The sequence below is a fragment of the Pseudonaja textilis genome, chromosome 12, assembly GCF_049901715.1.
Source record: "Pseudonaja textilis isolate UNSWEBS1 chromosome 12, rPseTex1.2, whole genome shotgun sequence".
In the NCBI taxonomy this organism is placed as follows: domain Eukaryota; kingdom Metazoa; phylum Chordata; class Lepidosauria; order Squamata; family Elapidae; genus Pseudonaja; species Pseudonaja textilis.
Window position 1 is genome coordinate 11,760,087 of NC_142001.1, and position 142,378 is coordinate 11,902,464.

At 45.1% G+C, this 142,378-nt stretch overlaps 4 protein-coding genes and 1 long non-coding RNA gene across 7 annotated transcripts in view; 4 read left to right on the forward strand and 1 right to left on the reverse strand.

Annotated features, from left to right (window-relative positions):
- The first annotated feature begins 15,170 nt into the window (after positions 1 to 15,170).
- On the forward strand, positions 15,171 to 50,762 carry XPNPEP2 (X-prolyl aminopeptidase 2). The gene is made up of 21 exons (XM_087941029.1): positions 15,171 to 15,527; positions 18,682 to 18,755; positions 20,294 to 20,404; positions 22,259 to 22,322; positions 25,081 to 25,185; positions 27,245 to 27,331; positions 27,558 to 27,704; positions 28,280 to 28,381; positions 29,461 to 29,542; positions 32,998 to 33,196; positions 36,136 to 36,225; positions 37,148 to 37,257; positions 38,131 to 38,208; positions 38,930 to 39,001; positions 40,369 to 40,429; positions 42,040 to 42,109; positions 43,311 to 43,415; positions 45,561 to 45,620; positions 46,767 to 46,843; positions 48,418 to 48,516; positions 49,199 to 50,762. Exons 1-21 carry the CDS (start codon positions 15,476 to 15,478, stop codon positions 49,391 to 49,393), a joined length of 2,040 nt encoding a protein of 679 aa, XP_087797155.1. The 5' UTR covers positions 15,171 to 15,475; the 3' UTR covers positions 49,394 to 50,762.
- A 3,948-nt stretch (positions 50,763 to 54,710) lies between these two features.
- Positions 54,711 to 74,907, forward strand: SASH3 (SAM and SH3 domain containing 3). The gene is made up of 8 exons (XM_087941030.1): positions 54,711 to 54,942; positions 61,568 to 61,666; positions 62,876 to 63,019; positions 65,405 to 65,516; positions 67,234 to 67,382; positions 68,373 to 68,579; positions 72,450 to 72,600; positions 74,033 to 74,907. The coding sequence occupies exons 1-8, from the start codon at positions 54,886 to 54,888 to the stop codon at positions 74,215 to 74,217; spliced, it is 1,104 nt and encodes a 367-aa protein (XP_087797156.1). The 5' UTR covers positions 54,711 to 54,885; the 3' UTR covers positions 74,218 to 74,907.
- A 3,061-nt stretch (positions 74,908 to 77,968) lies between these two features.
- ZDHHC9 (zDHHC palmitoyltransferase 9) lies at positions 77,969 to 93,535 on the reverse strand. Of its 2 annotated transcripts, none has more exons than XM_026702976.2 (10): positions 93,069 to 93,535; positions 90,235 to 90,500; positions 83,984 to 84,144; positions 83,692 to 83,850; positions 82,243 to 82,380; positions 82,035 to 82,083; positions 81,776 to 81,878; positions 80,886 to 80,989; positions 80,197 to 80,359; positions 77,969 to 79,051 (listed from the first exon to the last, which is right to left on the reverse strand). In XM_026702976.2, the coding sequence occupies exons 2-10, from the start codon at positions 90,399 to 90,401 to the stop codon at positions 78,929 to 78,931; spliced, it is 1,167 nt and encodes a 388-aa protein (XP_026558761.1). In that variant the 5' UTR covers positions 90,402 to 90,500; positions 93,069 to 93,535; the 3' UTR covers positions 77,969 to 78,928. The 2 variants fall into 2 exon arrangements, with proteins under 2 accessions (XP_026558761.1, XP_087797162.1); XM_087941036.1 differs by having other exon boundaries at positions 82,243 to 82,350; positions 93,069 to 93,516.
- On the forward strand, positions 93,332 to 112,661 carry UTP14A (UTP14A small subunit processome component). Its single transcript, XM_026702975.2, has 14 exons — positions 93,332 to 94,235; positions 96,077 to 96,150; positions 96,664 to 96,728; positions 97,625 to 97,767; positions 99,117 to 99,272; positions 99,525 to 99,644; positions 99,762 to 99,856; positions 100,979 to 101,102; positions 101,232 to 101,309; positions 102,459 to 102,810; positions 104,106 to 104,437; positions 108,722 to 108,912; positions 110,063 to 110,162; positions 111,661 to 112,661. The coding sequence occupies exons 1-14, from the start codon at positions 94,164 to 94,166 to the stop codon at positions 111,946 to 111,948; spliced, it is 2,190 nt and encodes a 729-aa protein (XP_026558760.1). The 5' UTR covers positions 93,332 to 94,163; the 3' UTR covers positions 111,949 to 112,661.
- A 12,422-nt stretch (positions 112,662 to 125,083) lies between these two features.
- Positions 125,084 to 142,378, forward strand: part of LOC148124784 (uncharacterized) — an 18,793-nt gene continuing 1,498 nt past the window's right edge. The window contains exons 1-3 of one of the 2 annotated variants that reach the window (XR_015745064.1): positions 125,084 to 125,224; positions 127,439 to 127,600; positions 141,024 to 141,114. This is a non-coding gene — a long non-coding RNA (uncharacterized LOC148124784). Of the gene's footprint in view, positions 125,225 to 127,438; positions 127,601 to 141,023; positions 141,115 to 142,378 lie in introns of those variants that run through there. The other variant, XR_015745065.1, reaches the window with a different exon arrangement.

Below are 142,378 nucleotides of genomic sequence, written 5' to 3' on the forward strand. Positions count from 1 at the left end.
GAGGAGGAGGAGGAAGAAGAAGAAGAAGAAGAAGAAGAAGAAGAAGAAGAAGAAGAAGAAGAAGAAGAAGAAGAAGAAGAAGAAGAAGAAGAAGACTTCTTGTTCTATTTATATAAGCTTTTGCTAAATCAAAAACATATCCAAAATTGATGCATAACAGTCAAAGGGGTTAGCTGCTGAAGAGGAGGAGGAGGAGGAGGAGGAGAAGGAGGAGGGGGGGTGTGCCTGTCCATCTTCATGCTTCTGGTTGCACTGAATTATACGTTTGAGTTTTCAGAATTATAGTATGATTTAAGGAGACATGCACCCTATTATGGAAGTTGTGAAGAAAGTCCTTGTAGATCTAACCTAACCTGTTAGGTAGATATTGACCAATGGGCTTCCTCAAGTCTCTTTCTCCTTCCTTCATTTTTTTTTCAAGTTCTTCATGGAAAAAGTATCCAGATAGTTTTTTCTTTCCATTTTCATTCATTTTGATAGAAGCTATTTTTGAAATGCCATTCCAAGAAGAATAGAACCATGGACCTGTTTTTGCCAGATGAGGGGACGTCCTTGTACTAAACTAATGGCCAAGGGTAGATGGGTGGGGACCTTTCTTTCATTGTATAATTTCCCCCCTAATAAGCTGCTTCTCCTGGCTTTTCCTGGTTCCATACAATTTCGATGAGTGGGATTTCCCCCAGGGAGGGTTTTTTTTAGACTGGGAAGTGTGGGTCGTCAAGGAGCCTGCAAAGGGAAGAAAAGAGGTGAAAGAGGAAGCAACCCAATAGAACTCCATCTACCACCAAAGACTGCTGAAGATCCCCATTGGAAGAAGCACCAAAAATATTAGTATAGAGTAGAATAACAGAGTTGGAAGGGACCTTAGAAGTCTTCTAGTCCAACCCTCTGCTTAGTCAAGAAACCCTATATATTTTCAGACAAATGGTTATCCAACATCTTTTTAAAAGACTTCCAGCGTTGGAGCATTCGCAACTTCTAGAGGCAAGTTGTTCCACTGATTAATTGTTCTCATTTTCAGGAAATTTATCCTTAATTCTAGCTTAATTATCTCCATGATGAGTTTCCACCCATTGCTTTTTGTCCTGCCTTCAGGCGCTTTGGAGAATAGTTTGACTCCCTGTTCTTTGTGGCAGCCCCTGAGATGTTGGAATGCTGCTATCGTGTCTTCTTCTAGTCTTCTTTTCATTAAACTAGACATACCCAGTTCCTGCAACTGTTCTTCATATGTTTTAGCCTCCAATTCCCCTAATCACCTTTATTACTCTTCTCTGCATTCTTCCTAGAGTCTCAACATCTTTTTTACATCGTGGCGACCAAAACTGAATGCAGTATCTCAAGTGTGGCCTTACCCAGGCCTTATAAAGTGGTACTAACACTTCACGTGATCTCGATTCTATCCCTCTGTTTATGCAGCCTAGGATGGTGTTGGCTTTTTTGGCAGCTGCTGCACATGGCTGGCTCATATTTAAATTACTCTCAACCCCCCCTGAGAATAAGACAGCAAAAGAGAAACTTTTTGCCTGAGACTGCAAGGCAGATTTTGCATGATATTTCTTCATTTTCTTTCAACTCTACTTGGTCTGAACAGCTCTTTAGAGGTGTGGGTCAGGAGTTTCCTTTGGCCAGGAGTGAGGAACTGTATATAAAAATTTAGACTGCAGTAAATAAATTAACTTGACTTGTCTGGGTCAACTAAAATGTTACCGAAGGATGATGGTGAGTGGAAATATTTTTAAGGAGCTGAGATGTGAAGTAAAATGTGGAACTGGTAAATTCCTTACTGAAGTGTTGGTGATGATGACCAACATTATCATCATTGAAAGGAATTAATCTATATCATCACTGAAAAGAATTAATCTATGAATAAAGAGCTACGGTAAAGGGTAACTACTGTAGAAAAGATCCCACATCAAACAAGAAATTGCAACTGGCAGAAAATAGCAAAAGAGTCTAGCAAGTTATGGGATGGAATAAAAGTTCCTTAAATGGATAATAAAGTTTAAAGCAACTTGGGGTCAAACCTATAAGAGAAAAATAGAAGTCACCTTGTACCCAAAGTCATTTCGGCTAACCTTGAAAAGTGGAGCACGGACACAAAACACAATCTGGCAATTGGTGTTTGGCACTACAAAAATGTTATACCACCAGTAATTCCTGACCTTGAATTACTGCAGATCCAAAAAGGGGAAAATAACTTATTAGCATCTGACCACCATACATTTGTGTCCCATTATTTAGCGGCTTATTCAACAAATTCTGAACTGTTCCTCCAAGAGGAGGCTTCCTGTATGCAAATCCACCCTACATTTAGTAGCTCTTTGATAGCTGTGACGCTAAAATGATATCACACGAAGCTTTTTGCAACCCGGAGCTTTTCTCAATAATTCTAACTCTGTTTGCATCATGATTACAGTACACAGGAGTGGAGGAAGAAGAAGAAGAAAAATACAATCAAAGCAACATCTCCAGACATTAAGAACCGGGTGCTAAAGCTTGACTTTGAGTCAAGGCTACCAGAGATCGGAATTCCTACTAGTGGGAAAACAGACCACTTAAAAACTCCGCAGGGTTTTTGCAAAGCAGAGGCTGAAAATCAGCTTTGTTGTACAATGATTTCAATTTAATCAGTGCCAAGGCAGAGATCGATTAAGCCAGCTCTTTAAGCAACTCACTTCATGAGATAGGATAGGACCAGAGCCGAAACATTTTATTTAATCAAGGAAACCAAACACCCGCGGCCTGTTTTTATATTTAGACCACCAGGCTGAAAGGGACCTTGGAGGTCATCTAGTCCAACCACTGCCCAAGGCAGGATTCCTTATACCATCCAAACAATGGCTGTCCAATCTTTTCTTGAATACCTCCAGTAATGGAGCACCCACAACTTCTGGAGATAAGTTGTTCCACTAATTCATTGCTCTCCCTGTCAGGAAATTCCTCCTTCATTCTAGAATGGATCTCTCTTTGATACTATTTCACCCTTTATTTTTTGTCTTAGGTGCTTTGGAGATATACAAAACCTTTGCCAGACCAATTCTTGAATGCAGCTCGTCCGCCTGGAACCCGCACTGGATATCGGACATTAACACAATTGAGCGAGTTCAGAGGTATTTCTCGAGAAAAGTTCTCCACTCCTCCACTCACAATAGAATTCCCTATGCCTCCAGCCTCGAAATTTTGGGCCTGGACAATCTGGAACTGCGCCGCCTGTGGTCCGATCTAAGCATAGTTCACCAACTTGTCTGCTACAACGTCTTACCTGTTAATGACTTCTTCAGCTTCAACCACCAGATGGGCAAACAACTGATGCAAGCTCAAGGTAAACAGCTCTAATCTCGATTGCAGAAAATACGACTTTGGCAACAGAGTGGTCAACGCCTAGAATGCCCTACCCGACTCCATGGTTACAGCCACAACCCCTCACAGCTTCAAGCTCAAACGGTCTACCGTGGACCTCACCCCATTCCTAAGAGGTCCTTAAAGGGGGCGCGTATAAGCACACCAGCGTGTCTACCGTCCATTTATCTGTATTTACTTCCTTTGTTCTTTTTTATGTTCATACCTATATTTGTTATCTTGTACATGTTTGGCCAACAAATAAATAAATAGGTCAATTATTTCTCTTTGTGACAGTCCCTCAAGTAGAAAACTGCTATCGTATCTCCCCTAATCCTTCTCTTCATTAGACTAGACCAGGGGTCCCCAAACTTGGCAACTTTAAGACTTGTGGACTTCAATTTCAGCTATGCTGGCTGGAGAATTCTGGGAGTTAAAATCCACAAGTCTTAAAGCTGCCAAGATTAGATATCCCTAGTACACACAAATTCTATGTCTTTGTGTACATTTTAATTATTATGATCTTGGTCATAAAAGTGACCTTATTCTTCAAAAACCTTATCCAAGCGCATGAACACCTTATCTATAAATCAACATGTCTTGGGTGAAAGCGATAGTGGGTATCATAGCTCCCTCTGGTGCCTGGCGCCCTGCGGATTCTGAGAAAAAATATAATGACACATGAACAATTAGAGAGAGAGAGAGAGACAAAGACACAGAGAGAGACAGAGAGAGACAGAGACAGAGAGAGAGAGAGAGAGACAGACAGACAGACAGACCGACAGACAGAAACAAACAGACAGACAGAAAGACAGGGACAGGGACACAGAGAGACAAAGAGAGAGAGTGGGACAGAGACAGAGAGAGAGAGACAGACAGACAGACAGACAGGGACAGGGAAACAGAGAGAGGGATAGAGAGAGACAGAGACACAGGGGAGGGGGACCGGGAGAGACGGAGAGGGAGAGAGACGGGGGTGGGGGAGAGAGAGAGAGATTGTAAGGAAAAACCCTGAAACAACCTTCTTAAAGTTGCCGGCAGTTCTTATCTCAGGATAACAGGAAGGTCTGAGCAAGGAAACATATTTGGCAAGCATCCCTGCACAGCTTCTAGCCGCTCAGGGCAAAAACCACACCAAGCGAAGCTCTCTCTGGCCACAAATGTGTTGCTAACGGCAGGATGTGGTTGTTAGAAACTGCTCTGCGGGGTCCGTGCATTCCTGCACGTTAGCAAAGTCATGACAGCTTCCCTCAAGGGGAGGGAGGGAAAGACGGGGGAGATAGAGTATCCCAGGCAGAACCTCTGAGTAAGGCTTGCCATGCCTGGAAGGGTGGCGGGGGGAAGCGCACCAGCTGTCTGCCTGAGTGCCAGGGCCTTGGCACGGCCTGTGGAAAGGCGGGGGGGCGGGGGGAGGAGGAAGCCGCTGACTTTGCTGGATTTCAAGAGGGAGAGGTTGACGGCTCGGACCTGCAGGGCAAGATAGCTCGGTTCTCCTTTGATGAGCGTTTGGAGGCGCTTACATAATCAAGGCGGCATCTGCCTCCCGACTTCCTTCTCAAAACTTGGAAGAAGGCCATGGAAAAGCCAGAAGAGACCAGGAGCAGAGCGGGTCCTTCTCTTCTCTTTCGCTCTCTCTCTCTCTCTGGCTGTTCTACAAGCAGATCCAGAGCTTGGAAGGAGTATGCCAAGCCCGGGAGCCAATAGGGAGCTGCGTGTGCTGTTCTCATGGTTACCGCATCCCTGAAGGCACCAGAAGTGAGGCTGTTCCCAGAGGTGGGCCGCACACGTAACGATGCTTCCCTGACACAGGACTGCGGGTTGAGCAAGTGAAATGGTTGCTACCTTGGATTAGGGGGTTGCCTCGAAGATCCTCCGGTCTCACAAACTTGGGGTGGACTTCTTCCTCATCATTCTCTTTTAATGACCCCATAATCCCTTGCGGGATGGAGTCTAGGCAACTGAATGGAGCTAGCAAAGTGTTTACTGGCCAGATGCCCTTCCTGTTGCCAATGTGGAGGGTTGTTTTTGTTTTTTTTTAGTAGATATATTCTCAGTGTGGCCAGAGAGAGAAATATCTGCCTCTACCTAGGATCAAACTCACAGCCTCCTGATTGTGAGGCGAGAGATCCATCTCTAGGCCATTGCATCACTCTGGTGGGCTTCTTCCACATCTCCGCGCTGTCAGGACTCCAACAAATCCACCCCCATTCAAATCATAAGTCTCTAGCCGCATCTCTCAGAGAAAATAAAATTGTTTTATGAGAAGTGGCCATGTTGGCGTTAGCTGGGTGCAGCCAACCCTAAAACACATCATTCATTTCTCCCTTGACCCTGGTCTTCCCCCTACTCCCCGGATGTATATTCTCCAATGGGACAAATCCATAGCCAAGAGTCATCCATCATGCTCTCCAGTAATATTCTTGCGTGCTGACAATTTTGTACTGATTATCTAGGCACTTAAGGAATGTACTGTTTTCCCGCACTCCCTTTTTTGGAAGCTAAAAAGACCAAAGGAGTAGCTTTTTAGTTGACAGGCAGGCTGTTGCGTTAGATCCAAGCCTATAATGAGGGGTCCTTGATGCTCCCAGAGCTTGGGTGTTTACTTGCAGGGATTTCATTCCCCAGACTAGGTAACATCATCGGTGCTAGCAGGAATGAAATGTCTGCAAGAAAACAACCAAGCTCAGGGGAAGCACCAAGGACCCCACCGTTCAGTTCTGAGCTACAAATTGTTGTGGTTAGCCGGCAGCAGGTGTGGACGGCTGAGGAGAGCGAGGACTCAGATGAGGGGCCAGGACCATTAGGGAGTGGACAGCTGCCTTCAGAGATTGTGGGAGCTGACAGCAGCGATGAGGAGGTTCCCGAGGAGCCTGTGCCAAGTGCACATGCGCACAGGATTACTCGCAGGAAAGAGCAGCTGCAACAGCATGGGCGATTCAGGAGTAAGGCTGCAAGGTAATGGCCCCTCCTTCAAGAAGATAAAAGCCAGCTGTGAAGCGAACGTTCTTTGCAGGAAGCAAAGACGTTTTGAAACTCCAACCTCGTGGACGTTGCAGTGTCTTAAGTTGGTATTTGAAGACTCTTTGTGTTGTGAAATATTTCTTATCTGTTATTCTTGGCAGTCTCGCACCATTTTGGCAAGGCTTGTGCATATCAAAGTTAATTAGTTTGCAGCAGCCTTTTAACCGGGGATTCCTAAGAATCATTAAAAGGTTTCTGTTCCCTTTGGTTCGTGTTTGTTTTATTGGAAAAGGGTTTAGGTCAGAACACAAATATTCTCCTCTACGGGTAGTCCTCAACTTACAACAGTTCATTTAGTGACCATTCAAAGTTACAACGGCTCTGAAAAAAGCAACTCAGGAATGTTTTTCACAGTTACGACCTTTGCAGCATCCCTACAATCACGTGATCAAAATTCAGATGCTTGGTAGCTGCTTCATATTTATGACCGTTGCAGTGTCCTGGGGTCATGCGATCCGCTTTTGCGACCTTCTGATGAGCAAAGCCAATGAGGAAGCCATATTCACTTAACAACTGGGTGACAAATTTATCAACCCTGTTATTAAGCGATCCACTTAATAACTGGGGCAGGAAATGACACAAAATGGGAGTTAACAAATGGCTCACTTAACAACAGAAATATTGGGCTCAATTGTGATCATAAGTTGAGGATTATCTGTATTGATACCAAGTCTACAAGTCACTTGAGTCCCAACTTACCAGGGTAATTCTGAGCCAACTACTCTCACCCAGAATAATCACCTTCCTGGAACATAAAAGGAGGGAAATAACCTTCGTGTGAGCTGACTCAGGCTTTCTAAGAACACAGATACCGATAAGGGAATTAATATGACTCTTCCACATTTTTATCTTCCTAGCCTGCAGTTACAGCTGACAACATCTGGATTCTTCCAGGGGTTGGCTTCAAAAGTTTTAGCAGCATTGCTGGGTGGGCGTGGCCATGGTGGGCGTGGCCTAGTCGGCCTCCTGCACCATGGCAGGGGGGATTGTTTTTGTCCTCCCCGGATTCCGGAGGCATGCCTTGGTTGTCTGGAGAAAGCAACCACGTAAATTGTCGCCGACGGCTTCTTTTCTCCAGGGAGGTGGAGAAATCAAGACCGTGAATGATCTCTTTGGAATCCAAGAGGTTCAACCAAATTAGCAAGCAGGCCTCGGTCGGGACGGCAGTTGCCGCTTGCAAATGACTTCAAGGGGTCTTACAAAGGGAGCCCCCCAAACAGGGGTGGGCTTCAAAAATTGTAGCAAAGGGTTCTCCGCCCAGGGGCTGAGTGGGTGTGGCCTAGTCAGCCTCCTGCACCACAGCGGTGTATGTGTGTGTGTTTTTGCCTTCCCCGGGCTCCCGAGGCTTCCCTCAACCCTCCGGGAGGGTGAAAATGGCCTCCCTTGGCTCCGGAGGCTCTCTGGAAGCTGAATACGGGCCCATTTCTGGCCTTTTGAACTTCTGGGAGGCCCATTTTTTGCCTTCCTTGAGCCTCCACACACACCCTGCACTTACCTGCATCCAAAACAGGTCACATGGGGACTCCTGGGAGGGGAGGGGCAGGGTGGGCAGGGCCACCCAGGAGTGGGATTTTGGGGGTTCTCCAAACTGCATAGAATCTTAGCTAGGGGCTCCCCCGGACTCCTGCAAACCCCTAGCATGCCCACCCCTGGATTCTTCCATGTAAGGATTTGATTTGGACCAATAACCTTTTAGCTTAGGCATTGATTTGTTATGAATGTTTTTATTTTTAAAAAAACATTTTAAAATGCCTTTTCCAGGGGTGGGATTCTACCAGTTCACACCTATTCGCGAGAACCGGTTGTTAGCAGAAATTACTGGCCTAATCCTGTAAAGAAGGCAGGAAGGAAACATTCTGGTGTTGCTTACAGAAACGGCCTCTCCGTTAACCCTTATTCCATTCTTGGCAGGACTAGACTTCCTGTCTCCAAATTCTCTGGAGTTTTTTTCCCCTTCTTTGCTGGTACTTTGCTTGTGCAGAGGGACCATTCAAAGTTGCAATGGCACTGAAAAAAGTGACTTATGACCATTTTTCAAACTTACAACTGTTGCATGCTGCATAGCTCACAGTCGTGAGAGGCCAGGCGAGGAGATACGTGCCTCGATGTGAGGGATATTGAGTTGGCCACACCCAGCCAATTACATGACCACCAGCCACGCCCACAAATTTTATTACAAAATTTGAATCCCACCCCTGGCCTTTCCCCACTTTTAAAAGAAGTTTTTCTTTTTAAATAGACCAAAAAGGGGCAGCATTTGGTGTAGTGTAGAATAATTGGTTCCCCTGTAATATTGTCGCTTCCAATATTAAATGTTTTTTTAGAAAATCTTATAACCACGTATAAAATATGAAGAATAATCTTTGCTGACTCCAATTTCAAATCTTTGCCCTTTGAGAGGACTCTGCTCTTAATTTTCTTCACTCCCTGAAATTGCTGATATAGATATATATATTTTGAGAAAAAGAGATAAGAAGAGCAATCAGCACACCCATAAAGTGTTATCCAACTATCATTCCCTGCAGCTTAAGCTGGTCATTGACATACAGCTCAGTCCTTGACTTATGACCACAATTGAGTCTAAAATTTCTCTGGCTAAACGAGACATTCATTAAAGTAAATTTTGCCCCAGCTAGTAACACGGTTCAGTTAGTAACACGGTTGTTAAGTAAAGCAGGCGTCCTCGTTGACTTTGATGGTCAGAAAAAGGGGAGCAAAGGGGTATCATGTGACCTCGTTATAAATGTGAGGCAGTTAAATTTTGATCATGTGACCATGGGGATGCTTCAAAGGTCATAAGTGTGGAAAATGGTCCTGTCGCTTTTTTTTAGCGCCATTGTAACTTTGAACGGTCGCTAAATGAATTTTTGTCAGTCAAGGATTTCCTGTACCAGCAAATTCACTCTGTCTTTATGGGTGAATAAAATTGATTGCCAGATGCTTCCTTTGAACCCAGCAGCTTTATTTTATTTTTCTCAGCAGCTCTTTTTTTTACATTTTTAAAAACGTTCTTTTGATTTTTCTTATGATTTTTGCACTGAAATATTGTGACTAAAAGGCTTCCGTCAGAAAGGCCTTTTGTGCAGACTTGAAAATGGATTCAAAAGGAAAACAGGCTGCACTGTAAATAGAAAGAAATGGGCCACCCACTATCCTGCAAATATATATATATATATATATATATATATATATATATATATATATGAATATGATTAAATAGAACCATCACAACATAATTAAAATACACAAATAAATCAACATCTACCCCTAGACAGAACTGAAAAACTGTAATCCATCTTAAATTACAAAATTGAGGGAGTGTGGGACAGTGGTGGGTTTCAAAAATTTGTACTAACTGGTTCTGTGAGTGTGGCTTGGTGGGTGTGGCTTGGTGGGCGTGGCAGGGGAAGGATACTGCAAAATCCCCATTCCCTCCCCACCCCACTAACCTGCTTTCCAGCTCCATTCTCTTGTGCAGGGCAACCAAAGAAGACCCAGCCGATCATCTGGGATTCAGGAGGCAGAGAAGAGATGGGGTTGGTGGGGCCAGTCAGAGGTGGTATTTGCCAGTTCTCCAAATGACTCAAAATTTCTGCTACCGGTTCTCCAGAACTGGTCAGAACCTGCTGAAGACCACCTCTGGTGTGGGCCATCGAGGTGGTGTTTATTCTTATTTATTCTTAGCAAACACATAGATGGATGGTGGTATTCTACCGGTTTGGCCAAGCCGGTAGCGGTAGTGAGCAGCGGAGACCATACCAGTTTTCTCCGATGTTCTGCTGTTGGGCCCACCCGCCTGCCTGGCCTCCCATACTAACCTTTATGTCCTGCTTTTGAAGCGCAGCTGCTGAAGCGACAGGGAGAGTGAAGGATTGCAGGAGATGAGTCAAAATGCCTCTGAGCCTGCACAAAGTGCTTGCACCAAGCCACGCTCACCGAACCGGTGATAACCATTTTTGAAATGCACCACTAACCCAGGATTGCTTCCAGGGGTGGGATGAAAACTTTTTTACTACCGGTTCTGTGGGCGCACACATGCACAGCATTCTAAAACGGGCAATTTTAAGCTTGAAAACTTACCTTACCATCAGCGCTGGTGAAGAAAACAGCTGAGCTGTGCAAATCAGCTGAGGTAAAAAAACAGGGAAATATAGGAAAGGGCAGGACCAGGTGGGTGGGGCCAACTGCTCACTGGTGCTACCGGATCGCTAAAACCGGTGCGAATCGGCAGCATACCACCGACGATGACGGGCCCCAAAACTGGCCCTTCAGATCTTCCAACATTGCAACCAATCACCATGTAATCTTCGACTCACAAAACTGCATTTAAGGAACTGTTCAAAGTTATAACGGCACTGAAAAAAAGGGTGTCCATTTTTCCACACTTGCTTACAAGCATCCCTGTGGTCGCGTGATTGAAATTCAGCCGCTTGGCCGCTGACTCGTATTTATGACAGTTGCAGTGTAAAAACAAAATGGAAAAAAAGGGGAAATTTTCTAGTGGCTCTCTCCTCTTTTTCTCTTAGCTGCCCAGAATTTTTATGTGGAGTCCAAGGGCCTCTAATTTGTATAAATAAATACATTGTTTAATCTTGTTTCTTTTACATATGGTTTTCATTAACCTCCCTTTTTATCATACAGTGGGCGGTAAGCCTGTCTTTCTATTTCTCCTAATCAGTAAAAGAATCATTTGTTTTGCATATTGGGAAAGGCTATTGAAGTGCTATTCTCCTAATGGAGAAAGGAGGGGGAAATATATGAAGTAATAAAGAAAAGAAATTAGTATATATGCTTAGACTTGCTGGGGATTGACAGGTAGCACATATACAGGTAATCCTTGACTTCCAACAGTTCATTTAGTGACCAATCCACCCATTTACATCACTCAAAAAGGCGACTTATGACCATTCTTCACTGTTATGACCATTGCAAGCTTCCCCATGGTCACATGATCAAAATTCAAGCAGTTGGAAACTGACTTGTATTTATGATGGTTTTGCCATGTCCTGAGGTCAGGTTTTTGTGATGTTCTGGCCAGCAAAGTCAGATTCACTTAACAACTACGACGATTCACTTAATGGCAGCAGCAGGAAAGATAGGAAAAATGGGGAGGCAAGACTCGCTTAAGAAGTGTTTCACTTAGCAACAGAAATGTTGGGCTCAGTTGTGGCCCAAAATCAAGGACTAGCTGTAATCTACCATATTGGGATGTAGGATGCTTGGCTTCTCTGGAGAAGATCCCTATCTGCATCTTTTGTTCTGACCAAGGCTTCCTGAAACCATATTTAAAACACTTAGTCAAAATAAATCTTGCTTTATTTTAATGCTGGGAATTATGTTCATTCCCAGCCAGTAATGAGTCCCAAACAGTCCCTCGGGATAAGCACCCACCTTTCTCTCCTTTGAATTGCTGCCAAGAACTAGTGCGAAGCCAAACAAAGTACAAAGTCCACACAGAGCTTCAAGGTTTGACGTTGCTTCCTGCAAAGGTTTCTCTGCCTTTGCACTTCCTTTATACCTTAGGGCAGGGGCAATCACCTCCCAGTCTTACTCTCGAGTCTCCCCTTTTGTCTTAGCAGCTCTTGCCTTCTAGCAGTTCTGCACACACACACACACTGGGAACAGGCTCCCCTTGTTCTTTGGCCTCGCTGCTGCCAGACTCCTGTGGCTCCAGAGTCAGCACCCCACTCCCAGATGGTCCTGGCCCCATCTCTGCATCGGACGCAGGACCCTCATCTGAGTCCACTCCAGACTCCTAGATTGGTCCCCGTTCTTCCCCACTGTCCGATTCCACTGTCATCTGCACTGGCTGCCAGCGAACTACAACATCTTCTATGAAGAGATCCATATGTCTCTCCCTGCATTATGTTCAGAAATTTGCTAAAATTCTGCCTTCACCTCTGAGATTTTGGTTAGGATGGGTGTCGAGCCCCGCGTAGAATTTATTTTTTACTCTCTGAGGTCTCTGTTTTCTTCCAACATTTATATGATCTGTGTTCTTAATCACTGCTGCTTCTTTAAAGTTGCAAGCTGGCCCCAGTCTTTTACCCCCTCCCTGATTTTATTGTTTTAATTAAGTAAAACAAGAACAAACAAAGCAAAACAACAAAAAGGGAAAGGAATACATTACTGTAAACGAAATACAACTAAGGCCAGAGTAAAGGTGGAAGGAAAAATATGAGGACTATTAAAAACAAATTTAAAAGGAAAAACAAGCCTCCCCTCTCAAAAAAAAGCCGCCCAGAATTTTTATGTGGAGTCCGAGGACCTCTAATTTGTATAAATGAATACATTGTTTAGTCTTGTTTCTTTTGCATGTGATTTTAATTAACTGCATTTTTTATCTTACAGCAGGCGGTAAGTCTGTCTTTCTATTTCTCCTAATATGATCAGTAAAAGAATCCTTTGTTTTGCACATTGGGATGTGCTATTCCCTTAATGGGGAGGGAAGGAGGGAATATTGCAATAGCACTTAGACTTATATACTGCTTTTATAGCCCTGTCTAAGGCTCATCATCAGAGGTGGCATTCAGCAGGTTCTGACCAGTTCTGGAGAACCAGTAGTGGAAATTTGGAATAGTTTGGAAAACTAGCCAATACCGTCTCTTATTTAGTCTAAAACTTGCTGGGAAATATTTTAGGATTCTATAACTATATAACTATAACTATAACTAACTATAACTATAACCATAACATATAACACACACACACACACATATATATATAATATGAATTATGCTATTATAAACTCTTTTTTTGGAGGATTAAAAACAGGAATGGAAATGAATTAAAATATATAGATAAACTTTGGCAAAGTGGAAAGGAAGAAAAAATATGATTATTAATGATTATAACTAAAGTGAAGATAAAATGAGACATATTAAGAAGTTATTTTAGTGATTTACTGGGGGGGGATACTTTAAAATATGTACATTTTAAAATATACAGTTGATTATTTAATGGATATTAGAAGTGTACAATGAGAGTATTTTATTATGATTAAAGTAGGGGGATGAAAAATACCATGTGGATCCTAAATACATTGACTTTATTTTACTTTTACTCTTTTTAGATTGTTTATTATATATTGGCTTCGAGAAAATTAAGGATAATAATCATGTGTAATATAAAATAAAATAGGTGGTAAGCTGAAAATGGAAATAATTAGGGGATAAAGAATTTAAAACCTATGTGTGGATGAAATGATATTGATATTGAATTAATGAATTGAAATATGAAATGCAAATTTATTTAAAGATGAGTGAAATGGATAATGATATGAGATGATATTGTATAAGATTAATGGAAATGAAAGTATGACTATGTACAAGTGTTATAATCCGTAATCATGTTGTTCACCTGAAGAGATGTGTAAAAATTTTTAAAAACTTTTATTAAAAAAAAAAAGAACTGGTAGCACTGAAGAGGTTACCTAGTTTGGTCATGAAACGCCTGCGAGAAAACATCCAGGCTCAGAAAGCACCAAGGAACCCTTCCTTTCAACCCTGAGCTACAAAAATTCTCCTTCACTTGAGAAAACGTTATCTCCACCATGGAAGAGCCCTCCAAAGCATTTATAAGTTCACAACTCCTTGAGAACATTCACACAGATTTGCCAAACATGAATTGTAGGCTAATTTTGTGCACTGGCCTTTAACTTTTCCCATCATCTACAACTAGTTTTTCCTTTGAGCAGAACAGAGACCAAAGCTAGCAGCCTGACACATATCAGATGTTTCCTTTTTACTAACACAGTTTGTATCTTGATGCAATTCGATCATCTCTCTCTCTCTCTCTCTCTCTCTCTCTCTCTCTCTCTCTCTCACACACACACACACACACACACACACACACACATCTAAAAACACTGAATCCAGAGGCTGTGAACTCGCCATTGGGTTTCCTTTTCAAATTGAACTATTATTTACATTTCAATGTTTTTTTTTTAAATCATCGATCGTTTCCTTTATTTTTAGTGGTGGTGTTGTTTTAACCCTTCCCTTTTTTGGCCTGACTGTTTTTATGAGGTGTGCCATGTTGCTGACTGCCATAAACTTCCTTTTTGTAACCTTCAGTTGCATAGGAGGTGAAGTTTCCTTGTTTACGCTTTGTCCCTTTGAGCTTAGCACCTCCCAGTGAAAACTTTGAAGTTTTTCAACCCAATTCTTTTTTTTAAAGGGGGGAGGGTTTCAATTGGAGTATATTACTCAAAGCAAGACCTCACTCCCGGGACTGTTGCCCAGCCTAAAACAAACAACTTCTTCCAACTTGATTCTTGCTTCTTGTCATTGCATTTTCTACTCCAACGGCCACATTTAGAGACTGTTGAAGTTCCTCCACCCACTTCAGATTCCAAAGACAAGACTTATCTGGTATAAACACCCTGGGCCAAGGAAAAGCTGGATCATCTCTAAGTCCCTCCTAGGGACCACCCAGAACTGATCTGCAACATTCTGAATGACGCCTAGATATTTGCTCTTTCCTTGCTACACTTTCATAGACTTCATGGGTTTCCTACCCCGGGTTGGCAAGCCTGGGCTCGAACCCAGAGACAACTGAAGTGTAAACAACAGAACTGGCTTCTCCTGTTTTGTTTTGAAAAAGCAGCATAAAAACACCAGTGTTCCGGAGGAAGAGGGAGAGGGAGAGGGAGAGGGAGAGAGAGAGAGAGAGAGAGAGAGAGAGAGAGAGAGAGAGAAGGAAGGAAGGAAGGAAGGAAGGAAGGAAGGAAGGAAGGAAGGAAGAAAGAAAGAAAGAAAGAAAGAAAGAAAGAAAGAAAGAAAGAAAGAAAGAAAGAAAGAAAGAAAGAAAGAAAGAAAGAAAGAAGGAAGGAAGGAAGGAAGAGAGGAAGGAAGGAAGGAAGGAGAGAAAGAAAAAAAGAAAGAAAAGAAATTGCTTTCCGACACTGAAATTTGGACTTTGCCTTTCTCTCTCTATCACATGCTGCAATTTGCTTTACTGGAGAAAACAGAAAAAGAGGCTGATAATCTGGAAGATTGTTTGGACTGTCCTGGACTGCACTTCCACCTTTGGAAGGTTGGACTCTCACCTGGCTGATGAATTAACCTGTCCCTGAGATTGTTCTCTTGGAGACATCACCAGTCTGAGGAAGGACATGGCCTCCATTTCTTACATCCTACGAGCCTGGATTTTGCTCTTCCTTCATGGTATGTATGGGGTTTGAGACCAGGACACTCTTTCCTGAAACTGAGAAACCAGGAGAAAGGATGTTTTACTTTGTGTTACTCTCCAGATTAGTTCTCGTGACTTCAATGGTATGGTGAGTACAGCAAAACTGAGAGGACTTCTCTGGGTGGATTTGACTCACCATGTAGCAACGAACAGTGACATTTCTTTCCTGGTCACCAGCTGCACATAGCATGGGATGCTTTTTCGTTGCTTTCATTTCCTTTTCTTAGTTCTGCAGGACCTCCTGATCTAGGGACCATGGGAAAAGTCTTGTTTAGATACACGCCAAAGCAAGGGTCTCCAACCTTGGCAGCTTTAAGACTTGTGGACTTCAACTCCCAGGAAGTTGAAGTCCACAAGTCTTAAAGTTGCTAAGGTTGGAGACCCCTGCTCCAAAGGACAAAGCAGAAAGGCATGGAAAAGTAGAATGATAACAAGTTGGAAGGGACCTTGGAGGTCATCTAGGCCAACCCCCCGCTCGAGCAGGAGAGTCTATTCCAAATATTAGCCTCTAACCAGGATCGAACTCACAGCCCTCTGATTGTGAGTTAGGAACTCCACCTTTAGTTCCCTTTTCTGTAATATTAATGTCATGTATTGAGTCTAATCACAGCCATTCAGAACTCTCTGGCCCATGAGATTGTCAGGACTAATTGATCCTATTTTGAAGTGAAGGGATGCAAATTATCTCTTGTTTTAAGTTTTATTTCAGTTTTCCACATTTTAAGAACATCTTTTTTTAGCGAACAGAATGATTCCAGGTTTTCACATTTCCATACAAACATGACTTTGATTACATACTCATCTTTTACATTTAGTTTCATATTAGTTTACATATTTTCTATTATTTTAGGGACGCAGATGATCTCTTAATGATATTAAATCCAGAGTCCAAACTAATTAGAGCTGGCAGGGATCCAACATTTGCTATTTTTTTGCATATAGTTCTAGCCGGGGCCAGTCCCTATCATTAGGTGAGATCTAATGGGTAATTACAGTACTGATACAATACCGTATCAGCAGACTGCGGACTCTTTGATGCATTAATATGGTATTTGCTACGGCCAAGAAACGAAACTGGAGAGAAACACTCATGAAATGTTTTGCCTTGACCGCTATAATAAGGTGACCAGCCTTGACTGCTGAATATCTTGAGCATGGAGCAGCACACCCCTTCACAGTTTGTTTTGAAAACTTTTCTCATTTATTATTACGCTAAAAATTTTCCCCGTGTTAAGATGGGTTTGTCTCCAGATTGCAGTTGACCCAATATCCTGCTGAGCAGAAAGGATGTTCCAATGTTGTGGTCACAAGCAAGGTCAAATCAAAAGAGAGTGACATAGATTCGAACACACCAAAGTATTAAATGTGCAAAATGTACATTTAGTGTGACTTTTTTTTTTTTTTACTCAAATGGATGTTTGTAGCCCTTTTCTTGCGGCGGTTCTTGCAGTCGGAATCAAAGTTGGGTTCGGATCAGAACTCCAGTTTCTAAAAGGGCATCAGGAAAATTAGGATCCTATTAGATTTGGAGGTGAAAATATCATCAGTAAGAATGACACCCAGGTCTTAAGTCCTTTCCACATTGCCAAGAGAAAGGACCTTGCTGTCATCACTTGTAGTGAGGGTTGAAAATTGTATTTTTTGCTGTCTTCACTGCTAACTCCTTTCTGAACCTATCTTGGGCTCAGCAATGAGTGGTGATGCCCTGGTTTCAGATCTACAAGAAATATTAAGCAAAATGCTGGCTGGGGAATTCTGAGAATTGAAGTCCGTATCTCTTATAAGATGCTGAGTTTTAGAAACCGTGCTAGAGTCAAGGGTGGGATTCAACCGGTTTGAACCAGTTCTATACAACTGGTTGTTATGATTCTGTGCTTTTCTGAGAACTGGCAAATCATGCCCCTGGCTGAGCCTGCCCCTCTCCGCCTGCCCCTCCCTGACCAGTCAGTTCTTATTGCACGTGCCTGACATCATGTCATGGCCGACATCACTGACTGCATTCTCCCTCCTCAGTAACTCCTTAAAGTGTTTCTTTTTTTTCCCCCTCCCGACGATCAGCTGTTCTGACGATCAGCTGTGCCAGGATCCCCCTCGCTGTCTTTCTGCTTCACCCGGAGGCTTCCCTGAGGCCCAGGAGGCCAAGAAAACGGGGGAAGGGAGGCTGCAAAAGAAGAAGAAACCACGCCCACCCAGTCACATGGCCATGCCCACCTAGCCATGCCCAGAGAACCAGTTGTTAAAAAATTTGAGTCCCACCCCTGGCTAGACTAGAGTGCCTTCATTACAAACATCTTCCCCTACATTGACCAGAGGCTTTGAACAATACTGGGTAGGTAGATTCAAGCACCCTACTGATTTCCCACAATGCCTTGATGATGCTTCATCCCAGGGCATCTAAATTAAAATGGTGCTAGATTCAGTCATCTTATCTTGAGGATGCACCTTCTCAAACTTCATTGATGACATTAAGGTGGCTCAGAATGTGAGTGTCTCTTATGGTGCCCAGCAAAACCTGAAAGTTGTGTCCTTAAAGGTAAAGGTTCCCCTGGCACCTACATGCTAGTCGTTTCTGGCTCTAGGGGGCGGTGCTCATCTCCGTTACAAAGCCGAAGAGCCAGCGCTGTCCGAAGATGTCTCTGTGGTCATGTGGCCGGCATGACAAACGCCAAAGGCGCACGGAACGCTGTTCCCTTCCCACCAAAGGGGCTCCTCTTTTTCTACTTGCATTTTTTACATGCTTTCAAACTGCTAGGTTGGCAGAAGCCGGGACAAGTAACGGGAGCTCATTCTGTTACGCGGTGCTAGGGATTCGAACTGCCGAACTGCCGACCTTTCTGATTGACAAGCTCAACATCTTAGCCGCTGAGCCACCACGTCCCCATTGGGTCCTTAGAGGAGACAATTTGCTGGAGGACACTTGTCTTTTCCAGCCTTCCAAGTGATTCCAGTCCTTTCATTTTACAGGGTTGCAGGAGGAAGTGGATGTGTGGTTTCCCCAGCCAACGTTTTGACAAAGGGAAAACAATGAAAAAGAGATAGTTGCAAATTACTTGGGTGGATGGCTGTTTGACTTCCCAGACCATTTAAAGAAGGTTTGCTTGAATGAGAGTTTTGTTCCTTTCACCCTAGGCTGCGTCACAGGTTATCCTAAGCAAACACGCTCCGTGTCAGCAGACACAAGAAACTGTATGGTTAACCCACCGGTGAGTTCCTGAATTTTGCCCCAAATGTGTGTTCTTCTAATATGTTAGAACAGTTTCTCTCCACCACCACCCTCCCAAAAAATGTTCTTGTCAACTTCTGATGCCCGAGCAAAGCCCCGTCCTTCCTGGTCAGGAGAGTCAATCCAGTTCCACTGTTGCAGCTCCTAAGTCCTTCAGGATCACGCCAATATGAAATTTGGGAGCCAAATCCCCGTTTTCAGTCATGTCTCTCCGTTTTTTCCTCTTCGCGGTTTGTGTCATAAAAAGTTGTACTGAACCAGTAAAAGAAAGTTTATATGCCTGTTTTCTATAAATTACCCCAAGCCAGAAATGTCCACAGGCAGATGGTCAGAAAAGTGGAGATGACAGCCAAAAACATCCAACTGAAGCCTTGTGTGGCTGCCTAGCAAGGAAGGAGGGAAGAAGGGAGGAAGAAGGGGGAGGAAAAGGAGGAAGGGAGGAACAAAGGAGGGAGGGACGGAGGAAGAAGGGAGGGAAGGGAGGGAGGGAAGGAGGGAGGGAAATGGGAAGAAGGAGGGGGGAAGGAGGGAGGAAGGAAGGAAGGAAGGGAGGGAGGGAGGGAGGAGCCCTGCACTTTTGAAAGGGCGGGGCTTTGATCACAATTGGGTCCCCCATTTTCCTTTCTTTGACCCCACCCACCTGCCCTGCGGACACCCCGCCCCAACCTCTAATGAAAAAAAAAAAACTCAGTAAAAATTATGATTATTCTGCTGAACTCCCTACTTCATTATCACATCCTGGGCTATATCATCCTGGAAATTGTGAATTCTTTTCACAAAAAGCCAGGTGCCGTTTCTTCTCGACTCCTAACTCAGCTGCTAAACTTGAGGGCTGCCCTGTGTTTGCACTTATTTATTGACCGTCATTTGTAGACGGCCTGCCTGCCCAACGGACTTGACAGGTCTTGAGGTTCTTAAGCCAGGTTATTTATTTTTTTTCTGGCAACGAAACAGAACTTGATGGTTCATCCTTTTTCTAACTTCTCAATCTCACCCTGGGGACTTTCTACAGATCTGTCACCCTCAAGCCCTAAATAACTCTGATCCCGTTGAGCTTTTCAAAATCATCTGGGTGCTGGTTATATACACAGCGATAACTGTGCCGTGGTGGGATTCAAACTTTTTGACTAATGTTTATGTGGGTTTGGCTTGGTGGGCGTGGATTGGTGGGTGTGGCTTGGAGGGTGTGGCAGGGGAAGGAGACTGCAAAATCCCCATTCCTGTCTCCACCCCACTAACCTGCTTTCCAGCTCCGTTCTCCTGTGCAGGGCAACCAAAGAAGACCCAGCCGATCAGCTGGGACTCAATGGGAGGCGGAGAATAGATGGGGTTGGCGGGGCCAGTCAGAGGCGGTATTGGCCGGTTCTCCGAACTACTCAAAATGTCAGCTACCAGTTCTCCAGAACTGGTCAGAACCTGCTGAATTCCACCTCTGGTACAGACGGTGACCTCTCTTATCCTTCTGTCCCTCTCTTCCCTCTCCTAACTCTCTGCTGCCATGTTTCACTCTGTTGTAAGTACTTGCCACCTACGGCGATTGTGACTAGCGAGCGGCTGAAGGCCCTGCGTGAGCGCATGAGAACGCACAATCTGACAGCCTATATTGTGCCTAACACTGATGCACACCTGGTAAGTCAAAGACGACAGGAACGGATACACCGGGTCTCCAGGGATGGAGCAGTGAGGCAGGGAGATGGAAATTCTAACCCTGGTTGAATTTCCACCACCGGATGAACAATAGCACTTAGACTTATACACCGCTTCACAGGGCTTAACAGCCCCCTTCAAGCGGTTTACAGAGTCAGCCTCTCGCCCCCAACAACCCGGGTCCTCATCTTACTGACCTCGGAAGGATGGGAGGCTGAGTCAACCTCGAGCCAGTCAAGATCAAACGGCTGGCAATAAGGCAGAATTAGCCTGCAACCACTGGGAAGGGAGGGAGGGAGGGAGGGAAGAAGAAAGGAAGAAGGGAGAAAGGGAAGGAGGGAGGGGGAGGGAAGGAAGAAAGAAAGAAGGCAGGAAGGCAGGAAGGCAGGAGGAAGGCAGGCAGGAGGGAGGGGGAGGGAGGGAAGGAAGGAAGGAAGGAAGGCAGGAGGAAGGCAGGCAGGAGGGAGGGGGAGGGAAGGAAGGAAGGAAGGAAGGAAGGAAGGAAGGAAGGAAGGAAGGAAGGAAGGAAGGAAGGAAGGAAGGGCAATAACAATTAGATGCTGCTTCCTAATGCTTTCCAGCCCTCTCTAAGCAGTTTACAGAGTCAGCCTCTTGCCCCCCAACAATCTGGGTCCTCATTTTACCCACCTCGAAAGGATGGAAAGCTGAGTCAGCAACTTGTAAGCCCAGGGTTCTCTTTCTGCAGCCTTCAGACATGATCTTCCTTAGAGGACCCAGCTTCTCACCATTCTCAAGTGGTAAATATGCAGGTAGAGTCGAGGAAGCCCTGACAGAAGCTCGAATTTCAAACTCCTACCATAATTCAGTTCCACCTGTCCGGGGAGTCCATGTAGATTCCCAGTCTTAAGGGTCTATGACAATTCACTGCGGCTAACTCGTCACAGCCAACTTGCCATAGAACAAGTTTCTGTGGCCAACTCACTGCAGGACAAAGAATTACACTGATATCAGAGAAATGGTGGAATAGAATCATTAAAGAAAGGTCTAGAGAAACTCTTAGTCATCCAGGTCATGGTTGTCCCAAAAGTGCTTTTTTTTTTCAAGAGGCAACTGGACTTTCTGGGGTTTTTTTGAAGACATTTTGCTTTTCACCCAAGAAGCTTCTTCAGCTTCTTTCATAAACTTCTTCTGCTCTCAGAGCTGAAGAAGCTTCTCGGATGAGAAGCGAAATGACTTCAAAGAAAAACCAGAAAGTCCAGTTGCCTCTTGAAAAAAAAAAAAAGCACTTTTGGGACACTAAAGAAAGGATGCAAAAGGAGGGATGAAATGAAATCTGAATAACAAAAAAGAAAATATTTTAAATCTATTTTACATAAATTGAATTGATAAATTATCCTGTGCCGAATTGTCCTACAGCGAGTTGGCTGTGGTGAGTTGTTCCTGGAGAGTTGGCCATGGTGAGGTAGCCACAGTGAGTTGTCCATGGAGAGGTGGCCATGGACAGTTGGCCATGGAGAATTGGTCATGGAGAATTGGTCATGGAGAGGTGGCTATGGTGAGATAGCCACAATGAGTTGCTCATGGAAAGTTGGCCTTGGAGAGTTGGCCATGGTGAGGTGGCCATGGAGAGTTGCCCATGATGAGGTGGTCACAGTGAATTGGCCATGGGGAGTTGGCCATGGTGTGGTAGCCACAGTGAGTTGGCTCTGAGAAGTTGCCCCACTCCAAGTCTTAGCTACAAAAGATTACTTAGGGGATCTACTAAACGAGTATCGAGTTTTCTGAAAAGCGAAGAGGCTAGATAGGCCTGGGATCCTGTTCGCATGAGGCAGCCAGGAGACGTCTCTTGTTTCTGAAAACCTTCCCATCTTCCAGAGTGAATACATTGCAGAACGGGACAAGCGACTCACTTGGATGTCGGGTTTTTCAGGATCGTCTGGTGAGTCCTCTTCCAGATCTCCAGAAACCCTCAACCCCCTACATTTCTTAGTTGAACCTCAGGTCGTCAGGCATCAAATTAGCAGCTGTTCTGAATGCCCATCGGCGATCAAGTCCTTGACTTACAACAGTTCATGTAGAGACGGTTCCAAGTTGCCACGGCACTGAAAAATAAGCGACTTATGGCCATTTTTCACACTTACAACCATTGCAGCATCCCCACGATCACGTGAATCAAAATTCAGGCACCTGGCAATGGACTCCTATTTATGATGGTCGCAACGTCCCAGGTTCACATGATCATCTTTTGCGACCTTCTGATAAAGCCAAGACAATGGGGAAGCCAGATTCACTTAACAATGGGGTTACTAGCTTCAAAACTGCAGTGATTCACTTAACAACTGTGGCAAGACAGATTGTAAAATGAAGCAAAATTCACTTAAGTTTCACTTAGAACCAAAATTTTGGGCTCAGTTGTGGTCGTAATTTGAGGACTACCTGTAGGAACTATGAACTAGGCAAAAAATAATGAAGTATAATCCATACATCCCACCCTAAACATCTTTCCCATTGTAACTTCCTTGAAAATAGTACAGTGGCACCTCAGGGCAAGGCTGAGTAACCTGGATCAGGCGTCACCAACCTTTTGGACCTCAGAGACCACCAAATTCATAATTTTAAATCCCGCCGACCAGAAACCCTGGGAAAATCCCCCCAAAAAAAGTCTGCAGGAAAATTCCCCACCCCATTTTCCTACCGATCGATCATTCTTTATTTGGGATCACAGGATACCGTCTCCAGCTCTGTTCTCAGGGCGGCGGTGGGCGGGGGGAGAGACTTTTGGCTTCATGCAAGGAAAGCAGCAGAAGCAGCAGAAGTCTTTCCTTCTCTCCCCCCAAATCCGCCAGAAATGAGTCTTTGTGAGGCTTGTTGCAGCCTCTTGGAGCAGGAGGCCTTGCAGGGTCCCAAGGACTCATTTCTGGTGGAGTTTGGGGGAGAGAAAGAAAGACTGTTGCTGCTTTCCTTGCATGCAGCCAAAAGCAGAAGAAGAAAGAAGCGGAAAGAATCAGCCTGGTGGCCAGGCCAGGCACATGGGGTGAGTGGGGCAAGTTCCCCCCCTCCACCCTTTCCCCCCTCCCCTCACTATCTTGTGGTGCTCGCAATGCAAGCGACACAAGCCTTGTGTTCCCGCGGGCCATGTGGGCGGCGCAGCCTTGTGTTCCCACGCAGTACCGATTAACTGCTTTGAGGGTGACATTTCTCTGCAGACCACCAAAATTTTCTTTTGGACCACCAGTGGTCCCCAGCCCACTGGTTGGCAACCACAGACCTAGATCATATTTTTTTCTGTGTGGAATACACAAAAGCCACTTTTGCTGGGCTTACAATGGCTCATCTCCAGTCCCGGGATAAATGCAACGTCAGATCACTCCACCCCGTGGGTGAATTATGACTATGGTTAAGAAAGAAAAAACAAAAAAGAACAAATGTCTGTATGCAAAATAATAAAAATGAAAGGCATTTTTTTTCTTACTGAATCTTGCCTCAGCAGAACTGCAGGGCTACGGCTCTATTTAATGGCTTCAAGATGCTTAAATGTGTTAGATGCACTCCCATTTTGAGCACTCTCTAAAAAGCAAACAAAAAGGGAGATAAACCTCCCACGTGTAATTTCCCACATCTGTCGCCCAATCGCTGAACCTAGAAATGTATGTAAACTAAAAATGTCTCCACAGCTTTCTCTAGTCATCTGACCTTAGCAGATTTCAGAAAAGGCACACTTGAGATTTTAAAAAAACCTCATGCGTCGCATTAATTGGCAAAATATTTTCACCTTGCTTGGAAGATGGATTTCAGAGAGACTAATACTTACTCTCAGTTTAAACCTAAACATCTTAATCAGTGGTGGAATTCAAAAAAATTTATGACTGGTTCTGTAGGCATGGCTTGGTGGGCGTCCCCACCCCACTAACCTGCTTTCCAGCTCTGTTCTCCTGTGCAGGGCAACCAAAGAAGACCCAGCCGATCACCTGGGACTCAATGGGAGTCAGAGAATAGATGGGGGCAGGGTCAGTCCGAGGTGGGATTTGCCGGTTCTCTGAACTGCTCAAAATTTCCACTACCGGCCCAAAATTGGAAGAGTGGTAAAAATACCGATAGAGGGAAAAATAATTGAAAAAATATTTGAATGTGGAGAAATGAATAGATTGACGCTAGAAATTAAAGAAAAAGAAGAAACTGGATATTACAGGGTATGGAATATGTTTTATCAATGGATAGAGAATAGAACAACCTAAATAAGATTTGATGTATTTATAGAGCAATTAGAGAAATTTAAGCAAAGTTATAACATGTGATATTATTATGTATATGGGAATATATATGGGAACATTGATGTATTGTTAGATTTGATCAGAAGAATATCATTTATAATGTTTAAATAATTGAAATATGTAGCCAAGTCGACGCACGATTGAAATGGAATGATTGTTTTCTATGAAAACAATTAAAACGTTATTTTTTAAAAAAACTCCGCTACCAGTTCTCCAGAACTGGTCTGAACCGGCTGAATATCACCTCTGATCTTAACTTATAATAAAGATTCACATGCTATGAAGCCCATGCAGTGTGTCCCTTCATCACCAAGCAGAAAATGACATCCTGGGAAAACAGCAGTGAAAACTAAACTTAAGAAGAAGTTGTTTTCCAAATAGATTTTGTCTTCTCAGCCCCTCTGATTTTTAGCATTTCATCCTTAGGGACTGGCGTGATCACCCTGCAGAAAGCTGTTCTCTTCACGGACAGCCGGTACTGGATCCAGGCGGAGCGTCAGATGGACTGCAATTGGGAGCTGCAGAAATCAGGTATGTCCTTGTCTTAATTTTATCTTAGAGCTCCACGTTCTCTTTTCAGCTCCAGTGCTGCCAAACTATCTTTTAGCCAGGTAAGCAATGTCCTAAAGTAATGTTCCTCAGCTGGGCAACTTTAAAATGAATTGAACAGAATAACAGAGTTGGAAGGGACCTTGGAGGTCTTCTAGTCCAACCCCATGCTTAGGCAGGAAACCCTATACTACTTCAGACAAATGGTTATCCAATCTCTTCTTTAAAAACTTCCAGTGTTGGAGCATTTACAACTTTTGGAGGCAAGTTGTTCCACTGGTTAATTATTCTCACTATCAGGAAAACTCTCCTTAGTTCTAGGTTGCTTCTCTCCTTGATTAGTTTCCACCCATTGCTTCCTGTCCTGCCCTCAGGTGCTTTGGAGAATAGCTTGACTCCCTCTTCTTTGGGGCAGCCCCTGAGAGATTGGAAGACTGCTATCATGTCTGCCCTAGTCTTTCTTTTAATTAAACCAGACATACCCAGTTCCTGCAAATCTTCTTCATATGTTTTAGCCTCCAGTCCCCTAATCATCTTTGTTGCTCTTCTCCGCACTCTTTCTAGAGTCTCGACATCTTTTTTACATCATGGTGACCAAAACTGGATGCAGTATTCCAGGGGTGGCCTTACCAAGGCATTATAATGTATTGATTTCACCTCCCAGAATTCCCTAGCCAGCTAGAGAATTCTGGGAGTTGAAATCCACACACGTTAAAGATGCCAATCCCACCATCCTAAAGCAATCTTCTCCAAACTTCCTTGCTCCAAATGTGTTGGGACCACAACTCTCAGAATCTCCCAGCCAGAAGAGCATGTGAACTGGGTACCATTTGAGTTGCTGAGCTTGAGTTGCTGTGGGGTAGGGCAAGAAAGAGAATCCTAAGATGCTTTATTATAACCTAGGACTAGCTGGTTGGTTCCAATACAAAATGTGTCTCTGAAGGCATGAAGAACCAGGAACTATTGCAGAAGCTGCCGGACAACAATCCCCATGTCTTCTTACCGTCCCTTCTTACTAGGGGATTCTGAGAGTTGTGATCACAACACATCTGGGAAAAGGTAGCTTGGAGAAGAAGTTGAGCTGCTTCACAGTGGGTTGGTTACAGTGAGTTCCCCGAAGCGAGTTGGCCATGGTGAGGTGGCCACAGCGAGTTGGCTGTGGCAAGTTATCCCATTCCAATTTTCCAATCCTTCCCTGAAAGTCCTAGAAATCAATCTTGGGTCTTCTGCTTACTCAGAAAGTGCTCAGCCACTGTTCCATGGTCCTTCCTACAATTGATTCACAGGCTTGCTCTTATGACCCCTGAAATGGCACTCAGCTCCTGCCATGTTGGTCCTGTTGTGGCCCCCCCGGCGGCTGGCAGAGCTGGCAGAAGAGTTGGACAGTGAGGAGGTTGGGGAGGAACCTGGGCCAGTCCTAGAGGCTGAAGAAGACTTGTACGAGGGCTCTGTGTCAGAGGCAGAGATGGGGCCAGGACAGTCCGGCAGTTGTCAGTTGCCTTCGGATCAGACAGCAGTGAGGCGGCGGAGTAGCTGGAGCTGGTTCCCAGCTTGCGGATGCACAGAGCTGCCAAAAGGAAAGAACAATTACAAACTCAGGGTCAAAGTGGGAGTAAGCAGGTCCACAGGTGAACAATGAATGGCCCCTCCCATAAGGATTAAAAGAGGAGCAAAAGGGGAGAGGGCTTTTGCAGGAACCAATTCATTGTTCATTCCATCAATGTGAAGAGATTCAGCTCCTAGAGACTCTGTGCTAAGCCCTTCCTTGTCAACACTGCATTTGGAAATATTTACCAGGCAACTTTCCAAGATAGAAAAGGTTTGAGCTCCTAATTATACCCTTGAAAGAAGGCTAGGCCGTTGGCTGAATATAAATGCAAGAAATTCACATTTGTTTAATAAAAGTATTCGGTGGGGACCAAGAGTCTGCTTAGTGCTTTTTGGGGAAGCCCAGGGCAGAACAGGTCCATGCCTGCACAACCTAGTCCTGCTTCTAATTCAGAGAAAGAGGCATGGGTGCCTGATGTCTTCTCTTTTGCAGTGTGGGTCACCGCTATTGGACAATGGCTACTCAATGAAGTTCCTGCTGGGGAAACCGTTGGATTGGACCCCTTCCTCTTTTCTGTCGGTATGGAGCATCTTTGGAGTTTCTCGGGCACATCAGGACAGGCTCAAGAAGGAGGTGGTTGGTTCCCCCAAGGAAGACGAGGCTACCTCACTGCCCTGAATTAGCCCTGAAATGCTGAAATGCCAGCTGTTGTGATGTCCCGCATCTCCCATTACAGTCTCCTAGCTGACAACAGCCGTTCTGCTGTGATGTTTCAAGATCTCTCCTTCCCATTGTCTTTCCCTAGACACTTGGGACAGCTATCACCAGATCCTGGAAGATGCCAATAGGATCTTGAAAATGCCTGAAGTGAACCTGGTGGACCTCGTGTGGGGCAGCGAGCGGCTTCCTCCGCCTACCAACACAATCTATCGCCTTACAGATGACTTCATTGGTATGTTTGGGGTCCAAGGTGCCAAGTGGAGATTGGTGGGAAGGTTGGGCCACTTTGTCTGGAGACAAAGGATGTTTGTAGTTCAATATTTGTCTGGCACGAAGGATCCGGAACATTCGTTAAGTTGTGGCACAGAAGATTTATTCAAGTCTATGCACAAGAGTCTAGTCAATTAAAATTCAGTAATAAATTGGCGGCAGATAAGGGTCAACAAAATTCAAAAGAAGTTGGATTTGGAGTTGGACTTGGATCGTTTATGGCAACGTAAGGAATCTAAGCTGATGACATATTTAACTCCTCCAACACCAACACCACCCCAGCTCTGTCTGCTCTTCTGCAATATTTCTGGAAGGAACTCAGTTTGAGAAAGGTAGTCTTACGGCAATCCTCCTCACCTTAAATTGGCTACCTAGCAGTTCTGCTGTTTAATAGAAGCAGCACTTCAGGCCATAAGACAAAGGTATTGTTTTTCTTGCTCTCTTGGGCCAGACTAGTTGCTCTTTTATTGTGAAGGCCAGGAGATTGGCATTTTCATCAGTCAGACCTCCCACTCCTATGACCTTTCCTTCCTTTAGGAAGTACCTGGCAAGAGAAGGTTGCCCACGCTCGGTCGCAGATGGAGCAACACAGCAAGGAGCCCACAGCAATTTTGCTCTCTGGTCTTGAGGAGACGGCATGTAAGATGGCTAATATTTAACAGGCATCTTTTTATACCTTTCTCTCCTAGATCCCTCCTTCTCTCTCCCTCCCTCTCTCCCTCCCTCTCTCCTCCCTCTCCCTCTCATTCTATCTATCATCTATCTAGATATGTATCTGTCTATCGTAGATATCTATCTAGATATGTATCTGTCTATCTGTCTATCTAGATATGTATGTCTATCTGTCTATCTAGATATGTATCTATCTAGACATGCATTTATCTATTTAGACATCTGTCTGTCTGTCTATATCTATCATCTATAGATATGTATCTGTCTATCTAGATATGTATCTGTCTGTCTATTTATCTATTTAGATATCTAGATATGTATGTATGCCTATCTAGACATGTATCTATCTAGATATGTATGTATGTATGCCTATCTAGATATGCATCTATCTAGATATCTGTCGATCTGCATCTACCTATCTATCTATCATCTATCTAGATCATCTATCTCTATTTCTATCTCTATATCCATCAACTAGCTAGTTAGCTACTGTATCTCCAACCTTAATTTTATAAATATCTCAAGGCGTTGAACACCTACCTAATACTCCTCCCTCCTCCTTTGTTCTTCCCAATAACAACCGAAGTTGAGCCCAAAGTCACAAGATACTTTCATGTCTAAGTTTGTACTAGAATTCATAGTGTCCTGGTTTCTAGCCTGTAAACACTAAGCAGTTTACAGAGTCAGCTTATTGCCCCCAACAATGTGAGCCCCTACTTGACCAACCTTGGAAGGACTGAAGGCTGAGTCAACCTAGTCAGTCAGAATCGAACTGCCAATCTGCAATACTGCGTTCCAACCACTGGGTGACCACATCTCTGCCCCGCATAGGAAAGATTCGGTCGTGTGTCTTGTTTCCTCATTACCCAAAAGCTCTAGTTATCTCTTCTTCCTGTCTTTGTCTCGATTTTTTCTTCCTGGCTCCCTGCGGTGGCCTTGGCTGCTTCCCTGTCCTTCTTCTGCTCTCCTCTCTTCCTTTAATGGCTTAACGGCTATCCTGGTTTAATGAGGGAGACATTACAGACTGTTTTTTTGTTCCCCCGTAGGGCTCTTCAATCTTCGAGGAGATGACATTCCTTACACCCCCGTCTTCTACGCTTACACTCTTCTCACCAAGACAGATATCAGGTACTTGATCTCCCTGCAACAATTCAGACAACAGTCTGGTTCCCATCGTAAGTGGGAGCTTCCGCAAATCGTGGCCAGAGTCCAACTGAGTGGTCAGCCACCCCCTTTCCATTTCTTTCCTTTCCCTTCCCATTCTGTTTTTCTTTTGGCTTTCCATCTCTACCCCCACCGATGCTCAGACATCTTTGGTCTGTCTTTAGGAGAGAGAATCGCCTTCTTTATCTTCCCATGGTTTTGCAAAGACTTTTTTGCTCCCATGGGTTCTCTTAAGATCCCTTTTCTGGGCAGAGTCATTTGGGTGGCATACGCTGGAGTTGCTGAGGTCCTGGTAATCATCTCTGCAGTTCTTGAGGAAAATAGAGGAACTAAGGAAGCCCTTGGTACACATCTCCTGCATCCAGGAGATGCGGGAGAATCCAGCTATCATCCAGTTTTAGGGCTTAGAGCAAGGATGTCCAACCTCATCAACTTTAAGACTTGTGGACCTCAACTCCCAGAATTGTCCATGCTGGCTGGAGAATCCTGGGAGTTGAAGTCCACAGGTCTTTGTTGTGACCAAGGCTTCTGAGACCATCATTATGCACAAGCTTATTTTAAAAACAAGTCTTGTTTTATTGCAGTACTGGGAATTATTTTTATTCCCAGCCAGTAATTAATATCAAACAGTCCCTCAAGATAAGCACCCACTTTGCTTTCCTGTGAAATGCTGCCAATAGCAGAAGTGTCAAATAAACTAGAACAAAAACCAACCGAAGTACAAAGAGCTTCAAGAATGAGTCTGAACCGAACGAACGACTTTGCTTCCTGCAAAGATTTCATCATCTTTGCATTTCCTTTATCCCTTATGGGAGGGGCAATCACCTCCAAGCCTTACTCCCAAGTCACCCCTTTTGCCTCAGCTGCTCTCACCTTCTAGCAGTTCTGCGCACTGGGAACAGGCTTCCCTGGTTCCTCTGCCTCGCTCCTGCCAGGCTCTGGAGGTTCCGGAGTCAGCACACAACTCCCAGATGGCCCTGGCCCCATCTCTGCATCAAACACAGGACCCTCGTCCAAGTCCTCTCCAGATTTCCAGATTGGTCCCTGTACTTCCCCACTGTCCGATTCTGCTGCCAGCTACACCAGCTGCCAGTAAACCACAACAGGAAGGCCTTGCTACACATTTGAAAGCCTTGTAAGATCTAGGAGAACATCATGAGGCTGTCCAGTTTTAGGACTTAGAGCAGGGATGTCCAACCTTGTCAACTTTAAGACTTGTGGACCTCGAGACAAACAAAAAAACCAATAAAAATTATTTTTAAAAAGTCTTGTGGACCTCAACTCCCAGAATTGCCCACGCTGGCTGGAGAATACTGGGAGTTGAAGTCCACAGGTCTTAAAGTTGACAAGGTTGGACACCAGCGGTTTGGACCCCCAAGTTAAATGTTGCATCCCTCTGTTAAAACAACTTAGGATTGCATTAGCTTTTTTGGCTGCTGCTGCACATGGCTGACTCATATTTAGCTGGTTGTCCACTAGGACTCCAAGATCCCTCTCACAGTTCCTGCTATTGAGCCTGGTTTCACCCCAGTCTGTATGTGTCCTTTGGGTTTTTCTTGCCTAAATGTAGGGCTTTATTTTTCTCTACACTGAATTTCATTTTGTTAGATAGGGCCCAGTGTTGTAGTCTGTCAAGATCCAGCTGGATCTTGAGCCTATCTTCTTGGGTATTAGCTATTCCTGCCAGTGTAGTATCATCTGCAAATTTGGTAAGTTCCCCTTCTATTCTCTCATTGCAAATGGAATATAAGGACGTCAGGGCAAAGAGACTTTTGACCATTGGCAGCAACGTGGCATGTCCACATTTAGAGACAGCAAAAGGGTTGGTCTGTGTGCTTCCAAAGCCTCTTGGCTGGATTCCACAAAGGAATCCAAGTGCTAGCTGGATCTTTGAAACCAGCTGGTACTTTGAACCAGACTAGAACTCTGAACTGATGTGGCAAGATGAGGCTTATGTTCTTGAGGAAGAAATGGCTTACAGGGCTTGTAAAATAAAATTTAAAAAATCATGGCGAGAATGGGAAAAGAGCCATGTTTATATGGAGCGAACTTTGTGTGGTTGAAAGCAAGCATACATCTTGCATTTGAATTCACAGGCACACAAAGGCAGAGGGAAGACTTCGGGTTGTGAAAAGCCTGCAGTGGGTCTGCCTCACAGCTCTTTGTGGTCAAATAACTTCACTGTTTAGGATGGCGCAGATGGGGAGGTTTTAAAATAAATGAATGGTTCCACCGTCGTTCGTGTTATATTTGTATATATTTTCGGCAATCAGCAAAACAAATGCGAGGGAAGAGGTCAACCTGATGTCCTCCAGATGTCTTGCACTAAAGTTCCAAGAGCCTTTGAACATATGGGAATTGTAGTTCAGCGTATCTGGAACAGAGCGAGTTGAAGAAAGCTGACTTAAGCCTTTTTCGTCGTTGCTTGGAGAATAGTTGTGGAAATGCCTTTGAACCCCAGGAGAAGCCCATTCTTAGTCGTTGGTCAGTGGGTTGAAAGCTGCAAGAAGTGGGCTGAAATCTTGGCAGGGCCAAAATTCAGTGGGTTGACGTTATGTCAGTCACCAGCTCTTAACCGTGCCTGATTGGCAAAGAGGCTACGGGGCTAAAAGAAGGAAGCATGGCCAGGACATGCGACTCTCCAACCCCATGGGACAAGAGTGGGGTGAACAGGGATACTTCTAGTGGGATCGGAGCTGTCCTACGAACGCTGAACCACAACTCCCAGCAGCCTAGCCAGCATGGCCAATGGGAAGGATGCCGGGAGATGTAGCTGCCCAACATTTGGAAAGAATAGAATAGAATAGAATAGAATAGAATAGAATAGAATAGAATAGAATAGAATAGAATGGAATGGAATGGAATGGAATGGAATGGAATGGAATGGAATGGAACAGAATAGAATGCTGGAATGAAGAATAGAATAGAAGAATAGAATAGAATAGAATAGAATAGAATAGAATAGAATAGAATAGAATAGAATAGAATAGAATAGAATAGGGAATAGAATAGAATAGAATAGAACAGAACAAAACAGAATAGGGAATAGAATAGAACAGAACAGAACAGAACAGAATAGAATAAGGAACAGAACAGAACAGAACAGAACAGAACAGAATAGAATAGAATAGAATAGAATAGAATAGAATAGAATAGAATAGAATAGAATAGAATAGAATTCTTTTATTGGCCAAGTGTGATTGAACACACAAGAAATTTGTCTTGGTGCAAATGCTCTCAGTATACATAAAAGAAAAGATACATTCATCAAGAGTCAAGAATCATAAGGTGCAACAATAATAGTCATAGGGTCTAATAAACAATCAAATCATACTAGGAAACAGCAAATATAGGCTACATTTTCCCCATTAAACTCATTTCCAATGGGACCTCTCAAGTTTCCTTTGATTTGTCCCCAGTCTGTTTGTGAACCGCAGTCGGCTGAGCCCCGAAGCCCTCCAGATGTTGACCGCAGGATGTCCGGGATCTCTGTGTGTGAAGGTGGAAGACTACGGCCGGATAGGTGACAGCGTGAGAAAATATGCCCACCAAGATGGCGTGATGATCTGGATCGGAACAGAATACACAACTCTGGGGCTTTACAAGGAGATCCCTCAAGTAAGAGAAGAGAGATAAAGAAAGATAAGCTAATTCTTCTTCTTCCCCCAACTATCCTAATCTCTTATTTCTCCCACTATTATAAGGAGAATAGTATCTCCTAACCTCTCCCCACCGATGAGCTATCTCTTCTAACACCTGCAGTTAAGGAGAAACTTCCTAGCAGTGTGGGAAATGAACCAGTGGCTTGTCTTCAGAAATGGTGGGCGCTCCATCGCCGGAGACTTTTAAGAAGAGACTTGACAGTCACTTGTCTGAGAGGGTATAGGTTCTCCTGCTTGAGCAGGAGGCTGGACTAGAAGACCTCCAAGGTCCCTTCCAGCTCTATTCTATTCTATTCTATTCTATTCTATTCTATTCTATTCTATTCTATTCTGTTCTGTTCTGTTCTACTCTATTCTATATTCTAGTCTACTCTATATTCTATTCTATTCTATTGTACTCTATTCTATTGTACTCTATTCTATTCTATTCTATTCTATTCTACTCTACTCTACTCTACTCTATTCTATATTCTATTCTATTCTATTCTATTCTATTCTACTCTACTCTACTCTACTCTACTCTATTCTATATTCTATATTCTATTCTACTCTACTCTACTCTACTCTATATTCTATTCTATTCTATTCTATTCTATTCTATTCTATTCTACTCTACTCTACTCTACTCTACTCTACTCTACTCTACTCTTTTCTGTATTCTGTATTCTGTATTCTGTATTCTATTCTATTCTAATCTATTCTACTCTTATATTCTACTCTACTGTATTCTATTCTATATTCTATTCTATTCTACTTTATTCTACTCTATTGTATTCTACTCTATACCTGTTGAATCCAACAACTTAAAACCATTTTTAAAAGATCGGGATTTAAGCAGAAGCACATCATCATCTTAGAAGTTGTAAAACAAGGACAAAACAAATTTAGCAAGTAGAAGAGGATAACTATCAAATTCATGTCCATTATTACATCAGGCTATCAGCAATTTTAAAATAAATAAATAAAGAACTGGACCTGTGCTAACATTTGTACCAAGCTCCTAAGCGCAAAGCAAGGCCAATGTAATTCTTAATTTCTAGAAAAGCGGGGGGAATAAATGCTTGATTTCCAAGTGAGGAGGGCTTTATTCCACTTCCTTTTTCCTCACTCTGATCCCTTACACCTTGAATCCTCCAGAATCATGACAAGGAAAGATATCTGTGCTGCTGTTCACTGAAAAAACTTTTAAAGATGAACTGCGAAGAAACAGAGGGCAGATTAATGTAACTGATCAATGGAATTTGCTGTCATGAGTGATACAGTTGGTTAATATTTCACCTCTGAATGAGCCTCCTGTAGTTCTGCTAAACTTTTCCCCAGTTTTTCTGACTTGAGTTTCTGGGGCAAACTCAGGCTCTGGGGACAAGCTAGTACTTTTTTCTCCTCTCTATCCCACATGAAGTTCTGATAGAGAGGAACATTGCAGATCTTCTGAGATTCGTGCAGCAGCAAAAAAAACTCTTGCAGGAAGTGTCCCATCCCAGAATAAACCTGACCTGAAATGAAATACTCCAACAGCAATAGCACTCAGACTTATATACCGCTTCATAGTGCTTTACAGCCCTCTCTAAGCAGTTTATAGAGTCAGCATATTGCCCCCAACAATCTGGGTCCTCATTTTACTGACCTTGGAAGGATGAAAGGCTGAGTCAACTTTGAGCCAGTCAGGATCGAACTACTGGCAGTGGGCAGAATTAACTATAGCAATAGCACTTAGACTTATATACTGCTTCACAGTGCTTTACAACCATCTCTAAAGAGTTTACAAAGTCAGCATATTCTTCCCAACAATCTGGCTCCTCATTTTACTTTACCCATCTTGGAAGGATGGAAGGCTGAGCCAACCTTTACCCTGGTCAGGATCGAACTGCTGGCAGTGGGAAGAGTCAGCCTGCAATACTGCATTTATGCTGTGATCACAGGAAAGGCTTGTTGCCAGTTGTGCATTTATAGGTGCATCGCTCAAGAAACTGCTATAATTCCCAAAGCGCTGTCTTAGGCCTATGAAATTTACCCTTGTAGTAGGCTGTATTGCTATTATCATCTTCTCTTTTCTCATCTTCTCATCTTTCCTACTATCTTCTCCTATTGGTATGAATTATGACTTGTTGGTTGTATCTTATGATTAATGATTGCTAACTATGAATTATGATCTATGACCTATTACTTGGTTGTTGAATATGTGTACATTGAGAGCTTGTGAACTGGATAGAAATTTCTTGTGTGTCCAATCACACTTGGCCAATAAAGATATTCTATTCTATTCTATTCTATTCTATTCTATTCTATTCTATTCTATTCTAGTCTAGTCTAGTCTAGTCTAGTCTAGTTTAGTCTAGTCTAGTCTAGTCTAGTCTATATTTTCTATTGTATTCTTATTCCTATTCCTATTTCTATTCTACTCTATTTATTATTTTATTCCATTCTGTTATATTCTACTCTATGCTACTCTATTCTATTTATTATTCTATTCTATTCCTATTCTATTCCTATTCTACTCTATTTAGGAATAGAGTAAAGTATAGAGTAGAGTATTCTACTCTATACTCTACTCTTATTCCTAAATTTATTCCTAATTTTGTTCTGTTCTATTCTATTATTATATTTTCTATTCTATTCTATTCCTATTCCTATTCCTATTCCTATTCTATTCTATTCTATTCTATTCTATTTATTATTCTATTCTATTCTGTTCTGTTCTATTCTACTTTATGCTACTCTATTCTATTCTACTCTATTCTATTTATTAGGGTTAGGGTTCTATTCTATTCCTATTCTATTCCTATTCTATTCTGTACTCTACTCTACTCCTGAATTTATTCCTAATTCTGTTCTGTTCTATTCCATTCCACTCCACTCCATTCCATGCTAAATTCCCACTTTCCTTTTTCGCAGGAAAACCTCTTAGAGGACGATTATTCTCCTGTCATGCTCTCCAAGGCTGTCAAAAACTCCAAGGAGCAGAAGATGATGGAAGCTGCTCATGTATGTAATCCACAGCAGGGACACTCATCCCCTGTGATGCAATGACCTTGAGAGTCAAGGTCCAAAAGGACCTTGGGGAATCATCTCCCACAGCTGGAAAGATTTTGAGTGTTGCATAATTGTGAAGCTCTGTGAAGCAAAGGGGCCTAAAAGCTGAAGGACAGAGAGGCAGGGAGGCGGACGTTAGAATAACGCAGTGTGAACTCATAAGGTCTCAGGGGATTTTCTGTTTTTTTTAGTTCCTTTTAAATGGGTGGCCTTAATTGCAGATATTTTGGATAGATGTGTTGCCAATTCTTTTCTCTGCAAGCTGGTTTTTCGCCATGTGCAAACAAATATATGCAGAGACCTCTTCTTCCCCATTCTGCTTTTATAAATCTCACTGAGAAGGAGAGTCAAAATGTGTGAGAGGCTTTTTTTGGTTAATGTTCTAGTTTCCACCGAACATAAAAATAGGCTTGGGAAGGCCGGGAGGCTGGAAATTGGTCCTGGAACCACACTTTAGTAGCTGTGTACACACAGAGTGTTTAACTTGGTTTTTAAATTAACCTATTTTGAAGAGGTGGGATTCTCCCAATGGACTGGATCGCACTAACCCCAAAAGCCAGATTTGCACATCAGGATAAACCATTAAAAAACCTGCAAACATTATTTCAAACTAACCGAAGCAGACTGTTGTGTAAATATAGCTCCAGGGGTTTTACTAACCCAGGGAAAGTGCTGAGAGAGCAGAACTAAAAAAATTCCCTGTTTAAATCTTATTCAGATTCCAGCAAAAATAAAAATAAAAACAAGGCACGTGTGTTTTCCTATCCAATCCTGATACTGCAACTTCTCCCCTCCTTGCTTGTTCTCCTGCTCCGGTGCAGGGTGAGTGACGTTGGCCCTTATCTGGGTTTCTCTTTGCTTTGCGTTGGCTCAGATACGCGATGCTGTGGCGCTGATCCAGTATTTGGTTTGGTTGGAAAAGAACGTGCCCAAGAACTCTGTGGATGAGGTGTCTGGAGCACATTACCTGGACACGCTACGAAGGTCAGTTTGAATGGGGTGATTTTAAGTGCTGCTAATAAGCAGAGGGGAAATAGTACAACTAGAGGATCAGCTAAAACATTAGCTGAATGAATGCACCCATTCCCCAAAATGAATGAATGAATGAATGAATGAATCTATCTATCTATCCTATCATTTATCCATCCATCCATCCATTTATCTTACCTTCTATCCATCCATCCATCCATCCATCCATCCATCCATCTATCCTACCATATATCTATCTATCTATCTATCTATCATCTTTTCTATCTATCCAACCTACCATCTATCCATCTGTCCATTCATCCATCCATCTATCTATCCTATCATCTATCTATTCTATCATCCATCCATCCATCCATCCATCCATCCATCCATCCATCCATCTATTCTATCATATCTCTTTCTCTCTCCCCCCTCTCTCTCTCATCTATCTATCTATCTATCTATCTATCTATCTATCTATCTATCTATCTATCTATCTATCATCTATCATCTATCATCATCTATCATCTCTTAGAGGCTGCTATGCAAAATTTTGTAGGTTTGTCCAAAATTGATTCCACAAATTGGTTGGCACCTTGATGCTTTGAATGGTCAACCAGAGATCTGATATTTCAAACTAGAGAACTCTCTTGAACTCATCGGATATTAAATTAATGATGCAAATCAACTAGAATATATCACATAATCCTAGTAAGAAATTGAGCTCAATTGATTCATTACCCTAAAGGATAACATGAATTATTCAAGTTTTAGCTTAGCGCGCTATGCGAACCCAGCGACTGAGAGCTAATTCAAGAAACTCTGATTGTTTTAACACAAGGTGAGGATCCAGTCACAGGATACCAGATGTTCTTTCTTTTTCCACAGGGAAGAGCTCTACTGCCAGGGGCCGAGCTTTCAGACCATCTCAGCTAGTGGCTTGAATGCGGCCTTGGCTCATTACAGGTACTGGGAGGAAGGGGCGGGGGGGGGGGAAGTGGGAAGGTTTTAATGGAGGGTGTAGAACAGGCAAGTGTTTTGTATAGAAGCTCTTCCTTATTGAGCATATTAAACATTGGAAGAGTTCAGATTCTCAGAGGCTACTCATCTTCATGTGGTTTATATCTCAACTCTGGGAGGAAACGGAATCAGGTGGCTCTGGAACACCAGATCCCAGAGAGAAAATCCTTACCCTCCTATCCTGCTTGTAGGCTTCTGAGCAGAACCTAATAAGCTACTGGGAAAAACAGGATGTTTCCTCGAATCCCTCCAGATGCTGCTGGAGAGCAATTCCCATCTTTTCATAATTCCCCTGGTGGCTGGGACTGATGGGAGTTAGAGTTCAACAATATTTGGAGGACTATAAATTGCCCGTCCCTGCTGGATTCGTGGGATTTGTTTTGAACCGTTGGCCAGTTCAAGTCCTCTTAAGGAGCCATCAGGAAAACTATGTACTAGGATCAGTGACAATCTAGTCAGGTAGACATTCCACTCAACCAGTTTTAATCAGATGCGATGTCGATGTGTTGTAGGTATTTTGAAATCCCTTTGATACGAATTCATATTAATATATGATAGCCAAGTTTATCGTTGCTATCAGATGACATGCGTGAATCGGATGATCTTTGATCCTCTTTAGCCATGGGTCTCTTTGAAAGCAACGTAACGTTCCTTGTTTTTCTTTCAGCCCATCCAATTTTACCGCTCAAAAGCTGTCTCCCAATGAAATATACTTATTGGATTCTGGGGGCCAATATTTGTGAGTATGGCCATCAAGAGCCACCTTCTGGATCAGGGTCAGATGCCAACATTTGTTGAAAACATTTCAAAGGATCTTCCTGGCTAAGGGTTGAAATTGGGGTATACTCTGAGAACAGCTGTTTAATTATAATTTATTATGCCTCATTGAATTGATGTTGAGTCTTGGCAACCAGATAGATAAGAGTCTTCTCCAGTAGGATCTTGTCTTTTAGGTCTTCCAACCATACTCCCATACAATTGAATCCATTCACCTTGTGCTGCTTGGCATCTTCCCTTTCCTTCCTCAGCTCTTTAGCACAAAGTTGATTTTCTTTGACCAACCATCCACTTCCTCCTTGGCTGAAATTTTGAGATTGAGGGGCAGCAGAGCAGATCTATCAGAAGAACATTGTCAAAAATAAATAGTGATATTTGATCTTAACAGAGAGGAGTAAAACATAAATACACACACAAGTCATTCCTTGGAGGAACAGCAGAATACAGTTGTTAAAAATGTGTTTCAAAGGGTTCTTTTTCAGGATAGAAACAGGCAGGTATTACAAATCTACCTTTGAAAAGAAACTAGAAGCCTTCTGTTGTTAAAACCCACCCCTCTCCTAGGAAAATGAAATATTTTAGGATATACTAAAAAGGCAGAATATTTCCCCCTAAAAAGAGTAGAAACTCAGAAGCAGAAACTCACCTCAGAAGCAGAAACGCACCCCCCCACACCTTTGCTAATGGGCCATTACTCTGGCCTAGGCCGGTCTATTTTACATAACAAAGATCTACTCCAGATAGAGCTATAATAGGAATTGCCCAAAGCCCTTTCATTACATCATCATCCAGCAAGGTTCAACCAATCCTGGGACTCAGGACAGCCCACAGAGTTGCCCCTGCATGGCCCCACTGGAGCCTGACAACCAATCAGAATACAAGCTCAAATTCAAATCCCAACAGAGGGTATAAAACAATTGCACTCCCGGCATATCAGCCCTTCTTTCTTCACCCAAGGTAAAAGTTATTCCTTCAGAATCAAAGGATTTAGTTTTGAATTGCAGTATTGAAAGGACCCTGGTTAGGTACGATTTACTGTGCAACATTGGGACAATTGGTGACCATTCTTATAAAATAACCCAGCATCAGGAAAAGAAAAAAAAAACTATTTCGGATCTGCTGTAAATAATCCAGGGACCAGATACCAGACCTGGCTTTACTCAGCTCCCATCCTTTAGAAGTGCTAAAACAAAGATTTTGCTCTGGAAAGCAGTCACGGTGGCCACAGTCTCAGGATTCTCCTGGGAAAGTCTGAAGATCGGTGGCTTGCTAGCTCAGTGGAGGAAGTTCGGGCTTGAAGTACCTTCTTCCTTGTTTCTCCTTTTGTAGTGACGGAACCACAGACATCACTCGGACCATCCACTGGGGGGAGCCCACAGCTTTTCAGAAGGTAAGGCTGATTCCCAAAGACACCTGAAGTGGTACGCCTACAGTAGTATCCACTGCGGCTTTCCTCCCCCCGAAAAAATCTCCAGAAGATGCCTCACTTTTTACTTCCTCGCTGGAAGGATGTTGTTGGCTTGGAAGGTGGTTTTTTTTAAACACACTGCTATGAGCTTACTCTGGGACTAAGCTTTCAGCTGGCTTTCTCCAGGAAATGCCCTGCCCTACTCCGTGGTTACAGCCTCAACCCCTCTCAGCTTCGACCTCAAACTGTCTACCGTGGACCTCACCCTATTCCTAAGAGGTCCTTAAAGGGGGCAATGCATAAGCGTACCTTTGTGCCTACCATCCCTGGCTTACTGTCCCCATTTATCTGTATTTATTTCCTTTGTTTATGTTTATGTTCATACTTATTCTTGTTGTCTTGTACATGTTTCACAAAGAAAGAAAGAAAGAAAGAAAGAAAGAAAGAAAGAAAGAAAGAAAGAAAGAAAGAAAGAAAGAAAGAAAGAAAGAAAGAAAGGAGGGAGGGAGGGAGGGAGGGAGGGAGGGAGGGAGGGAGGGAGGGAGGAAGGAAGGAAGGAAGGAAGGAAGGAAGGAAGGAAGGAAGGAAGGAAGGAAGGAAGGAAAGAAAGAAAGAAAGAAAGAAAGAAAGAAAGAAAGAAAGAAAGAAAGAAAGATCTAACCTTCCCAAGGGAAGCAGAAGCAGTGAGGTTCCCACCACAGCATCCAATTCAGGGTCCCTGGTGAAACTAAAGGTGTCCCAGAAATCCATAATTGGCACCATGTGGGAAAAGGTACAAGCACCCACCATAAAAACAATCAAGTTTCTAGTATTTTGTCCAGCAAGGTATAGAGTAGAATATTCATGAACATGTACTGTGGTGTTTTCCAACAGCTATAGGAGAAATGCTTTTTATAAAGAGAAGAAAGGATACATTACTGATATTACCTTCAATAATGAATAATTAGAGAGATGGAGTATGGAGGTCTTGTGTGAGAGAAGTGCTACTCCAGCACAGAGATATTTATTCTGTTTAAACATATTTTAATCTGTAGCAATTGGGCTATTGTTCTGTATGTCCTTCATACAAGCCCTGCACACCAGAACAACTAGACACAAGGACAGTTTTTTCCTGAACGCCATCACTCTGCTAAACAAATAATTCCTTCAACACTGTCCAACTATTTACTAAGTATGCTCTACTATTACTATTAATCTTCTCATCACTCCTTATCACCCATCCCCTCCCACTTGTGATGTATGACCGTAACTTTGTCGCTTGTATCCTTATGATTTTTACTGACTGTTTCCTAGTATGACTGGATTGCTTATTGTACCCTAGGACTATCGTTAAGTGTTGTACCTTATGATTCTTGATGAATGTATCTTTTATGTATACTGAGAGCATTTGCACCAAGACAAATTCCTTGTGTGTCCAATCACACTTGGCCAATAAAGAATTCTATGCTATTCTAAGATTCTGTTCTATTTGCTGGAAACTGTAGTTATGTATATTCTGGGTTCATACTAAGCCAAATTCTAGGGTTACTATACATTCCACTCACCCTTTTCCTTCCAAATATGATTTCAGAACATCTTCTTTTCTTCTCTAGGAAGCCTACACAAGAGTGCTGATGGGAAATATTGACTTGAGCAGGCTAGTCTTTCCACCCAGAACGTCAGGTGAGAATTTGGGAGAGAGAGGGAAAAGAAAGCAAGGAAAACTGACATCCTTACTGGTGATTTCCCAGGTTTTCCTCTCTGGTTGTGAAGAAATCCAATAACGCTCACATTTTGGGCTTAAATATAAACCTGGATTTCCTCAAGGGGACAGAATTTGAGAGGTAATATGTAATCCACTCAAACTGATGCCAGCCTGATGGGATGCAGATGTATTCTTGAAATCCTTGGCCAGAAGGAACTGCAGCTATTTGAAGCATCTGGAAAACAGTATGTTGAAAGAAGCGGAGCTAGAATAATTATCGATGAATTTTCCCTTTTACCACACGTGTTTTGGACTGTCTTCTCTGCCTCCTAAACGTCTTAGGCTTTAGAATACTTACATGCCTTGGTTTTACTGCAACAGTCTAGAACTGCATCTCCTCCAAATTTCTACTTGGCGTAGGACAACCAGAACAACTAGACACAAGGACAGTTTTTCCCCCCAAATACCATCACTTTACTAAACACATAATTCCCTCCACACTGTCCAACTATTTACAAAGTCTGTACTACTATTACTATTAATCTTCTCATCACTCCTTATCACCCATCCCCTCCCACTTGTGACCTTAGGACTGTAACTTTGTCACTTGTATCCTTACTTATTGACTGTTTCCTAGTATGATTTGATTGCTTATTGTACCCTATGACTGTCATTAAGTGTTGTGCCTGATGATTCTTGACTCTTGATGAATGTATCTTTTCTTTTATGTACACTGAGAGCATTTGCACCAAAGACAAATTCCTTGTGTGTCCAATCACACTTGGCCAATAAAAGAATTCTAATTCTAATATTAGGAAGCTAAATAAAACAATATAAATCGTAAGGGTACTAGCCACAAAGTCATAGTCATAAGTAGAAGGAGATAGGGACTAGGAAGGATGAGGAGAATAATAGTAATACAATCTTAGTAAATAGTTTGACTGCGTTGTGGGAATTAGTTCTTTAGCAGAGTGAGGACATGGGGGGAAATTATTGTGGTGTGCAGTGCCCTATAAGATTGTTTTGACGATAGAAGTTGAAACAATTTATGTCCAGGATGTGAGAGGTCTGTAGATATTTTCACAGCCTTCTTTTTTATTTTTATTTTTAAATTATAAAGCGATAAACCTAAATAGTTTCCCTGCAGAGACTAAGGAAGGTTTTATTTTTGCATTGCAGGAAGAATGGTGGAAGCATTTGCCCGCCGGCCCTTGTGGGAAGCTGGACTGAACTATGGCCATGGCACCGGTCATGGCATCGGCAACTTCTTGTCTGTTCATGAGTGTAAGTGGCATGAAGGCCAGGTCAGACCACATACATGTCTTTGGCCGTTTGGTGACAGCAGATCTGGTGGGGAAACCACCACTGGTCAGCGTCAGCCAGGAATGGAGAAGCTGTGGCTTTCCAGGTGTTGCTACAACTGCTTTACAAGCTAGTGGGTCAGCTGAGAGTTGTACTTCTGCAGCATCTGAAGGGCTTGTTTGGTCATTTAATTATTCAATTCAATTCTAATTGGCTCAAGGGTTTCTCCAGTCCTAGAGCAACACAGTATGATTTCATGGAGAAAAGTTTGGGGCTTTTTTTATACATATGTTTACTGATAAAAGGGAATATCTGTAGCTCAGGGTTGAACTGTGTGGTCCTTTGTGTACTCTGAACTTCATCGTTTTCTTGCAGATGTTTCATTGCCTAACTAAGTAACCTCATCAGTACTAGAAGGGAGAGTGGTTTGCTGTCTGTTAGTATACAAGTGGTTTGCCCTGTCAATTAGCAACCCCATCTTCAGATAACAGATAATCAGAGTTGGAAGGGACCTTGTAGGTCATCTAGTCCTACGCCCTGCCCAAGCAGGACATCCTGCACCATTTCTGACAAATGGCAATCCAATCTCTTCTTGAAAGTCTCAACAGATGAAGCTCCCACAACTTCTAAAGACAACTTCTGTTGATTGCTCTCACTGTCACAAAATGTCTCCTTGTTTCCAGGTTGAATCTTTCCTTGGTTCAGTTTCCATCTATTCTTCCTTGTCTGGCCTTCAGGTGCCTTGGAAAGTAGCTTGATCCCCCCCTCTCTATGGCAGCCCCTCAAATATTAGAAGACTGCTATCCTGTCTCCCCTGGTCCTTCTCTTCCCTAGACTAGCCCTGCCCAATTCCTGTAACCGTTCTTCATATGTTTTAGTCGCCAATCCTCTAATCATCTTGGTTGCTCTTCTCTAGAGTTTCAACATCTTTTTTATAGTGTGGTGACCAAAACTGGATGCAGGACTCTAGGTGTGGTCTTACTAAGGCTTTATAGAGTGGTATTAGTACCTCCCTTGATCTCAATTGTATCCCTCTGTTAATGCAGCTTAGGATTGCATTAGCTTTTTTGGCTGCTGCTGCACACTGCTGGCTCCTATTTAGCTGGTTGTCCACTAAGACTCCAAGATCCCTCTCACAGCACTGATGCTGTTACCCAGTTGGGTAATGAAACATCTGCAAGAAGATAACCAAGCTCAGAGAGCACCAAGGTTCCCATACTTGGGTTTTCCAGTTTCTCACTATTCATCTCTACTTTTTGTTAAGCACATTCCCCCAAATACTTTCCTGGATGAACCAATATTCTTGGGACAACTTTGGGCTATCTGTCCCTCGGGTTCTGAAGAGTCCTTCCTTAGTGGGCTTTGCAAAGAGGGAATACATCCTTATGATTTGAGATGATGGACTCACCTTTGCAAAAGAGCCTCGTGTGATAAGAGTTCTCACCTTGTACCCAGAAAATTCCAGTTTAGGCATTAACACCTTTAGATATACTTGGAAAGATTCATCTCTAAAACTCCAAAGAAGGGAGTGAAGACCATTCAAAACTAGGTCTAGGATTATCATTTATGGGCTGGAAAAAAAAAATAAATCCAACCAGTCATTAGAAATCAGTCAAGGTTTATTGCTTTGCTGGCATCTAGTGGTAATTTGGATTTTTGTAGTTTATTGGTCCTAATTTAAGGCAATTTCCTCATAAGCTGCGTGAATGAGGTCCAATCTCATTAACTGAAATGATTGGCTTGATTGAAAGATCCACATTAATTCACTTTGAATTGTCACTTTGATCATACTATCAGGATAATTTCATTTAAAAGACCGCCTCGATCTGGATGATTCTTCTGGGGTTGCAAAAAAAACCTTTGATCAATCGAACCAGCTTGCTTTATCCAAATTAGCAAATTGATTTGATCACCCAATTGCTGAAATAATTTGCAGAGCCACATTCCCTAATGTTTTGTGAATGTGCGTCAGGCATGGCTGTGAAACACACTGCACAATGCATGATGAGATACCTTGTAATTGTCATGGAAAGCCACAAGAAAAAAAGCAGCACATCTTACTGTATAATTGCTTGAGGTTGGCAGCTATTTTGATTTTCATAAATAACACTTTTCTTCCTCCGTCAGGGCCTGTGGGGTTCCAGTCCAACAATGTTCCTTTGGACAAGGGGATGTTCACTTCCATAGGTAACATCAACCTGGTTTTATTTATTTTATTCATTTATCAAATTTATTTGCCCCGCATCTGTGGTTCAAGGTAACTCTGAGTGTGTCAAGGCTCCGACAATACACACCCATTCCAAGCATAAGTCTCTAGCCGCATCTCTCAGAGTTTAAAAAAATGATTTATTAGGAGTGACCATGTCGGCGTTTCCTGGGTGCAGCCGACTCTAAGACACATCATTCATTTCACCCTTGACCTGGTCTTCCCACCACCCCCTGGGTGTATATTCTCCAATGGGACACATCCATAGCCAAGGGTCATCACTCATGCTCTCCAGTAATAATCTTGTGCGTCAACAGCTTCGGCTGCCTAGCAAGTATTTGAAGCATTTAAGGAATGCCCTACTTTCCCCACTCCCTTTCTGCTGGCAACTAAAAAGACCAAAGAAATATTTTTTAGTTGACAGAGTGACTTACAAGATAAAACCCACAAACTCCAAAAAAAAAAACCTCCAGAGACGTTCCTGAGACAGGAAGTCTAGTCCTGCCAAGAATGTAACAAGGGTTAACAGAGAGGCAGTTTCTGTAAGCAACACCAGAATGTTTCCTTCCTGCCTTCCTTACAGGATTAGTCCAGTAATTTCTTCTAACAACCGGTTCTCTGAACTGCTTAGAATGTTAAAAACCGGTTCTAGAGAATAGGTGCAAACTGGTAGAATCCCACTCCTGGGCTTGACTCTATGCCCTTTTGTTGGCAGAGTAATGTCTCTGCTTTTTAGTAGGCTGTCTAGATTTGCCATAGCTTTCCTCCCCAGGAGCCAGCATCTTTTAATTTCTTGGCTGCAGTCCCCTTCTGCAGTGATCTTGGAGCCCAGGAAGATAAAATATGTCACTACCTTAACTTTACTGTCATACAAATCCAGGTTTGGAATACGGATGTGTATCCATCGGAAGTGGATTGTGGATGAGCTAGTTATGGATGCCAGAGAAAAAATGTCTCCTTCCTGCCTTCCTTACAGGACTAGGCCAGTAATTTCTTCTAAGAACCGGTTCTCCGAACTGCTTAGAATGCTAATGTTCTAGCGAATAGGTGCAAACTGGTAGAATCCCACCCCTGGAAATATCTCAGATTTTGTTCCCTGCTTCTTTCCTTCCTTTCTTTGTCTCCAGAGCCTGGTTATTATCATGATGGGGAATTTGGAATCCGTATCGAAGATGTTGCATTTGTGGTACAAGCTCAGACCAAGGTGAGGTCCTTTTCCTTGCCTTTGATCAGCCCACTCACAACACACCATCCATCAAAGGATCGCCTCTGGGCAGGCGGTTGGTTATAGGAAAGGCAATCCTAGCAGGTAGATATGTTGCAATGCAGAGAATAAGACTTGGAGGATCACCTGCAGATTCTTCCATGGTATGTTGGAAGTCCCTGGGAAAGAGGAACCTGGGATAATCCCAACAATTATTATGTTGAAAGAAAGAGGGATTTTTATCAGCCTTCCTCAGCTTACTGATTTCCAGATAATCTTTGATTGAGAAAGTATAGAATGGACAGGCAGACCCTGGGGGTGGAGTCAAGCAAGTAATCAGCCTAGAATCATCCCATTCCCACAATCTAAGTTCAACCCTCTTGAATTCTACTGATTCTTATTTAGTGCCAACTTAATACTGGCTGTTCCTTGATGAGATTCTTGTGTATAGACGTGAGCAATAAATAACCTTAACTGGAATTTAAGGTGTGGTTCCAATTCTTCGCAGCCAACAAAAACAGGCCATGAGAACTGCAGCAGGTCAATCTACCTGGACCGCCTTACTTTTCTCCACATAGGTTTGACATTAATGGGGTTTGGGGGACTGACTCCCCAAGGGGAAAATAAAATGTGTCATGGCAGGTAATAAAGATCTTTGGTTACTGAGCCAATTAGAAGTCATATAATACATACTTGTAATAACAGATGTGTGCAGTGTCTAGAACTCTAGCTAGCAAACAAGCAGGGGATAATTCATCCCCATGCACAGAATTTAAATGGAAACACCTTTTTTATTATTTCTTGAAGAAGCAACACATACATTCTAATGATATGCACAGTCCCCTGCGTTGGCTGTTGTGGCAGCCAATGGCTAGCGGAACTGGCAGCAGAGTCGGACAGTGAGGAGTTTGGGGAGGAACCTGGGCCAGTCCTGGAGGCTGAGGAAGGCTCGGATGAGGGCTCTGCATCAGAGGCAGAGGTGGGGCCAGGACAGGTTGGCAGTCATCAGCTGCCTTTGGGCTCGGACAGCAGTGAGGCGGGGGAGTAGCTGGAGCCGGTTCCCAGCCTGTGCATGCACAGAGCTGCCAGAAGGAAAGAACAATTACGAACTAAGGGTCAACGTGGGAGTAAGGCCACAGGTGAAGGGTGAATGGCCCCTCCCATAGGGATTAAAAGAGGAGCAAAAGGGGACGGGGCTTTTGCAGGACAATACTTGGTTCATTCCATCATTGTGAAGATCTTCCTGTGCATCTCAGAGACTCTGTGCTGTGTCCTTCCTTGTCAGCACTGCGCTTGAAAACATTTACTTGGCAGCTCTCCAAGCTAGATAAGGTCTGTGCTCCGAATTACACCCTTGGCAGACTGTTTGCCAGGCCTTTGGCTGAAGATGAATGCAAGAAATTCACCTTCATTTAATAAAAGGGGTTTTGCCGGGACAAAGAGTCTGCTTAGGGCTTTTTGGGGACGCCTAGGTAGGCACACTCATTCCGAAATGCCAGTTGCCACCTGAAGTGGAAACCTGGCTCTTGCATGTCCTACAAGAACTGAGCCTCCCCTCTTTTTATCAATTGCAGTATCCAGTGCACGAAGAGCCCTACCTGACGTTCAAGGTGGTGTCCCTGGTGCCTTATGCGCGGAACCTCATTGACCAGAGTCTTCTCTCCCAGGATCAGGTAAAGGAGGCCTGAGAGGGCTAATGTTGTGGTCTGCCAGCAGCCAGCAGAGCTGGCAGCAAATTCGGACAGTGAGGGGGTTGGGGAGGAACATGGGCCAATCCTGGAGTCTGGGGAAGGCTCTGATGAGTGCTCTGCATCGGAGGCAGAGATGGGGCCAGGGCCGTCTGACAGTTATCAGCTGTATTCAGAGTTGGAGATCAGTGGGGCAGAAGAATAGCTGGAGCCTGTGCCCAGTGTGCGCATGCACAGAGCTTCCAGAAGAAGGGAACAGCTAAGGAACAAGGGTCGACTTGGGAGTAAAGCCACGGGTGGATGGTGAATGGCCCCTCTCATAGGGAATAAAAGAGGAGCAGAAGAGGTGTGGGGTTTTGCAGGAGACAGTTCATTTGGGTGAAGATCTGTTCCTTCATGCTTGCCTAGTACTGTCTGCTAGAGTGTGGCGTCTGAAAGATATTGGCCTGGCAACTCTCCAAGCCTGATAAAGGTCTGTAATTGGGAAATATCTTGAAATACTGTTTGGCCGAGACTTTGCTGGAGAGGAATTCACTATAAACTAAATCAAAGGGGGTTTATCGGGACTAGGAGTCGGTTTCGTGCTGTTGGGGAAGCCTAATTCAGAACAGGTAAGAGGACCAAGCCAAGAAACACCCCCTTGAAATTCAGTCCTGTCTGTCTGCAGATCCAGTACATCAACAAGTACTACGAGACCATCCGCCAGGTCATTGGGCCTGAGCTGCAGAGACGCCAGCTGGAAGAGGAATACCGATGGCTGGAGAAGAACACAGAGTCTTTGTCTCACGCCTCCTTGCTGGCAGCTTCTCTGGGCACTGTGGCAGTGACCGCACTGTCTTCTACCCTTCTTCCGGAAGTCTGATCCGGGAGCACCCCACAACATCCTTGCTCCCCTTCGTCCTGTCGTCCTACTCTCATTGCGTGGTCCACCTCAACGCGTATCTCACAGATCTCCATTTTAGGCCTAAACATCCTTCTTCCCATCTCCATTAGCAGAACCAGCGTCTCCTGCGTCTGATCCTATCCAGGAACTGTATAAATCCATTCTCTGTTTCTCTCCTGAACCGACCAACCCTTGGGACCCAAAGCGGAGCAGATGCTGAAAGAAAGAAGGGGAGATTATAATGTTAAGCTTCACGCTGTAATACAGGTAGTTCTTGACTTACAACCATTCATTTAGTGACCGTTCAAATTACAATGGCACAGAAAAAAAGTGACTTACAATCGTTTTTCACCCTTACGACCTTTGCAACATCCCCAGGATCAGGCGTTTTGCAACAGGTTCATATTTATGACTGTTACGGTGTCCTGGGGTCAGGTGGTCCTCTTTTGCGACCTTTTGTCCAACAACGTCCATGGGGAAGCCGGATTCACTTAACAACTGAGCTACTAACTTATTAAATGCAGTGATTCACTTAACCAAGGCGGCAAGTAAAACGAGGCAAAGCTCACTTAACAAATGTCCCAATGAACAACAGAAATGCTGGGCTCAGTTGTGGTTGTAAGTCGAGGGCTACCTGTGCACCTGGAGGGCTGTAAGGTTGGAGGAGGCTGACTCAGGTGATTAATCATGATTCAGTATGCATGGCTAAGATGATAGGAAGAGAGAATTGCACACCTGTGCCATTTCCCTCACAAGATGGGCTTCCTGCATTCACAAGCATCAGCACTGGTTCATCTAAGTCCAGAGGTGGGCTTCAAAAATTTTAGCAAAGGGTTCTTTGCCTGGTTTTTGGGTGGGCGTGGCCATGGTAGGCATAGCCTAGCCGGCCTCCTGCACCACAGCCGGGGGGGGGCGTTTTCGCCCTCCCCGGACTCCGGAGGCTTTCCTTGAGCTTCCAGGAGGGCAAAAATGGCTTTCCCGGACACCCGAGGCTCTCTGGAAGTCGGAAACAGGCCCATTTCTGGCCTTCTCGAACTTCCGGGAGGCCCATTTTTCACCATCCCCCAAGCTTCCACGAGCACCCTACACTTACCTGCATCCAAAACGGGCTGTATATGGACTCCGGGGAGGGGCGGGGAGGGGCGGGCCAGTTCTCCAAACCGCACAGAATCTTAGCTAGGGGCTCTCTCGAACCCCCTCCGAACCCCCGGCCACTGTCTCAGTCCTATTGACAGGAGGCCAGCTGTCCTTCAGGAGGTTCGTCCTTCCCACGGATCGACCGTCCTTTCGTGCAATTCTTGCAACACCAGCCAGATCGGGGGCTGCTAATAAAACGACATCTAAAGAATTTCATCGCGTGTTATCGTTTTATGACTTGAAGATTGAAATGGAGACCAAAAAAAGGGGGGGGCTTGCCGCACTCTGCGCACCATCTGTGCTCGGGTCCCTCCTCATCCCCTCATTAAAAACGTTGTATAACAAAAATTAGACTTGGGGAGGGAGGTGAGCGCAGAGGGGCCGCTGTTGACACGAAGAGCAGCTCACTGGTGGTGGCTGAATGGTTGATTCCATCTGCAGGCTGAAGATGAAGAAAAGTAGGAGCCCGAGATGGAAACCAATGGACAATTGCTTTAAGAGACTGACTACAATGAATGACCTACCTCCGTGACTCTTGGAGTCATTTCCAGTAGAAAGAAGGGTCCCACCGTTCGGAAATCTAAAACTTGCCACCCGCTGAGTTTGCAGCTCAAAGGGAAGCCCCTAGCAATTACCAGCTCAAAAGAGGACCTGCCCCCAATTTGTGGCTTAGTGGTGGGTAGCTTGGAGCTTAGCACGCAGAAAGTCTGCAGTTCTTCCACCTTTGCCACTTGCGTGGTCTTCCAGAGAGGAAGAGAACAGAAGTTGTCCTCTACCCAGAGAGATTAGAGAACAGGAGTGGGGCGGGGGAGAAGAGGAGGGGAAGAGGAAGGGGAGGAGGAGAGGAGGAAAGAGGAGGAGGAGGAGGAAAAGGGGAAGAGGAGAGGGAAGAAGAAGGGGTGGAGGAGGAGGAGAGGGGGAAGAGGAAGGGAGAGGAGGAGGGGAAGGGAGGAGAAGAGGAGGGGAAGAGGAAGGGGAGGAGGAGGAGGAAAGAGGAGAAGAAGAAGGGGCAGAGGAGGAGGAGAGGGGGAAGAGGAAAGGAGAGGAGGAGGAAGAAGGGAGGAGGAGAGGAGGAAAGAAGAGGAGGGGAAGAGGAGAGGGAAGAAGGGGCGGAGGAGGAGGAGAGAGGAGGAGGAGGAGGAGAGGGGTAAGAGGAAGGGAGAGGAGGAGGAAGAGGGGAGGAAAGAGGAGAAAGTGGGGAGGAAAGGGAGGAGGAGGAGAGGGAGGAAGAGGAGGAGGAGGGGGAAGAGGAGGGGGAAGAAGGGGGAGGAGGGGAGGGAGAAAGAGGAGAAAGGGAAGAGGAAAGGGAGGAGGAAGAGAGGGGGAAGAGGAGAAGGGGAAAGGGAAAGGGAAGGGGGAGAAAGAGAAGGAGAAGGAAAAGGAGAATTGTAAGGGGGGGAAATTCCCCCCTTAGAGCAGAAATCTCTAAAATTCAGGAAGGCTCCACGGGTTGTCACCCAGGCGCTGGTGAATCACCTCTAGTCACTGGCCTCTCGTTTGCCTTCAGACCCCAATTTATCAAAACGTTCTCCAGGGGAGGAAGATCCACAGATGGCCTGAAGCTCTTTCCCCTCACAGACCGAGTCTCCCTGCATTTTATTCATACCTAGACTTTTCCTCTGCTGTGCTTCCCACTCAGCAGTGTTTTTCTACCTGCTCTGACCCAGGTTTCGTTTTGATTCTTTCTCACTCGGGTGCTTCCGACCTCAAACATCATAGGAGCGACAGAAAGAAGACATCTTCAAAGTAGCTGAGACAAGGCAGAGCCTCCCCCCCCACAACCTAAATAATTGGTCCAAAAACTTGCTGCACGAAACCAAGGTGGTGCGAGTTGGTTACCCACCAAAGCCAGGGGACACAAACGCACACAGATTTCATCAGAGCAACCAGCCTCACACGCGGAGAATCGCTCACAAACTTACTGAAATCAGCTTCTACGTTCCGCCAGGAAACGACATGGTTTGTGACCTTTCTGCCCAAATTATTATTCTGCATAAAGAAAAGAAAAGGAAGAACCTCATTATAACTTCATTCATTATGGATGTTATTCCACTTTGATATTTAGGGTGGAAGGGATGGCCACAAACTGGGAATGTAATCCTGCCCTCATTATCTGGATCGAAAAGATTAAAGATGGTTTCCAATCAAGCTTGGCTCCTGGTGATTTTGGGGTTATCTCTGTGTAGCCGTCTGAACAGAAAGGAAGTTCTACGACGTTTGGGGTTTTTTTTAGACAGTTTGGGGTATGAAAAGATTAAAATCTGCGGAACTTTAAACAACAATAACACAATAAAATTCATTCTCTCTCTCCCTCTCTATCTCTATCTCTCTCCCTTCTTCCCCCTTTATCCCTTTCGCCCTCTATGTGTGTGTCTGTCTGTCTGTCTATACACAGCGTGTATGCAGGGGCGGGGGTGGGGATCTGACATATAACATACTGTAACTTCCTTGCATTCAAGTGGAACAAAACCTGATTTGTAACTTTTAAAATACTAGCAGGAAGATCTTAGTTCTTACCATTTTTAATTCAAATTCAAAATTTTGCTAGAGGTTATGACTGAAATAAATTCAGTCGACCCTTGGCTGATCCTTCCCTCCCCTGCCCCTTCCCCTCCACTCAGAACCAAAATAGATGCACTCCCTGGTCTCATTTGCAAAAAAAAATGTTGAAGAATCTTCAAAGCAACAAGCCCGTAGTTCTGTTGAGAGGTGGGCTGGGCTGGAGCACCTAGGGAGTATGTAGTATAAACATAAAGGTAAAAGTTAAGGGCAGAAGGGATCACTTCCCTGCACAGAACATGACAAGCTGATTAAAAACTAAGGAAATGTTTTTAGATGCCCCAATTTTCTGCTCTGACTGGTCTATCCATCACTATAAATCCCTGTCCTATTGTTTCTTTTTATTTTTCTTGTATGTATCCATTTCATGGATTCCTAGCTATGTTTATACTTATACCTGTTATCTTATAATCGCTTGACTAAATAAACAAACAAACAAACAAATAAAATCAGATCTGAGCTGCAAAGATCCAGATGCCCACAAGAGGGGGTGCAAAGGTTACGTGTTTCTGTCTCTCTGCTGCCCTCTGTTGGAAGTCCAGGCATTCGGATGGTTCTGCCAATCTCAGTAAAAGCAAAGCGCTCAGCCTTGTCCTACATCAGAGATGTCCAAACTTGATAGCTTTAAAGCCTGTAGTATGTAGAGATTCTCAGCCATTCAGGTCATAGATGTCCCAAAAGGTGCTTTTTCGGGAGGCAATTGGACGTTTTTTCTTTTCTTTTGAAGAAGTTTCGGTTCTCGTCCAAGAAGCTTCTTCAGCGCTGACAGAATGGTGGGGAATGGAAGGATTGATATTCCTTGCATTCCAGCGGGTGATTTGCATCCTTTTTAGAGGGTTGTTGAAGCACTTGGAGGTTTGTTTATCTGTGCCCTCAGCTGAGTGGTACTCCTGGTTCCTGTAAATCTGCCATTTTTTCCTCTGGAAATCCATTTCTACTCCCACACCATTCCAAGGATCTTCATCCCAAATTGTATAGCTAAAAGCCTTTTTTTTTTCTTTTGAAGATGTTTTGCCTTTCATCCAAGAAACTTCTTCAACTCTGACAGGATGGTGGGGAATGGGAGGGTGTGTATTCCTTGCAGACACCAGACTTTTAGCTATACAATTTGGGATGAACACCCTTGGAATGGTGTGAGAGTAGGAATGGATTTCAGGAGGGGAAAAAATTGCAGACTACAGGAACCATTTGCACTAACTCAGGTGACCCTGAGGACACAGATACATCTCCAAGTGGCCTCAACGACCCTCTAAAAAGGATGTAAATGACCAGCTGTCTGCAAGGAGTATAAATCCTTCCATTCTCCACTTATCCAGTCAGAGCTGAAGAAGCTTCTTGGATTGAAAGCCTGTGGTTTTGATTCCCAGAATTCCTCAGCCAGTCAGTGCTGGCTGAGGCATTCTGGGAGTTGAGATCCACAAGTCTTTAAAAGAAAAAGGTGTCCCAAAACACTTTTCCTTCCCTCCCTCCCTCCCAAAGTCATCTATCTTTATTTTTTATTTTTTGGGTAGCTTCAGGCGAGGCCGGTCCTCATGAACGTCAGGTTGCCACTTCCTTCCTGTTTCAAGTGTGCAAGCAAAGAGCTGGGTGTCGCTTTGGTCTCTTGCAGAGGCCCAGCTGCTGGGAAAAGAGGCACATGTGATGCACTGATTTCCTGCCCGTTTCCTGGCCTCTGGGCTCCTCGCCTTCCTCTGCTGTCTCTCGCTCTCTCGCTCTCTCCGGCGGTCCTCCTGCATTGCCCATCCATGCATTAAAGCCCTTTTGGAGGTGGCACCATGCTGCGTCGGAAGCCATCCAACGCCAGCGAGAAGGACCCGGTCCAAAAGAGGAAGGTGAGTGGGGGAAGGTGATCTACTTGAAGCCTTTGCAAAGGCAAACTGACTGGCGGATGCATGGAAGGGGGACTGCAAAGCAATGAAGAAGCCTACAAGGTTGCACGGATACCCTACCTTGGGTTGTGTGTAGACCCTCCAAACGTAGAGTTTGTAGGACTCTGGAGAGGAATGCTTTGTGTCAAGTTAGGAGATATGAAGGGATCAAGGAGCCCTGACCCCTTAGATAAGACATCCAAACCAGAGTCTACCTCTGTGTCTTGAATGCTGTCATCAACCCCTTGTGTCTCTTCTTGATCTACCCATGTGGAGCCGAGAGATCCACTCCATTGGGGACACCATCACAACCACTCAAAGCTTTTGCAGCAGGAGCAGCAAAGGTTGTGGGTCACACTAAAGAAGAGGAGCATTGCAAGGAAGGTAGATGCCTTCTGGAGAGGGAGAGGGAGCGGGTATTGTAACTGCCTGAAGATGTGGACCATTTTTGAACAGGAGTCTTTGGGTGTGGTTTGGCTGTGTTGCTTTCTGCTGCAGAAGAAGTTTTGTGATAGCAGTGGTACTTATATAAGTCCCTGGGTAGTAAGGTTGGGTTTAACATCAGAACTGTTCCGGTAATCCATCAGAATCTACTGCTAAAACACACAATGATCTGCCTCCAATCATAAGGATTCTTTGCCTGTGCTGTACTTTTCACAAGTTCTTTTTCTTTTCTTTTCTTTCTTTCATACTTTTCTTTCTTTTTCTTTCTATCTTCCTCCCTTCTTTCTTTCCTTCTTTCTTTCCTTCTTTCTTTCCTTCTTTCCACCTTGCCTTGCCTGTCCTCTCTTCTTCTTCTTCTTCTTCTTCTTCTTCTTCTTCTTCTTCTTCTTCTTCTTCTTCTTCTTCTTCTTCTTCTTCTTCTTCTTCTTCTTCTTCTTCCTCCTCCTCCTCCTCCTCCTCCTCCTCCTCCTCCTCCTCCTCCTTCTTCTTCTTTCCTTCCTTCCTTCCTCCCTTTCTTTTCCTATTTTTCTAGCTTATTCTTGGGGATTCAGATCCCCGCCCCAGATTTCTCTGGGTCATATTTTGTCACTGATTTTATCAGTTGTGTTGTTTCTGTAACACAATATTCCATCTCTCTATAATCTCCCTGGCTGCCCTCATTTTCCAGCTGGAAACTAACTCAGACAAGAAACCAAAACCCTGAGTACTATCACCATTCTACCTTTATTGAAAGGTTAGATTTATGGGCCAATGATGTACAGTAATACTTCGGTACTCATCCTTAATTGGTTCCGAGAAGTCCGATGAGTACCAAAAATGATGAGCACCAAACAGATTATTCCTATAAGGAGTAATGCCATGAGTCACAAGGCAGCCAGTGTTGATATGAACTTGCTTGTGCATTGAGTACCAAACACCCTAACGAGTACCAAGGAAAATTTTTCACGTCAAAATGCACTGAGTACCAAAATTTGATGAGTTCCAAAGCTGTTGAGTACCAAGGTACTATTGTATTTCCAGAAAACCTTTTGTTGATGCTGCTGTTTTAAGATGATGCACAAATATACTCCCTTGGAAGCAGCTTCCCACCGGAATGTGGGAAGTGTAGATTATCTTTAAGAAGAGATTGGGCAACCATTTGTCTGAAATGGTATAGGGTTTCCTGCTTGACCAGGGGGTTGGACTAGAAGACCTCCAAGGTCCAACTCTGTTATTCTGTTATACCAAGCCATGCAATGCCACCTCTTTGCTCATGGCTTAGCTGACTCTGTAAAGTCATCTATTGTTTGTAAACCCTGGTTTGGGTAGACCAGGGGTCTTCAAACTTGACAGCTTGAAGGCTTGTGGACTTCAACTCCCAGAATTCCTCCTCCAGTCATATTAGCTCAGGAATTCTGGGAGTTGAAGTCCACAAGTCTTAAACTTGCCAAGTTTGAAGATCCTTGAGGTAGACGGTTGTATGGACCCAGCCAGTTTTGCTTTAAGTAAGGTAAGCTTAAGAAAACAATGGTTTAGCATCTGTGAAGAGGGGTGGGGGAGACAAAAGCAACCAAGTCACAAAAACAGGTGAAGTCCCTTTAATTCCTTCAACTTGGCTTCAAGGCTCCAATTATCATTGAGTGGAGAGAAAAACAACTCCCCCACAAACAGTTGTGAAAAGGAAGAAATGCCGTTCAAACTCAAAATGCATTTAAATTATAAATAGAAAAAAAACAACACAAACCACACTGAAGCAATGAATGATAAGGGTTTGAAGACATCCACTGATATCGAGATACACACACTGGGAAGGATGCCAAAACTCAGATAAGAACTGTAAGACTAGAATTATTTTATGCCTTGCTTCCAGCACTGGGCCATGCGCAGTTTGTCCTTTTAAACAGTCCTTACAGCTGCAGCCCATGAAGGGGATCAGGGCCCTTTCCTCCCCCACAGACCATGCCATTCACATTTCTCCCTTATCCGCTCCTCCCTGCGTGCCCTAGGATGGAGAGGGGATGGGCCTGGGTCTTCCTCTGACTGCCCAGCCGGCGTGTGCCCTTTCCCAGTTTCCTCCACAAACTCCAAAGCCACACTTCCACTCCCTATCAGCTGTTCCTCCTCTCCCTCGGAGTCAGACTCCAACAGGGGCATGACAGCATCATGCACATGAGTTTAGCAAGCAACTATTAACCTTTATTTAAAAAACAAGGATGAAGGGCTGAAAGAAACCAGTTTCTCTGCTTATTGGGTCTTCCTTAATATCTCCCCTTTGTTTTAAATATCTCCCTTTTATCATCTCCCTTCATTTCCTCCCCTTCTTTCTAGGACCCCAATTCTACAATTTGAAGAGATGAATGTCAACACAAAATCAGCTTGGCAACAGGTTAATTTCAGGGGAAGGTGTCCATCTCAATCTACTTCACGCATATCGAGCCACAACTTGCAGTCAGGGAGTCTTGGAATAACTCCTGGATTTTTCAGAAAATAGCAGCTGCACACTTTGGGGGACAAAGTTTTGCAAACATCACAGGTTTTCCAAGTACAGGGTCCTTCCCTTGCAATGTAAGGGGCCTCCAGAACTGTGGTTGGGGCTGCCACAAAGGGTTAGCATTTATTTGGGTCAACGGTTTGTGGCTTCTGCTCTTCCAAAGAAGAAGACTGATTTCTCGCTTAGTTCTTGCTAACTAATATTTGCATGTACGTATCTGAATGTGGAACTAAAGTTGCAGCCCAGCATCCTGTAGTTGCCTCTCTCACCTCAGCATCCTGGACTCACCCTTATGCGCTGAGGCACGTATTCGGGTTTCTGGGCTTTGACTACATGTCTTTTCAGGAATACCCAAAAGTGGGCATGCGCCAGTTGACATGTGCATGTGTTTCTTCTTCTTCTTCTTCTTCTTCTTCTTCTTCTTCTTCTTCTTCTTCTTCTTCTTCTTCTTCTTCTTCTTCTTCTTCTCCTCCTCCTCCTCCTCCTCCTCCTCCTCCTCCTCTTCTCCTTCTTCTCCTTCTCCTTCTTCTTCTTCTCTCCTCCTCCTCCTCCTCCTCTTCTTCTTCTTCTTCTTCGTCTTCGTCTTCGTCTTCGTCTTCTTCTCCTTCTTCTTCTTCTTCTTCTTCTTCTTCTCTCCTCTTCCTCCTCCTCCTCCTCTTCTTCTTCTTCTTCTTCTTCTTCTTCTTCTTCTTCTTCTTCTTCTTCTTCTTCTTCTTCTTCTTCTTCTTCTTCTTCTTCTTCTTCTTCTTTTTTGGATAAGTTTTTGATTTAGCAAAAGCTTCTAAAAACAGAACAAGTACTTCTCTTCTTCCTCCTCCTCTTCTTTTTTCTCTCCTCTTTCTTCTTCTCCTTCTCCTTCTCCTTCATAATCTTCTACTTCTTCCATTTTGGATAAGTTGTTGATTTAGCAAAAGCTTCTCTAAACAGAACAAGTTCTTCTCCTCCTCCTCCTCCTCCTCCCCCTCCTCCCCTTCCTCCTCCCTGCCTGGATTAGTCCTCAGGTTTCTTGGCAGAAGTGGTTTGCTCTGGCTTTCTTCCTAAGGTTGAGGGAGAGAGACCGGCCTCAGGTCACTCCTCTTTGGCTTTGAACCCAAAGCAGGACTAGAACTCACCGTCTTCCAGTTGCTATCCTGGTGCCTGAACCACTACACCAAATTGGCTCTTGATACAAACTGTGTTTCTGCAGACCCTTGTTTATAAAAAAAAAAAAAAAAAGTAAAAAAAAAACCAGAAATCAACCCACCATCACCCCGTTGCTGCTTTGCTACTTTCCCAGGTGTTTTGATTCTGGAAACTGCCGTTGCCGGTCACCTGATGCTAACCCACTTCCTTTGCCTGGTATTGATCTACGTGTCGATTCTGAGCAACTCTGCAAAAAAAAGAGAGAGAAAGTAAAAGAGCTTTGGAAGAAGGGGGGAGGGGCAGTCGGTCAGAACATAGCTAGATCAACTTAGAAAAAGCCTCCAGACAACCCAGGATTCCGACGTGAGCAGTGCTGACAAGGCTGAAAATTGGTCCATCCTATACAGGTGTGTAGAGGTACCCCAAGAAAATTCTGCTCTTGGATGTCATTTGTTGAGGGAGATAGGAATACACAAGCATTAAAAAAAACAAACCAACCTTGTAATGAGATTGCCAAAAAAAAAAAAAAAAGTAGAAATGACTAGGCAGAGGCAAGATGCTATTTGAAACAGCATCAAAAGCTTTAACCTTCACGCATGTATGAGATTGGCTGCCCACCAGTTTTGGTCATCGCAACATAAAAGATGTTGAGACTCTAGAAAGAGTGCAGAGACGAGCAACAACGATGATCAGAGGACGAGAGGCTAAAACGTACCAAGAATGGTTGATGACATTGGGTATGTCTGGTTTAATGAAAAGAAGGACTAGGGGTGACAGGATAGAAGAGGGAGTCAAGCTATTCTCCAAAGCAACTTGAAGGCAGGACAAGAAGCAATGGGTGGAAACTAATCAAAGAGAGAAGCAACTTAGAACTAAGGAGCAATTTCCTGACAGTTAGAACAATTAACCAGTGGAACGGCTTGCCACCAGAAGTTACAAATGCTCCAAAACTGGAGGTTTTTAAGAAAACATTGGACCACCATTTGTCTGAAGTGGTGTAGGGTTTTCTGCCTAAGCAGGGGGTTGGACTAGAAGACCTCCGGGGTCCTTTCCAACCCTGTTGTTCAGCCTTTCATTCAGGAGCAAGGGAGTCCGCGTAGTGATCCCTCTTCCATGATGTTTTCTCCTTGGTCCCTTGCAAGAGTTTGAGCTGAAAGGGAGCAAATGGTCCAGGATCACCCGGTGAGTTTCTGTGGATGAGAGTGGACTTGACTCCTATCCCAGCACTTTAACCACCAGACCACATTGGCTTTTTAATTAACTATCTTCCAGAATTCACCCTTCCTAAGAAGTCTTCTTTCCTTGTCTGATTTGTTGTTGTTAGTTGCGAAGTCGTATTTGACCCATTGCAACCCCATGGACAATGTCCCTCCAAGCCTTCCTGTCCTCTACCATCTTCTGGAGTGCATTTGAGCTCACGCCAACTGCTTCAGTGACTCCATCCAGCCATCCTTCTCTGCCGTCCCCTTCTTCTTCTCTTGCTCTCAGTCGTTCCCAGCATTAGGCTCTTCTCCAGGGAGTCCTTCCTTCTCATGAAGTGGCCAAAGTATTTGAGTTTCATCTTCAGGATCTGGCCTTCTAAGGAGCAGTCAAGGTGGATCTCCTCTGGCACTGACCGGTTGGATGGCCTTGCAGTCCAAGGGACTCACAGGATCTTCTCCAGCACCAGAGTTCAAAGGCCTTCTCTGATACTGAGTCATAATTCCACCATGTCAAAATCCTCGTTCCGGGTTGGGTTTTAACCTGTTCTTCCTTAAAACATAACCCTCATTATTATCATCATCCCTCCATCGGCAGATAGGCAGGTACACCATAGAACAGGACCTGGTCCCAAGGACTTTCTAATCTGAAAAAGTGACCGGTTCCAAACACTTTAACCTTAGACTTTCTACTATTGGCCTCACCCCTTTCCTAAGAGGTCTGAAGGGGGCGTGCATAAGCGCACCAATCGTGCCTACCGTCCCTGTCCTATTGTTCCTTTTATTTTTATTTTTTAATTTTTCTTATATGCATCCGTGAATTCATAACTATGTTTTTACTTATACCTATTATCTTGTAAGCAATTGACAAAAATAAATAAAATAAAATAAAAATAGATAAATAAATAAACAATGGGGTGGGGAAGGCAGCAAAATGTGTGTATTTTCAGCTACAGGAACCGCTTTGGAGGAAACGGAGGTGGGGAAGTAGAACTTCATATTTTTTAACATAACCTTCTGCATCATCCAGATCACTGATTGACTGCCTCTTCTTCTGGGGAAAGGGGACACATCTTTGCACACACGTGTGCCTTCCCGTGTAAGAGGCAACGAGGGATGGAGGAGGCAAAAGAATAATGGTCTCCTGGCAACTCCAGCCACTTCTAGCTGCAGCTCCATCTGCTAATCCCTCTAACTGAGAGGACCGTGAGTCGCCCAGAGCCACAGACCTGAGCTGGGCAGCTCCATAAATGAAACGAAATAAATAATGGCGGAGAGAGCTCCAAGATTCCCGTTGGCTTTTTCTGCTCTGCAATCCATTCTATTCCTGACCGTCTCTGCCTTCTGCCCACAGCTGTCGCTACAGCGGTCCAGCAGTTTCAAGGATTTTGCCAAATCCAAACCCAGTTCCCCGCTGGCGGTCAACAAGGCATTCAGCCTCGAAGAGGAAGAGGTAACAAGCCAGGGGTGGGTGGGCTGCTGAGGGTTTCCAGGGGTTTGAGAGATCATCTAGCTAAGATTTTGCGCGGTTCAGAGAATCCCCAAATCCCAATCCTGGCTGGCCCCGCCCACCCCAACCCGTCCTTCCCAGGAGCCCCCATGCAGCCCGATTTGGACGCAGGTAAGTGCAGGACATACATGGAGGGTCGGCAGGGCAAAAAACAGGCCTCCGGGAAGTTTGGGAAGGCCGGAAATGGGCCCATTTGCAGTTTCCAGAGCCTCCAGAGCCCAAGGAGGCTGTTTTCACCCTCCTGGAGGCTCGAGGAAAGCCTCCGGAGCCCGGGGAGGGCAAACACACACACACACACACACACACACACACACACACACAGAGAGAGCCGTGGTGCAGGAGGCTGACTAGGCCACACCCACCATGGCCACGCCCACCCAGCAACCGGGCAGAGAACCTGTCGCTAAATTTTTTAAAGCCCACCCCTGGTAACACCCCATCCATCCCCCAAACCTTGGGCTCCTCTCTGCTGCCCTTTCAAGTGACGGCTTTGTGCGCTTCTCATCGTCACCAATGCTGGCCCATGTCCCTCTATGATCAGTAGTCAGTCCCTCCCGACCGTATCTTTACCTTCTCCATTGCTCTAACCTTACAGGTAGTTCTCCACTTTTACAACCAAGACTGGGAACTTCCATCCGTTGCTAAGCGATAACCGTGGCCAATTTGATGACTTTTTGGGCGGGGGCACCCCTCATTAATCAAATCACACCATTAATTATTAAATAAATCTGGTTTCTCCCGTTGGCTTTGCTTGTTGGAAGTCAACTGGAAAGATCACCAATGAGGATCCCGTGACCCCAGGATGCTTCCATCACGGTAAACACACGTTGCCAAGCATCCGATTTTTTTAAATCTGCACTATGACGGCACTGAGAAGGGCAAGACTGGTCGTAAGTCACTTTTTTCAACCTCATCTTAACTTCAAACGATCATTACACGAGTGGTAAATTCAGGGGTACTTTATAGTTGTAGTCCACCGGTTGGCCAAACTCTTTGCTTTCTGAAAGGCAGACTCAATTTGATATGGAGTCCAAAATTAGTGTCCCACGCTAAGAAGGGTCCATTTCTGAACTCAATTCATCCAATCCCAATCCCAATAAGGAGTCATCGTCTCCCTTCCTGGAAAGCCAAGGTCCTTGGTTCTTTCTGCAGGTTCTTAAAGACAACGAGTCCAACTCACCACCGAGCCCAGATGATGTGGGGCGCTCAAAGTTGGGCAAGAAATGGAGATCCGTCATTACCCGCACCATGAACCGGAAGACGGGCAAGGCAGTGGCTAAAGCATTGGCAGATCAGGTGAGAGGCAAAGCGGTGGACCAGTGGCGGGATTCAGTTATTTTTTTTACTACTGGTTCTATGGGCGTGGCTTGGTGGATGTGGCATGTCTTGGTGGGTGTGGCTTGGGGACGTGGCAAGGGAAGGATACTGCAAAATCCCCATTCCCTCCCCACCCCACTAACCTGCTTTCCAGCTCCGTTCTCCTGTGCAAGGCAACAAAAAAAGACCCATCCAATAAGCTGGGATTCAATGGGAGGCAGAGAATAGATGGGGGAGGAGCCAGCCAGAGGTGAGATTGGCCGGTTCTCCGAACGACTCAAAATTTCCGCTACCGGTTCTCCAGAACTGGTCAGAACTGGCTGAAGACCACCTCTGCCATGTCCACTCCATGCTGTGTCTTCATGTGTTTGAGCAAGAGAATTGTACAAGATGCCTCCTTCCAAAACGTCTCACTATCTCACCATTGCCCAGCATTTAACTTCTTCCTCTGAGCCTATTTGCATGCTCTCTCTCTTGCTCTCTCCCTCTCTCTCTCTCTCTCTCTCTCTCACACACACACACACACGCACTTCCTTTTCTGTGTGGTTTTGTGAAAGCAGAAAAAAAAAGAGCATGCAACAGTAAAGTCGTGCAGGTTCGGCTCGTGAGCACTTCAGCAGGTAACCAAACCCAGGACACGGGCTTCTATGACTACCTTATACTGAAGCCATTTGCACCCAACCGCAGCGCGAAGGTGCCTCTTTTCTTTAATAGTCTAAAATAGATTGAAGGGTGTTTACACGAAATGAAATCCGCTTTCTACCCCATGAAACAGTTCCTTTTGTTTTGTGTCATGGTTCTGTCTCATATCCCCAAATCTCACTGTTCCCCTCCCATGCCAAGCACAGCTGGGCAATGGTTTGGCCAGTCCGTAGAAGAGAGGATGAGACTCAAGTATCATGCTGCAAATGATTAACGAGGAGCTCCCAGGAAGGTGCCTGCAACAGTCACTCATGTCCAGGGGTGGGATTCTACCAGTTCGCACCTATTCACTAGAACCGGTTGTTAACATTCTAAGCAGTTTGGAGAATCAGTTGTTGGAAGAAATTACAGGGCTAATCCTGTAAGGAAGGCAGGAAGGAAACATTCTGGTGTTGCTTACAGAAACTGCCTCTCCGTTAACCCTTATTACATTCTTGGCAGGACTAGAGTTCCTGTTACAGGAACGTCTCTGGAGTATTTTTTTCCACTCCTTTGCTGGTACTTTGCTTGTGTGGAGTGACCATTCAAAGTTACAATGGCACTGAAAAAAGTGACTTATGACCATTTTTCACACTTACGACTGTTGCAGCATCCCCACAGTCATGAGAAGCCAAGCGAGGAGATGCATGCCTCGATGTGAGTGATATTGAGTTGGCCACGCCCAGCCAATAACATGACCACCAAGACACGCCCACCAACTAAGCTAAGCCCACAGAACCGGTTGTTAAAAATTTGAATCCCCATGGCATGGCATAGCATAGCATAGCATAGCATAGAATAGATAATGGAATGAAGAATGAATAGAATAGAATGGAATAGGAATAGAATAGAATTCTTGATTGGCCAAGTATGATTGGACACACAAAGAATTTGTCTTTGGTGCATATGCTCTCAGGGTACATAAAGAAAAAATAAAATACATTCCTCAAAAATCATAAGATACAACACTTAGTAATAGTCACAGGTTACTAATAAGCAATCAAATCATACTAGGAAAAAAATAAAACAATATAAATTGTAAAGATACAAACAACGCGGTTATAGTCATAAGTGGAAAGAGATAGGTAATAGAAAGGATGAAGAGGATAATAGTAATACAAGAATAATAGTAATTATTTAGAGCAACCTGTTGACCCATGGAGTATGAAATGTGTAGTTCCTTCTTTTTAAACACTGTTGTGTGTGCAACATGTTCTTCCTCTTCCTCCCAGAACATGCCTGGAGGTCGTGGAGGGTAGCCCTTCAAAGGAAGCAAGGGTCAAACATAGCAACCATGAAGTAGTGGGATTCAAAAATGTTTACTACCAGTTCTTTAGGCATGGCTTGGTGGCCATGGTGTGACTTGGTGGGCATGGCAGGGGAAGGATACTGCAAAATCCCCATTCCCTCCCCACCCCACTAACCTGCTTTCCAGCTCTGTTCTCCTGTGCAGGGCAACCAAAGAAGACCCAGCCAATCAGCTGGCACTTGGGAGGCGGAGGATAAATAGGGGCAGGGCCAGTCAGAGGTGGGATTGGCCGGTTCTCCAAACTACTCAAAATTTCCGCTACCGGTTCTCCAGAACTGGTCAGAACCTGCTGAATGCCACCTCTGCAACCATGGCCAACTGAGTTTCTATCTTGGGAAGAAAGAGTTCACCATGGTTTCATGTTCATCTTGCAGGGACACGATGAATCGGACACTCCTACGTCTCCAGCCAACAGTCTTGTTGAAGAAGACCTTCCCACCTTTCCGGTTACAAACCAGGAGACTAACAGCCCCAGTGCCTCCAACGGTAAAACGGCTCACTCACCTTCAGTGTAACCTTGATTTAAGGCCTACCGTGCGTGGAAGTGGTAAACCTTGGGATAGACTATACACCGGTGCAAATTGGGGTCTATTCTGAACAAGGCCTCGTTCCCATTTTTTACGTAAAGCAACTGAACATCACAGAGGAAGTCCTGTGCTTCTCTGGCACTTGAGCATTTTTACTTAGCAGAAGCAAATATTCCTTGAGTAAGAAGGGCCGGTAAGAGATTCCTAGGTGTTGACTTCAGCTCTTGAAGGCTCCTCAGCCTTGCTGGTGAGGTTCTTCTTGACCACAAAAGGGAAGTGGCTTCTGCCTCTGGCTTCTTTGGGGATGTTTTGCCATTTCTGAGTCTCCGCTGTAACTCAGGGAGTTTCTGGTGGTCTCCTGTCCAGTTCCTTAATTTGACCTGACCCCCCCTTTTTTTTTGGAAATGTCCAGCAAATGCATTCCCAACCAGGCAGACTCTCACCCAGGAGGAGATATGGCGCAGTTGCAACTGAATCCAATCAGCTGCCGTGTGCAGGAATCCAGATACAGATAATCAGAGTTGGAAGGGACCTTGTAGGTCATCTAGTCCAACCCCCACCCACCCAAGTGGGAGACCCTACACCATTTCTGACAGGTGGCAGTCCAATCTCTTCTTGAATCCAATTCGAAGCAGAAGATTGTCTGGTCTGTACGGTGAATATATTCCACAGAGAGGGGGCCCATCTGTGGTCTTGGGTAGTCCGCTACATGCTCACACAGATGCTCTTGTTCAGTAGGGATCTGCCTTCCTGTAACATCATCCCTTATTCTATATCCTGCAGTTGGGGGCCATGAGAGAAGTCTGGACAGTCTTCAAATATCTGAAAAGATCTATCTGCCCCTTCCTTCCTTCTCAAGACTAAGCCATCCCTGTTCTCTCCTTGTCTTCAGAAGATTCAGCTTCTGGCCTCTGATCATCCTTTCCTAAACCGGTTCTAGTTTACCGTGTCCAGAACCAGATATAATATCCCAGAGATTAGGTCCATCTAATATAGAATCATCTTCTTCTTTTAAGGATCCCATAATCCCATGCGGGCAACTGAATGGAGCTGGAGTGTTTACGGGCCGGGTGCCCTTCCTGTCACCAATGAGGAATTTTGTTCAGCCGATACATTCTCAATATAGAATGAAGCGCAAATGTTACTTAACAAAACCTAGAACTACACGTGCAGAGAAATGATTCTGATGGCTCGTAGGAGGGAGAAACTCGCCCTAAGCCAAACTCAGTACAGAGAGTCCTCCACTTATGACCACAATTGAGCCCCAAATTTATGTTGCTAAGCGAGACATGTGTTAAGGGAGTTTTGCTCCATTTTATGATCTTTCTTGCCACAATTGTTAAGTGAATCACTGCTGTTGTTAAGTTAGTAACACGGCTGTTATGTGAATTTGGTTTCCTCATTGACTTTGCTCATCTGACGGTCACAAAAAGGGATCACAGGAGCCTGGGACCTTGCAACCATCATTAATACGAGCCAGTTGCCAACTCTCTGGGTTGCCGTGGAGATTTCTGCAATGACACGCGAAAAATGGTGATAAAGTCACTTTTTTCAGTGATGCTGTTATCTTGGAACAGGACACTAAATGAACTGTTGTAAGTCCAGGACTAGCTGTATTAAACTGTTTCCATGCTTCTATTGAGTCAGCTAACATTTTTTTCTTGTTCCCCCTCCAGAAAGGGAATTGTTCAGTCCCATGTCATGCAGCCTCGGCAGCAAGGAAGAGGCCATCTCGACCCCATACAACGGGCCCTTCTGTGGAAAAGCCAAGGTTCACACAGATTTTATTCCCAGCCCCTATGATAAGGACTCTCTGAAACTTCAGGTGGGTGCTTTGCGTTTCTTTAGGCAGCTTTCCAAAAGTGTTCCTAATGACACAAGTGAAAAAAAAAAAACAAAACAGGGCAGGTACTCCTTCTCCCCAAATTTCTGGCCTCTGGTAGTTCTTTCCTCAACCCGTTCTGGTTTACCATGTCTAGAACCAGATATAATATTCCAGAGATAAGGTCCATCTCATATAGAACCATCTTCTTCTTTTAATAACCCCATAACCCCGTGCGGGGTGGAGTCTGGGCAACTGAGTGGAGTTGAGTGTTTACTGGCTGGGTGCCCTTCCCGTCACCAGTGAGGAGTTTTGTTCAGCAGCTCCATAAGTCAGAGGCAAGAAAAAGAACAAAAGCCGGAGGAGAAAAATCACAGGAAGATTATACGCAGGAAAGGAAGAGGGTCTTCCAGTCCAGAAACAGTGCTAGGCCACTTAGAATATTGGGCTTAATAAGAACTTTGCGGTGGTCATTGTTTGGGAGATTTAATTTCACTTCCTGGCTGGCTGGGAAATTCTGAGCCTTGAAGTCCGCAGGTCTTAAAATTGCCAAGGTTGGACCCCCATGCTGTAAGATATCGCGCTGATTTCATGAAGGAAATATGCGCAGGATCTATTATTACTCCGATGCATTGTAGAGAAATAGCTACGGGAAGAGTAGTTTAGTTCTCTTGAAGGTTCACACTGCTGTTCTCCAGCAGTCCACGTTGCAACACAGCATGCTTTTGGAAATGTGTGGCTTTCTCACCCCCCACCCCACTTCTTCTTAGGAATAAGCGTCATACGAACCCGTAGCATGTTTTGATTTGAGTTTCCTGTGCTGCATGAATCAAGCTTGTAAACCACAGCTTAGGGCCATAACACATTGTGCAAAGCTAGCCCATTGTGACATGCAGAATGAACCATGAGGGTGCTGAATTGTACAACCAGCCTAGGATCTGGTTGAAAGAAGGTTGTTGTTGTTTTTTTAACGAGGTGGCATTTTTGGCACAGAAAGGGGACATCATCCACATCATTTCAAAACCTCCCGTCGGCACCTGGACCGGCCTTCTGAACGAGAAAGTGGGCTCCTTCAAATTTATCTATGTCAGCATCATCCCTGAAGAGACCGTCTCGGTTGCAAAGACTTATTCGCGGCATAGGAGCAAAAGGCCGAAGCCCAAAAGCTTGCAAGAGCTACTGCAACGGATGAACCTTGAGGTAGGAACAGGAGTGGAGCTGCTGGGGGTCTGCAGAGGTTCAGGGGAGCCCCTAGCTAAGATTCTAGGCAGTTTGGAGAACCCCCAAATCCCACGCCTGGCCGGCCCCTCCCCTCCCAGGAGTCTCCACACGGGGCCATTTCGGATGCAGGTAAGTGCAGGATGAGTGCGGAGACTCAGGGAGGGCGAAAAACGGGCCTCTTGGAAGTTCAAGAAGGCCGGAAATGGGCCCGTTTCCAGCTTCCAGAGAGCCTCTGGAGCTCGGGGAGGCCATTTTTGCCCTCCCAGAGGCCCAAGGAAAGCCTCTGGAGTCCGGGGAGGGCAACCTCTCCCCCTTCCCGCCATGGTGCAGGAGGCTGACTAGGCCACACCCACCCAGCAGGGAACCCATTGCTTAAAAATTTTGAGGCCTACCCCTGGGTGGGAATGTTGCCCTGACAGTGAAGCACTAACAGGCAAAGTGGGGAAAGGACTCGGTAGGACATCTAGCCCCCCCACTTAGAAAAGAAAGCCAGGTGGTTGACTTTGGGCAAGTCTGTTTTTCAGCCCCAACCTTACTTCACAGGGTGGTTGTGGTGGGGAAAATGGAAGGTTGGAAGCACCAACAGAATAATTACACTTGGGAGGGACCTTGGAGGTCTTCTAGTCCAACCTCCTGCTCAAGCAGGAAACCCTATACCTTTTCAGACAAATGGTTGTCCAACCTCTTCTTGAAAACCTCCAATGTTGGAGCATTTGCAACTTCTGGAGGCAAGTTGTTCCACTGGTTAATTGTTCTCACTGTCAGGAAATTTCTCCTTAGTTCTAGGTTGCTTCTCTCCTTGATCAGTTTCCACCCATTGCTTCTTGTCCTGCCCTCAGGTGCTTTGGAGAAGAGCTTGACTCCCTCTTCTTTGGGGCAGCCCCTGAGATTTTGGAACACTGCTATCATGTCACCCCAGTCCTCCTTTTCATTAAACTAGACATACCCATAGAAGATAATCGTTCTAATTAGGTAGTAGTATATTACATGGTGGGACACAGTGGCTCAGTGGCTAAGATGCTGAGCTTGTCAATCGGAAAAGTCGGCAGTTTGGCGGTTTGAATCCCTAGTGCCGTGTAGTGGCGTGAGCTCCTGCTACTTGTCCCAGCTTTTGCTAACCTAGCAGTTCGAAGGCACGTAAAAAATGCAAGTAGAGAAATAGGAACCCCTTTGGTGGGAAGGTAATAGCGTTCTGTGCATCTTCGGCGTTTAAGTCATGACGGCCACATGACCACGGAGACGTCTTCGGACAGCGCTGGCACTCCGGCTTTGTAATGGAGATGAGCACCGCCCCCTAGAGCCAGAAACATCTAGCACATAGGTGCAAGGGGAACCTTTACCTTTACTTCATACTACATGGATTGCAGAGGTGGTTCTAATTCCTGACATCTCTCGGTGAAGCTATGGGAGATCTGGTTGAAAGATCATGGTGGGTAGTCATTCTCGATTAGCAAGTAGAGGTTGATGATGGCCATGCTCTTGGTAATTGCTGAGGACTAAGGTAACCAAGGCCAATACATGCATTCAGCAGAACTAAATGGGTTTGACCTGGGTTAGGAAGTTTCCAGCATTCTTCTGCCTCATATGCATCAGAGGAGTGTTACTCATCACCTTCAACGCCATGATAGCGTGCCTGGCCAGGACAATACTTTATCAACAGGAAATGGCATTGGTCCATTTGCTGAACATCTCTTGTAATATTAAAGGGGAACTGAAGGAATGGCTTGTGTGGGGCCAAGGTTTGGACCTCATCCATGTTTCAAGCTCTTCAAAGAGTAGGAGAATGGATGCCTGCCTAAGTTTCATCTAGAAACATGGCAAGAAAAATCACAGGAGAACGATATATTGATACCCATTTCTAGCTACTGCAATTAGCAGCAGGGTAAATATTTCATAAAAGAGAAAAACTATTTCTTTAGATATATCTACTCGCTAAATACAGGTGCTTGCCTTGTCTGTTTTTTGTTTTTTTTCAAATCCTCTGCCTGAAAATATTAGGCTTGGTATCTTAAAAGATAAATAAGGCCTAATCTGTTATCTGAGGTTGATTAAACCACAACTTATTTTTCTTAAAAAAACAGTCTTGGATCGTTAAAATCTATTTCTAATGGGGTAGCATTTAGCATTCAATTATACTTGTTTTGCTGCAGCCTCTCTGGATTTTTTTTTTTAAAGTATTTAAGAAGCAATTTTCTCCCACACCTTTTGTTTGATACAGAACTAGAAATGTAAAGTTCTAAATGCAACCTGAAAAACAGCCAATTCAAACATTTGGAAAACAGTTACCGGAATCCTTATACCCCTGGTTCTCTACAGGGTTGGCTAGCAAACAATCTACATAATCACATTAAATGTGATTTCTTCTCCCAAAAGCATGAAAACAGCTCCATCATGGCTGCGATGGAGACTGCTAATTCTCATATTCGGCGCAAAAATAACGCGATGCAGAGCGAATGGCTCCTCTGCGCTCATTTCACGAGACCACGCCTGGGCGGGCCCCTCTTCCCAAAAAGTTTGCTCAGGTCTCATCTATAGTAGAGGATGCACAATTCCCCTTATTGGGCTGATAGCTTGAGCTGTTGAATGCCTTCCTCAATCAAAATTGAATCTGATTTGCTCTTCTCTTCTCTACATACATCGTTCCAATATAGGACTTAATCCTTCGGCAGAGTCTTTCTCCTTGAGATGCTGTACAAAGGACCCAGGATCTTGGTAGACTAACTTTCCTTACCCCCCCCCACCCGCCCCTCCCACAGTGGTTCCAAATATTACATGGTGGCCAAATCCAGCCCCCTCCCCTCCCGATATGCCATGCCTCACAGCGGGATCCTATGTTTCATTGTATGAAACGAAAGCAGAACTCGGGCTCTTCTTGATGGTGTGAATTGGGATTGTAATACCCAAGTAATGAGTATTACATTTTGCAATCTCTGGAGGACCACGCCCAGTTCTAAATCCTCTACGTAGGACTTAAGTCACTCCTACGTTCACCAAGAGCCCTGGTGGCGTAGTGGTTAGAATGCAGCCTTGCAGGCTAGCTTGGCTCACATTGCCAGGAATCTGAGTCCTCCGATCCTGACTGGTTCAAGGTTGACTCAGCTTTCCGTTCTTCGGAGGTCGGTCAAATGGGGACCCCGGGGGACAACATGCTGATTGTGTAAACTGCTTAGTGAATGCGGCAAAGCACTGTGAAGCAGCGTGTAAGTCTAAGTGCCATGGCTTTTCCTCCCTCCCTCGCTCTTATTCCCTTTCTCATTCTCCTTCCTGGTGGTGCAGTGGTTAGGTTGCAGTATTGCAGGCTAACTTGTCACATTGCCAGGAGTTCAACCCTGACCGGCTCAAGGTTGACCCAGGCGCTCATCCTTCCCGAGGTCAGTCAAATGAAGACCCAGATTGTTGGGGGCAATAGGATGACTCTGTAAACTGTCTAGAGAGGGTTGTAAAGCACTGTGAAGTGGTATATAAATCTAAGTGCTATTGCTATTGACCTACCTACCTTCCTTCCTTCCTTCCTTCCTTCCTCCCTCCCTCCCTCCCTCCCTCCCTTCCTTCTCTCCCTGTGGTTAGAGTGCATTATTGCAGGATAATTCTGCCCAATGCCAGCAGTTCAACCCTGACCAGTTCAAGGTTGACTCAGCCTCCCATCCTTCCCGAGGTCGGTAAAATGAGGACTCAAGATTGTTGGGGGCAATGTGCTGAGGACTCTGTAAACCACTTAAGAGAGGTCTGCAAAGCACGGTGAAGTGATAAGTGTTATTGCTATTACAGGGACAGCAATAACAGCAAATCCTTCCTACCCAGGTAATCTATCCCAAGTATTACAATGGGACTGTGTCTCTTCCCCCTCAGGAGCACACCTCTACACTGTTACTAAATGGTTACCAGACCGTGGAGGACTTCAAGGAACTGCAAGAGAACCACCTGAATGAATTGAACATCACTGACCCACAGCATCGCACCAAGCTGCTTACAGCGGCCGATCTACTGCTGGATTATGACAGTAAGTGCCCTTTGCCCTCCAACAGGGTTTTCTTCCTTCATCACACTGTGACGTGAAACCAAATTGATAAATCAGACTAGACAATGATGGGGTGGACCAGGGATCCTGTTGTAGTTTGCCGGCAGCAGGTGTGGACGGCTGAGGTCTCGGAGAGCGAGGACTCAGATGAGGGGCCTGCGTGTGATGCAAGGATGGGGCCAGGACCATCAGGGAGTGGAGTGCTGCCTTTGGAGATGGTGGAAGCTGGCAGCAGTGATGAAGAGGTCCCCGAGGAGCCTGTGCCCAGTGCGCATACGCGCAGGACTGCTCGAAGGAAAGAGCAGCTGCAGCAGCACGGGCAACTCAAGAGTAAGGCCCTCCCTGAGAAGCCAGCTGAGAAACCGCAGTTCTTTGCAGAAGGCAAAGAAATTTGATACTTGAGCCTGGTGGATATTAGGAATATCTGAGTTGGTGTTTGGAGACTCTTTGATTTATTGTTTAGTAACTTTATCTGGTGTTCTTGGCAGAAGTTTTGGCAAGGCTCTTTCTTATTGGAGCTAATTAGTTGGAAGCTGGCTTTTATCTATGAAGAAACGGAATTCATAAATGAAACATTAAAAGGTTGTGCTATTACCTTTGTCTCGTGTTTGAACCAGGTTTGGGTCAGAACAGGTCCCTAAACTTGGCAACTTTAAGACTTGTGGACTACAACTCCCAGAATTCCTCAGCCAGCCTAGCTTTGAGGTCGACAAGTCTTCAAGTTGCCAAGTTTGGGGACCTCGGGGGTGAACCATTACAAACCTTGAAATAATAGCTTCCTATGGCACGTGAACATGGCTCCATAGAGAGAGGCCCCACCGTGGAATTGTTTGGTGGTCCCAGTGTTGACCATGAGCTCCTGCTCGTCCCAAGCCTGGTTACAGAAACTTCTGTTCCTCACCCAATGGATCAGAACCGAGCTGGAAGGGACCTTTTGGAGGACTTCTAGTCCAAAGGGCGGGACATGTAGCAATGGGTGGAAACTCATCAAGGAGAGAAGCAACTTAGAATGAAGGAGAAATTTCCTGACAGTCAGAACAATTAATCCGTGGAACAACTTGCAACCAGAAGTTGCGAATGCTCCAACACTGGAAGTTTTTAAGAAGAGATTGGACAACCGTTTGTCTGAGGTGGGGTAGGGTGTCCTGCCTGAGCAGAGGGTTGGACTAGAAGACCTCCAAGGTCTCCAACTCTTGTTATTCTATTCTAATCCTCTGCACAGGCAGGAGATGCTGTACTATATTTCAGACAAGCCGCAGTCCAGTCTCTTCTTAAAAGCCTCCAGTGACGAAGCACCCGGGGACAACTGAGGCCAAAGCATCCTTCTTCCCTCTCCACCCAGGGACACTATTGGCCTCGTCCAACTCTTCCCCCCCTTTTTTTTTAAAAACCGCTGGCTTCTCTCTTCTCACAGCCAGCAGCGAGGCCGAAGAGGAAGGAGGCACCTTGGAGGGCCAGTTATTTCCCGGAGAGCTCAAAGAAGACATTCCCCGCGATTCCGGCTGTTTTGAAGGGGCGGAGACCTCGGACAGCGGGAGGGAAGAAGACGGAAAGCTTGAGGAAGGGCTACCGTGCCATTCTCTGGCCACTTTGGGCTGAGGGGAAGGCTCCTCCTCCTCCGCTCTCTGCATCAGGAGGCCCGGTTGGCTGGCAAGCACAAGCCATTGTTCCAGGAACAAGCCTTGGTTCCTCCCTACCCCGAAAGACAACTGCTTCAGGCCCAAATGCTTCACAGCCGGCAAGTGCTGGCTGGTAAATTAAAGAGAAGCTTCGGATCCAGAATCCTCCCTGATCACTTGAACCAAAAGACTCCGCTGCCACACTCTTGCACGCCAGGGGCTCCTCTGCCAGAGTTCTGCCTGCGGCCAGCAGGCGCTACCTTGAGACTTCCTCAGAAGCCACCGGACTCGCCTCTGCCTCCGGGCGCCCCGGGCTTCTCTTGCAAAGGGTGCCTGCTTGCCCCCACCAGCTCTGCACGGTATCTAAACACCAGCACCGAGATGGAACCATGAACTTCTGAAGGCAACCTCTGGAGCGTCTGGCTTCTTCCATCCTCCCATCACAGAGAAGAGGGTCCCAAGTCTGTGGTTGAGAAAGGCACGTGGGGGGGGGGACGGGGACGACTCTGCTCTGTTTCTTTTCCAGCAGATCTGTTTTATTGTAAATAGCTAGGTTTCTTGCAGCTGAAGGACAGACAGGTGCAATTTCTAAACTGGCTTACTCTGAGAAATGGCAAGCACTCACTCCTAGTACCAATCTTTCCAATAAAGCACATTTATCTTCAGCGTATAGAGCCGACCCTGCATGTCTGTGTTGTTGTTTTTTTTAAAGAAAAACTAAAAGGTAAAATATTCCTCTGCTGCCAGAGGGAGGAAGGAAGGGAGGGAGGGAGGGAGGGAGAAAAGGAAAGAAAAAAGGGAGGGAAGGAAGGAAAGCAGGGAGAAAAGGAAAGAAAAAAGAAAAAGGGAGGAAAGGAAGGAAAGAAAGAGGAAGGAGGGAGAAAAGGAAAGAAAAAATAAAAGAAAAAAGGGAAGGGATGAAGGAAGGGAAAGAGAGAAAGAAAGAAAAAAGGAAGGAAGGAAAAGAAAAGAAAGAAAAAAGAAAGAAACACAATAGGCCCAGGCCTCTATTATGAAGTACAACTAGGTAGCGAATCCCCCTTAAGGCTTCATCCCCCAAAAAAGGGTCCAAGATTTCAAAAGACAGGTTTTGGAGAACAGTGAAGCAGGCCTGAACTTGAAAACTAGCAGCAAAAGAGAGGAGATTTTTTTCTGCTCTGCACCCAGGGCTGGTCTGCTTAAGAACAACTTTCTTGGTTATATCAAAAATGGGGCAATGTACAAAAAGGAGCAATTTCGGGGAATTCTGAATCTGGCACAGAAACAGGAGTGCCCAGGCCTAGCTGCAGAACGGAGGTGAGCAGCAGGGGCCACCTGAGGCCAGGTCACACGAACAAAACTCAGGACACAATTTTCAAAATGTTCATGGAAACCAGAGGTGGACATACTAAATAGTTAACATTAGCCCATTTATGGAATAACCTGCCACAGAACATGAAAAATGGTATCTTAAACAGGGAAAAGCACCAGCAGCGTTTTCTGCTCTTGACACAAGGATGGACAGACACACTGGAAAAACAGTTGTGTTGTCTTTCCACAACGGGGCGTAGAGAGAGGAGGAAGCCCAGTGGTGGGATTCAAAATTTTTTACTACTGGTTCTGTGGGTGTGGCAGGGGAAGGTTACTGCAAAATCCCCGTTCCCTCCCCACCCCACTAACCTGCTTTCCAGCTCCATTCTCCCGTGCAGGGCAACCAAAGGAGACCCAGCCGATCAGCTGGGAGGGGGAGAATAGACGGGGTTGGTGGGGCCAGTCAGAGGTGGGATTTGCTGGTTCTCCGAACGACTCAAACTTTCCACTACCCCTTCTCCAGAACTGGCCAGAACCTGCTGAAGACCACCTCTACGGAAGTCGTGCAGGCTACCATGCCACCTGGATGCAGTACACACACACACACACACACACACACACCGGTCAATCATAGCAGCCATTAGGAAGGAAACTGCGTTTATTACTGTGACGCATTGAACCAGGTGGGGAGGGCAGGTGGCATTATTCTAAAATATGGCAGGAGCGTTACTGATCTGCAATGCCAACAGCTCTGTGCCCAAGGCCAGCAGGACCGTGAGAGATTTAATCGCTGCCATTCTCTTCCCAAGCATTATTCGAGATGTGCGTTTTTCCTGGGATTCTCTCCAGATCCGAAGCAGGGAACCTTCCCTGGGAAGTATCCCAAAGGGGCTTTTCCAAAAGGCACCCAGACTTCCTTTGTTTTGACTTGAAGGCGTTTCGATTCTCATCCGAGAGGAAGAACCGAAGAAGCTTCTTGGACGAGAAGCCAAATGCCTTCAAAAGCAAAAAACGTCCAGTTGCCCTTTGAAAAAGCCCTTTTGGGGCAACCGTGACCCAGATGACAGAGACTCTCCACAGATGTTCCTGGGAAGTAGGTTCAGGCATTCTCTGTTTCCCGCTCTAGAGAGGAGGTTAACTACAGGTAGTCCTTGACTTACAACAGGTCACTTAGTGACCATTCAAAGTTGCAAGGTGAAAACCGCGGGAACATTCAGAGTCGGTTTAATGTCAGGGTTCCAAGTCACACACCCATAGCAAACGGAACTCCAAGGCAGGATGATTCCTCAAAAGAAGAGTTTTATTTGGTATGTCATATTGGCACAAGCTGGGGAAAATCAACTCTGAATGTTCCCGCAGTTTTCACCTAATTAGAAGTTTTTTCCCCCCCTTGCCCAGTCAGTCAGTCACATGGTCCAATCAAGGAACCGTTCAGTTGCCTGGTAACTTCACTCCTCCTCTCTCTGACCACCTGTGGGATCGTCCTTGGTTCCCAGGAGAAAGTATTTTGTTTTGGCTACAAAACCCCAGGTCTCTCTATCTCCCCCCAGCCCCCCGCCCCCCTGCAATTCCTCAGCTCTAAAGTGGCAATGCTGAAGCCAGCTTCAGGGTTGACCACGGCACTGAAAAAAAGGGACTTTGTGACCATTTTCCATACTTACGACCTTGGCAGCATCCCCATGGCCACGTGATCCAAATTCAGGTGCTTGGTTCATACTTATGACAGTGGCAGTGTCCCGGGTGTCATGTGATCAGCTTTTGCAAACCTCTGGCCAGAAAAGTCATTGGGGGAAGCCAGATTCGCTTAACAACCATATTATTATCTTAACAAATGCAATGATTCACTTAACAGCTGTGGGAAAGGACAGTCGTAAAATGGGGCAAACTCAATGTTTCACTTAGCAACATAAATTTTGGGCTCAATTGTGGTTTTAACTCGGGGGGCTACCTGTAAACTGTACTCAGAGAACAGGCATTCCTTTTTAAATTCACTCCCCCAAACATTCTTTTGCGGGGGAAAAAATAAACCCCAAGGGAAATGATTCTTAGCCAGCTTCCTCTCTCCACCAAACATTATTTTTCCATCACCTAGGAGATAAACATCCTTCAAAAACATATTCATCTCCCTTTTCCCCTCCGACTGGCACAATCACAGAAGCGTATAGGACAGTGTACCTTTGCAATATGGTTATGGGCAGAGACGATGCGTCCTGATTCCCCGTAACCCTAACCCAGGGGTGGGTCCCCAAACTTGGCAACTTTAAAACTGGTGGACTTCAATTCCCGGAATTCTCCAGCCAGCATAGTTTAAAGTCTTAACGTTGCCCAAGTTTGCAGACTCGCTGCCCACCCCACCCAAATTCAGAGCACACGGGGCTTCCCTGACATGTGGGTTCTCAATGCACATTCAGAGGGAGACGACTGAATAACACACAACGGTCTGGATTCGGTCATAATTTAGTCAGGTATTTCCCGAAGCAGCTTCCAGCACTGGATCAAAAGAGCTTAGAGCACAGACACATTATGGGCTGTAACAGAAGTCACAGACCGAAAGCCCAACTCGTCTTCTCTGTACAGCGATAAAAACTTTCTACCCATACAACACTGGCTCTTCTGCTTCCAGAGCATTAACGCTGCCTTTGGGACCCATTTTCCCAGCAGCCCCTTGGGCCCACGGCTCGTGAGAAGGAAGGTTCTACCCTTTTCCGGGACACGGAAGTCGAGCAGAACCCCTTCTAATCGAAAAGGGAGGCGGGAAAAGGGAGGGAGGAAAGGAAAGGTTGATACTGCACCACAGATTCCAATACCTGAACAGACGTTGGGGGTGGGACATGGGGAGGGGGGGGAGACAAAAGGACCCCGGGGGTCCCCTGGCAGGGTGTAATTTAAGGACTATTGGGGGGGGCTTCGAGCTGCCAATTGGCACTGTTTTGTCAGGAACACGGAAGGAAGGCTACGATTTCTGAACTTGGCGGGCGCTCCCTTCCATGGATCCAGCCCGACTCCATTGGCAAACGAGACCAGTCAAAACACACAATACTGCAGTCACAAGGAGAAAGATGGTGCAGATCACCGTCGCCAGTTCCATTCTTCTTCCCAGCAAATTCCACAGGCTCCAGGGCTGGGGGCCAGAGAGGCACGCGCCCTTCATTGGGGCTAGAGACGGCCGACGGATGAAGGGGGGGTCTGTCAAGCAGCAGCAGCAGCAAACGACTGCCCGGCCTCTGTGACAAAAAAGGGAGTGTTGGCAACTGTCAAGTTTGTAGATACTGTTCACAACCGCTGGCGAACAAACCGCCTGAGGAACAACGCGCCATGGAGCCAGCTGTTCCCCTCCTCGCTCGTGCTGCAGCTTCACAAGAGGCAGCCAAGTAAAAGCACCCTCGGGTCCATCTCAGAGGCTAAGGTGTCATCTGCGCAGGATCGAGTATCTGAGCAGAGGATTCTTCGTCTTCTTCTTCTGCAGCCTCGGCGACAGGTGGCTTCGTGGCTTCCAGGGGCACCTGGTCTGTTGGCCCAGGGAGCTGGGGAGGAAGAAAAGAAGGAAGGAGGACAATTTTAGATGTATAGATATGCCCAAGCTGTTGCAAGCGTAAAAAGGAAAAAAAGGTACATATTTTCATAGGTGGTGGACCTGCCCAGAGGTCAAGAAATATTGGAATATAATTAGATTGTGGCTAGAAGAAATAACAAAATAGAAAACTGAACCCAAACCAGAACTATTTCTATTAGCCATAATAACAGAAAAATATAATAAAAAAGATAAATAGATTATGCTACAAAGCTTAACAACTGCTAGGATTTCCTATGCGCAATTTTGGAAGCAGGAAAATGTACCATCAGAAGATGTTTTTAGAAAAAAAAAATTAGATTGTACAGAGATAGACAGACTAACAATGGAATTAAGAGACAAAGAAGAGTCGATATATTATGTCTGAGATGCCTGGTATGAATGGTTTAAGAATAAAAAGAAATCAAAATGTAAACTATAATATGTAAATACTTACATCTATATTCATATCTATCTATATATATTAAGCTGAAATTGAATAATGAAAGAAATGTGTATATAGAAAGATGATAAGGAAATGTAAAAAATGTCTTTAAATGTATTTAAAAAATTCTAAATTTATTTTAGTAGGTGCACTTCACTGGAAAAAAAAAAAGAATTCTTTATTGGCCAAGTGTGATTGGACACACAAGGAATTTGCCTTGGTGTAAATACTCTCAGTGTACATAAAATAAAAGATACGTTAGTTAAGAATCAAGAATCACAACGTACAACACTTAATGATAGTCAGAGGGTACAATCAGCAATCAAATCATACTAGGAAACAGTCCATATAAATATAAATCGTAAGGATACATGCAGTTACAGTCCTACAGCCACAAGTGGGAGGGAAGGGGTGATCAGGAGTGGTGAGAAAGATTATTTGTTTCGCAGAGATTCACAGCAGAGTCTCAACTGCTCCTTGAAAGCAAACCTGTCAATCTTATGGACCTTTGGACGCACGTTAGAGAGGCGGCTTAGTCTTTTGCCCGTTATACAAATCCTTCCTGGAAATCCACCCACCCAGCAACTTCCCTCTGGGCTAAGAAAACAGGGCTGGTGCCAAGCCTGGGAAGAGGCCATTTTCATCCTGAGTGCATCTGTGCTTTCCACACTTACCAGGCTTTGCTCTGGGAAGGCGCTGCCGCCCTCGGGGGCACCCCCGGCTTCCTGGGCACTGCGTTCCTCTGCGCTTCTCGCTCCTTGCGCTCTGGGCTCAGGCCCAGCTCCGCTCCCTGAGATAGCACTCTCTTGAACCAAGATGCCCCGTCTATCCAGCACGCTATAAAGGAGAAGCAGGAAATCAAGGGAATATACACTTTTGACAGAGAGGAGAACAGCTGAATTACCAATAAAGGAGAATATTTGTAGCTCGGGGGTTGAAAGGAAGGGTCCTTGGTGCTCTCCGAGCTTGGTGGTTTTCTTGCAGGTGTTTCCTTACCCAAACTAGGTAACATCATCAGTGTTAGTAAGGAGAGGAGGAAGAGGAGGAGGAGGGGGGGAGAGGAGGAGGAGGAGAAACTGTGGGGTCCTTGGTGCTCTCTGAGCTTGGTGGTTTTCTTGCAGATGTTTCACGATCCAAACTAGATAACATCACTGGTGCTAATCCACTGATTACTAAGATTGATGAATGCTACCTAGCTTGGGTAATGAAGCATCATGACTCAGAGAGCACCAAGGACCCCTCAGCAGCTAAATTCCATCTCAGATGTGCAGGAAGAGGCCCTTCCATCAAACCCCTCTCCACCACGAAGGCTGCACCGCTTCATACACAGGGAACAACATCAAGATACGGACTGAACCCTCACCTGGGAGGCAAAGGACCACACAGAACTTCGCAGCAATTCTTCACAATGTTTCCATGGCTGTAGGGATTCTGCACACGGTTCTTCCCTGTCCAGGAGCCTTTAATCTGAAAGAGCAAGAAAGCAGCTTCCAAAAATGCGGAACCAGTGATAGCATTGATCTACATGACGGTGTATATCCAGATCCCGAATGAAAAGCATCTTTCAAAGTTGCTTTGGCTCCTTCCAACAGTTCTCTCCTGGAACGCTTTGGCACCCGCTGTTTTTCTAATTACTTTGTCCCAACGAGGTGCCTTCCTCATCCACGGAAGAGCTTTGCTCCCCCAGAGCCTGATACATCAGTCAAAGGCTTTTTACTGCTTGCAAGTGAAAAGAAACCACACTGCCCAGTGGAAGAGGCGGGCTTTCGTCTGCCTAAGGGTTCGAGAAGGCCATCCCCTGAAGCCTGGCTGGAATGGACTCTGGGAGGGGAAGAAACACCGCAAATTGTACTAAAGGGACAGAAACGCATTTAGTCTTCACTCAAATAAATGAAGATTACCTTTTTCCTTTTTTAAATTGACATGTTTGGAAGAAAACTTATTGTGTTCTTTGGAAGGAAATCCAGGGGCTCCACAATCCATTCAAGGGAGAACGGATATTCTTTCAAGAAACTTAGTCACGCCTGTCTAGAGCAAAGCCAGACTTCTATGAAAACAGCTCTAACAAATGTTTCCAAAGAAAGAACATTATCACAGAGATTACAAGTGTGTGTGTGTGTGTGTGTGTGTGTGTGAGAGAGAGAGAGAGAGAGAGAGAGAGAGAGAGGGAGGGGCGGGGCAGGGGGAGAGGGAGGCAGGAAGGGAGAAAATGAGAGAATTTAGAGGAATACACGTGCCTTTGGAAGTACTTACATCTTCATTTGTGGTCTGGTTCAAGGCTACCAGGAATGTGTGGAATCCAGTTAGGCCCACCACAGACCAAAGAGTGAAAAAGCAGATCAAAACCTCCAGAGCCGTGGAAAGATCCATTAAGGAACACAAACTCTTTAAAGAACCATTAACTTCTATCCTACCCCATTCTCCCCCCACACCCACATTCACTGGAGAACAGGGCAGCATGATTTCTTTCTGGCCAAGTTAAAAAACGGCTACCGACCAGCGGAAAAGATATGTCCCTGGAGTTTCTTTCAGCGTACTCAAAAAACTGTTCTCCACGGATTCTACAAGGAAGGAAAACACAACGTATTCAATCCGCAATGCTTAACCACACCAAGAGGGAAGGGTCTTTTCCTCCCAGCCCCCACCCACCCTTTCTCCCTTCCTTCCTTCCCAAGATGCCTTTGGCCCAATTCCCTCCCCCGACTACAAGCCCTACTCACTCAGGGCGACGTAGACAATGTTGAAGGAGAAGATGTAGATGGTGAGGAGAGACAAGGAAAGGATGAAGAGGTAGAAATAACGGTAGTTCCTCTTTCCCACACAGTTTCCTACCCAGGGACAATGATGATCAAAACGCTCTGTTAAAAAGAAAGAAAAAACACACACGCACACATACAGAAAAGCTTGCTGCTTTTCTCTTCACTGCCGACACAGAAACTTCGGCCAGCATGGGGAAAAGTTTCACTCTCATACCAAACCCACGCTGCGGTCCTTCTGGCTAACTATGGAATTGATTCATTCCCCCCCGCCCCCCGTTTTTGAGGTGGGAGGATTGTCAAGTGGGGCAACTTTTGCCTTCAAAACTCACTTTGTTTTAAGAAGCGCACCTCCGTGATAGTGTGAAACACACAACAACCTACAAGGAGCTTTACAAATTTTTATATGTATGCTGTGTTTTCCCAAAAATAAGACCCTGTCTTATAATTTTTTTGCCACCCCAAAAGGCACCAGGTCTTATTTTCGGGGGACAACACCCACGGCCTGACCTCACTTGTGCACTTCACGCCCAGCCTCCTTTTTCGCTGTCGGAGGCCTTCAGGAATGTCTTCTTCTGCAGCCAGCAAGACTCTCCTGAAGGTCTCTGCAGCCGATAAAAGAGCTCCGGATCGGCCCAGAGCTTTGTTATCAGCTACAGAGGCCTTCAGGAAAGCCTTGTCAGCCTTGCCAGCTGCAGAAGAAACGGGCCAGCAAGGCAGGTTTGAGGGTATGCGAGGGCTGGCTACAACCGCCCAAAGTAAATAGTAGGGCAGCTCCACCCCCCCCTGATTTTTACCCCTCTACTCTGGAGTGAGCAGGATCTTAATTAGGGCTTATTTTGAGGGAAGGGCTTATATTGGGTGCACATATAAAAATCAAGCAAGGACTAACTTTCAGGGTAGGTTGTATTTTCAGGGAAACAGGGTAGTAAACATGGACTCTTTGGGGAATGCAGAGGGGTCCGGAAACAATGTAGGACACGGTCTACTTTATCTGAACCTGAAAATAGTAGCAGAACACAAGCTCTGATGCTCTTGATTTCAGGTATTCTCATCCTCTTATTATAGGGAAGTTCCAAATGCCTGCAGATGTAGACTCTGTGGTGGCTGATGTGGCATCGAAATTGCTAACCCCAAACGAAACCCCTCCTTTCGTTTCACTGAAAGACTAGAATTTACACTTAAAGAGAGGTTTGAAGACTGACGACCATCCGTCCTGCATCCGGTAGGTGGAGTTGCCAGGTCTTCAATCTTCTTTTCCCTTCAACCAGCAGCAAAAGGGAATGCTTACTGCTTTAGAATGTCTTAAATTCTGCAGAGCAGCCCATGGGCCATCGGAAGAAGGTACTTAGGTGCACTTTCTCAGCCTCGAAGAGAGTCCTGAAGGGATTGGAGCCCAGCTCTGTCACTCACCCACACAGTTGTCGCAAATACTGCAATGTGAGGCCCGGGGTGGGCGGAAGATCTTGCAGGTATAGCAATACTTTAGCTTCACAATCTGGTTATTGATCTGGAAGTTCTTAATGCGCGGAGGTGGCCGCTGGCCGGGCGGCACCATTCCATTGGTTGCCTCTGAAATGAAAGCAGATTGTTCACTGCCTGACCTTTGCCCCTCTAGCAGAAGGGGGAGGAAATGGGGGTGGGGGTGGGGAAAGTAGTCTACATCCTCTGGCTGGCTGGTTTCGCCAATCGCCACCCCACGTACCTATTTCCATTTCAATGAAAGCTGCCTCATCAGGTAGGGCCCGTGGAATGACCCCTGGGTCACTGAAGCTTGTCCGCAACAGGGTTGCCATTACAAACAAAAAGAGAATTACAGCAAAGACGGGGATAGCTGGGGAGAGGCGGAGAGCAAGGTACCGGCACCTGGAATAGGAAAGAATTCCGGTCACTGACATCACACGCAAAGGTGGTCGGTTCCTCTGAAAACTTACAAAGATTCTAAAAAGGGCTCCGGGCAAGAATCGAAGCACTGTGGATTTCCACCCTTTCACTAGAGGCCATATAGAAGGGAGTTGTTGGAGCAGTTTGTATTTCAAGAATCCCTTTTCTAAAAACCATACTTGTCCACCCCACAGTCTGTAGAGATTCTCAGTCATCCAGGTCATGGTTGTCCCAAAGGTGCTTTTTCAGGAGGTAACTGGACTTTTGAAGACGTTTCACTTCTCATCTAAGAGGATGCAGATGAGCACCTGCCTGCAAGGAAGATAAATCCTTCCATTCCTCACTATCCTGTCAGAGCTGAAGAAGCTTCTTGGACGATAAGCGAAATGTCTTCAAAAGAAAAAAACAAAGTCCAGTTGCCTCTTGAAAAAAGAACCTTTGGGACAACCATGACGTGGATGACTGAGAATCTCTACAAACTTTTAGCGATACAATTTGGGATGGAAACCCTTTGAAAGGCGTGGGAGTAGGAATGGGTTTCCAGAGGAAAAAATTGCAGACTACAGGAACCAGGAGCGCTACTCAGCTGACCCCGAGGACAAAGATAAACCTCCAATTTCTTCAAGGTCCCTCTAAAAGGATGCAAATGTCAGCTGTCTGCAAGGAATATCAATCCTTCCATTCTCCACCATCCAGTCAGAGCTGAAGAAGCTTCTTGGATGAGAAGCGAAACATCTTCAAAAGAAAAAACAAGAAAGTCCAGCTACCTCCTGAAAAAGCACCTCTGGGACGTCAATCCCACCTTTGTTGAAAGCTCTTGGAAATATTCCAGCAGCTTCCAGTGCAAGCTTAGAACCAAATCACATTTGTATAATGACCTATTCTGATTTCTCCTGTGGCATTTATTGACACTCTAGGTTGGCTCTTATTTTTAGGGAGTTGGTTTTGAACAATCATGTGCCTGTTTTGCAAATGACTTTTTTTAAAAAAAAAGAATGACTGAGGAAAAGCCCACACAGAAATTATGCTTGTCTAGGCAGTTGATCTCATATTTCAACCAAAACAATCAGACATATTTAATGAGCTAAAATATCTGGCACTTTAAATATTGAGAGCAGAGAATAAGAGGAATAATGAGAGCAAGAACTTCTGGCTCAAGGATTATCTATGTACTACTGAAACTTTCATGTTTATAACCTTTAACTGGGTGAAACGATGAACGACGGGGAGTGGGGGGCAAAACGTTTTCAAACATTTGTATCTCAAATGGATATTCACTGAAACAATGGCAATGAGCAACAGGTTGTCTAGTTTTATATATTTTCACTGCACAGTAGCCGTTCAGAGGGATTCCAAATGGAACATTCCCAGCACCAACACCACATGATCTCTCCTATTTTGGATATTACATCATAAACACATACATGACACAATAAAAATGCCTGCACCACAAGGAACACATATATTTTTATATCAAATTTCCCCTTGGGGGAAAAGGCACATTGCCAAAATAGTGTTCCATGCCAACATTTTTAATCTGGTTGATCTAAAAGTGCAGGCAGGAAGTATACTGAAACGTAAACAACCTTTAAGCATTCATGGAAATCAGTTCACCTGATTTAGATAAACCTATTCACAACACAATCATTTTGATAACACCTGCTTGAAACTGAACCAACTCCGAAAGTCAAAAATATTGCTAATTTAAAAGACCCCATCGCTTAAATAGTCTAAATGAATCATCGTGATTTCTTTTTAAAAAATCCTCCTATAGCTTTCAACACTTCTGGAAACAAGGTTCAAGTGTGGAACATTCTGGTTTTTCTTTCAAAGTTCCATGTGAACCAGAAGCAAACTGAGTGTTTTGTTTGGAAGTGACACAATCAGCCAATTAACCTTGTCTCACAGGTTAAACATGCATAACAAAATCAACATTAAGTTGCTATGTACTTTCGCTCTTGTATAAGAGTCCTCAATGATATCCTTCACCATGTCCTTTCTCACCCTGTTCTCATTATTGCTTCAAGAGGAAAAGGCCAGGATCTTATCGAAATGTTAACAAATACAAGCAAAACTATTTTAAAAAATTCAAAGTTCTCTTTATTTAGAAACACTTTCCCAGCATCACAGGTGGTTAGAACATCATGGTCTTTACCTGTCTAATTTCTTCTTGCAAACGTGGAAAACAGATTGAAGATTCACATTGAACCAATAACATGAAGTTTTCCAACTTTCACTTTCATATAAATTGATTGATATGAATTAACCTTTCTAAAAGTCCACATACAGCAATCTGCTCTATGGTCTTTTAATGCTTAAGATACGTCTTCCCAGTTTTCAAACATAACCTTTCACATATTGGGCATAGCTATTTATTTCAAATATTTTGTATCCTCCATCAGGCAACTACATATAAAGTGCTGGACAAGATCTGTGGTGACTGTACTTCCCACTTCGTGTTAGTGCTGATTCATGCCAAAGTGCAGACTGGGGTAATATTTCTCCTAGATTTGTCAGTGAACGATATTAAACATTGATATTCCATAAATATAATTTATGGAACAGTTCTACACATTCACTGTTTTGCCAGATTCTTTAACCTGGGAACAGCTTACTATACAATGACAGTTCTGATATTTGCCATTCTTTACTCAAGGTGGGAGAACAGTATATTACTCCAGGAAAATACCAATACGGTTCAGGGACTAATATCAGAAAAGTGGTACAGAGACTCAGGTTCAGTTTCCATGCATATATGCCAGACACTTCTCAAATCTGGGCACCTGAAGGTTGCTCAGGTATGAACAGCTCTTTTTATCTAATCCCACCTTCTATGATTATGCAAGAATAAAAGGAATGAGAAGAACCACGTATCATCCTGAGCCCCTTGGAGGAAAAATCAGCCTAGTTTATTCAGAAGTGTTTCTGAAATTTTCTCCAAGGTAGGATTCTCTCTGCTTTCCAATTAGCATTGTTTAATTAATACAACAGTATTGGTTTTATTAAGATATATCCCTTCTCCTCCTAGGACTCTTGACAACTCACAAGAGAAAAACATATAAACTATCATAAAAGATAATAGTAAAATCAATAAATCTCAACTCATCACATAGCACTTAAGCTACAGAGTACTTCTTCCATAAGTTGAGTGTTTCCTTCCACCCCAAAAGGCCCATGGAAAAAGCAGTTTTGGCCGCTTTCCAAAATAAAAACGGGGAAAAAAAAACCATCCTCCATCCTTCAGTATGGAGACTATTTCAAAGTAAGGGAGCTATGATGAGAAGGGCTGGTTCCCTACTTCCTACTTTAAATAACATTAATTTGCCCCCGTGACCCTCCCTCGCCCATAACATCTTCCTATCTTGGGAACTGGGTGGGCAAATTGTACTGTGGATCAGACGCTACCCAAAATAGCAGCAACCTGAGCCATATGGAGCTTTTGTAAGTGATCAGCAAGCACCTTGAGTTGCACCCAAGAGGTTTCTGATAACGATATACCTCCTACAGAATTGTTGACAGTAGGCATACAATTAAGAGTTTCCAAATTGCCTTCAAGGACAGCTCCATGTACAGTAAATTGCAATAATCCAAATGCAACATGACAAGGCCACGAGTTACTAATCTCTTGATCAAAAGGAGGCCACACCTCGTGCATCATCAGTTCCTGAGTATGACCTTCCTGGCTGCAATTCCCAGCTTTGATCCAAGCAGGAGTCTCCAAAAGGACACACACACACACATACCCCGATCTTTCTGGACACAGTCATCCATCCCATTGCAGGGCTAAACAAGGAGGAACTCTGAGCAAATGCTAAGTTAACAAGAGACATTAAAGTTAAGGGGCCAAATGCCACTTAATTTTCAAGGATGAGGATGAGAAGCAGATTCAGACCTGACTGTCCCTCTCTCGCCAGCAAATGCTTGAATGGTCATCAAAGGGAGTTGAAAGACACGAGTGCCAACATATAATCATTTCTGTAACAAGGCTGATCCATCACTCTATTATCTTCATGAATGTAACAGCGATAAAACCCTAAGGAACCCATTACAGATCGAGGAAGCCAAGATTGGTAAGAGTGATGCACTGTCGCTACAGGAGGTGGAGGTAGACAATGGCAGAATCAAGATATATAAGATTGGCCTTGGATATACCCACAAAGCACCCAGAGGACCATAAAGGATGCTAAGCTTCCATAAATCCTCTTCATGTTCAACAAGCTATCTTATTACAGAATACCAGGAGATCTAGCAGCGAAGTCTTTATCTATATAAATGTTGAAAATGAACAAATCAAAAAGGATTAGTCCAAAGCAACAGGTGAAAAATAGGCATGTCAAGAATAAAAACTAGAAGTATATCTTCTTTAAAAAGCATGTAGACTTTTTTAAACAAATTCTTTGGGTAGAACTCTAAACAACTGTTCCAAAAGAGGCTGTGGGAGAAGATACTACTGAAAAGTCCTGTTTCTACTAACCACAACTGCAGCTGTGGATTTCAGATATGCTCAGAGCTTTAACAGAAAATATGAGAAAAGGTACTCATTAGATACTGTAGCTCCAAAGAGTGAAGAAATGGGGGATTGGTGCCATACATGCTAGTTTCCTCCGGGGTACACATTCCTTCCTAATAGATTTAGTTCCAAAAAAATAATCAAGAGCCAGTGAAGACAGCAGTCTACCAGCATAACAGAACTAGAATTCCCCTTCATCTGCAAAAATTGACCCCTGCACATATTGGTTTTTATATAATATGTATTAAACATCCTTTTCCAGAAGTGAGTGTTCCTTTGACCAACTGACCAAGTTATGAATCTGAGAAGTGAGGGAAGTGCATCAACTCCAGATAAACTCACATTTGTGTACTGGCCTTACAACTAAGCAGTTCCAAAAAGGGTCCCACAAATTATGCTACAAACATTATTGGCAGAAGACAACATCTTTTTATTATGCCATTTCCTAAGTTCACACTCTAAGCCATTCCTCTCAGAATATTCTCCCAAAGATGAAACACATTCTGGGAAAGAGGATCAGTAACAAATCCTCCCCAATCCACAATAGATATGACATCTCTCTAACAAGGCAGATGCATCCGGTCTCTACTATTCAAATATCTTTGAAATCTGACACAGTATTCCACACCAGGAAAAGATCCAAGAATTTTCTTCACTTTTTACAAGGGATTAAACATTACCGTATTAAATTCCTTCATTTGATTTAGCTCTTTCAAATAAGAAACCACATGAATGAAAGCACCCTTCAAAACAGATTTCTTGACATCATTGAGCAAAATCTCTCTTTAAAAATAATGGAGATTGATTGTTAGTATGTTCTGTTCTGACCAACTTCTTTTTGAAGAATGTGTGTGGGAAGGAAAAAAATGGAAACAACTTTGTCCCTTTAATCCAAAGCGATCAGGACAAAAAAAAGCAAACCCACCAAGTGGGCTGGGGCATGCTAGATGAGGGGTGTCAAACTCACGACGTCACGGTAGTGGCACGTGACGTATCGGGACTTCCCCCCCCTTTGCTAAACCGGGCATGGGTGTGGGGCCAGCACGTTGACGCATCCGGCCCGCGGGCCAGGAGTTTGACAGTCCTGTGCTAGAGCAACTGTAAGATAACCTTGTCATTTTTATTGGCACACATTAAAAATGAAATTCTGTTGCCTGCTCTCACGAGAAAGTACATAGCTACCCATATATCACACACAAACACATACACATACTATATACATATATACCTAGAGCCATACATAAATACATAAATACATACAATGTTAATCACTGTTCATTTTGAATACATAGTGGAAAGAGAAACTTGATAGTTCACACACAAGGTTAATTCTCTATGGAACAAAAATGTGATTGCATTTAGATGTTCTCCTTTGGATACCACGAAGTCTCCTCCGAGAAGGTAACAAGGAAAACAGGTTGTGAAGAGTATGTGCAGCGTCCCAGACAATGCCACGGACCCTGCTCAAGCAGCGCTTACATCTATAAGAATGCGGGCTGCTAATGAATTCCAGTCCCGCGAATAAAACATGCAAGCAAGCAGGCCAATCATTGTGAACTTACTCAAAAGCAAAGAAGAGAGTGCACGTTCCCACAATGAGGAAGAGTGTCAAATAGAAGATGCCTTTCTGACGGGCCATCATAATGCGCCCATCGCAACAGAATGTATTCCTTCCTGGCAGCTTCTCCCATTTCCGCGTCACTTTCTTCCTTGCTATCAACACAGACATGGCTGCACCTTCACCGAAGGTGGGGTAACTCGGTAATGGCCTGTCTCCACTCTGGCCACCGGGAAGCACACACCATCCTCAGCAATCCAGCCTCAGCCCCTGGAAAGGTAAGCAATAAGGAAAGGTCAACACAACTCCTCGGGAGCCACTTAAGATTAGGAAACTGATCCAAACTATTATTACTGGAAGCAAATCCTTTCTGGCACACCCACATCCTACATTTAAGCTTTAGTCACCATGCAATTTCATTAAGCAAGACAAGTGCCTGACAAAGAAGGAAAGAATACCTGCCGTGATTCTTGGTATGAAAGAAACCTGCTCCATCCAGTATTGGGTCATCAATCATGACTTCCTCTGGCAAAGGAGACTAGTTTAAAACAATCCAAACTCACTTGGACCTCACTATACATTCCTGACAAACCTTTCCTCTTATTCAGAGGATAAACAGAGAGAGATTAAGAACCACAGCGTTGTTCTACGGTATGCGAGGTTTGTTTTCCTCCTCCTGACATGTCAGTCTGGGCTACAGGGAGTAAAGCCCGATCCAGTCAAAATAATATTTCATCACTTACATTCCAATTGTAACCACAAAATGCTGCATGGATTTCTGGGCACTCATCACAAAGTTAACACCCTGAATTACACAGAGTACTCCAGTCTTTGGACCAAGCCCAGACATTCACACATGGCCTTAGTACTTCACTCCAAAGTTACCCAGTGATCAAACCCACCTGCTTCCATACTGAATCCAGTTCCAGAATGGTTAATAATCAACTCACTCCTCCTCTGTCTCTTTCTGCCCCACCTTTTCGCCTACTTGCTTTAAGCCACACAGACCGACAATTAGAATAAAGCATTTATTTAAAAAAAAAAAAGCCCCCCCTTCCCCCCCAAGCTTTGGTTTTTGCAAAGTCTCTACCGCCCACAACCTCCCGACTCCCCAACCAGGATCCTGAACAAATAAAGCCAGGAATGGGCTTGATGAAGAAGCCTTCAACAGACCCACTCAGATTTGGAATAGAGGCTCAAAATAACTTGGCTCTGCACAAAAACAAGTGCATGAGATCCACCTTTTTTTTAAAAGGCTCATCTCAACCAACCCTTCAAGGAAAGGAGTTTGAACCCATAGCAAAGAACATGGGGAGAGAAAAACACTCCACCAGTTAAGAGGAAAAATACGGATTCAATTTTTAAATATATACTTCTATATACATACACTTACACACATTAAATACACATACATATATACATACATATATACTACACACCACACATACATACACACACAATTTTGTATGTATGTATGTATGTATATTTAGGTTTCTTTGGGTATTTTCCCACGTCTTAATAGTTGTGCTTTTAAAGTTATAGCGACCTTTCGGCAGAATCTCATCTGCCATCCCGAGGCTTGTGTATTATCTAGGAAAAAATCCAATACACAAGCCTGAGGATGGCAGATGAGATTCTGCCGAAAGGTCGCTATAACTTTAAAAGCACAACTATTAAGACGTGGAAAAATACCCAAAGAAACCTAAATACCATACATATAAATACCCACAAAAACATAAGAAAACGTATGTATGTGTGTGTGTGTATGTATGTATATATGTATGTATATATATATATGTGTGTGTGTGTATATATATATATATATATATATATATATATATATATATATATACATACATACATACATACATATATATATATATATATATTATATACACACACAAAAAACAAAAAGCTGTTCATGTATGTATGTATGCATGCATGTGATACATATGAACAGCTTTTTGTCTCATCCACCTTCTATGATTTTGCAAGAATAAAAGGAATGGGAAGAAGAGCCTCAGCTCCTCGGGAGAAAAACCAGCATGCCTTATTCAGAGGTGAAGAACCGCTTCTGAAATTTTCCCAAAGGCAGGAGAGTCAAGGATCTCTCTCTCTCTCTATCTATATATCTCGTATTCGTTATGTTTCCACAGCAGGAAGAGCGAGGAGAGGTTCTTTTGTTCGCTTTGCTTTGCTTTGCTTTCTTTGGGGAGGGAAGGGTCTTGCTCCACGCTTGGCCTCCTTCCCCGCAAAAGCAACGCCAGGCGGGGCAATAAACACGGGGCCGGTTCAGCCTTTTTCCTCCCTTATTGGCACCCGCTCCTTTCTTCTTCTTCTCCTCCTCCCTGCAGGCTGCCCCCCCGCACAGCAGCCACGAGAGTCCCGGCCTCGCCCCCTCCCCACGTTCCCCGGCAGACAAAGGCAGGACCTCGCCCCCGCCCCAGCAATAACAGCCAAGCTCACCCATCCACAGACCGAGATTTCCGTGCGCGACCGCCCGGATCCCGACGATTGCCCCCCACCCACCCACCCACGACAGTGGCCAACCAACCCTGACCTCGACACGCGTCCGGGCATTCCCACGTGCACGGCGGAAAGAGGTCCCCGGGGGTCGGGGGTCTCTTCTCGCCAAGGGAGGCCTGTCGGGCGCCGCACCCCACCTGCGGCCGGGACCAGCCACACCCCCCCGGGCGGACGAGACACACAGGGAGGCCTGAGGGGGGTCTGAGGAGGGTCTCCGCACCGCACGACCCACCCACCCACCCACGCAACTAGGCCAGAGACCGGAGCGCCGCCTCTCTTCGGCTTCCTACCCCCGACCGGCGCGGCTCTCACCTGCCGCTCGGCGTTGCCGGGGCTGAGACCGAGGCCGGCTGTGGCCGAGGCCTTCCTGCTTCTGTCGCGGCGCGGTTCTGAGGAGGGGGGGAGTGTGAAAGAGACTCGGGTGCTTATTGGCCCAGCCGCGGCTCCGCACAGCCCTCCGTCTCAGATGGGCGCTGCCGTTGGCCCACCCGCCCGTCACTCAAGCTGAAGTAAAACACCGGGCGGAGCGGTGGCGGGGGGGGTGGAAAGAGGAGAGGGCGAGGCTGTTTTTCTTCGGCTGGGTCCTTTGCTGCTCGGTCGGGTGGTGGGCGAGGGAAGAAAGAGGCACCGCCCGACTCGGAGGACCCTCCCGGAGACGCCAGGAGGCGACTCGTTCTACAAACGGGGGCAGGATTAATAATAAAAAAACAAAAAAGGAGGTGGACTTCGTCCCCTCAGGCAGCGCCTGATATTGTGTGGAGACTCGAACCCGCCCGCTTGGCCCCGAAGGCAGCCTTTTGATTGGTCAGGTAGCCCGTCATTTGGGAAAAGCGGCGGGGCCAGTCGTCTAGTGGGCGTGGCCTGAAAGACCTGAAACGGAGTTGTCGATTTTTTTCCTTCCCCGCTTGCGTCAAACTAATCAAAACGGACGGGCGGGGCCGACGTTGAATTCCTACAGTTGATTGGATCTGGGAAGCCGCGCCCCCATCTCCACGGTGGCCCAGATTCTAAGGGAGGGGCGCGGTCAGCGGTAGCCCCGCCCAGCTGGCTATTAAATTGCCAGGGACCTCGCCCTGCAATCGGAAGGAAGGATCGAGGAGCGAAGTCTGCATAGGGGTCCTTTCCCAACGGCTGGGAATGGGCAACCGCCAATTTGCATAAAATTTAAATAATTAGCATAGGGGCGTGCCCGCACAGGGCGAGAGCGGCCCCTGGACTGTAATTCCAAATGAAGAAAAGGGAAAAGGGCGGAAGTGCTGCAAAAGTCCGGCTTCAAAGGCGGAACTGCCGGTGCGTTTTGCGGCCGAGAGTGCTCTTAACACGTGTTCTGTAGCCTGTTCAGAAAGGGAAGGTAGTTCCCGTGTTTGGCTGGCAGTGGAGGAGTTTCTGTAGGTTTTTTTCTCCCCCATGGAGACTATGGAAGAGGAAGATCCCTCCGAGAGGGAGCTGATCCCGAGCGAGGAAGACGAGGTGGAAGAGGTGAGCTCTCCCAGAAAAGATCCCTTGGTGAATCGCTCCCGACTTCTCTTTATTCTCTAAGTTTGACTTCATGTAATCGTTCTCTGCACGGGATCGGATAAGTGGCAAGGATACATTTCCACGACCGATGGCTGCCTTTGCCTGCATTGAATGTACCGGGGTGAATTGGGAAATTCTGCAACTGTAGCATGATCGATACAATTAATGCGCTTTGAGTTAATTGGGGAACTGTGTAGAACAAGGGTCTTCAAACTTGGCAAGTTGAAGACTTGTGGGCTTCAACTCCCAGAATTCCCCAGCCAGCCAGGACGTGACCTGGGTGCCCATATTGCAGCCCTGGTTAAAAGGGTCCAGCAGAGATTATACTACCTGAGACGTATCAGAAAACAACTGAATGAAAAACTGCTGGTGACCACCCGTTGCACCATAGAGAGTATCTTAACATACTGCACCTCTGTATGGTTTGCTAATTGCACCGTGGGCAGATAGGACAGCACTGTAGAGGGTGAACGTCATTGCCCAGAGGATCATGGGTTGCCCTCTCCCCTCTTTGGAAGAGCTTCATAGCACCCGCTGCCTTAAGAAAGTTCAAAACATTCTCAAAGATCCATCTCATCCTGGGAACCCCCCCCCTTTTTTTTGAACTATTAACATCTGGCAGACAGTACAGGATAATTAAAACAAGGACAAATAGGCTGAAAAACAGCTTCTATCCCAGGGCAGTAGCTCTTTTGAATTCTGCTGTATAGTGCACTGTTGTTGTGGTGTCAGGGGTTTCCGATTCAATGTGTGAAGGATGTGTGTTTGTGTTTATGGTCATGGTCATGATGTGCACTGAAGATGGTGTTTGATTTCATTGTATGAGGTGAAATTACAGTAAAGTAAAGTAGATAGTCCTTTGGTCTAATCCAAGGGTCTTCAAACTTGGCAAATTTAAGCCTTGTGGATTTCAACTCCCAGAATTCCTCCTCCAGTCTTGTTAGCTCAGGAATTCTGGGAGTTGAAGTCCACAAGTCTTCAAGTGGTCAAGTTTGAAAAGCCCTGCTGTAGACATTCATCCAGGTCATGGTTGTCCCAAAGCGGCTTTTTCAAGAGGCAACTGGACTTTCTTATTCTCTGAAGATGTTTTGCTTCTCATCCCAGAAGCTTCTTCAGCTCTGACTGGATGGTGAGGAATGGAAAGATTTATATTCCTTGCAGACAGCTGGTCATTTGCATCCTTTTGGAGAGTCATTGAGGCCACTTGGAGTTTATCTGTGTCCTCAGCAGAGGTGGTATTCAGCGGGTTCTGACAGTTGTGGAGAACCGGTAGCGGAAATTTTGAGTAGTTCAGAGAACCGGCAAATACCACCTCTGACTGGATATTTTACAGTATCCTTCCCCTGCCATGCCCACCAAGCCACGCCCCACAGAACCGGTAGTAAAAAAATTTGAATCCCACCACTGGTCCTCAGGGGCGCCTGAGTAGAGCAAACGGTTCCTATAGTCTGCAATTTTTTATTCTACAAATCCATTCCAACTCCCATACCATTCAAAGGGTGTTCATCCCAAATTGTATAGCTAAAAGCTGCTGTTTTTTCTTTTGAAGACATTTCACTTCTCATCCAAGTTTTGACTGGACGGGCCGGTTGAATCCCACCCCTGTGTTCATGCCTTATTTTACTGTGACAGAGAGAGAGAGAGTCAGAAACAAATACTTCTTTTCCTTTTCCTTATCCTTCCTCACTTCTCTTCCCCCTTTTCCTCCCCGCTGCTTTTCTATTTGTATTTTACAATATTTTATAACACGATAAAATGTTAAGCTGAGTTCTTGCTCATTGGGAGTCAATTTTGTTCCCCAGGTGGATGAGGAAGGGGCAGCCAAGAAGCACCGGCAACTGGTAGACGCTCTCACTGCCCTGGTTGGTGGGAAGAGGTAAGAGAAAAAGTCCTTGGAGAGGGAGAACAAGCCATCCTCAAAGGTTACTACAGATTTAGCATTAAAAAAAAATTTTTTTCTTGATATTATCTTTATAAAACATTATTAAGGTAGATTTGGTATGATCTTATGATTCATTACAAAATAAATTAAGTAAACTATAGTTATCTCGTTAAAATATGAATTAACAAAATTATAGATAAATGATTTTTTTAGTGATGATATTAGGTTATACAATTATTGATTGATAATATGAGCTATTATGTAATATAGTTATACTAGTGACTAGGAAATGGATGCACAAAAAAAAGTGGTAAACCAATCGATGCACTGTATGTAAATTCATGAAGAAGGATATTTTTATGTTTTTTCTGGTATGTTTATGTTTATCTTGTTATGTATGCTTATGTATCTTGTTATTAAAAAATAAAAATAAAAATTTTATTAAAAAAAAAAAGGTTACTATGCCATCCTTTCCCACTAACAAGTTGGTTACTGTTGTTGCTGCAGGCGACGGAAGGTCGAACGTACTGAGGCTAGTGCACAGATTTCAGAATTCGATGTGGGTGGCGAAGGTGAGAATTTTTTCCACCGGCTTCTCGCTGTTAAGTCCATACAACATCTTTTGATTACGTGCTATCGTTTTTGACTCCTTGGGATCACACAGTAAAATTTTTTACTCCGCAACAGTCTATAGGTAGTCCTCGTCTTATGACCACAATTGAGCCCAAAAATTTATGTTGGCTTAAGGGAGACATTTGTTTAGTGAGTTTTGCCCCACTTTACGAGCCTTCTTGCCACTGTTGCTAAGTGAATCATTGCAGTTGAAAGCAATAGCAGTGGCACTTGGACCTATATACTGCTTCACAGTGCTTTTACAGCCCTCTTTAAGCAGTTTACAGAGTCAGCATATTACCCCCAACAATCTGGCTCCTCATTTTACCAATCTCAGAAGGATGGAAGACTGAGCCAACCTCGAGCCTGGTGGGATTCGAACTGCCAAATTGCAGCCAGCTGGCAGTCAGCAGAAGTAGCCTGCAGTCCTGCACTCTAACCACTGCGCCACCAAGGCTCATAAAAGACTGATAAAAGCTACTAGCCTGATTGTTGAGTGAATCTGGCTTCTCCATTGACTTCGCTTGTCAGAAGGTTGCAAAAAGTGATCACATGGTCTTAGGCAGTGGTGGGATTCCAATAATTTAACAACCGGTTCTCTGTCCTAACGATTTCTTCCAACAACCAGTTTGACAAACTGCACAGAAAATTAACCGGTTCTCACGAACTGGCTGAATCCCACCGCTGATCTTGGGACATACCGACAGTCATAACGTATGAATCGCTTTGCCAACCGTCTTAATTTTGATCACACGATCATGGGAGTGCTTCAAAGGCTGTAACGGGGAAAATTGTGCGTAGAATAACAATGTGCGCTTCAACCTTCCCGACTCGGAGATATCCTTGCCTTTTGCAGGCGCCAGTGAGAAAGTCCAGCTCTCGGAGCTGCTGCAACCGGTTTCTGCGGTGCCAGCTCTGCGCCCCGTTCAAAAACAGCTGAAAAAAGCCCAGCAGAAAAAACCAACTGAAATTCCACTTAGTAAGGAAGAGACGGAACGGGTAAGTTCAGAAGGAAGGGATTGGGCAGTATTATTTAGTTGGGGTATCTGTTGTTGGTAGGAATTTGCATTCTGCGTGATGGCTTCATCCGTAGGTTCGTATAGGAAACTTCTAAAGAGATTTTTTTTTTCCATGCTGTAGAAATGGTGACTACATTTAAACAGATTCTACCCTCTCTTGCTGCTCTCTAAAACGCCTTTTTTGGACTAGCATCTGCGCTGAATTGTGACTAACCTTCCCATTGCATCATTTATTAATTTATCTCAGTTATTTATTACTAGCTCTATAGCCATGCTTTGCTACGAAACGATGTGATCGGGCTTAGTTTTTGAGGTGGAAAATGAGGGGAGAAAATTGTGTCTCTGCCTACCAGCATCCATTGATATTCATCTGGCTAGCGTCCTGTCAGTGTGTGAGAGTTGAGGGCTATTTGGAAACTGAAATATGGAAACTGAAACAGTATTTGCTGTATGAGCAAGAAGAAGATAGGAAGGAGCCTGGGCGTTGCTTAGCTCAGCTATTCTGTACTAAAGCTGGTTGCTGCTGTGAAACAAATTGAAAGTGAAACTCCTCTGCTTGTGTTTTGCATTTGGAACAGATTTCTTTTCAGGTGGGCAGGGGGAGTAGAACTCCTTAGCATCAGAGCATGTTAATAATAATATATGCAATACTAATGCTCTGATGGTCATTTCAAAAAATCCCTTCTTAGTGAGCACCTAGAAGCCAAGAGGAACATATGGGCCAAATGTCAAGTTTGTAGGCTTTACAGTTGTGGAGATTTTGTGATGATGCATGAGTGGTCTTTTGCTTTTATATATAGAGATTTTATATTTTACACTAGAATTTTTAATTGTATGTTTACTGAGTGTTTTTATTTCTACTGGTTTCTGGTCTATGACTGTTATAAACTCCTAATTTATCTCATACTTGAAGAACATCCATTACCCTCGCAGAGGGTACTCTGGGCAGTGTACACATAGATTAAGAAAAACCTAAAAACTGTGAATAAATATTATAAAACTAAAACTATATAAAAAATATACATAACAAAACAAAAACAAGAATCAAACAATTAAAATTCAGAATTAACAAAAGGCAGTAAAAACGCCTTTTGGTCTGTAACGGCTTTTTGCAATTGATCATTGCCCCTCGTAACGTCTCCTTAATGCAGAGGTGGGCAACTATGGCCCCTTTATGACTTGTGGACTTCAACTCCCAAAATTCCTGAGCTAGCATGGCTTGCTCAGGAATTCTGGGAGTTGAAGTCCACAATTCATAAAGGGGCCATAGTTGCCCACCTCTGCCTTAATGGGATGCTTTGACAATTGGAGCCCACGGTTTGTCTGCAGGTGGTCAGGGAAGCCGCTTACACTCAGACAGCCGAAGCCTTGAACAAATGGGATCCCGTCGTGAAGCAGAATCGGAGGGCCGAGCAGTTGGTCTTCCCACTGCAGCAAGAGAGCGTGAGCATTTTGCCCATCGAGGAAGTGATGTCAGGTTGGCAGGTGAGTGTTGTTTGGACCCGATGATGATTCAAGTTGGCCAGTTCCAGCTGAAGCAATGTGATAATTTCCCCTAAGACAGGGGTGTCAAACTCGGGAGTTCATTGAGGGCCACATCAGATTTGACCACCGAGATGGTCCCCGCCGTGGTGTAGTTCGCCTTCAACAATAGTAGCCGCCTTTCACGGCTTCTTCAACCTCCCTCAAACCGAGCCTGAACTTATGCGGTTTATGTCCTGCGTGCCCGTTTTGCAGGCACGGACTCCCTTGGAGCAAGAGATCTTCAGCCTTCTCCACAAAGCCCAGCAGCCGGTGAAGGATCCACTTTTGACCCCCCAGGAAAAGGTCTCATTGAAAGCCATGAGCCTGGAAGAGGTAAACCTTGATCTGGCTGAGCCCATCTCACCCTTCACCTCGCCTGCCCTGTCACACTGTGCGGGGACCTAACGGGACGTCTCGCCAGCTCTTCTCTGCTTCTTCCATGCATCCCAGGCTAAGCTGCGCAGAATGGAGCTCCAGAGAGCCCGGGCCTTACAGTCCTACTACGAAGCAAAAGCCCGACGGGAAGGGAAGATTAAGAGTAAAAAGTAAGGAGGGCTGGAATGCTCCGGGTGGGAAGGTCAGGAGTGAGTGATTCCCTTGAATGGGGCAAATGGAATAGGAATAGGGATACGAAGAATGGAATGGAATACAAGAATAGAATGGGATGGGATGGGATGGAATGGAATGGAATGGAATAGAACAGAATAGAATAGAATAGAATAAGGAATAGAATAAGGAATGGAATAGAATATTGGATAGAATATAATAAAGTAGAATACAGTATAGTACAGCACAATACAATAAGGAATAGAATAGAAAGGAATATAATATGAGTAGAGTAGAATAGAATTTGGAATATAATATAGTAGAGTAGGGAATGGGATGGGATGGGATAGAATAGAATAGAATAGAATATTGGATAGAATATAATAAAGTAGAATACAGTATAGTACAGTACAATACAGTAAGGAATAGAATAGAAAGGAATATAATATGAGTAGAATAGAATTAGGAATATATTATAATAGAGTATATAATAGAGTAGAGTAGGGGATGGGATGGAATAGAATAGAATAGAATATTGGATAGAATATAATAAAGTAGAATACAGTATAGTACAGTACAATACAGTAAGGAATAGAATAGAAAGGAATATAATATGAGTAGAATAGAATTAGGAATATAATAGAGTAGAGTAAGGGATGGAATGGGATGGAATGGAATGGAATGGAATAGAATAGAATAGAATAGAATAGAATAGAATAGAATAGAATAGAATAATAAAGGAGAGGAGAGAAAATAGGAAATAAAAATTGAAATAGAATAGAGAAAATAGAATATAGTAAATAAAATAGAATAGAGGAGAGGAGAAAAAATAGAATAGAATAGAGGACATAGAAAATAAAAATAGAAAATAGAATAAAGAAAATAGACAATATAGAGGAGAGGAGAGAAAATAGAAGAATAGAATACAATAACAGGATAGTAATAAGAATGGAATGGGGATGTACTATAGAAACCTCCGGAGGACGAAGGCTTCTTGGCTCTCCTCCAGGGCTTTGTCCCCTTGGCTTGCGTTGCCTTCCTTGAATCCGGAAGTGGCGGCAACTCTTCCGTCACAGCTGGGTTGGTTGCGTCCATGGCATTTCTCTCCTTCTCACCCCAAGGTTCCACAAAATACTTAGGAAGGGGAAGAGTCGGAAGGTCCTGCAGGAGTTTGAGATGCTGCGGAAATGCAACCCGGAGGCTGCCCTGGAGCAGCTGGAGAATATTGAGAAAGCACGGATTGAGGTCAGGCTGGTCTTCTTCTGAATGAAGCTGAAATGAGGCCTCTCTGCTTCGAGGTGAAGATACAAGCATTCTTGGTTTCGGGGACATCAACGCTCCGATGCGTTGACCTTCCTGTCTCTCTTTCTACAGGAGCGGATGAGCCTCAAACACCAGAATAAGGGCAGATGGGCCAAGTCAACTGTCCTTATGGCCAAGTATGACCTCCAGGTGAGAGTTCGTCGGAGCAGGTTTCATCTGCACCCTATTGAGATGTTAAGTTGTGGTGGCGCAGTGGTTCGAATGCAGTACTGCAGGCTAATTCTGCTGACGGCTGACTGCCTGCAGTTTGGCAGTTTAATTCTGACTGGCTCAAGGTTGACTCAGCCTTCCATCCTTTTGAGGACCCAAATTGTTGGGGGCCATATGCCGATTCTGTAAACTCCTTAGAAAGGGCTGTAAAGCACCGTGAAATGGTATATAAATCTAAGTGCTATTGCTATTCCTCCCTCCCTCCCTTCCTCTTATTCCCTTTCTTATTCTCCTTCCTGTGGTTAGAATGCAGTATTGCATGTTGACTCTACCGAAAGCCAGGAATTCAGTCTTCACCGTCTCTAGGTTGACTCAGCCTTCCATGAAGCAGTATATAAGTCTAAGTGCTATTGCTATTGTCTGTTCCTTCCTTCCTCCCTCCCTCCCTTCCTCCCTTCTTTCTCAGTGGTTAGAATACAGTTTTGCAGGCTGATTCTGCTCATTGCCAGCCGTTTGATCTTGACTGGTTCAAGGTTGACTCAGCCTTCCATTCTTCCAAGGTTGGTAAAATGAGGACCCAGATTGTTGGGGGCAAGAGGCCGACTTTGTAAACCACTTAGAGAGGGTTGTAAAACACTATGAAGTGGTATATAAGTGCTATTGCTATTTAATGTAGTCAGTCCCAGTAGTTCTACATTCATCTCAAGAAAGGGGTGAAATTCCATTCTAAAGGAGAAAATTGTAAGGAAATTGTGCATACTGATTCATTAATGTCTGCTTTTTGCAGGAATTTCTGACTTCGAAGGTTTTTGGAATACCAGATGCCAAAAGTGGCTTCTCCATAAGTTTTACTGTTTAACGCTTCATCCCTAGTAGATAACGAGCCAAAAACATGCTTTATAAATTATAAGCTGGCCTAGCATATCAGCTAGGATACATTATTGTCGTCCTGCGCAACTTGTGTTTTGCCTCTTGTTCCTTTTTTTCGTTCCTGGTTTGGATTGGTGATCTCTGAACATTTAGATAAAAGCAATGAAGTCAAAGTGAGACCTGCTTTGTGTTCATCTAACTATATATTATTTTGGCTGCTACGTGGTGATTTCTGCCTTTTTTTTTTTAATTTCCCAGGCTAGGCAAGCCATGCAAGAACAGCTGGCTCAGAACAAAGAACTAACCAAGAAGGTCTGTCCTGCCTCAGAAAGCGAAGAGGAAGACGTAGGAGACAACCCTGAAGCTGAGAAAGATCTTGTTCCAGATGTGGTCAATGAGAGGCATGTCGGAATGGCTTCCGACAACCCCTGGATGTTAGGAAGAAGCGCTGAAGAAGCCAAGGAGAAGCCAAATCTCCCAGCAGAAGACAGCGGAGAGAGTGAGGGAGAAGAAGAAGAACCACTCATGGCCAACGAGAAGGACCCGTCTCAAGATTCTGACGGACACTGGCAGAGCCTGAAATGTCAACAAGACAGGACTGGGTTTCAAGGTAAGCTGCCAAAGTATCCAGAAAAGGTTTAGTCGTATCTCTGGGGTTCTCTGTAGGTCAGGAGTCTCCAAACTTGGCAACTTTAAGATTTATGGACTCAAACTCCCAGAATTCCTCAGCCATGCTCCATCAAATTTGGGCTAGAGAATCTGTGGGCCTCCAGATATTAGTGAACTAAGGTTTTTATCAGGTTGGCCTTGAGTGAGGAATGTTAGACGAGAAGTGGAAAGCTGAAGATTCCCCTTCACTGATAACTTGTGTACTCTTCCGCGTGGTTTGCATGTTGTATGACCCCCCCACCCCGCTAATTTACTTGCACAACCTGAGCCAACTGGGTTGCTATAGAGAACCATAAATCAGGTATTTTGGCTGACTTTGCATGGCGCAAGTAGGCTAGGATGTAGTTGGCTAGTTTGGGGTTTTGAGTGTTTGCACAACCAGGTAGTGTACTTGGGTCAGCCTTACGAGGTAATCCAGACAAGCCGCATGCCCAAATGAAGCATGTCTACTCTGTTGCCTAAGGTTACATTAACAGAATCTTGCAGGTTTGAAAGTATATTTTTCCCTTCGCCTCTGCAGCCTGAGACACTAAAGAGGATCCCTGCTGAGATGTTGGCCATGTTCCCATTCCTTCTGTGGGCTCGGCTGCCTCTTATCTGACCATTGTGTAGTCTGCAGCTCTTCCCTTCTGTCTCCCAAGGTCATTCCTACACACCATCATGAACCATACTAGATGAACCCAATATAATCGGAGTGATTTGAGCTAGTCAAGGGTGTTTGTCATGCAAACATAAGTGATGTTATCCTAGCACAGGGGTGTCCAACTGAAGGACCCCAGGACCCGGATGCGGCCTGTGCGGGTGCTCAAAACTGGTCCGCTGGGCCACCTTGCAAACAGCAAAGAAGCAGCCCACAGTGTCCCTGCCATCAAAATGGAGGTCAGTTTTCACTGGCAGAGTGCTGCAGGAGGCCATTGCAGCTGAAAACAGGGCCTGGGGGAGGATGTGAGGCCCACCTGGCAGAGGGCTGCAAGAGGGCGTTGTGGCCAAAAACGGAGCTTGGGAGCCCGTTTTCTCTGGCAGAGTGCTCAGGTGCCCCCGACACAAGTGATGTCGAGCTGGCCACGCGCGCCCCCAGTCCCCGAGTTCAAACACAACCCCGATGCTTCCCTCAATGAAATTGAGTTGAACACCCCTGTCTTAGCACATGTGTGAACCTACCTGAAATGAGAGTTCTGCCTTAGTCCGCGCTGGCAGCCTTGCCTCGTGCATACTATCCTGATTCTTCCGGCGCAGAACCTGGCAAAGAAGAGGTGCCACCGGAGGCTCCGCCGAGCCCCCCATCAGGGGACCAGCCCTTTCTGAGCGAGAAGCTGAAACGGATCCGCACCCTGGAGGACCTGGAGGAGGGCCTGGAGCCAGAAGACACTCCACGAGCAGACGAGATGCTGCCCCCCAAAGAGACCCTGCCCGCCCAGCCGGCGGGTGCTGAGCCCCTGCCCCAGCCCCAGATCAGCAAGTCCAAGAAGTCAGCCAAGCAACAGGCCCTGATTGATCTCAAGGCGGTTCTTGCTGGAGCACCGTGTGCCATGCAGTGCCCGCTTGTGCCCGCTGCTGTGCAGGAGGAGGTGAGTGTCAATGGGGGTAGCCTATTCAGGTGGCGGGCAGGACGAAGGCAGCGCCATTGGGTATTTTCCAAGGAAGGAGAATATTTGCAGCTCAGGGTTGACCTGAAGGGGCCCTTGGCACTCTCCAAGCTTGCTTGTTCCCTTGCAGACGTTTCATGACCCATCTAGGTAACGCCATCAGTGCTAGAATAAAGTGGGGTGTGTGGAGAGGAGGAGGAAGAGGAGAATTGCAGGGTCCTTGCTGCTCTCTGAGCTCAGTTGTTTTCTTGCAGACGTTTCATGACCCATCTAGGTAACGACATCATTGCTAGAATAAAGTGGGGTGTGTGGAGAGGAGGAGGAATGCTGGGGTCCTTGGTGCTCTCTGAACGATTGTTTTCTTGCAGACATTTCATTGCCCATCTAGGTAACATCATCAGTGCTAAAAAGGAGTGTGGTTTGTAGAAAGGAGGAGGAGGACTCTAGGGTCCTCGGTGCTCTCTGAACTTGGTTGTTTCCTTGCAGACGTTTCATGACCCATGTAGGTAACGACATCATTGCTAGAATAAAGTGGGGTGTGCGGAGAGGAGGAGGAATGCTGGGGTCCTTGGTGCTCTCTGAACTTGATTGTTTTCTTGTAGACATTTCATTGCCCACCTAGGTAACATCATCAGTGCTAAAAGGGAGTGTGGTTTGTAGAAAGGAGGAGGAGGACTCTAGGGTCCTCGGTGCTCTCTGAACTTGGTTGTTTCTTTGCAGACGTTTCATGACCCATCTAGGTAGCGCCATCCGTGCTAGTGTTCTTATTTTCTGTAGCGCTAATGATGTTACCCCGCAACCCTCCTCTTCCTCCTCCTCTGTACACGCCCCACTTTATTCTAACACTGATGACGCTGCCTAGATGGGTCATGAAACAAGCTTGCAACAGTGGCGGATATCTGTAGCTGAGGGTGAAGAGCTTTTCTGTCGGCTTGTGGTTTCATCATCAAACTTAGATAACATCTGCAGCGGAGTTGAGAGGATGTCATACCTAACACACCCACCCCTGGAGCCCTCGTAAGCAAAAGAACACCGACACGGACATCCCCTAAACTCCGGTGAAGATGTTACCCAGCCTGGTGACGAAACGTTTTGCAACCAAACCACAAGCTCGGAAACGAACGAAGGAATCTTCACCCTCAAAACAAGCGAGCTCAGGGAGCCCCGGGTTTTTTTCCTGGTGGGCTTAGTGCTCTTTCCCTCCGTTATCTCCACCATAACCGTAGAGTAATCTCCACCGTAGAGTAGGCTGAACTGAGAGAGCAGGACTTGACGTTCCTGGTTGAACTGATCTGACTAGCGGTCAGGATGCAACCGAGAGCCCCCCAGTGGATGTTTGCTTGGGTCTAGCAACTGGGGCCTAAGCTCAGTTGAAACTGGTCAGAATGGGCTTCGGCAGTTCCTCCATGCGAACTGCCCCTTTCACTCATTCCAGTGTTGAGCCCAGATCACATTAACCTAAATTAGAACGACAAGAGAGGTCGTGGCCTGTTACGAGATTAAGCCGGCGGCTCCCCTGGGCTTCTTTCGTGCATGCACGAGTGGAAGAAACTGAGATAATGCTTTTGTTCTTGAACTGGCCACACGTATCTCAGTTTCTCCTAGCTGTGAACACTCTTACTTTGTGGTGCATTAAGGACAGGCTCAAGGGACGCGGTGGCTCAGCGGCTAAGACGCTGAGCTTGTCGATCAGCAAGGCCGGCAGTTCGAATCCCTAGAACCGCGTAACAGAGCGAGCTCCCATTCCTCATCCCAGCTTCTGCCAACCTAGCGGTTCGAAAGCACGTAAAAAATGCAAGTAGAAAAATAGGGACCCCGTTGGTGGGAAGGGAACAGCGTTCTGTGCACCTTTGGCGTTGAAGTCATGCCGGCCACATGACCACGGAGACATCTTCGGACAGCGCTGGCTCTTTTTCATTGTTCCCTTTTGGATGGGGAAAGCACACGTCCGTTTCCTCCTGCATCTCTGTAAATGAAAGGATCGGAAGCACTTGCTGGCTGGAAAAGGCCGAGTGTCCTCCAGCAAATTGTCTCCTCTGAGGACACCACAGGGAGGCAGTGGCTCAGGGGCTAAGACACTGTCAATCAGAAAGGTGGGAAGTTTGGTGGTTCGAATCCCTAGTGCCGCGTAATGGAGTGAGTTCCCATTCCTTGTCCCAGCTTCTGCCAACCTAGCAGTTCGAAAGCACGTAAAAAATGCAAGTAGAAAAATAGGGAGCCCTTTGCTGGGAAGGGAACAGCGTTCCATGTGCCTTGGGCATTTAGTCATGATGGCCACATGACCACGGAGACCTCTTCAGATAGCCTGGCTCTGTAACGGAGATGAGCACCGCCCCCTAGAGCCGGAAACGACTAGTACGTAGGTGCCAGAGGAACCTTTACCTTAAGGAGAGCTCAAACCACAGCTCCCTGGGATTGGACTTCATGAGGGAGCAGGTTATAAGGTGTGCATGGAGCCCCTGTGGATTGGTGGTTAAGACACGAGGCTAGAAACCAAGAGACTGTGAGTTTTACTCCAAACGCCTCGTCCTGCCTCTGACCATAAAACCTGCTGAGTGATCTTGGGCCAGTCACTCTCTCCCTGCCTTAGGAAGGAGGAGGAGGAGGAAGTAAGGACAAACCACTTTGGAAATCTTGCCAAGAAAACCTGCAGGGATGAATCCTGGCATTCCAAGAGTTGGTTGCTCACCCAAAGAACACCGAAGGAAGGAAGGAAGGAAGGAAGGAAGGAAGGAAGGAAGGAAGGAAGGAAGGAAGAAAGAAAGAAAGAAAGAAAGAAAGAAAGAAAGAAAGAAAGAAAGAAAGAAAGAAAGAAAGAAAGAAAGAAAGAAAGGGGCAGCAGTCTGGGCTGGTCCTCAGAATAAAACCAGATAAACAATTTGCCCCTGAGATCAATTAAGAGCAATGCTTCTTAACATTCATATATAAAGGAGAATATTTGTGGCCCAAATGGACAGGAGGGGTCCATGGTGCTCTCTGAGCTTGGACGTTTTCTTGCAGACGTTTCATGACCAAACTAGGTAATGTCATCAGTGCTCTGATCAGTGATGATGTTACCTAGTCTGGGTAATGAAACGTCTGCAAGAAAACAAGCTGATAATGTTTAATTTTTTAGCTTATGTGGGGCAGAACTGTGGGGAGAGAAAAGACTACAAACACTTTATTTGCTCCATTACTTACTATTTCATGGTCCAACACGACCTTTATAGCAAGTTCTAAGTTCCTAGAATAGACATAGACATGGGAATAGGGATAGAATTAGAATTAGAATTAGAATTAGAATTAGAATAGAATTAGAATAGAATAGAATAGAATAAGAAATAGAAATAGAAATAGAAATAGAATGAATAGAATAGAATTAGAATAGAAAAGAATAAGAATAGAATAGAATAGAATAGAATAGAATAGAATAGAATAGAATAGAATAGAATAGAATAGAATAGGAGAATCAATGGAATAGAACAGAAATCCTTATTGGCCAAGTATGATTGGTCACACAAGGAATTTGTCTTCGGTGCATACGTTCTCAGTGTACATAAAAGCTATAAATGACAGATCATGGTCAATCATCGTAAATAACATTCATCAAGAATCATAAGATACAACACTGATAGTCATAGATACTAAATAAGCAGTTAAAATTATATTAGGAAACTGTAAACAAAACACTATAAATCGTAAAGATGCAAGCAACAAGGTTACAGTCTTAAGTAGGAAAGGAGATAGGTAATCTAGGATGAGAAGAATAATAGTAATGCAGTCTTAGTAAATAGTTTGACAGTGTTGTGGAAATTAGTTATGCAATCACTGGACTTTTTTTAAAATTCACATTTAAAATAGCCCAGAGAGCCACAGCTATAACCTTCATCCGTTGCCTCCTCACCTGTTGACCGAGAACCTGAGCAGCAGCAGCTTCACCAGAGCCTCTTTGGAGTGCATGACTGTAACTTTGTCACTTGTATCCTAATGATTTTTATTGACTGTTTCCTAGTAGGATTTGATTGGTTATTGTACCCTGTGACTATCATTAAGTGTTGTACCTGATGATCCTTGTCTCTTGATGAATGTCTCTTTTATTTTATGGACACTGAGAGCATTTGCACCAAGACAAATTCACTGTGTGTCCAATCACACTTGGCCAATAAAGAATTCTATTCTATTCTATTCTATTCTATTCTATTCTATTCTATTCTATTCTATTCTATTCTATTCTATTCTATTCTATTCTATTCCATTCCATTCCATTCCATTCATTTCCCTGGGCAGCTGGAGTCCAGTGCAAGCCAGAGGCAGATGATCCGAGAGGCTTTTGCGAGCGACAACGTCTTGGATGACTTCCTGAAAGAGAAGCGAGCAGCTGAAGAGGCCGGCAAACCGAAAGTCATTGACCTGGTCCTTCCTGGATGGGGCGAGTGGGGAGGCGCGGGGCTGCATCCAAGCAAAAAGAAAAAGAAAAGGTACTTTGGGGGGAAATGAGGTTGGGGTGGCTGTCCAGGCCCCCTTGCTCTGTTCTCTGCTCAATCTCTTTGCTTCTCTTAACAATTAACCAATGAAACGGCTTCTCACCAGAAGTTGTAGGAGCTCCCATCAATGGAGGTTTTTAAGAGACTGCACAGCTATGAGCCATGGTGGTGCAGTGGTTAGAATGCAGTACTGCAGGCTACTTCTGTTGACTGCCGGCTGCCTGCAATTGGGCAGTTGAAACCTCACCAGGCTTAAGGTTGATTCAGCCTCCCATCCTTCTGAGGTGGATAAAATGAGGACCTAGATTGTCAATAGGCTAACAGTAAACCGCTTAGAGAGGGCTGTAAAAGGATTGTGAAGCAGTATATAAGTCTAAGTGCTATTGCTTGCTTTCTGTCTGTCTGTCTATATCTATCTATCTATCTATCTATCTATCATCTATCTATCATCTATCTCCCTATCTCCCTCCCTCCCTCCACTAGAGTCCTGCTGGTACTGTGGTTAGAATACAGTATCACAGATTAATTCTGCCAACTGCCAACAGTTTGATCCTGACCAGCTCAAGTTTTCCATCCTTCCAAGGTGGGTAAAATGAGGACCCAGCTTGTTGGAGGCAAGATGCTGACTCTGTAAAGCACTTAGAGAGGGCTGTAAAGCATCGTAAAGCAATATATAAGTCTAAGTGCTATTGCTGTCTGTCTATCCATCTATCTATCTATCTGGCAACTCTAAAAAGTTTATTAAAAATGGGAAGGTAAAATAGGAAGGTAACTGCAGAATCCTGACCCTGTCTGTCTGTCTGTCTGTCTGTCTGTCTACCTTCCTACCTACCTACCTACCTATATCCACTAGAGTCGTGGTGATACAGTGGTTAGAATGCAGTATTGCAGATTAATTCTGCCAACTGCCAGCAGTTCGATCAAGCTTTCCATCTTTCTGAGGTCGGTAAAATGAGGATCCAGATTGTTGGGGGCAACATGCTGATTCTGTAAACCACTTAGAGAGGGCTGTAAAGCAATATAAAGCGGTATATAAGTCTAAGTGCTATTACTATTTGTCCAGAATGGTACACAGTCTCTTGCTTGAGCAGTGGGTTAGACTAGAGGACCTCCAAAGCCCTTTCCAACTCTATTGTTAAATTAGGTTCCTCATCAAGCCAGCGCCTGGACCCCCAAGGAAAGATCGGCACCTGCCCCATGTCCTGCTGAACGAACGGCGGAATGTTTTAGCCGCAGCTCATCAGGTGAGGTCAAGGTTCCTTCTTCAGGATGGTTCTTCCCGTTAAAAATTTGTGTGTTTAGTCAGATTTATTGATTCGATTGATTCAGCTGCCCATCTCACGAGAGTCGTTCCCGTTTAAAAGCAAGCCAGAATTGTTAGGACAGCAACGCAGAGCTAAGCCGACAGATTCACAAGCCAGGCTAACTCCAAATCAGATGAACCACACACCCTCGCTGGTTTTTACACAAAGCACTTAATTTGGTCTTTGAACTAACCTGTTTTCGGGGTTCAACCAATCCAATGAATTGGAAAAGAATTAAGTGGCCTGAGTTTAACCAACGTGCGAAGCTACCAAAAATATAAACCTGTTTAGAGTAAGAATGCTGTCCCTTATTCAGCGATGGGATTCAATTTTTTTTTTACTACCGGTTCTGTGGGCGTGGCTTGGTGGGCGTGGCAGGGGAAGGATACTGCAAAATTCCCATTCTACTGCAAAATTCCCATTCTCTCCTCACCCCATTAGCCTGCTTTCCAGCTCCGTTCTCCTGTGCAGGGCAACCAAGGAAGACTCAGCCAATCAGCTGGGACTCAGGAGGCGGAGAATAGATGGGGGCGGGGCCAGTCAAGGTGGGATTCGCTGGTTCTCCGAACTATTCAAAATTTCCACTTCCGGTTCTCCAGAACTGGTCAGAACCGGCTGAATGCCACCTCTGCCACTATTCCGTCTTTTACCTGGTTTAAATGAATTGTGTGTACCGAGCTTGTGGTATAAAAGGAATAGGAATGGCACCTACAATGTGCTTACATCAAATCTATAGGAATCAAATATTAAAGAAAAAAATACATTTTAAAGCTTTTTTGAATTTCTGAGAATCTTACATAATTTCCAGAAATCATATTAAAATTATTCTGAAGATTGCATGGGTGAGTGTTTTGAAATATTGCAAAACTTTGGGTATTTTCTTTTTAAAAAATTTTTTGGCTGTGCAAATACTTGAAACAATATCTAAATCTTAATAGATTGTATAAAGCAGACCATTATTTTATATCTAAGAACATAGATTCAGGATGCATGTTGCCGAATATCCGTGTTTTACAGATTGTGAACTTGGGAAAATAAATGAAAACAACAAGTTTAAAAATAATAGCTAACTCACAAGGCAGATATGCCTCTGCTGCCTTATTCTCTGCTGACTTGAATGAGCCCTGGTGACGCAGTGGTTAAAGTGCAACACTGCCCACAGCCTGGAGTTCGATCCTGACAGGGCTCAGAATATAAGTCTATTGCCAGTGCAGAGTCAGACAGTATCATTCTCTACTTTTCAATCTTTCCTTTGGGGGCTGACAGGTGATTCCATCAGCCTTCCCAGGCAGACTAGCCAGGAAACATGACCAGGTAGCAAGACCGCCAAAATTTTCTCGCGGACCACCGCTTGGTGACCTCTGCCCTAGACAGCATGTCTGCATCGCGTCCCCCCAAGGTCTCTCGCATACCACGACAGACCCCTTCCTTCCCACAGGTGAACCAGCTTCCCTTCCCCTTCGAGAGCAGCCAACAGTTCGAACGCAGCATCCAAGTGCCCGTGGGCTCCACGTGGAACACGCAACGGGCTTTCCAACAGCTGACGGCCCCCCGGATCATCACTCAACCCGGCCAGATCATCCGTCCCATCACCGCGGAAGATACCAACCTGATCCATCAGAAGGACAGGTCGACGGCTGCGGTGGGACCGAAACCAGATTTGGAGTTGAACCTCCCTCTCCGCCAGCCTCGTCCCCACCGTATCCCAAAGAAGAAAGGGCGGTAGGAGTGAATTTTGTGCCGATATGGCCCATGGGCACATTGGCATCTTATTGGCACTATCCAGAATAGATGTCCCATCTCTGGACTTTTCCCTTCTTTGCTGATGGGATCCTATCTATATGAGGATCTTATATACCTGCTCAAGTAGAAGGTATAGTTGCTTTCTTTCAAGTTTTATTTTTCCTTTTTAAAAAAATGCTAGTTTAAAACTCAGCTGGTCCCTTCTTGACGAATGATCTAAGTTGGGAACAAGCAACCCTATAAACCCTGGTCCACTCGCAGGCACCATAATAAAATCTGAAACATGTGCCTTCAATCTTACAGAAGGTTAAGGCACCATTTTCACCAGTTCAAAAACCCTCAGCCCTTCTCCCAGAATCGTTGAGCCGATTCTTCCTGTTTGGCGAACAGGTTTAAGATACAAGCACCTTATGGCACCTCAACCCTGCCAGAGGAAAAAAAAAGACAGAACATTTCACTCAGTTGTCTGTTTAAGGCCTCTGTGTTGCTGCTCGTAATTCCACTGTCCTTAAGCAGGGCAGAAAAAGAAAAGGAAAAATAGAATTCACGCACAACAAAAACAAATTTTTAGTTTGGGTGGAGGAAAAGGGGAAAAAAACACAGGAAGTTTTCTTGCGGACACCCAGGTCTTTTAAGCAAGAGAGAAATGAGAGGAACCAAACAACTAATAAACGGATCTGTATATTTTTGAAAAAAGTGTCTCATTGTGCTTTCTTTTTTTCTAATGCAGGTGTGTGTTTTTGTACCAAAGGCAGATTTGTGATTGCGTTTTTCTTTCCTCCTAATTTTCTCAACAAGATCCAACCAAAAAAAAAAGGGGGGGGATAATGAGTGCCATTCAAAATTTACAGGCGTGACTTTAAAAATTGGGGCTTTGCCAGAGCTTGAGTTCGTAGACCTCAAAAATAAATGAGGCTGCTTGCTTATTATGAGTTGTCTGAAGCCGTTACAATTCCCCTGCTTGGTTATTGTACTGAACCACAATTCAACACGGCGAGAACCGTTTGTTTTTCTAAATTTCCAATCCTCAGGACCAAGATGATGATGTAAGGTTGATGATTCAGGGGTTTAGGAAGGTGAGTGGGAAAGACTGAACAACATTTTTTAGGAATTGGCAGGTGATGTTTTCATATCTCTAGATGCTTCCCCCTTCTCGATGACAGGAAGAGGATAAATTTTGCAAACAAAACAGTTGCATGTAAATCGACTGTATTGCATCATTTTATATGTGTTGCTTCATCAAAATAACAGCGTATTTTTGTTAAAGCCTATTCGCTTCGATAGATGTGTGGTCCTGCCTCCATTTGGGGGAGGGGTAGGAAAGCATTTTCCCCCATTTCTCTTTTTTGTCCCCATTTTGGAGAACAACAGCGACAGGCATCAAGCCAACGCTAAGCATTTTAAAAAGGGCCACTGTGATGACCCGGGGCATGGCACAAAATAACAGTCAGCAAAGTAGAATAAATTCCCTTTTAATACCTCCAACTTGGTCCTCAATGTCCAGTTATCCTCGGCTGGAGATCAACCTCTTCCAAAAACCGTCTACAAAGGGAAGAAATGCAGCCCGAACCCAAAGTAGAGATAAATTAGAAACAAAAAAACAACAACACAAACCACGCTGAAGTAAATTAACACGATAGGCCAGGATAATAAATTGCAGACTTTCAAAAAGACAACAACGCACACACAGTTGGGAGAACGCCAAAACCCAGAGAAGCCTCGACAAAGATAATGCACGCTTTGCTTCCAGCAAGGTGCTGTGTGCAAATGCCCTTCTTATATCCTATTCTCCCAGCTGCAACTAATGAAAGGGATCGGGGCCCTTTTCTCTCCCATAAGCCACGTTGCTCCTTTCTCCATTCCTCCCTGCGTGCCCTAGGATGAAGAGCGGGGTGGCCCTTGGTCTTCCTCTGAATGTCCAGCTGGACTGTGCCCTTCCCCCATTTCCTCCACATCTAACTGAGCCCCACTCCCACTCCCTGTCAGCTGCCCAATCTCCCCCTCAGAATCAGACTCCAACAAGGGCACGACAGCCACCTCTGTGGACAAGGATCCTAAAAAGGCATCCAAGGAAAACCATTAAAAGGAGAACATTTGTAGGTCAGGGTTCAAATGAGGGGCCCGCGGTGCTCTCTTAAGCTTCCTTGTTTCCTTGCAGACGTTTCGTTACCATACTAGGTAACCTCATCCGTGCTAGGAAAAACCATGAATCCACCTGCGTGCAAATGAAAATGCCACTTGCCGTTTTTAACCCAGAGTCCTAAATGAGTTACAAAGGACACACCCCTACCCCGAGGCCGGGGGCTTAATCCTGCCTTCCTCCATCCCAAGGAGCATGAGAAAGGAGGAATTGCAATGCTCATAATACCCAGCAAACATCGCTAGCGAAAGGTAGGAGTAGACAAGAAAAAAAAAAAACCAACCTTCCGCAGGTAAATCAGGTGTGAAATTTGGACCAGACTTTCATTCTATTTAGTTTCCACCCATGAGAAAGCTCCAATACAGGGGAGTCCCTCAACTTATAACGATTCGTTTAGTGATTGTTCAAAGTTACGCCAGTGCTGGAAAAGTTTTTGAGACTTATGACCGTTGCAACACCCCCGTGGTCACGTGATCAAAATTCAGACCCTTGGCCACTGACTCGACTTTACGATGGTTGCAGTGTCTTGGTGTTACGTGATCCTCTTTTACGACCACCTGACTAGCAAAGTCCGTGCAGGAAGCCAAGATTTGTTTAAACAACCGTGCTTCTGACTTAACAATGGCAATTATTCTCTGAACAACGGTGGCAAGAAAAGGAGCATCAATCCTTCCATTCCCGCATTGTCCAGCCAGAGCTGAAGAAGCTCCTTGGAGGAGAAGCGAAACGGCTTTGAAAGAAAAACTAGAAAGTCTAGTTGTCTCTGGAGGGGGGGGGACCCACACCTTTGGGACAATCAATGACCTGGAGCAGGGGTCGCCAACCTTTTGGACCTCAGCGACCACCAAACTCATAATTTTAAATCTTATAGAACAGAGACCCTGGGAAAATCCCCCCAAAAAAGTCTGCAGGAAAATTCCCCATCCTGTTTTCCTACCGATCGATCATTCTTTATTTGGGATCGCAGGATATCATCTCCAGCGCCGTTCTCAGGGGGAGAGAGAGAGAGAGAAAAAGAGAGACTTTTGGCTTCATGCAAGGAAAGCAGCAGAAGCAGCAGAAGTCTTTCTTTCTCCCAAACTCCGCCAGAAATGAGTCTTTGTGAGACTTATCACGTCGGCGCAGCCTCTTGGAGCAGGAGGCCTTGAAGGGTCCCAAAGACTCATTTCTGGCAGAGTTTGGGGGAGAGAAAGAAAGACTTTTGCTGCTTTCCTTGCGTGCAGCCAAAAGCAGAAGAAGAAAGAAGCGGAAAGAAGCAACCCGGTGGCCAGGTGATGCGCGTGGGACAGGTTCCCCCGCTCCGCCCTTCTCCCCCTCCCCTCACTTCCTCGTGTTGTGCGCAATGCAAGCGATGCAAGCCTTGTGTTCCCGCGGTCCATGTGGGCAGCGCAGCCTCCTGTTCCCGCGCAGCCTGGATGAATTGCTTTGGGGGTGACATTTCTCTGCGGACCACCAAAATTTTCTCACGGGCTACCAGTGGTTCCCGGCCCACTGGTTGGCGACCACTGACCTGGAGGACTGAGAACCTCCCTAGGCAGGTGGCAAGAAAGTCAAATGGAACAAAACTCACCTTAACCAATTCTCATTTAACACACACACACACCCCAGAAATTTGGGGCTCCATGGTGGTTGTTAACTCGAGGACTCACCATATTAATTTTCAGGGGTGGGATTGTTATATAGCCACACAGTTTTTGTCATCGTCCCTGCCTTGTAATTCTCTTCCAAACAGAAGATTTAAATGGGAGGAGAGGATTTAAATCCGCAACCAGACAGATTGCAAGTGATCCTTGACGCCGTTCCAGTGTCTCTGCCTCCCCCTCCCTCCCCTCCCACCCCCCTAAATCTCTTCAGACCTCCGTTCAATCTACTGCAGCCGGCTACTCAAAAGCCCGATGACCAATACCGCCTTTCTCCCCCACCCTCCCGCAAACCCCACTTCCTTGTTCCTGTCTCACCCACCAGGAATTATCTCGGCTGAAAAACCGAGGTTGACCTAATTGTTTACATCTCACCCAGATCCATTTGGGGGCAGTATCTTCCCCCCCTTTCCCTCCCCCACCTCACCTCTGCCTTGAACCGGGGTGGCCTCTGCGCTGCTCCTGTTGAATTGCAGGCCAGAAAGGTCCTTGCATTACAGAAGTAGCCCCTCGGCTTACGGCCACGATTTCTGTGGCTAAACAAAACAAGCAAGTTTTGCCCCGTGATACGACCGCTCCTGCCACTGTTATTAAGTGAATTACTGCCATTGTTCAAGTTGCTAAGTGAATCTGGCTTCCCCGTTTTGGCTTCTCTTTGGCAGAAGCTCTCAAAAGATCTGATCCCAGGGACACTAAAACCGTCATAAATACAAACCACATTTACCAATGGAGCCCATTAAATGGCTCGTGTGATCTGCTGTTGGAGGGCAGGGAGAGGTGAGGGTGATATTATTATTACTATTATTATTGCTGTTATTATTATTCACTAAGAAAGGTATGTTATTTGGGATAAAAATTCCCCCCCACCTCCCATATGCACACAAAATACCCCCAAACGCTGCTTTGTTCTACCTGTCGGTAGTATGTCGAGATTCTCTGTCATCCAGGCCATGGTTGTCCCAAAGATCCTTTTTTTCAGAAGGCAATTGGACTTTTATTGTATTTTTTCTTCTTTTTAAGATATTTTGCTTCTCAACCAAGAAGCTGCTTTAGCTCTGACTGGATAGTGGGGAATTGGAAGGATTTATATTCCTTGCAAACAGCTGGTCATTTGCATCCTTTTTAGAGGGTGGTTGAGGCCACTTGGAGGTTTATCTGTGTCCTCAGGGTCACCTGAGTAGTGCCATTTTTGTAGTCTGAAATTTGCCCCCCCCCCTCTGGAAATCCATTCCTACTCCCACACCCTTCGAAGGGCGTCCATCCCAAATTGTATAGCTAAAAGTCTGTAGAGCTTCCCAGTCAATCCAGGTCATGGTTGTCCCAAATCCGAAAGGAGGAGCACTAACTCAGCTGACCCCGAGGACACAGATAAACCTCCAAGTGGAGGTTTCAACCACCCTCCCAAAGGATGCAAATGACCAGCTGCCTGCAAGGAATATCAATCCTTCCATCCTTTCACCATCCAGTCAAGAGCCGAAGAAGCTTCTTGGATGAGGAGCAAAACGCCTTCAAAAGAAGAAAACCAGAAAGTCCAATTGCTTCTTGAAAACAAAACAAAAAAGAAAGCACATTTGGGACAACTATGAATTGGAGGACTTGAGAACCACTACAGACTTTTGAACTTCCAAATTTATGGGTTGGTCTGATGGGTAGAAAGCTGCATGGGTGACGGTGAGGTCTTTACAGATTGATTTAGAATTCGGGGTTTTATTTTTCTTGATTGGGGAGTAGGTGGGGTTCCCTGTATGCCACCTTTTTCTCCAGGGGAAGCCAGCCTCAACTTCCTTAGATAGTTGGCACGGCTTAAGGGGCCGCCAGATTCCGCATCTCCCCCAAGGGGAGGTAGGGTGGAAGGTTCCCACGCTCTAACCACTACACCCGCCGGTCCTTCCCTAAAGTCGGGGTTTCCGGAGCAGATGAGGCCGCTTTTCCAAGCTTCCACCCCGTGCGCCCCTCGCCTTCGGATCTCGCGCGGTGCAAGCCAACAAGCGCCCCCCGACTTTTCTCCTGGGCTCGGCTGGGCTGGTCCGGCGTCACGCGTGGAATCGCCCAGGCGCGAGCAAAAGCGCCTCCTCGTCCTCCTCTCCATCCGAAAAACCGGAGTGGAGGCTTGCATGGCAGCCCCGGCGAACGGCTTGCAAAGCCCCGCGGAGCTTTCGCCTTGCTTGCAAGATCAAGACACGCCAGCGGGCCGGCTTAAGTCAAAAGAGCGCGAGCGGCCGGAGCTGCTGCCGCTGCCGCTGCCGCCCCCTCTCCTTCCCTCGCCGGCCTACTTGCCAGCCAGCCAGCCAGCCAGGTGGTGCTGCCGCCCAACTCCGCAGGAGCAGCTCCGGGGAAACGGATCGAAGAGGCCGGCGTGGGAGGCAAAGGACTCCGCGCCGCTCGCCCTGCACGCGTTCCCACCCACCCACGCGCCCCCCACCTTCCCCAACACGCGGGTTCTGGGGAGGGGGGGCTTCACACGTGCATGCTCAGCCGGCCCCAGCGGCCTCTCGGCTGCTGCAAAGGCAAGGGAGAGGAAACCCTGCGTCCTGCCCGCCACTTTTCGCGCGTGGGTTGCAGCTGCGTGGGTGGCAGCGGGCATCAAAGTGACCCGTTCGGAAGACCCACCAACCCCTTCCTGCCCTTTGGCCCCCCGAGAAGGGGAGGGGAGGGGAAGATCTCCCCTTCCCACCCACAGCTGTGCGGATCAGCTCTCCACCTCCCTTTCCCCAACCCCGGTTCTTCCTGTCTTCGGGCCCGGTTTGGCCGCTTTAATCCATTATACACGTGTCACCCCTTGCAAAAAAAAAGGGGGGGGGGTTTCAAACGTGCACGTGCACCGGGCTCCAAGACGTGGTGGAATGGAAGAGTTGCAAGGGCCCGGTTGGCCTTAGCCCCACGCTGGGGTTGTGGGGCGGGTGGGAGGAGTGGATATCCCCGGGGCGCCTGCCGATCGTTGCGGCCACTTCCGGGCGGAGGCTGTGGGAAGGCGAGGAAATCGCAACCGAGCAGCCCTCGTGCGTCGATCGGGCTCGGCCCGGATGGGCGGGTTGGGGGGGAACCGAACGCGTGTTTGCTTTCCTCCCGGGACGAATCCGACAAGGCTCGAGCGACGCGCCCGAGTCTGGAAGTCAGCGGCAGCCTCTCTCTCTCTCTCTCTCTTTGCCCTGCTAGCAGACTTAACGAGAAGGTTGAACGTGTGAAACCGACCCGGGTCTCTAAATAGGGTCCGGGAGGGGGAAAATATCAAATATTCATGCATATGAATATTTATATTCAAAACAAAACACAAAAGTCATTTGCAGGTGTCAGAGTTAGAGGGACGAGGCTCCTCCGGCTGTCCCGAATCCAGACGACCTGACGCGCATGCAATTGGGGTTTTTTTTTTTTTAAATGATGATTGTATGTTTTGTAATGATGAATTTCTAGAGCAGAGGGGTGGGGTGGGGGAATATAAATATTCGTGCATATGTAAATTAACCCCCTCTAATAAATAAATGAAAAATGAGGAAGCGGATGCAAGGGTTGGAGTTTTTTTTTTTTTTTTAAAGAGCTGCATCTAACAAGAGTTGACTATCTCTTTGGAGTCGTCCTCGGCCCTTAATGGGTTGTGTGAACTGGAGATGCTTGTAGAACTGCTTGGGCGCTTGGCAAGAGCTTTCCTACCTGGCTCGAGGGACACAGGTTGTCTGGAAGGCAGGGAGAGGATGACCGAGAAAAGTAAAAGCAAAGGCCGAGCATTTCTGCCCTTGTGGTATGCGGGTGTTGCATGCTGGCACCAACCCAGGTCAACCCCGTGAGACGTCCACACACACCCCAAAACATTCTGCCTGGACGGTACAATTTATCTTTTTTTCTAACTTCTTTGCAAAAATATTCCCAAGCATTTAAGCCTTTGAGAAAATGGAGTTGCTTTTTGTGTTGCTGTTTTAGGAAGAGAAGAAAAATATGCATGCATAACACGTATACGTTGCTTATTTTTGCTGGTTATGATGACCACAAGGGGGAAAAAAAATCTATTTGCAAGATATTGGGATATTCCAGATTTAACACCATATCATCCTTGTTGCTATAAAGGTCTGGACCAGGAAATTACGAATGAGAGAATCTGAAGTTTTTCTCCCTTTTTTCCCTTCCAAATTGCACTTGCAGGAAGAAGGACAGGGAATTATCTAGTTAGGGGTCATATTTCCTGTGCCTCTGTTTGAGAACTGGTGGTGGTTTTCTAAGACCCTTCTAAACGTCATGCCTTTCCCATTTGTAGCCAAAAGAGCTATGGATGGCAGCCATCTTCCCAAATAGTCTGGAAACACTATTTAAGTATTACTAATTTATTTCCTTAATCTGGTGCCTCCTGGTGTGTTGGTCTCACTTTCCAACATCCTCCAGTTGGATAACTCTAATCATTAAGGATGATAACTATGGCCAAACACATCTGGAAGGCCACTGGCTAGAAAAGGGAGTTTGGATTGGATTGAACAGTTTATTTGGCTAAGCATGGTTAGACACACAAGGAATTTGTCTTTGGTACAGAAGCACTCGGCGTATATGCAGAGTAACAGAATTATTATTATTATTCTCCATCGCACAGTCAGCCAGATGTTCAGACTGGGTTTGGCATTTTTGTCTGCCTATCGAGTACTTACCAAGGACCTGGGATAGGCAAACCTGGATGGTGTTACAGATATCGTCACAAGATGGAAGCAGCTCCAAGTAAAGTTGCCTTTTGCAATTGGCTGATGGCAAATTTATTATAATTATATATTTTATTCATTAAACATGAAACTCAGTCAACTGAACATTCAAAAATGTATCACAAATTTTACTGACTGGCATTGATGGTTGATATGGGTTATTATTATTATTATTATTATTATTGTTATTATTATTATTATTATTATTATTATTTCTTTTATTAATTAAACATGAAACTCAGTCAACTGAACATTTAAAATTGTATCACAAATATTATTGACTGACATTGATGGTTGATACGGGTTGCTGCCAGGATCCTATGTATCGACCAAGTATCATCTTAAATAAAATTATTTAATTTTTAAATTATTATTATGATTATTATTATTTTACTTCATTACAAACCAAAGTTATTCTTGATCATAATTTTTGACTCTAAAAACTATGTAAAATCTTCTCAAGACCTTAAGCTAAAATAATTGAGAAGTCATCCACAGTCTCTTGGGTGATAATATCCAGGGTGTTTTATGTTGACCTTCGAAGTGTCATGCAAACTTAGAAAACAGGGTTCAAACTTCTAATAGCTGTGCTCAAGCATGTGTGAACATAACCCACAAGTCATTATTTGGTGTTATCATCTTTAACTTCCATAAAATTATATTTCAAGAGAAATCAGTAACGAAGATATAGTTTTTCAAAGTTTATCCAGTCTGTTTTCCGGGCACAAGATTAACTTCAGACATGCAACAACGATTTTGTTATTAATTTTTCTGTTTCTGGATTGGTTCAAGAAAACTTAGAAGCTTCTCTCTTTATTGTCTTTGTAGAGAAGACTGAATGTGGACTTTCCAACATGAGATTCTTAGCCAAGAGTAGAGGCCACAACTCCAGGTGACTTTAGGAAGTAGTGTTTTGAAGAAGGAATACTCCAGTCAGAGGCCAGATTCTTCTTTCTTAACTTCTCCATGAGCACGTGAGGTTCTACCAGACCTGTCCATCTAGTAGTTCATCACTAACCACATCAACCTTCTCCAAGTTCGTGTGTTGACCAAGAGTATAACATGTAGGAACTTTTCAAACCCCAGGCAAAGGATGTGCAAATAAGACTCCCTTATTTTTTTTGTCCACTATGACAACCATGTTAGATGGGCACAGCTGAGAACAAGTGAGCCACAATGACTCAGAAACCTCCATGCTCAGGTAGAGTCCAGCACCTTAAGTCACTTACACTGTATTGTAGACCTTATTGGCTCTACAGACCTGTAGAGGTCTGGTTGCTTCTTCTGATTTTGCCTTTATTACATCCTCAACTGGAATTCAGGGCAGCCCACAATGGATGATTGGGTCTTGTAGGCCTTCAAAAGAAGAACAAACTGCCCTCGCATTATAGGATAAATGCTCTCTGAACTTTCAGGAGAACCTAAGATAAATTCTTCTGTAGACGAGATGGGCAGCACATAAATCCAAATAAATAAATTCAATAAGGGAAGCGTTTTTGCAGGAAAGTATCCTCCACGGTATATTTTTCCAGAGGCTTCTGAGAGACATTTGTGGATTATGGTTTATCTCTGGAGTTTCCTGCATGGGATAGGAAGTGGGTGATGGTTACAAGATCTCCTTGGATATATATATATATATATTCTATGGACTGATCTGCCTTCCATGGATTTGTTAGATCATGTTGTGTGATAATCATGCCTGCTGGTGAGGCTACAGAAATATTTCAAAAGCAAGGGGTTTTGAGTTGTGTACATTTATACTCCTTTTCTTTTTTGCCTTCTCAAGAATCTTGCCAGGTCTAATTCACACAGCACATTGGATAGTTCAGAGGTGGAAAGCAACCATTGTTTATCCACCCCCTTTTTAAAATGTGTGTGTGTGTGTATAGACAGGCAGGCAGGAAGGCAGGCAGGCAGATAGATTGCATGAAAGTCGTCGTAATCAGTAAGTCAAGTTGTGGACTAACCTGCTAAATGAATTTTGCACATTTTGCAGATGTGATGCAAAGCCAAATGGCTTATCAAAACCACAGAATGAATAATTCTGAGTCCCTTTTACATTTGTGGTCTTAAGGAGCTGAAATTCAACAGATGCGGTTTTTAACCTGACGGCGACAGTTTCAAGACAATCACAGTTGAATTTCTACCTCAGGCCATGGCTAAAGGCCCATCAGCAGTCTGACCTTCTCCTGGGAGAGCAGCCGAAAATATATTGGGGTCCCTCAATAGATGAAAACATCTTTTTGCATCAGTTTTCAACAACTGGCCTTATTTATAACAACCATAGTTATCCTGATCAATTCACCTTGGCCAAGCAGTGCACCTTGCTGTACAAGGAGAGATTTAATTTGGAAATAAGGAGAAACTTTCTGACAGTGAGAACAATCAACCAAGGGAACAGAAGTTGCCCTCGGAATTTGTGGCAGCGCCATCACTTGAGATCTTCAAGAAGAGATTGAACTGCCATCTGTCAGAAATGGTGTAGGGTCTCCCGCTTGGGCAGGGGGTTGGACTAGATGACCTATAAGGTCTCTTCCAACTCTGCTAATCTGTTAAATCTGAATGAATGTATTAATCTTCGGCCCCTAATGATGCTATTTATGTGGCACTTGGAAATTCAATCCAATTTTCTCCATTATCGTACACTCTGGCAGGTAAATAGGAAGTTCACCTGCAGAATCACCTGTCATTAGTTGCTAAAGCAAGAATGGGCGAAAGCAAGACTTGAACCTCTTAGATGGCCTTATGGGCAGGTTGTCCGAAGTCCCCCGTGCTAATTGCAAACTCTTTCTGCAAGTCATCCATTTAGTGATCTGGGGTCTTTCCATTCCCGAATGCCTGCTGGGTGGGAGGTATCAAGAGGAAAATTAGATGCCAAAAGGAATGTCCAAAAGACAATGGGGACAGGAAGCGTGAAGGATAAAGGGGCTTTTAATTCATTTTGATTCCACTGCTTGCTTCAGCGCGGTTGATGGATGCAGAGGTTTGCTCTTTCCCCATAATTATTATTTATTTCGTTTGGTTTGTCAAGCATGTATGAGAAAACAAATCTAAGTATGAACATAACATATAAACATATAAGTATAAACAGGTATAAGTATGCATAATAAATGGGTATGAATAAATGGGAGGATTAGGGGAGGGACGGTAGGCATGCTGGTGCCCTACATGCACACACCCCCTCCAGGAAGGAACGGCCTGAATCGGACAAGGTTGCCAACGTTAAGGATGACCCTTAGCAGCAACTAGCAATGGGTGAAGCCTCTTTTGTACCCTACGGGCATCAGCTTATTGTGTCGTGATTATAAAAAGGCTGGCAGAATCATGGTTAGGGGTGGCCATGGTTTGATTGTTGGGAGGCCAAGTAGCCCAAGCATGTTCTTCTGTATCTCACGGGGGGCTTGGCCAAGGAGAAGCCCACCCAGAGAAGACAACCTGGAGAAGGTAAACCCCCCAAAAAAAACCCTCAGCCTGGTTCCCTCTTGGGTGTCACACCGGAGTGGGAGGGAAATTCTCCTTTTTTGTTTTTTTAAAGAAGGCCTTTCCTACTCTTTGAGATTTCAACTTCTGACAACTCTTCCCCGTTCATCCTTCCGGCTTTGTCACCTCGCGTCCCTCCGAGAATGACGTCCCACTCATTGGAGTAAATCTTTCTCCCCATATATACACCCCCAAACCCCGCCCTCCCGCCTCCCCCTTTAATCTTTAAGGGGGTGGGTGGGTGGGTAGGAGAATAAAATTAAAATTAATAAAATTTTAGTTTTTAAACTGTGCATTTCCATCGCCGACGCGACAGGGAAGACCACGGGTCTAGTTTTCTGCTTTGGAACCCGGCTTAGCAAGGACCCCCTGGTCCCGGTCGGAGGATGATGGGAGCGGTAGTCCAGGGTAGTCTCCAAAAAGCACCGGCTGGGCGGGCTGGAAGGACAGTCGGACGAGCACCTGGGACCCTGCAGGGAAAGAAGGCTGGTGGTCTCTCCACCCGCTGCTTCTTCTTCTCCTGCTCGCCCCCTTTACCTCCCCCCCACCCCGCTCCTCCCTTTCCCCGAGCGGTGTGTAACTTGAGAACTAGCACCTTGGCTTCTCTCTTTTAACTCTTCCCGGCCGTCCTTTTGTTCTCCGCTCCGGCTGCAGGAGCGGTTTGCCCACCGGGGGGGGGGGTCGTCCCCCCACTCCTCATAACCCCCCCCTCCCACCCCAATCCCGGGGGAGAGGGGGGGCGGGCTCGGGAGAACTTGGCAGGCTGACTCTCCGGGCTGGAGTCCCGTCCCCCCCAACACACACACACACACACACACACACACACACACTCCCGGCCCCCTTGGCTGCTTTGAAAGTGGTCAACCCAACCCAACCCAACCCAACCTTCCTTAGTTGGCAGCCGGGGAATGAGGGGTGGGAAAAGGTGGAAGCCCACCCCACTCCGCCCCACCCGCTCCCCGGGCTGCCCCGCCGCGCCTCCCTTGACCCCCACCCCTCCCCGCTCGCCCTCCTTTTCACACGTTGGCCTCGGTCCGCAGACCCCTCCCCGAGCCGCCCGTCCCCCGATCTCCCACAATCCTTTCTCCGAAAGCCAATCGCGCGGAGCTTGCTTGCGTACAAGGCTTGCCAGAAAACTCCGCCTCCTTCCCGCTTCGTAGCTCCGGAGCCTTTTCTCGTTCCAGGATGCCGCGGAGGAGCCCGGCGGAGCTGCTGGCCGGAGAGGAGGAGGAAGAGGAGAAGAAGGAGGAGGAAGCGCCGCCGCCGCCGGCCGATGTCAGCGCCAGCCGAGCCTGAGAGGAGGCACGTGTTGGCCTTGGCCAGGTGAGACAACCCCCCCCCACCTTTCTCCGCGCTAGCTTGCGGCTCCCCTTGACCCAGCCCCGCGCCGGCATCGCTTCGGCTCCGGACCCCTCCTGGCTCCGTCCTTCCTTCCCCACCCACCCCCAGCCGAGCCCAGCCAACTTTAGGGGAGGGGAGAAGAGGGGGGGGGGAGAAAAGTTTCCGGACATTGAGTGGGGGGGCGACCCGCGGGGTAGAACCCAGAGATTCCTCTCTCCCCCCTTCCCCCCTTCTCCTTCTGTCCCACGTCGCGCTAAACCGGGGTTTCTTAAGCCGTGGTTTGGAATGGGGAAACTAAGGCACGATTGGCTGAGCTCAAGGGGACACACGCGGAACCTCCGGCTGCCGAGCTAGCCCGCTCTGGCCGAGTTCACGCAAACCAACAAGGCAGCATCCGAAGCGTCTGGTTGTTTGGTTGTTTGTTTACGGTGTCGGGACGGGGATCGCGGAGTGGGGCTTGGAGCATGGGCTTCCTAGGGATCGCCCTTCGACTTATAGACCGCTTCGCGAGGCTTTTACAGCCCTTCTCTAAGCGGTGTACCGAGTCAGCCTATTATTGCAGTCCCCCCCGCGCCCCAAACACACACAATCTGGGGGCCTCGTTTTACCAACCTCGGAAAGACGGAAGGCTGAGTCAACTCCAGGAGCACTTAGACTTGTATACCTCTTTGCAGCCCTTCTCTAAGCGGTTTATAAAGTCAGCCCTCTTGCTCCCAACAATCTGGATGCTCGTTTTACCGACCTTGGAAAAATGGAAGGCTGAATCGACCCTGAGCCGGTCAAGATCAAACTCCTGGCTGTGGGCAGAGTCAGCCTGCAAAACTATATTCTAACCACCGGGAAGGAAGGAAGGAAGGAAAGGAAGGAAGGAAGGGCAATAGCACTTAGACTTATATACCACTTCACAGTGCTTTACAGCCCTCTCTAAGCGGTTTACAGAGTCAGCCTCTTGCCCCCAACTATCTGGGTAAACATGAGAAGCTGGAGAATGGAGGGGGGCCTTTCTAAGTTATAGCCTGTGGCAGCCAAATATGACCCCCCCACCCCCACCCCCGCCTCCTGGGAAGTAAAACTCAGGTAACCTTATTATATAGATTAACAGAGTTGGAAGGGACCTTTTAGGTCATCCAGTCCAACAAACACACACACACACACACACACACACACACACACACACACACACGGCCAAGCAGGAGACCCTACACCATTTCTGACAGATGGCAATCCAATCTCTTCTTGAAAGCCTCCAGGGATGAAGCTCTCACAACTTCCGGAGGCAACTTCCAGAGAGATGTGGTTTTGTTATTTTATTTTTTTTAAAGTGTGTATTAGGATTGCAGCTTGCCCAGGGAAAGCCTGCTGGGTTTTAGGAGGGAATAACCGCCCCCGCCCTCCACACACACACACAGACACACCCCTTGGGCTCTTTCCCCTTTGTTTTTTGGTGGGCAGGGGAAACAAAGGCATTTGGAGATAGTATAATATGCACAGAGTGGCCCCGTTTCGTTTAACTTTGAACGTTTCGCTTTGCCCTGGCTGGGATAAAGGCTTGTGTTTTCATTCCTGACTCTGGGTACAAAAATGCAAGGAGGGTCAAAAAAAAAAGACCCATGCCGGAAAGAGAGAGAAAGAGAGACAGAGAGACAGAGAGAGAGAGAGAGAGAGAGACAGAGACAGAGAGACAGAGAGAGATGCAGAGAGAGAGAGAGAGAGAGAGAGTGAGAGAGAGAGACACACACATCCCAACAGGAAGCAGGGCCTGTCAAAAGCAGCCAGCTTTTCCCCAGATCCTGCTTCAAAGGGTTTTACGGAGTCCAAGGGGGCTTCTAAACAAAACAGACCTTCCCCTGGGAGAAGCGAGTTGAGGACCACCACCGAGAAGGCCTCTTTGCCTTGTCCCTGCTTGGATGTACCTTGATTTCCCCCAAGGCCAACTCCAGGCCTGGAGGGGTTTCTCCGTCAGTCAGTCACAGTTTTCTGAAGGGGATCTTGAAGGTCTTCTAGTCCAACCCCCTGCCCGAGTAGGGGACCCTGTGCCATTCCACACAAAGGGCTGCCCAATCTTTCCTTTGAAACCTCCAGGGATGGCACAGCAACCACAACTTCTGGTGAATGGTTCTCGCTGGCAGGAAATTTCTCCTAGGTTGCGCCTCTCCTCAATCACTTTCCACCCGTTGCTTCTTGTCCTGCCTTCAGGTGCTTTGGACAATAGGTGGACCCCTTCTTCTCTGGGGCAGCCCCTCAAATATCGGAAGACTGCTTTCCTGTCACCCCAATCCTTCTTTGCATGAGACTAGAGGCATCCCGTTCCTGCAACCCGTTCATCCTATCCGCAGCGGTGCTGAGAAAGTCATTCAGGTTAGACAAGCGTAAACAACCACTGGAGGACTCGGCATGGGGGCTTCCAGGCCAGATGTAGGTACCCCCCCCCTTTCCCTTTAACCTGCATGTCCACAGCCACCTGGTTAATTTCTCCTTTTAATAATCGTAAAGCCAGCAGTATCCTGTTGCTGAAATGGCAGACATAACCATTGGCTTCCTTTTCAATCCAATCTACCGCCTGCCTGTGCCTCATTTTATTTATTTATTTGATTTATATTGCTGCCTATTCGCCCCTGGCAACTCAAGGGTATAATTTCCCCCCCCAGGGAAGGGACATCACTCACAGATTTATTTAAATCAGTGGCCACCCAACTTTTGGGGCACCAGGGACCGGTTCCGTGGAGAGAGATTTTTTTTTCCCAAGGACCAGTTTGCTGGCCTGTGTCAGGAAATGAAATTCACCTGTGCGATTCCCTTCTTCTTCTTCTTCTTCTTCTTCTTCTTCTTCTTCTTCTTCTTCTTCTTCTTCTTCTTCTTCTTCTTCTTCTTCTTCTTCTTCTTCTTCTTCTTCTTCTTCTTCTTCTTCTCCTCCTCCTCCTCCTCCTCCTCCTCCTCCTCCTCCTCCTCCTCCTCCTCCTCTGCTCACTCAGGTAAGGGTGGGTGATGCCAGTGACTGCTAGTGAGCCGAAACAGGCGTGCAGATGTAGTGCCTTGAACAACAGGGATCTCGGTAGCATCCTGGCCTCCGCATGGAGATCTGTAATGGAATTGAAGCTGCAAAGAAGCATAGCTGGAGCTTTAATGCATTTCTATCGCCATAATTCCCTGGCTGGCTGGGGAATTCTGGGAGTTGAAATCCACACATCTGAAAGTGGCCCAGGGTTGAGAAAAACTGGTACAGAGGCAGGTACCAGTTGCTTAGTACTTAGTGATTCATGCCAGCTCTGTTTTCCCGGGCCAAATACATTCAGCGATTGAGGTCTGGAGTTCAAATCCCTAACTCTAGCCCTAACTCAAATATATAGTTCAAATCCCTCCCTTCGGTCAAATTACACAACTTCCCAAGATCGTTAGAAGAACTAAAATCAGAGGAGGAAGGAGGGAATGATTGAAATAAATCCAATAAATAAATACACTGGAATTTTCATTCCAAGGCTGCTTTGCCTACATATGACAAGTAACCAACCTTCCAAGGAAAATGGGGGGAAAATTAACAAACTACTGATGAATCCCAAACTTTCCATGGAAATACCATTTCTGTTTGGTTCTTCTGTTAGCACTCTAACCTTTCATAACTCTGTGATCTCCAGACATGATGGGTTACAACTCCCATCATCCTAGACTTCCACCCCAGGTGGAAGGGGAGGATGGATGCTGCACTCCAACTTATCTGAAAGGCACAGCTGTATAGACTAGGTGATGTTGTGTAGGTCTCTGATCTATCATCCTTAGCATTTGTTCAAACTCATCAAAAGAATTGTTCATATGCAGGAATGTCTTTTCCCAATTAATATCTTTTGCTAATGTCCTGCTTGCAATCTCCATACTGTAGTTTTCAGACATTATTGATATTGGTTACATGTTACTTTTTTATTTTGGAAAAGAAAAGGAATAAGAAACTACTTTTTTAAAAACAAAAGTCCCAACAGTGTGGCAGGTGCTTCTCTATAATATTATAGTAATATTAAAGAATTTAGAACAGGCTAACCCCAAATGCTAAAGGGATTCTTATCTATTGTATTTTCTTATAACATGCAGGCATCTGTTTGCCGTAAGAATAAATGGACAAATTCAGTTGACAATCTTATACGGGTTGAAAAACTCTTCCCTATTCACTGGACAGCAGAGAGAGTGTGAAAGAATTGGGTTTTTTTTCTGAATGTGAAAAATAGAGAAAGGACTACATCTCTTACACGAGTGCTGGGGCAATATTTTATTAAATTAACTCCAAGTTCACACAAACTTTTCACGATTAAAGGAGCAAAGCAAAGCAAAATCCAGTTCTGGTACAAAATCAAATTAATGCGATTGAGAATGACATTTTTTAAATGTGTAATTTCCTTCTCAGAAGAAGAGCATCCATCTCCCCACAGCATGCTGGCCTATGTGGCTTAGATTTGCAACACAGAGTAACAACACTGGCCAGATTTGCCCAGTGAAGTGCAAAATAGCTTACCATATTTTAACATGTTGTGCGAAACTAATCCCAGATTCAAAGTCGCACTTTATTTTGTGGGGTCCCCAGGTGTCATCCAGCCATTGTTTCTCTCCTCCCCACCTCCCCCAGTTTTCACCCAGAGTGGCTGTTTGTGAGAATACAAAATAAGAAAACCATTGCAAATCACATTCACTTCCCAGAGGAAACACCGTTTATAAACATTGTGTTTATAAATGGTGTTTCCTCTTTTATTTAAAATGTCAGGCATCACATTGGCAACACAGCACCCATATTTTAAAATACGAGGAATTAATTCAGACTTACTCCTCGGAAATCAAAGCATCCTCGAATAATGTTAAAACACTTGCTGAAGAGAGTCTGATCTGATCTTCAGAAGAAGTAAAATGCTTAATTTGTCCCACAGAGTGGTAGAAACCAGGGGTGGGATTCTACCAGTTCGCACCTATTCGCTAGAACCGGTTGTTAGCATTCTAAGCAGTTTGGAGAACCGGTTTTTAGAAGAAATTACTGGCCTAATCCTGTAAGGAAGGCAGGAAGGAAACATTCTGGTGTTGCTTACAGAAACTGTCTCTCCATTAACTCTTATTACATTCTTGGCAGGACTAGACTTCCTGTCTCAGGAACTGCTCTGGAGTTTTTCCCCCTCCTTTGATGGTACTTTGCTTGTGTGGAGTGACCATTCAAAGTTACAATGGCATTGAAAAAAGTGACTTATGACCCCTTTTCACACTTATGACTGTTGCAGCATCCCCACAGTCATGACAGGCCAGGCGAGGAGATGCATGCCTCGATGTGAGTGATGTTGAGTTGGCCACGCCCAGCCAGTCACCTGACCACCAAGCCACACCCACCAACTAAGCCATGCTCACAGAACCGGTTGTTAAAAAATTGAATCCCACCCCTGGTAGTAATGTAATGTCCTCAAGGCTGGGGTAGACTTGCAGCTCTGCTGAATTTTGATTCCCACTGTATCCTGTGGGTTGCAGTCACCAGAAAAATACCCAGGTGAAGAAGATCGTTTTAAATATTATTCATAGTTTTTCCCTTTATATTCTGTGCGTACTTTGGCTCTGATTCTGCCCCCTCCCATCTCTTTCATTTTTAAAAAACAAAACAAAAGCTCTGCTATGGTACCGTGGGCAATTTTCTAGATCAGTGGTCGCCAACCGGTGGGCTGGTGGCCCATGAGAAAATTTTGGTGCTCCGCAGAGAAATGTCACCCCCAAAGTACCCCCCAAAGCAATTAATCCAGGCTGCATTTTATTAATTTGGTTCTGACTCCACTTGGGGTCTTGCATAATGCAAAATGAACGCCCGGCAAAAAAAAAAAAAATGGTTAAAATTTCAAAATCCCAAAAAAGTCTGCAGGAAAATTCTCCACCCTGTTTTCTTACCGATCGATCATTCTTTATTTGGGATGGCAGGATACCATCTCCGTTCTCAGGGGGAGAGAGAGAGAGAGAGAGAGAGACTTTTGGCTTCATGCAAGGAAAGCAGCAGAAGCAGCAGAAGTCTTTCTTTCTTTCTCTCCCCCAAACTCCGCCAGAAAGGAGTCTTTGCCAGCGCAGCCTCTTGGAGCAGGAGGCCTTGCAGGGTCACAAAGACTCATTTCTGGCGGAGTTTGAGGTGAGAGAAAGAAAGACTTTTGTTGCTTTCCTTGCATGCAGCCAAAAGAAGAAGAAAAAGCGGAAATAAGCAGCCCAGTGGCCAGGTGAGGTGCGTGGGTGAGTGAGGCAAGTTTTTCCCTCTCCGCCCTTCCCCCCCTCCCCTCACTACCTCGTGTTGTGCGCAATGCAAGCAACGCAAGCCTTGTGGTCCCGCGGGCCATGTGTTCCTGCACAGCCTAGATTAATTGCTTTGGGGTGTGATATTTCTCTGCGGACCACCAAAATTTTCTCGCGGACCACCAGTGGTCCCCAGCCCACTGGTTGGCGACCTCTGCTCGATGGCGTCCTTGCTCTTCATACAATTTTAACTTTTTTTTTTTTTTTGCTGGGCTTTCATTTTGCATTATGCAAGACCCCAAGTGGAGTCGGCAACTGAATTAATAAAATAGCAACCTTCGCTCCCGTTTCGGTAGAATCAAGATTTTCACGCTCCATCTGTTTCTAGCCTTTCCCTGGACTCTGATCTTTGTATATTGTATGATATTGTAAGGAGGAACTACACCACAAAATATTGCTGGGTAGATCGAGCAGATCCTGTGTACCATTCCACTGAAATGGTGAATCGAATTGAGGTTCTCACAAATGGAGCATAAGCCTTCCCATTCTATGCGGTTTGTTCCCATATCCTTCTGGTTTTCTGTTCTTCCTTTCTGTCCCGTATCGTCAAGCCAGATTCTATGACTACTGCATATTCTTGTTTTTATTAGTTTTATAATTTGTTTTCATTACTGTTTTATTACTGAGGGTTAGATGAGCAAAGAGAACCAGGTTGGCGTTAGGGTTAAGGCATTCGGTTAGAAACCAGGGGATTGGGAGTTCTAGTCCTGCCTTAGGTGCAAAGCCAACTGGGTGACTTTGGGCCAGTCTCTCTCTCTTTCTCTTTCTCTCTTTCTCTTTTTCTCTTTCTCTTTCTCTCTCTCCTCTCTCTTTCCTCTTTGTTTCTCTCTCTCTTTGTCCTTTTTCTTTCCCTCTCTCTCTCTCTCTCTCTCTCCTTTTTGTATCTCTCTCTCTCTCTTTCTTTCCTTCTCTCCCCACTTTCCCTAGGAAGGAGACAATGGCAAACCACTTCTGAAATCTTGCCAAGAAAACAGCAGTGACTTGTCCTGGAAATTGCCATGAGTTAACAATTGAGACTCTGAAACATTTATTCTTAAAATTTTTCGTACTTCTTGTATTATTTCTGAAGCCATTCCCCTTCTCAGCAAAATGAGAGTTCTTCCTTGCCATCCTTTTCAGTTACGGAAATCTGTGCTTGAACTTTGCAGATAAAATAATAGCGGAGCCTATCCACCTGACACTTCCATCCTTATTCTTCCTGCAAGGATTCAAAGCAGCTGTCATGGACCTGTTCTTCGGCCTTTATTCACACACAACAACTATGTCCTAGATCCAGTTCTCATGCCAAGCTGCGACATGTTTCGTTTCATCTTAGCATGTTGTTAAGGACTCAAGCCATTTTGTAAATCGTGTTTATAAATCAAGCCAGTTGTGATTGATTCCACCACGGTTTCTTTAATCATAGACCCCAATTGGTTGACTTCCCACAATACGTTAAGACCAAAACCAAGATATCACAGGATGATGTAATAAACTCATCTCATGAATTTCACGGCAAAATAGAAACTGAAATCAGACATATTCTCAACTGCTGTTCTATTCAGCTAGCTACCCTGCCTCTTTAGAAGATCCTTCCTATCAAATCTCCAGATCTCCTCTAACCAATCTGGTGCTCCCTTGTATCAGACCACAACTGACATTATCTCTAGTCAGCAAAGTCAATCGTAGTTTACAAAATAGCTGATAGATATCAATTTGTTTTTGAATCCACTTGTTTGAAGAAAAAAAAAACTTATTGCTTTTAATATTTCTAGTGGCGGAATCTCTTATTAGATGCTATCTAAAATATAAGTTCACGCAGAAGGATGGAAGAGAAAAAAAAATTATGTTTTCCAAGCAGATAAAGTTAAGAGCATATAAATTTGAGATGTGAGCAAAAAAAATTATTAGGATTTCCTCCAATGTACCCTTGCTTCTTCTTTTCCTTTAAATGGGACAAGAAAAAAAAAACTTATAGTATTGGAAAGCCAAAACAGGTAGACATTAGCTTGTCGATGTAGCAGGGTGGGGCTTGAGCTTGAGATAAGCCGGAGCTTGAGATAATGGCATGAAAACAAAAATTTTGTGCGTCCTTGAGGGCACTTTCTTAGTTTGTTAGAAGGGATGCCTCTCGCCTCTCCCACAGCACACAAGAAAGTTTTTGGCCCTCCAGACAGCAGTATTCCCCTCTCTGCTGGCTGCATATTTTCTTTTAAGCATCAGAGAAAGTTCCTTGGAGCATAAACTTTGCTTTCAAGCTGAGAAACATGTGCTCTTCTTCTTAAGAGCCCCACAGAAAGGTGGGATGTGTACCGAATTTGGCCAATCCCTCGAAATAAACGGATTAACCGAGTTGGAAGGGACCTTGGAGGTCTTCTAGTCCAACCCCCTGCTCAAGCAGGAGACCATTCCAGACAAGTGGCAGTCCAGTCTCTTCTTAAAAGCCTCCAGTGTTGGAGCACCCACAACTTCCAGAGGCAGGCAGTTCCACTGGTTAATTGTTCACGCTGTTAGGAAATTTCTCCTTGGTTCTATCTTGATTCTTGATTCCATCGGTTGCTTCTTGTCAACTGAGCAGCAGGAAAGAAGCACAGTTCATACTTGGGTGGAAGACCAAGAGGAAATCCTTCAGTTACAGCTCAGCTGGGAAGTACAGACAGACAGTCACACATAGATACACTCACAAAACACGTCCTATTCTTAAGCAACGAACCTTGCCTGGATGTAACCCTGTAATCACCATGACTCACACTGGAGACTCACTTTTGCTAACTGGTTACAAGAGGCTCTGGACCAGTGGTGGGATTCAAATGTTTTGTTACTACTGGTTCTGCGGGCATGGCTTGGTGGGCGTGGCTTGGTGGGCATGGCAGGGGAAGGTTACTGCAAAATCCCCATTCCCTCCCCACCCCACTAACCTGCTTTCCAGCTCCATTCTCCTGTGCAGGGCAACCAAAGAAGACCCAGCCAATCAGGTGGGACTCAGGAGGCGGGGAATAGATGGGAGCGGGGCCAATCAGAGGCAGTATTTGCCGGTTCTCCAAACTACTCAAAATTTACGCTACCGGTTCTCCAGAACTGGTCTGAACCACCTGAATACCACCCTCTGCTCTGGACAGAGGAGAGTATGTAATAAGTAGGCAATTCGTATTTACAGCTAGTGCTCGACTCTCGACTGCAATCGAGCCCAGGATTCCTGTTGTTAAGCGAGACATTTGCTAAGTGAGTTTTGCGCCGTTTTACTTGCCACTGTTGTTAAGAGAATCACTGCAGTTGGATAAATTAGTAATTCGGTTGTTAAGTGAATGTGGCTTTCCCATTGACTTGGTATGTCAGAAGGTCGTAAAAGGGGATCATGTGACCTCGCAACCATCATAAACGCGAGCCGGCTGCCTGTTCGTTAAGCCCATATTGCATGTAAAGAGAAAGCAAATAAAATACATATAAAAATATAATATTATATATGTAGATATCAAAATTAAACACGAGTCAGTTGCGAAGCATCTGAATCTTGATCACGCAGTCATGGGGACGCTGCAAAAGTCGTAACTCTGAAAACCCGGTCGTAAGTTGGGTTTCCCACTGCCGCCTTCCCTTCGAACGGTCAGTAAATGAACCATTGGAAGTGAAGGACTGCCTGTTTTTGAACGAGGGTTGCAGGGAGCGTTTGAGGATGAAAGAAAGGCATTCTTTCCAATTTTGAGTTTCGCTGGCTTTAGGAAGTTTTCTGCTTTGCTGCGTTTGAGCCAGCAGGCGCTCAAATCGGCTGTCAATCCACAAGGATCAGGCTTGGAATAGATCCTGCGCCGCTTGGGATTCCGGCCGAGCAGGATCGGTTCCTTTGGGAGGGTTCAACTGGCCAAAGAGGAGGGGTGAAAGTCTTTGGCTGCTTAAGCTCTGGATGATGTAGAGGCCATGGAGCTGGCCCCAAAACACACGGTCTTAGTGAAGCAGGAACTAGGCACAGGGGGACTTCAAACTTGGCAGCTTTAAGACTTGTGGACTTCAACTCCCAGAATTCCTCCTCCAGTTGTGTTAGCTCAGGGATTCTGGCAGGTGAAGTCCACAAGTCTTAAAACTTGCCTAGTTTGAAGACCCCTGATCTAGGGCTGCAGGAACCCACGGCGTGTCATAACACGCAGGAGATCGACCAAGTGGCACCTGCAGCAAAGAGCTGCAGCTCGGGCTGAACTCCCGGAGGGTGCCTGCAGCTTGCAATACCCTCTTTCAGATGATTCCATTTGAGTTTCCTTCCTTCCTTCCTTCCTTCCTTCCTTCCTTCCTTCCTTCCTTCCTTCCTTCCTTCCTTCCCTCTCTCTCTCTCTCTCTCCCCCCTCTCTCTCCCTCCCCCTCCCCCTCTCTCTTTCAAAAAAAAAAGAGATGTCATTTGTTCATTCTCTACTCGTTAGATCCAGGTCTCTTTAGGCCTAGTGTTGCGAGACAGTATTCCAGGGGGTGCAAAAACTTGAGTTTAGAAGTTTTCAAAATTATATACAGAACGATGTGCATGTAATTATGTCCTGTTGTAAGGGGTGTGAGAATATATCTGAAGCATTCCAGGGCTGCAGGGTGGGTGGGTGGGTGGGTGGGTGGATGGATGGATAGATAGATAGATAGATAGATAGATAGATAGATAGATAGATAGATAGATAGATAGATAGATAGATATAGGTAGGTAGGTAGGCAGATAGATAGATAGATAGATAGATAGATAGATAGATAGATAGATAGATAGATAGATAGATAATTAGGTAGGTAGGTAGGTAGATGATAGATAGATAGATAGATAGATAGATAGATAGATAGATAGATAGATACGATAAGTAGGTAGGTAGGTAGGTAGGTAGGTAGGTAGGTAGATAGATAGATAGATAGATAGATAGATAGATAGATACGATAAGTAGGTAGGTAGGTAGGTAGGTAGATAGATAGATACGATAGGTAGGTAGGTAGGTAGGTAGGTACGATAAGTAGGTTGGGACCTCTGCTTTAGGCGTTTTGAGTTCCGTCTTTCGCTCTACCGTCACCCCCTCCCTCTTCGGAGAAGCCCAATCTGGGTCTTTAGCATGACACGCAACCCCCACACGCACACATACACAAACACACACATACACACACACACCGATCTGTCCATTGTAGCACCAAGACAACACTTTCCAACAGATGATAGTAGGGAAAGTCCAAGTACTTCTCGACTTACAACAGTTCCATTTGCACAAGTGCCGGGAACTTCCACTAGTGTCTGTTGCTCGTGGGGACCGGTTCCAAAAGTGGGGTGGGGACCCCCGATTTAAATCACCTCCAGTCATTCAGTGTGGCACTGAAGAAACTTAATGATGTCCAGATATGGGCTGGAGGGCGGTAGCTCCCTTCCGTTAACTACTACTTCGCAGATGTATGATGCAAAGGGGGTTGGACTAGATGACCTCCAAGGTCCCTTCCAACTCTGTTATTCTGTGATTTAGATGAAAGGTCGATATTGTATTGTGAGGATGTTACAGGTAGTCCTCGACCTACAACAGTTCATTGAGTGAACGTCCGAATTTAACATGACACTAAAGTGACTTATGACCGTTTTTCACACTTAATAAACATTGCAGCATCCCCACAGTCATGGGATTTATATCCAGATGCTTGACAACTGACTCATATTTAGTGTCCCAGGGTCACCTGATCATCTTTTGCAACTGTGTGTGTGTGTGTGTGTGTGTGTATACACACTAGCTTGATACCCGTGCTATACACGTGGTCGGGCTTAGTTTTTGGAGAGGAAAATAAGGGGAAAAAATTCTGCCTCTGCCTACCAGCATCCATTGGTATTCATCTGGCTAGCGTCCTGTCAGTGTGTGAAAGAATTGAGGGTTGTTTGGAAAGTGAAATAGTATTTGCTATGTGAGCAAGGAGACAGCAAGGAGCCTGGGCGTGGCTTAGCTCAACTGTTCTGTACTAAAGCTGCTTGCTGCTGTGAAACTGAAACTGAAACTCCTCTCCTCTGCTTGTGTTTTGCATTTGGTTTTTTTATAGAATAGAATAGAATAGAATAGAATAGAATAGAATAGAATAGAATAGAATAGAATAGCCTTTATTGTCATTGCATTCAAAGTACAATGAAATTTGAAAGCTACTCCAGCACAGTGCCCCAAACAGCACATTACAATCACACTACACAGTATTTAAAAAATAAAATAATTAAAATAATAATAATAATAATACTAAACCTAGTCTAAAACCTATTTAAAACATATATTAAGTTAGATAGTTTAAAAATGCTACTTTATATATAGAACTAAATCACAAATGTACTGTTTGATTCAAGACAATTATTGCCTTAATTTTTCAAGTGGGGAGGGGGAGTAGAACTCCTTAGCATCAGAGCGTGTTAATAACAAAATAATAATAATAATAATAATAATAATAATAATAATATAGGAAATACTAATGCTCTGATGGTCATTTTGAAAAATCCTTTCTTAGTGAGCATCAAGAAGCCAAGAGGAACATGTGTTAAATTTCAAGTTTGTAGGCTTTACAGTTCTGGAGATTTTGTGATGACGCGTGAGTGGCATTTCGCTTTTATATATATGTGTGTGCGTGTGTGTGATACATTTTTCTTTAATAAACATAAAAAACTCTATGAATGGCATGTTGTCTGAGTACAGTTGGTTTTAAGCAACAAAAAGACGACAAGCATCATGTTAATCACAATATACCTATCATTGATAATGATCGCATAATAACAGTATTAGTGGTTTATGCGCAACCTTCTGACAAGCAAAGTCCTCAGGGATTGGCCAGGTTTGCTTAACAACCGGGTTGCCCGTTTAACAACTGCAGTGGATTCGCTCAGCAGACGTGGCAGGAAAAGTCGTAAAAGGGGATTTGAAGTTGTAAAAGGGGACGTAGTCCGTTTCTCATTTAGCAACATACATTCTGAGCTCAATTGTGGATGTACTCCAAGGACCACCTGTGCTTAAATGGAAAGTATAGAGAATGGAGAAGTGGAAGATCCTGTGAACCAGATGGCGTTTATAACTAAAATAGTAAATGTAATAATAAATGTAGCTTCTGCCCCAACCATTTCTTAACCTTCAGCCTGGAAGATTGCACCTCCAGGATCCAAATAAAGAGAGTTCTTGACTTACCAACAGTCCCTTAGCGACTGTTCCAAGTTATGAAAGATGTTCCTGGGGCATTTATAATCCAGTTCTGATGGTTGAAGTGACTGCATTTGAAGTGGTCACCAACCAGTCTGTATTTATGCTCCTATGCCCAGGGTCACTTGAATGCTTTTTATGATGTTTTTTTTGCTGAAAACCGGCGTTCGTTTCCAGATTTTGGCAAAACCAGCCCACGCCAAAGAATGGTTTCACTTAATGACTGTGGTGTTGCTTTAAAAAGGTTGTAAAATTGGATCCCTTACGTGGGTCACAACTGTCGTGATTTATGACTGTCATCGGCAGGCTCCATTACATGTGTAAGTTGAGGTCTACCTGTAATTGTACGTCTGCAGAAAGTCAGACTTCTCCCAAACTTCACTCTCCTTCACACCTGGTGTGTGAAGGGTTCCATTTTGGCAACACAACTCATGCCTGTCGAATGGGTTTTGCTCTTAACTTATAGGGTGATGAAAATAATGCAGCTGAGGTTATGGGGTTGAGGTCCTTGCCAGGATCTCTGCCAACTGCAGGAAAATTAATTTCACTTCCTTTCTCAAAAGGAACATTTTCAAATTCACCCAAAGGTACTTTTTTTTTTTCCCCCGAAAAGGAAACTGGACTTTCTTGGGAGAGGTTTTTTTTTTTTTACCCCCTCTGAAAACATTTCACTTTTCATCCAAGCAGCTTTCCAGAACCGAAGAAGCTTCTTGGATAAGAAGCAAAACATTTTCAAACAAACTCCCGTTGCCTTTTGTGGGGAAAAAATACACCTTTGGAACAACCATGATCTAGATGGTTGAGAATCTCCATAGATTTCCAGAATTCACCTGTTGGAAATCCTGGCCTCAGTCTCCCTGGCTTAGACTCTTGGTACCTGTGTAGCATTGGGTGTGTGTGTGTGTGTGTGAGGACTCTTTGCACATGCTCAGAGGCCCTTTTAAACTCAGAAGAGCCTTGGCTCAAACAGAGGGTCGTCTTACAACAAGCCACACTGCTCCTTCCCTAAGGGGAATAGTGCTCCAGAAGGTTTAGAACATCGTTCATTTGGGGGGAGTGGGGAATGCCCCTAATTCTTCCTTATTTCCAGCATGCAGAACCAGATTCCAACAGACCCAAAAAAGGGTCTGTTGGAGACTGACTGCCCCCTTTTCTCCCCCCCCCAATCTTTTGTACAGACAGGCAAGGAGGATATGAAATGTATGCAGCTTTGTTCTCTCTGCACGGTTTCGCCTCCATGCCAGGAAGATGGTTTTTCGGTTATCCCCGCAGGATAACTAAGAAGGCCTTTAACTGGGACCACATCTCTTCCCCCCCTCAACCCCCCAAGGCAGGAGAAGGGGGAACAGGGAGATCCGCTTCGTTTCCAATTGGAAAAAAAAAAAGCCCCACGATTCTTCTACGGATCCCTCTGTTCCATCTATTAACCTTTGATCTTCGAAATTTTAATCGGCATTTTCTGATCAACCACATCAACACCAAAAACTCCCCTCTGCTTCAGGTCAGGAAAAATGCTGCTTGCTTTTCGCCAGAATCTTAAGAACCGGAAGAAAACCGGAATATATATATATAGATATAGATATAGATATAGATATAGATATAGATATAGATATAGATATAGATAGATATATATAAAAATTTGGCAGTTTGTTTCTAGGAATCGCCGGTTCTAAAATAAAAATAAAAAGGGTGCAAAATTTGGAAAGGAAGTGGCTCTGGATTACACGCTGGTGCCAAGAATCCAGATCTCTCTTATTGGGCTGGCTTCCTTTATCGGATGCCTTGTGAGATTTGGAACGGGTACGCAGTGGGCAAACCTGGTCAGTGAGGCTTGCTAAGCAAACCGTGGCTTGGTGAGATGCGTGAACCGGAGTTCATTTCATCACCTGCTTGGCATCTCCTCTGCTGCCTTAAAGATGAGTATCTGGATGAGAGGAACATTCTGCGTTTGCATGTAGCCTCCTTCTCTACTTGGTCCTCCCAGAATCAAGATCGAAACGAAGGCCAGGCAGGCTTATGAGTTGGAAAGCACTGCCATGGGTGGATATCACCCTATCACGCTGCCTGCAAGACGCATGTGCTTATAATTGGATATTGCAGATACCCAGCCAATGTAATTATTACATACCTGCTAGGTTTTTCCCCCCCCCTGTCCTTGGCATATCCACTTTCAAAGGAAAACTGGGGGAAAAAAATGTTTTTTTTCCTGAAAGACCCACTGCCAATTTGGGCACCTTATCAGCCAAGCAGCAGTCCTTTTGCAAATGCATTTCCTGCTCCTATATTATTCTATACAGTTTCCAGAGGTTTTGTGTCTTTATATTCTGTTAAACCATCTGGTGATCCTGTCTTTTTGGGTCTAGATTTTCCCAGCATACTGAACCAAATCCAGACAGTCTGATAGGCGAACCGAATCGTCAAGTTTTAGCGGCTTCCGATTTGCCAAGTTAACGGTGAGTTAACCTTTTTCTTTTAAGTGATGGAAATTCGTAGATTCAACAGTCCACTATGATGTCATGTTGCTATGTTCTTCGCTGGTTGTCTGGCATAGAGAGCATCTTCCTTAGAAACTATGTGTGAGCTTTTCCTGAATGATACCAGACTCCTGCTGGTGCCATTTCATCCATTGTGCCCATTCACATATGCCAGCTCTTGAGGGTATCATGGATCAAGTGGTCTTTTAATGCTCTCGACTTGGAAAATAAATAAATGAAGTAGAGTATGCCAGTGCAAGGGCATCTACTAAAGAATTCAGTTCTTAGGCACTTGCAGATCTGTCATTGATGAAAGTACAGATAGAGGCTAACAGAGTTGGAAGGGACCTTGTAGATCATCTAGTCCAACCCCCCACCCAAACAGACCCTACACCATTTCTGACAGATGGCAGTCCTGTCTCTTCTTGAAAACCTCCAGTAATGAAGCTCCCACAACTTCTGAAGGCAACTTCTGTTCCATGGGTTGATTGTTCTCACCGTCAGAAAATTTCTCCTTATTTCTAGCTTGAATCTCTCCTTCCTCAGTTTCCACCCATTATTCCTTGTCTGGCCTTCGGGTGCCTTGGAAAAGTAAACGATCATCTTCCCAGATTATTATTTATCCTGGGCACTTTTTACCAAGCAGATAAAGTGGCTAATTGGGAACCTTTTATTTTTCTTTGCTTGCAACATATCCATCCTGGGCTGTTCTCACAACCTTAAGTGGGAAGCATACAAAATGGAACTTTATAATGGGTTGGGCACTTATGATTTCCTTACTGCTATCTAGTGTGGTCAGGCCTTTTAAAAACACCTTTCAATGTAGCCAGGGTTTTCTGCATAGGGAACCTAGGCAGCGTCTCAGGCCATACTAAACTCCCACGTTGGGAATCACCGGGCCAAACTGTGGTTGGGTAATTTGGGAGCTCAGATTGTTACGTGAACCGGTCTGTGCCAGCTTAAGATTCGGTGCAATCGTACATGTGATTCTTCATTAACCTGTAGCACTCTTAGCAACAGTTTATTGAATGAATGGATGCACATAAACTAACCGTATCAGATGTTCGGATGCACATAAACTAACAGTATCGGCTGGATTCACCCAACAGGTTGATGCACAGGCTAGCCAATCACGGCTTGGCCTAGTAAATTGTGGCTCCGTCCATTTTGGGTGTTGCGTAAGTAAGGTGAGTCGGGTTTTGGTTTACGGCAGGGGTCCCCAAACTTGGCAACTTTAAGACTTG

Coding starts and splice junctions, on each gene's coding strand:
- XPNPEP2 (XM_087941029.1), top strand. CDS start 15,476: ATGGCCTCCATTTCTTACATCCTACGAGCCTGGATTTTGCTCTTCCTT. Junction 46,844..48,417: donor TGGTACAAGCTCAGACCAAG/GTGAGGTCCTTT, acceptor TATCAATTGCAG/TATCCAGTGCACGAAGAGCC. Junction 48,517..49,198: donor GTCTTCTCTCCCAGGATCAG/GTAAAGGAGGCC, acceptor GTCTGTCTGCAG/ATCCAGTACATCAACAAGTA.
- SASH3 (XM_087941030.1), top strand. CDS start 54,886: ATGCTGCGTCGGAAGCCATCCAACGCCAGCGAGAAGGACCCGGTCCAA. Junction 67,383..68,372: donor AGGACTCTCTGAAACTTCAG/GTGGGTGCTTTG, acceptor TTTTTGGCACAG/AAAGGGGACATCATCCACAT. Junction 72,601..74,032: donor TCTACTGCTGGATTATGACA/GTAAGTGCCCTT, acceptor CTCTTCTCACAG/CCAGCAGCGAGGCCGAAGAG.
- ZDHHC9 (XM_026702976.2), bottom strand. CDS start 90,401: ATGTCTGTGTTGATAGCAAGGAAGAAAGTGACGCGGAAATGGGAGAAG. Junction 80,360..80,885: donor TGTGGTCCTTTGCCTCCCAG/GTGAGGGTTCAG, acceptor TCTCCTTTATAG/CGTGCTGGATAGACGGGGCA. Junction 79,052..80,196: donor CCTTCCCAGAGCAAAGCCTG/GTAAGTGTGGAA, acceptor CTTCCTCCCCAG/CTCCCTGGGCCAACAGACCA.
- UTP14A (XM_026702975.2), top strand. CDS start 94,164: ATGGAGACTATGGAAGAGGAAGATCCCTCCGAGAGGGAGCTGATCCCG. Junction 99,645..99,761: donor AAGCCATGAGCCTGGAAGAG/GTAAACCTTGAT, acceptor CATGCATCCCAG/GCTAAGCTGCGCAGAATGGA. Junction 110,163..111,660: donor TTTTAGCCGCAGCTCATCAG/GTGAGGTCAAGG, acceptor TCCTTCCCACAG/GTGAACCAGCTTCCCTTCCC.